General features: G+C 30.8%; 21 protein-coding genes, 1 non-coding gene and 5 pseudogenes across 25 annotated transcripts; 19 read left to right on the top strand and 8 right to left on the bottom strand.

Moving 5' to 3' along the window:
• Nucleotides 1–1965: 1965 nt before the first annotated feature.
• LOC124938031 (uridine kinase-like protein 3) lies at nt 1966–7232 on the bottom strand. The gene is made up of 15 exons (XM_047478393.1): nt 7073–7232; nt 6449–6632; nt 6076–6167; nt 5872–5941; nt 5333–5451; nt 4823–4919; nt 3891–3970; nt 3476–3670; nt 3234–3317; nt 3096–3156; nt 2904–2964; nt 2739–2832; nt 2566–2638; nt 2405–2487; nt 1966–2319 (listed from the first exon to the last, which is right to left on the bottom strand). The coding sequence occupies exons 2-15, from the start codon at nt 6606–6608 to the stop codon at nt 2158–2160; spliced, it is 1431 nt and encodes a 476-aa protein (XP_047334349.1). The 5' UTR covers nt 6609–6632; nt 7073–7232; the 3' UTR covers nt 1966–2157.
• A 14036-nt stretch (nt 7233–21268) lies between these two features.
• Nucleotides 21269–22177, top strand: LOC124939544. The gene has a single exon (XM_047480009.1). The coding sequence runs from the start codon at nt 21269–21271 to the stop codon at nt 22175–22177; it is 909 nt and encodes a 302-aa protein (XP_047335965.1).
• A 1696-nt stretch (nt 22178–23873) lies between these two features.
• Nucleotides 23874–24423, top strand: LOC124937499. Its single transcript, XM_047477764.1, has 2 exons — nt 23874–24008; nt 24138–24423. Exons 1-2 carry the CDS (start codon nt 23938–23940, stop codon nt 24406–24408), a joined length of 342 nt encoding a protein of 113 aa, XP_047333720.1. The 5' UTR covers nt 23874–23937; the 3' UTR covers nt 24409–24423.
• A 33-nt stretch (nt 24424–24456) lies between these two features.
• Nucleotides 24457–25593, top strand: LOC124937498 (regulatory protein RecX). Its single transcript, XM_047477763.1, has 5 exons — nt 24457–24590; nt 24664–24832; nt 24892–24984; nt 25070–25157; nt 25242–25593. The coding sequence occupies exons 1-5, from the start codon at nt 24542–24544 to the stop codon at nt 25527–25529; spliced, it is 687 nt and encodes a 228-aa protein (XP_047333719.1). The 5' UTR covers nt 24457–24541; the 3' UTR covers nt 25530–25593.
• A 145-nt stretch (nt 25594–25738) lies between these two features.
• LOC124937500 lies at nt 25739–27282 on the top strand (annotated as a pseudogene).
• A 93-nt stretch (nt 27283–27375) lies between these two features.
• Nucleotides 27376–29937, bottom strand: LOC124937497 (annotated as a pseudogene).
• Nucleotides 29938–34398: 4461 nt separating this feature from the next.
• LOC124938489 (cationic amino acid transporter 5-like) lies at nt 34399–36328 on the top strand. The gene is given in 3 exon segments (XM_047478930.1): nt 34399–34519; nt 34521–35583; nt 35586–36328. Coding segments are annotated over 3 exon segments (1752 nt in total). The 5' UTR covers nt 34399–34417; the 3' UTR covers nt 36173–36328.
• A 117-nt stretch (nt 36329–36445) lies between these two features.
• On the bottom strand, nt 36446–37500 carry LOC124938490. The gene is made up of 3 exons (XM_047478931.1): nt 37408–37500; nt 36877–37105; nt 36446–36656 (listed from the first exon to the last, which is right to left on the bottom strand). Exons 2-3 carry the CDS (start codon nt 37092–37094, stop codon nt 36572–36574), a joined length of 303 nt encoding a protein of 100 aa, XP_047334887.1. The 5' UTR covers nt 37095–37105; nt 37408–37500; the 3' UTR covers nt 36446–36571.
• Nucleotides 37501–38263: 763 nt separating this feature from the next.
• On the bottom strand, nt 38264–41574 carry LOC124937504. Its single transcript, XM_047477769.1, has 3 exons — nt 41424–41574; nt 41204–41341; nt 38264–38582 (listed from the first exon to the last, which is right to left on the bottom strand). The coding sequence occupies exons 1-3, from the start codon at nt 41512–41514 to the stop codon at nt 38566–38568; spliced, it is 246 nt and encodes an 81-aa protein (XP_047333725.1). The 5' UTR covers nt 41515–41574; the 3' UTR covers nt 38264–38565.
• Nucleotides 41575–47811: 6237 nt separating this feature from the next.
• Nucleotides 47812–50904, top strand: LOC124938236 (nucleotide-sugar uncharacterized transporter 2). 2 transcript variants are annotated; one of them, XM_047478642.1, is made up of 7 exons: nt 47812–47975; nt 49306–49457; nt 49556–49764; nt 49838–49931; nt 50039–50205; nt 50285–50455; nt 50535–50904. In XM_047478642.1, the coding sequence occupies exons 1-7, from the start codon at nt 47876–47878 to the stop codon at nt 50800–50802; spliced, it is 1161 nt and encodes a 386-aa protein (XP_047334598.1). In that variant the 5' UTR covers nt 47812–47875; the 3' UTR covers nt 50803–50904. The 2 variants fall into 2 exon arrangements, with proteins under 2 accessions (XP_047334598.1, XP_047334600.1); XM_047478644.1 differs by lacking the exon at nt 47812–47975 and adding an exon at nt 48690–48863.
• A 1632-nt stretch (nt 50905–52536) lies between these two features.
• Nucleotides 52537–58017, top strand: LOC124940562 (phosphatidylinositol/phosphatidylcholine transfer protein SFH2-like). 2 transcript variants are annotated; one of them, XM_047481085.1, is made up of 11 exons: nt 52540–52703; nt 52816–52844; nt 53305–53388; nt 53478–53531; nt 53858–53935; nt 54182–54235; nt 54416–54475; nt 54549–54644; nt 54744–54845; nt 54918–54998; nt 55373–58017. In XM_047481085.1, the coding sequence occupies exons 1-11, from the start codon at nt 52646–52648 to the stop codon at nt 55655–55657; spliced, it is 981 nt and encodes a 326-aa protein (XP_047337041.1). In that variant the 5' UTR covers nt 52540–52645; the 3' UTR covers nt 55658–58017. The 2 variants fall into 2 exon arrangements, with proteins under 2 accessions (XP_047337042.1, XP_047337041.1); XM_047481086.1 differs by lacking the exon at nt 53478–53531 and having other exon boundaries at nt 52537–52703.
• Nucleotides 55973–58253, bottom strand: LOC124940561 (WEB family protein At5g55860-like). Its single transcript, XM_047481084.1, is given in 5 exon segments — nt 55973–56754; nt 56757–57246; nt 57248–57651; nt 57654–57984; nt 58071–58253. Coding segments are annotated over 5 exon segments (1983 nt in total). The 3' UTR covers nt 55973–56179.
• A 10560-nt stretch (nt 58254–68813) lies between these two features.
• Nucleotides 68814–71277, top strand: LOC124939545 (annotated as a pseudogene).
• Nucleotides 71278–77295: 6018 nt separating this feature from the next.
• On the top strand, nt 77296–78353 carry LOC124938474 (cellulose synthase-like protein E1). The gene is made up of 2 exons (XM_047478917.1): nt 77296–78013; nt 78076–78353. Exons 1-2 carry the CDS (start codon nt 77633–77635, stop codon nt 78121–78123), a joined length of 429 nt encoding a protein of 142 aa, XP_047334873.1. The 5' UTR covers nt 77296–77632; the 3' UTR covers nt 78124–78353.
• Nucleotides 78354–78392: 39 nt separating this feature from the next.
• Nucleotides 78393–79794, top strand: LOC124938473 (annotated as a pseudogene).
• A 1025-nt stretch (nt 79795–80819) lies between these two features.
• On the top strand, nt 80820–94300 carry LOC124939546 (annotated as a pseudogene).
• A 9039-nt stretch (nt 94301–103339) lies between these two features.
• On the top strand, nt 103340–105409 carry LOC124938527 (nudix hydrolase 2-like). Of its 2 annotated transcripts, XM_047478978.1 has the most exons (9): nt 103340–103455; nt 103557–103763; nt 103931–103996; nt 104068–104205; nt 104352–104429; nt 104504–104554; nt 104631–104665; nt 104836–104944; nt 105115–105409. In XM_047478978.1, the coding sequence occupies exons 2-9, from the start codon at nt 103590–103592 to the stop codon at nt 105310–105312; spliced, it is 849 nt and encodes a 282-aa protein (XP_047334934.1). In that variant the 5' UTR covers nt 103340–103455; nt 103557–103589; the 3' UTR covers nt 105313–105409. The 2 variants fall into 2 exon arrangements, with proteins under 2 accessions (XP_047334934.1, XP_047334935.1); XM_047478979.1 differs by lacking the exon at nt 103931–103996 and having other exon boundaries at nt 105115–105408.
• A 988-nt stretch (nt 105410–106397) lies between these two features.
• LOC124940388 (fasciclin-like arabinogalactan protein 1) lies at nt 106398–108194 on the bottom strand. The gene is made up of 2 exons (XM_047480901.1): nt 107511–108194; nt 106398–107325 (listed from the first exon to the last, which is right to left on the bottom strand). The coding sequence occupies exons 1-2, from the start codon at nt 107929–107931 to the stop codon at nt 106475–106477; spliced, it is 1272 nt and encodes a 423-aa protein (XP_047336857.1). The 5' UTR covers nt 107932–108194; the 3' UTR covers nt 106398–106474.
• Nucleotides 108195–109133: 939 nt separating this feature from the next.
• Nucleotides 109134–109649, bottom strand: LOC124939547 (classical arabinogalactan protein 7-like). Its single transcript, XM_047480010.1, has one exon. The coding sequence runs from the start codon at nt 109647–109649 to the stop codon at nt 109134–109136; it is 516 nt and encodes a 171-aa protein (XP_047335966.1).
• Nucleotides 109650–111988: 2339 nt separating this feature from the next.
• On the top strand, nt 111989–113374 carry LOC124940021. Its single transcript, XM_047480497.1, has 3 exons — nt 111989–112287; nt 112758–112855; nt 112951–113374. The coding sequence occupies exons 1-3, from the start codon at nt 112233–112235 to the stop codon at nt 113242–113244; spliced, it is 447 nt and encodes a 148-aa protein (XP_047336453.1). The 5' UTR covers nt 111989–112232; the 3' UTR covers nt 113245–113374.
• A 1627-nt stretch (nt 113375–115001) lies between these two features.
• Nucleotides 115002–115558, top strand: LOC124940687. The gene has a single exon (XM_047481219.1). The coding sequence runs from the start codon at nt 115046–115048 to the stop codon at nt 115403–115405; it is 360 nt and encodes a 119-aa protein (XP_047337175.1). The 5' UTR covers nt 115002–115045; the 3' UTR covers nt 115406–115558.
• Nucleotides 115559–117079: 1521 nt separating this feature from the next.
• Nucleotides 117080–117161, top strand: TRNAS-AGA. The gene has a single exon. It is a non-coding gene; the product is annotated as a tRNA-Ser (tRNA).
• A 4841-nt stretch (nt 117162–122002) lies between these two features.
• On the top strand, nt 122003–123787 carry LOC124938832 (DNA-dependent metalloprotease WSS1). The gene is made up of 4 exons (XM_047479354.1): nt 122003–122342; nt 122583–122778; nt 122862–123362; nt 123441–123787. The coding sequence occupies exons 1-4, from the start codon at nt 122185–122187 to the stop codon at nt 123621–123623; spliced, it is 1038 nt and encodes a 345-aa protein (XP_047335310.1). The 5' UTR covers nt 122003–122184; the 3' UTR covers nt 123624–123787.
• Nucleotides 123788–127428: 3641 nt separating this feature from the next.
• Nucleotides 127429–128818, top strand: LOC124937729 (serine acetyltransferase 1, chloroplastic-like). The gene has a single exon (XM_047478048.1). It carries the CDS (start codon nt 127543–127545, stop codon nt 128587–128589), a length of 1047 nt encoding a protein of 348 aa, XP_047334004.1. The 5' UTR covers nt 127429–127542; the 3' UTR covers nt 128590–128818.
• Nucleotides 128819–128896: 78 nt separating this feature from the next.
• On the bottom strand, nt 128897–131576 carry LOC124939548 (transcription termination factor MTERF9, chloroplastic-like). The gene is made up of 5 exons (XM_047480011.1): nt 131236–131576; nt 130840–130912; nt 130591–130766; nt 129814–130506; nt 128897–129523 (listed from the first exon to the last, which is right to left on the bottom strand). Exons 1-5 carry the CDS (start codon nt 131503–131505, stop codon nt 129212–129214), a joined length of 1524 nt encoding a protein of 507 aa, XP_047335967.1. The 5' UTR covers nt 131506–131576; the 3' UTR covers nt 128897–129211.
• Nucleotides 131577–136595: 5019 nt separating this feature from the next.
• On the top strand, nt 136596–137733 carry LOC124939549 (probable serine/threonine-protein kinase WNK11). The gene is made up of 2 exons (XM_047480012.1): nt 136596–137129; nt 137219–137733. The coding sequence occupies exons 1-2, from the start codon at nt 136596–136598 to the stop codon at nt 137606–137608; spliced, it is 924 nt and encodes a 307-aa protein (XP_047335968.1). The 3' UTR covers nt 137609–137733.
• A 3442-nt stretch (nt 137734–141175) lies between these two features.
• Nucleotides 141176–142675, top strand: LOC124939550 (leucine-rich repeat receptor-like protein kinase PXC1). Its single transcript, XM_047480013.1, has 2 exons — nt 141176–141716; nt 142074–142675. The coding sequence occupies exons 1-2, from the start codon at nt 141176–141178 to the stop codon at nt 142673–142675; spliced, it is 1143 nt and encodes a 380-aa protein (XP_047335969.1).
• The last annotated feature ends 66 nt before the right edge of the window (nt 142676–142741 follow it).

The following is a 142741-nucleotide window of genomic DNA, read 5'->3' on the forward strand; positions in this document are numbered from 1 at the left end:
ATGGTTATGTTTTAATTTGATACATAAATGAAATTGTATAGAAAGAAATGAAACAAAAGCAGCTTAAACATTCATTAACAAATACCAAAAGCAGCTTAAACATTCATTAACAAATACCAAAGAAAGTAGTTCACTTTTTACATATTATTATTTTCTTAATTAGAATTAATTTATTTATTTACTGAAGTAATCTTCAGTCCTGCCCTTGAATCCAATTTGTCCAAAGTCAATACCAAGAACAATCTCAAGTGCCAAGTAACCAGCCCTAACATGTTTGTTTACTTGTTTATGTATATTAATATTAGAAAGAAACATAAATATATTTTAATTGCTCAGTCTCAATGCTGGAAAGAGTCCGTTGATCGTCGGAATACTGGAAGATGCTAACCATCCGATCAACCCAAACCCAATCACGTTCAGATCTTTCCGTAGCCAATCCCTCTCGAAACTACAATCAATCAAACAAACAAATTTCAATTATACTCTTATTTTCTTACATTACATACATACATGATACATACCATGTAAGCTTTCCACCTAAGGCTTTTGCAACCATCAAAGGGTTCATGGCTCTAACTGGAGCCTTTAGTAATCCTGAGCTCAGTCTCACCGGTGATGAAGACAGACAAGATCCGTTTCGCTAAGTGTTTAGCATTTCGCGAAAAACTAAGCACTTAGCGAAACGCTAAGCACTTAGCGAAACGCTAAGCACTTAGCGAAACGCTAAGCACTTAGCGAAACGGTAAGTCCTTAACGAAACGGTAAGTCCTTAGCGAATCTTCCCTGAAACGGAACTCATATGATTCAAGATTATATGCAAAACCCATTAATGAACCACACTTAACGAAATGCTCAAATATGAACAAAATAACAAATATGAACCCACAAATATGAACCAAATATGAAAAGGTTTTTGAAATGAAGAAAATGTAAACATGAACATAACTCGAATTAGGTTTAGGTTTGAAATGAACATCTTCTTCGACCTTCAAATCTTCTTCGACCTTCAAATACATAGAATCGGAGACCTGCATACCATAAACCCTAGAATCAGAGACCTGCATACAAAATAGATTTATGGTTAGTTTATGAAGATCGTGTAAATAAAAACATAAATGGATTAAGTTAGAAATAAAGATGTTGTAAATCTGTATAAATTGAACCGCCGCCCCGCCAGCAGCCTCCGTCGCCGTCGTCGTCGCCCGCCGCCGTGAAAGAGAGCACAGGAGAAGAGAGAGAAAGAAAATGAAGAAAATGAAAAAATTACAGTATTTATACTAAACCTAACCCACTTCGCGAAACGCTAAGTCCCTTAGCGTTTCGCGAAAAGGGCAATTTCGTCTAAAAAAAATTATAGAACCACGAACGCAATTTAATTATTAAATTACCACCAGATCAAATAAGTGGATCTTTAAGGTCATTTCTTCAAATTTCCCCACTTCCCCACTTATGAGGACTCATGGAATAGATCTGATTGATTTTATTTTGGAGTTCTTTTTTTATTTCTTTTTAAAGATTTATTTAAATAATTTTAATTCATTTCAAAAATATTGACGGGTTAACTATGAAGTGAATGATTTTTTTTTAAATATTATATATAATGATAAAATATTTTTTTTAGTAAAATTATTTTAATATTTTAATTAATAAATGGAACAATATAATTAATTAAAAAAACAAATAAAGTGATTTTTTTCTGATTATAATTTAAAATAATCTAGTTCATCTCTCCCATGACATTCCCTATAATATAGAAACAATACTTGTGCTATTAATCTCTCCCATGACATTCCCTATAATATAGAAACAATACTTGTGCTATTAAATGAGTATCTTAAATAATTACAAAATACAACTTGTATTCTGAGTTCTGACATATTAAAATACTGAGTTAAAATAAACATAACTTCCCTTGCCTTTTTTATATATGGCATGTGCCATGATGACCCTCTAACAACATGAAAATTAGCTTAAAAAATGATTAAAAATAATTTATTGATGTAAGAAACTAAAAATAATTCATCATCATATAAGTATTCTCATCACTCTGTTACATGGACAAACATTCCGAATTTGTATCTATAAAAAAAAAAGAACAAAATGTATTACCAAAAACAATCCAAACTCAAAACTGTGATATGGTATGGTGAGCCACTACTACGCATGATGGTTGTCGTCGTCTGTGCCAAAATATCGATCTCCAAATTCACCCATTCCCGGGATAACTCTGAAATCTTTATTCAAACCACTCTCAATCTCCGAGGTGACGATCTTTATTCTTGGAAATTGTTGGCAGACAACGTGCACTCCTTGAGGAGCCTAATAATGCATGCAAAAACTCATTCTCTAAAATAAACAAACAAACAAAACTTCAAGTTCTAAAATAGGATATGATAATACATACAGATATCAGATTAAGGAATATGATGTTGGATTCTGGAACACCCTTCTTTATTAATAGTGATATAGCTTTAACAGCTGAATTCCCTGCAAAATTTTACAAAAAGAATTTTACCAATATACTCCAAAACCGACCAAACCAAACAAAACCAAACCAATGCGAACCTGTGCCGAGGATAGGGTCCAACAACAGTACATTCCTCTGCGATATGTCGTTAGGTAACTTTTCATATATAAGCTGCTTGGTAAATCGAGACAAATAATATTATTAATTATCATTAGGATATACCTACAATGTATATAATAATTAAGCCATAGAGAGAAAGAAAGAATGAAACCTGTTTTCCATTATCACCTTCTCTGTGAATAAGTATCTTTCCTATCTTTACACCTTTACAACAAGCTCTCAATGCATTCTCCATACTTTCCCCACTGCAAAAGTTTTAGAATAAGTTAAGAAAAAAGATTAAAAAAAGATGTTGATGGTGAAAAAAAAATATTACCTTCTGATTATGGATACACCGCACAATCTCTTACAGAAATCCACACCGGTATAAACAGATCCTATTAGTCCAAATAACAACTAATCAAGTAACTGCCTTTGAATTGCACACAAAAACTGAGATAACATGGCAATGAAGTTGGCAATGCAATGCATAAATGGATAACCAGACGACTAACCAATGTAAGCTTACCAGTTGGAGTGATCACCTGCTTTTCTGTAAATGGAAGATGGCCCAAACCATGTTCAACAACCTGGACAACAAAAGGGTTGTTTTAGATATCCAAAATCCTCCTCTTAACAACAGAAAAGTTGATTACAGAATACTCACCAAACGAATCAGACGATCAGCATAAAACACAAAATCATGTTTTGTTGTTTGGGAATCCCGTATTAAAGTATGCATGCCCCGTATCTGATTGCATGTAAAAAAACGATAAGATATCACTCTGATATATCGTCAATCTTTCTTCTTTGCATTTGTTGAGTGACCTCCCAGTTCAATCAATGTACTCCTTGCACATTGGTTTCGCATAAAAAAAACTTTTTTTGCAAATTTGTTAATAATAATACCTGAAAAGTTGACTGAATGACATAAAGATTAGGATATATTTTGCAAAGATCATGTTGACCGAGTTTTGTTCGGATATGTTGGACAATCAAATCAATTGCTACATGATTGTCTCCTCCCCGGGGAATAATAATATCTGCATACTTCTTTGTTGGAAGTATAAAATCATCAAAAGCAGGTTTCACAAATTTTGAGTACTGCACAAATTAAAAAAAACAAAATTCTAGTCAATTACCGATTTGTATATGATTAGACAAACTGTCAAACAAAATTACCATCTCTAAATAAGAAACCCAAACACAGAAAGCATTAATAACTCATCATATAATATTGCTCTTAGATGCATTATTCCTCCAGAAGTAAAAGAATGACATAAAAAACTGTTTTATTGAAGAAAAAATATTAACTGCTGCTGACCTGATCAAGGACCGATGAAATATCTCTAGCCTTGTCAACTGTGTCACGCCTTATTCTCCTTGCCAAGCGCACATCAGGATCTGTTCAAGAAATTATATACACTATGAGAAACGCAAAACAAAGTCTAACCAGACATAAAGACTTAACTTGGATTGAGCAATTGGTCGCTAGATTTAAATGAAATAATTATTTATGCAAGTTATTTTCCTTCTTAGCATAGTTTTTATGTACAAGTAGATTTGTAAGAAGAGTAAGATTTTTTTGTTTGGTATATATCCCAACAAAATTATCTGTGTTATATGCACAAAAAACAATTATGCAAGTTATAAATCGAATTATATCCAATTATAAGGATAATGATTATCAATATTGGTGCCCAGCCACGGAAAATCTAGTTGCTGGATTTTTCATGGTAACTAGATTACCAATCCAGCCATAGTTATAAGAGAAGCCGATAACAAGAAGTGGAAGAAATAGAATAACGTTCAAAGGAAAAACTCTTAGTAAGGATATAATTAAATGCATGTTTTCCACTTCTTTTACATCTATCTTAAAGGAAGGAAATGTTTTAGGTTGAGAGGTTTTTAATGTTGTCGACGAGATGATCAATATTTGTGTCAATAATACTTTTATCTTACATAAAAAAATAAGAGGGGAGAATAGGTATCATAGGTAGAGAAAATCTAGGAATCCTGTAATTGATGGATAATATTAGTCAGGGCATTTGGAAGATGAAAATAGCCAATTTTTTAATATCTTTATGCCAAATCCAGAAAAATTTGAAATGAAACAAATATACTGATAAAACAAAACCAACACAACAGAAGATGACTTTGTTGTCCTTAGATTTGATGAATAAATGCAAGCATACACCCGCAATACTCAAAAGTGCAGCTCTCAATATATGATGCAACGAAGAATTAGAAAGGAACCTGTGTCAACAAAGATCTTCATATTCATCAAATCACGGACACGGGGATCGTGAAAGATCAATATTCCTTCCAAAATGATTACATCTGATGGATTTACCTGTAGAGACATGACAATACATAAAAGTTTCCATCAAATTAACAGTTCAATATCTCAATAACTTGGATAACAATGCAATCAAATCAAAATTAAAACGCCGACAATTGTGCAACTATGATCAGTAGTCGAAAAGTAAAACAAAAGGCATAAATAGATATTTCAATGGAAAAAACTGGAGACGGAACAAAGATGGTACATCAATTATTAGGCAAAACATGTCAGTGGTAGGAACCCAAAAAAAAGTATATAACAATAACCACTTAAAAGGAAATCAAATGCACATTGCCTGCAGCCAATGACAAACAGAAGACACAACAAAATCCTTTGCAATTTCAACAGATGAATTAAAAGGAAATTGGATATTAAAAATTTAAAACATATGGTTACTGATTTTTGAGTCCTAAATATATTACCCTGCGAGCTGGGGAGGTACTGTGTTTATAACTCTTGAAGTCGTATTTTCGAATGTCTACAGACTGCCCATGCTTCAATTGCTCCATCACCGACAAGAGCTGCTCAGTGTCGAATGCATCTGATCATGTACAAATTTACATATCAAATTTCACATTGAACTCGGTTTGAAAAATGCCCCAAAGAAGATAGCACACAAAAACATTTCAATTCAATGTAAGCAGACTATAATATTACTTTAGTTGACTAATGAGGTCCTCCAATAATAATATAAGTAGGCAAGAATCCAGTATGAGATTTTGTAACTGGATAAATAAACATTAGAAAGTTAATGGGAACTGCAATAGAAGAACAATGTGGCGAACAGGTAAAGTGGAATAGGTATGAAAAAGGCTATGGGTAAGGAACTCTGCACCCGCCTTTAATTATCGTTATATTTGATGAAAATTAACTAAAAAGCAGACAACATCTTGATTTCATAAAAGAAAATTATCTAACTTGAGAAGACGTGGAATTAATGAAATCTGGATAAGGATCTCACCAGGGTGGTCAAAATTGTATTCATTAACCCTTGTAAGTTCATCTTGTGTCAAATCATGATAAAATGAATCCTGGAAATGGAGACTAATTTCAAATCAAAGAAATTATACAAGAGACTAGAGATACATAATGTCTATATAAAATAAAGAGAAAATGAGGAAATATAAACAATGACGGGGTTCCTCTAATTTCATATATAAAATACCTGGCTAACAAGAATAACACGCTGATCATGAAGCTGATCAATAATCATATCACAAACAGTAGTCTTTCCAGCAGCTGCCCCTCCAGCAACTCCTGCAAGATATCATTATGCCAGAGTTAAATTCCAGATCCTAAACAAAATATGATTTTGGTTAGGAACAAGAGAATGTGGTTCCTATGATAATTCCAAATTCCAACTGTTTTCTCTAATTAAAGCAGTTCATTGTGAACCCAATTTGCATCTACTCCTATAAATAAGAACAGGAAATCCTTTTCAAATCTTGGTCAATGCAAGTCAGACTTGAAATCCATTCATTTGATTTAAGCATCCTGATTCATTAAAATAATGAAAAAGCATTCATATGAGGTCTCACCAATGACAAAAGGCTGATTATGCGCATGTTCAGAAGTAGACGTTGGTTCCTGATCAGCCTTTGAATTTCTTGCCTCAACTCCATCCAAATACAACCCCGAAAAATGAACTACTGATGCAGTTTCAAGCATACCAACCGCTGGTAGAGAATGAGAACCCATATAATGATATCCTTATTATGTACCCTGAAAATTCAAAGGAAAGAAAATTCCACATAAAGTATAATAACTAAAACCAAGTGCACTAATATTCAATAATGCTCCACTGTATTTCATCAATATATTAACAAAGAAACTAAAGATCTATCCATTTATCTCAATTGTACTTCCCAGCCTCTGCACTAATAATCTATGAAACATCATCGACGTCTACATGATACACGCTCATAATTAAACAGAAAAACATCATTCTATAGATAAGATCAATATAACTCAATCAATTTTAAAAAATCTAAAGCAAAACAACGAACGAACAACCGATAAGACAATCTATCTACAGAATCCAGATCTAAACATGTAGCCGAAAGTTCATACGTTTCGAAATCAAGTTTTCAATCATCCAATAAACTAACGAGGAACGGAAATAAAGAGAAAAGAATACGAATGCAGATTGTTGTTGAGTATACCTTTGCGGCTTTCTGAATTCGACCTGAAGATGAACTTGAATAGAAACAATAAATTCTCTTAGCGGTCTCTCCAGTCTTATCCTTTTTTCTCGAGGTTTGCATATATTGATGATGATGATCTACGTATATGAATATATATTTAGAGAGAGAAAGAGGGGGTAGAGTGAACCTGATATGCTTGATTATAGAAAACGTTTTTCCATTTATAGGAATACCTTGAGGAGAGAGAAAGAGAGAGTATTAATCATATGATATAGGGTTATTTGATTTATTTAGTTTTTAATATAATAAATTTAGGGATTTTGATTTTTAAATAATTTAAGCTATTTACTAATGATTAAAAAAAAATTGGTAAAAATATATTAATATTTTAATTGATAAATAAAAAATAATAATTTAATATATAAAGTATTTTGACATTTTACTATTTTATAATAAATTAAATAATATAACAGACTAGATAAGTATTAAATAATATTTAATTAGTTTGGTTATTTATATAACTTTAATTATTGAATGCATTCTAGTGGTTAACAATAAAATATCTTTGTGAATTAATGTTTTCGGGAAGATATAACGGTGGAAAGAAAAATATAAAAAGTATATTCATTAAGGGCTCGGTTTGATGTAATGGTTATTGAGTTTTTTCTGATTTTTTTTTTAAAATTATGTTTCATTAGATTTTTTCAAAAATAAATTTATATGGTTGAAAGTCAAAAATAATTTTTTTTATTAGGTAGTTGAAATGTTGGTTAAATTTTGAAATAAAATCATAAAAACAACTCTTATAACCACTAAATCAAAAGACCCTTAAAAGCTTGTTTGATTTTTTTAATTATTTTTTGTTAAAAACTTTATTTAATAAAAAAGAATAAGTTATTGAGATTAAACTTTATCTAGATAGAGTGGTTTTATTAACTGAATTATATATAGGAGGAGATTAAATATTTTAGAGAGTTTGTTCCATATTATAATTTTATTTTTGGTAGAACGCAAACAAGTGTTTCATTCTGAACAAGACATTATGCATTCGCAAGACATTAAAAGTTTTCATGTGGGACATTGCTACAAGTTGTTCGTTAAAATGAATTCATATAATTTTTGTTAAGAGGAACTTTGGGAGTCAAAATTTTTATTCAATATCTCGTTTTTTAGATGAAACGTTATTCACGGTAAAATTCTTATGAATAATACGTGCATAAAAAATGTTGTATTATAATTAGTATCTAGAGTCTTTTGTGGAGTATTATTGGAATTAATTAGGTGATGTCTGGACATTTGTTAGTTGTTGAGAAATTTGAATTGATACTCCTGATATGACAAACATTTGTTAGTTGTTGAGAAGTTTGAATTGATACTCGTGATATGACAGACCTGCATATTTAGGGTATCATCCAAATTATTTTTTAGTGGATTATCTGGTTTGAGAAAAATCGTCAAAAACTTTCAATGATTATAATCGTTTGAGCGTATCATTAATAATTATATTATGACAGACCTACATATTTAGGGTATCATCCAAATTATTTTTTAGTGAATTATCTGGTTTGAGAAAAATCGTCAAAAAATTTCAATGATTATAATCGTTTGAGCGTATCATTAATAATTATATTATTTTGATATTTTATGAGATTCGTTTCAAAAAGTCATTAGAGTCTGTTAGAAAGTTAATCGTCTTCTAATCGATAGTAACTTTTTTTTTTATTTTAATGTCATTTTTGTCGTTATATTTAAATAAATTTTATGATTTAAAAAAAAAGTTATCTTTGATATTTAAAATTTAATTTTTTTTTAAAAAAATATTTTATTATTATAGTTAATAAATTGAATAATTGAAAATATATAAAAATAAAAAATTTTAAATGAAAATGAAAATCTTATAAGAATAAATAAATAGTCAATTAAATCTTAAAGTGCATGTGGTACCAATTTCCAATAAAAAAAAATTAAAAAAATAAAAATTTATTATCCCGATAAGGCCAGCTTCATATGACGTGTTCAATGTATCAGGACAGTTAGCCCAAGATATACTTAACAATCAAAATACTCTATTTAGACTATTAATTATTATATTATTTATTATTTTCCACGTCATTCACGTGTCCATTCTCGTAACAACCTCCTCCGATCAAAATTCCTTAATCTTTCTTAAATTAACACAACTTGAATTTTTTAAAAAATACATTAGTAAATTATTTAATTTAAATAAGATACTAAAAAAAATTATATTTTAAAATAAATTTATAATTGTACTTTTATTCAAACACTTCAGAAGAAAGGATATAACAGTACTTACCTTCTCCTTGGTGAGTCGAAGTGGGTTCCGTCCTTCCTTGCCTTGCAACTCAGGTATTCCGTTTTTTGTTTTTCATACTTTTTGTAAAGGGCCCCAGTTTTCCGTTTTTCACCTTTCGATGCTTTCATTCCCCCAGCCCCCTATTATTCCTACTTGAGCAACTCTCGTACTCTATTTAGTAGATTCCTCTTTACTAGCAAGTGCTATATCTATGGATTGAGTCAGGCAAGTTATGTTAGATATTGATCGGCCATCCATCCGAACTACCGTCAATGAAAATGAAGAGAAGGGTGGGTATAGAAAGAGAGGATGGACTCTGTTCCCAAAAAAGGTTTAAGGTGAAATTCCTTAGCTATATCTAGTGATCCTCCCTTCCATCTTCCAACATCACCAGCTAATGAATGTGAGAGAGAGAAAGAAAAAGAGCTCCCTTCAATTGCCATCTCGAGTTGCCTTAGGATTTTCCCCGGCCAACAAAATCAAGCGCCAGAGGTTGGTTTCCACTTTTTTTGTTCTCAGGCCGGCGACGGCGAAATCAAGCGACAAATGTCGAGTCAGACTTTTCTGGTCTGGTTCCTCGACCGACGAAATCAAGCACCAGGGATTCTCTGTATAATAATAACCCAAAAGTTTCGTCGACCATTTTAGTTGGAGCGATGAAATCTTCCTCCAAATAAAAACAATAACATCAAGATTATACACTAACCAATTTTATTTTATAAACAGTTATGAATTTACTAATTATAAAAAAGTATCTATTAAGAAGAAGATAAATTGACTAAATTAGGATAGGAAAAAGATCATTGTATTTAAAATCCCATTCAATTCTTAAGGCCGAACTTTATCTGTTTTTGTTTATTAAATTTAAATTTTAAATAATTTATGTTTGAAAGATGTACATTTATATTAAAAATAATGAAAATTGATTAAAAAAACAAATCATGACATTAAAAGAAAATGAATATACATAAAAAAAAAAGTATATATATATATATATAAAATAAAAAACGTTACTCAATAATTAAGTTATAAAACTTGTAAGTACTCGAGAAAACAATTAACTCGTAATAGTATTATGAATGATACGAATCGGACGACTACGATCAATGAAAGTTTGACGATTTCTCTCCAACCAGATAGTTCATCAAAAAATAATTGGAATGGTAACGTAAATATGTAGGTTTGTCATATCAGGCACATCAATCAAAATTTTCAATCAACTACTCAAAGACTCGGACATCACCAAATTAATTCCAATAATACTCAACAAAAGACTCTAGATACTAGTCATCCCTCAACAATATAAAAGTTAGTGAGTTGTCAATTCAATCTCCTCGTGACACATACGACTAACCATAATACAACATTTTTTCATGCATCTATTATCCGTAAGAATTCTATCGTGAATAACGCTCAATCCAAAGAACGTGATATTTTATGGAATCTTTGACTCCCAAAAATTCTCCCAACAAAAATTATATGAAATTATTTTAGCGAACAACTTGTACGTATCAATTCCTTACATGAAAACTATCAATGTCTTGTCAACGCATAACGTCTTGTTCAGACGATGATACTTATTTGCGTCCTACATTACTACCATAAGTAAAACTCTATTTGTGGGATAAATACTCTCTAATATTTAATCTCCTTCTATATCTAATTTAATTTGGTTAGCTAAATCACTAGATTGATGATCAAACATGTCCTTAAATGTGACATTTCTATATATAGTAATGGAAACAAACTTAGGATACGTCGTAGCTAAAATTTTAACAATATACCAAATGTTGTCCCCAAAACTAATCGAATCATTATCCCCACAATAAATCTAGATTACTCATGAAACTTTTCCACATAAAATAAATTCCCATCAAAATAATCAAGGACAGAGTCAGGATTTAAAATCTACCAGAGCTAAAACTTTTAACAAAATCTAATATGTAAAACAAAATACATCATCATTCGAAAAAGAGCACTCCAACTATGAGATTTTTTTAAACCAAGAGTATTGAAATCAACGTTATTACTTTGTAGAAGATCTCAGATACTCCGACAATATAGGCTGATTTATATGACCCTATTTTAATATAAGTTCATATAATTTCATCATTATGATTAACAACATGTTTGTAAGCATTAAAAATCTACACATCAATTTATAAAATTAAAATAATTATTTTGATTTATTTTTGAATAAATAAAAATAATTAACGTCATGGCCAAAACCAATTAAAACAATTAATTAGATTAATTAGAGGCTAATTAATTAAGGAAAATGGTCAAAATGATAAAAAATAAAATTATCTGGGATAAATGTTGTACTCATTTATCTTAAAATAATTTTTTCCTATTAAAATAAATAATTTAGGATGCCACAAAATTATTTATTCAATCTTAAAATATGAAGGAAAAAAATAGTAAAATATTTGTCATATTTATTTTAATATTTTGTGTATTTAAAAAGATCAAAATTAAAGCCAAAAGGATGAAAGAAAAATCAATTTCAAGTAAACCCTTAAGTTTTTTAAATAAAAAATAAAATTCGCAATATAGTGTGGCCGGAATTATTAGAATCGACTACAGTAGGAATCACGTCCATCGGATGGACACTAGATTCTCATCCAACGCCAGAAGCAGGTCGTGTAGCCCATTGTAGAAAAAGGACGCGCACACACGCGAAACACCAGATCAATTAACTGGACCTTAGCCCCGTTAGCCAGAACGCTAACGGAATGCCCAGATGCTGACGGAACGTCACAACGTGCATGAAATAACGTCGTTTCATGTGCCACCTTCTTCTCCAACGCGATAGCCTTAAATATAAGGATGAACGTCCATCTTTAATTTCTCAATGATTTAACTCAATCTAAAGTCAACAATTTCGGTTGATTTAAAGGTTGATCACCTTACCACAATGATCATTTCTCCTACAATATGGATGATTCATTCATATTTCTCCAAGTTGACTCAAGAATAGTCAAAACGCCATTAATGGTTTTTGGCTGATTCATTCCACTTGACTCCTTCACTGACTTAGGGAAGCTATAAATAGACCCTGTTAATCATTCTGAAGCTAAGGAATCCAATCTCATCGTAAATCTGTCATTAAAACTCAAAGCTTCTGAATTTTTTGAAAAAATTTGTTTAAAGTCATAAAGTTTGGATCTGACCATCCCAAAAGTTTCCATAAGAATCAAGGAGTGTTCTCTAATCTTTGGTAATGTTTCAATCACCCTCTAATTCATATTTACAGTTTGAATTTGAATTTTTTATATTTCAAATTGCATAAGTTTGCATGTTTACTGTTATGGTATTTTATGGTTGAATATTAATCCTAAGATCATTCATGAACTTTTTAGATAGGTTAGAGACAATAAATCAACCTAAATAGAAAAACCCAAATTTAAATTAAAAATTAAAAAAACGTATTTGCTTTTTTGGACTAATTTTCTTGAATCACAGTCCAGAAAGCATCTCAACATGATTGTAATGATGTTGGGAAATTGTTTAAATCATGTTTGATCCATCCATAACATGTTTGATCAAACTCAAAAATTTCAAAATAATTGAAATTTTTGAGTTCTTGATTCGGTCAAAACGAATAGCCAGTGTTCTTGTTTTGGTACTAATCAAATATATGAGATATAAGGAAGCTATTGGGTGGCTCATTTCCTTTCAAAATAGTTTTAAAATCAAAAACTCTAATTTTGATCAAAACCTATTTTGAACGTTTTGGTACCTTGAGATGATGATCAACATGTTTCTGGGAGCTTTGTGAAGCTACTCAAACCACTAAAAAAATGAATTAAAAAAATAAATTTTGGTGTTTGTAAAGATTGAGGCTTGTTAGTCTAGGACTAAGAGATCTGATCGAGGATCCTCAGTCAGGACTGAGACCTAGGACCGAGAAATTTGAACCTCGATATAGGACCAAGACCTAGGATTGAGAAATTCGAACATATGACCGAGAGGTCCAACCGATGTTCTTGAGCTAGGATTGAGAGATCTGAATGAAGATTCTTACATCCAAGACCGAGAGGTCCAACCTAGGGTCGAGATGTTCGACCTAGGATCGATGAACTTAGCCTAAACCCAAGACCAGTGGGTTTGTACACTCAGACCGGTAATCTCAGCCAATGACCGAGAGTCCTTAGCACCTAGACCGAGGGACTTCGGCACTCCGACCGAAGATCCCGAGCCTCGACCTAGACCGAGGGTTTTTAGACCCCAGCCTACAAAAACGAACCCAAGACCTTGGATTTCGATCCTCTAAGGTATGTTTGGTTCCACTTTATAAATTCAAAATTATGTTTTGTAATTTCGGGACTTTAAATCATTTTTTTAAATCCTAGAAAATTAGAAAATATTTTAAAAATATTTTTTGAATATTTCCACCAAAATATTTTGATAAAGGCTTGTTTGGAATTTATGTGTAAACCATAATGACTTTAAAAATGACTGACGTTCTTCAAGTATTTGCCCTAAGTCAACGACATCAACAACAGGTACAAACATTTAAATATTGTTATTACAATATTTTAAATAACGCACAAATCTTATGCATGTTTAGGACTAGAAGAATAATCGATAAAAATAAAAATGATACAACTGATTTCCAAAGACAAATTTATAAGTAGATACTGTTTTTAAAACGGGTACGGAGGATGAAGCGCAAAGACCTTTTTTGAGTATCACGAAACTACGAACTAAAAAAAACTCTAGCCAATACGTTTATACACGTATGCCAAATTTATTTATTTTAAAAAATTAATTGGTGACTCTTTTTTTAAAATTAATTATGTTTAATTAATTAAACTAAAAGAATTCTAAAAAATCAAATTGTGATTTGAATATCGTAAATTCTCAGATTATTTAAAATTAAACTCCAAAAGTTGTTAGGAATCGTTTAAAAATCTTTTAAATAATATTTTATTTAAAAAGAAAATTATTGACACGCAAACCGATATTGAAATTTTTCGAACTTTAAACTTTTTTATGGAACCTAATACTAAGAATTTTTTTTTGTTACAGTGTTGCTACATAAAAATACGCAACTTAAGATCTCATTGAAAAATATTTTTCATCAAACTCAACCCTTTAAAATTTAGAAGGATATTCTATCTTCTCAACATAAATGAATGTATTTGTTTCGATCGTGATAATGAGATCGTGATAATGAAGGATTATCAATTCTTGACTGGTAATTTTTTTTATTTCTTTTTTCCCGAATTTGACATTAAAAGAATTTTTAACTTTTAAAATTTGCAACCTATATATATCAATTACTAAAGAAATTATCAAATAAAATTCTTGACCCACAACTCACTTCACGTATGAGTCTTGAGTTTTTTTTATAAAAGTCATCATTTTTAGAGGTTTTCATAACAATAACGGAAAAAAATTAGAGAATGGATCACCCTACCCAAGATACTTTAATAATTCAATCGTTTAAAAATAAAATAACTTCATTTGATAAAAACAAACTGAAATTATCAAATAATCAAACAATAAAACTCTTTAATCACATTCTTAAACTAATATAAGGCCTGGTTTGACTTAAATATTTCAATTATTTTCAAAAAAAAATTATTTTATTTCATTTTTAAATATTATATATTAAGATATAGGTAAGGTGAAAATATTTTTGTCTAAGGTCAGATTATGTTGAGATTATTTAAACAAAATTAAATTTCATTATACTCTACTTTTATTTGATTTGAGTTATTAAATAATCCAAATTCAAAATAACACTATTTCACTCGTTTCCTTTTTCAATATGTCACTTAGTTTATTAATTAAAATATTAAAATACTTTTTATTTTAAATTATTTTATTTTATTATATATTAATACATTTTAAGTATTTTTACCTTAAAAAAATCACAATCTCTTCAAAATTATTATCGGTCATTATTTTTTAAATAACCAAGATTATTTAAATAACTGGATCCAAATAGTCTCAATTTATTAATTAAAATTTTAAAATATTTTTTTATTTTTAATTATTATTTTTTATGTTATCATTATATATTAATACATTTTAAGTCTTTTTATTTGAGAAAAATATCACTTCCTTCCTAAAAGAAGATATTATATTCAAATTAATAATGTTTTAAATAAAGTGTTACTTTTATTTGTAAAATTAATATTTATTTCTTTTATAAAAATAATATAAAAAATTATTATGCTAATTTAACATTAAAATAGCCATATTATCAAATTACGGAAGGTTTGGATTCAAGTTATTTAAATATATAATGATAAAATAAAACATCATATAACTCTTCTTCTCCTTTATCAAATCATTTAATTCATTATTTAAAATATTAAAATTTTCTTTATTTTAAATTATTATTTTTTATTTTATCATTATATATTAATATTTTTGAATCTTTTTATCAAAAAAAATGTACTCAGTTCAAAATAAATAATAATAAAATAAATGATATTTTAATATTTTAAATATTAATATATAATAATAAAATAATAAATAATAATTTAAAATAGAATATGTTTTAATATTTTATATAATAAAGGATGAGAAAAAAATTGGTATAATATTTTTGGATTATAAGTTATTTATATGGTTTCTCTTTAAAAATATCTTGATATAGAAAGAAATAAGTATGGTCCACGGAATTTATGGTTACCGTACGGTTTTCACAAAGCCGCCGTACTTTATTTATTTTACATACTAATTAATAACTTATATAGAATGAAATTATAATAATAAAAAGAAAAGATTGAAACTATTATTTAAAACTACGTATATTATAATAATAAAAAAAAAAGATTGAAACTATTATTTAGAATTAAATACTACATTTTTTTTTGTACAATAAACTTTGTTTCATTTCACACCAAAAAAAATTATTGTTTTAAAAGGCAAACAAAAAAGTGAAAATAAATAATATACAAATTAAATGATTCAAATATTTAAAAAAACTATTTGATCAAACAATTATTTGGCTCAGAATTTATTGTTGATGGTAACATTGAGGGGCTGATGGATCTTAGTCCCAAAATATTATGTAAAATTTGAAAGTTGGTTAGTTAGTTGGTCAAAACACATTTAGACACTCACGCTTGATTCGTTTTGTGAATTTTCTCGATCAATCTTTTCACTATGATCCGAGCATAAAATATCTCGTTTCAAATGGAATCTCCAACACAATTTGAATAAAAATTTGTTGTTATTGGTGTTGTTAAACAATTTTTGATGTGTTCTATGTATTATATTTTTTAATAATAAATTATTTTATTAATTGATGTTCTTACAAATGAATAATCAACCGGACAAAAAAAAAAGGATACCTTATAAAAAAAATAATATTTAAATTATAACATAATTTATCAGTTATCACAAATTATAAAGAATCGTTCTAATATAATCTAGGACCATGTTCTGATAAAATATTTTTTAAAAATTTGGGTAAGAAGTATTAATATATAATGATAAAATAAAAAATAATAATTTAAAATATATAATATATATTTTTTTATTTTGGTTAATGAATTGAATGATGTAAGAGAAAAATGGGTGTGAAAAAAGATTTTTTAAATTTAGTTATTCAAATAACTCAAATCAGACTAGGTATACATGTATACGATACTGAAATATTAAGATGAAAACTAAATAATTAATTCCAACCACAAACATTAATAAAATTGTTTCGATCAAAATATTATAATATTAGGAATATAGTGATTTAGTTTTTAATTATTTTTTGTTACGTTTCCTTAGTTATTTTTGTATCGTAGTTTACATTGATTCAAATCTTGTAAAGTTTTCATTTCACACATGTTTTTATAATCATTCATTCCCTTATTATTTACCACATTATCAGTACAATTAATTTATTCTTCAATTTTGTAATCTGGTAAAATATCTGAGTTAAAAATAAATACTAAAATTATCAAGTTCGTTCGTAAATATTTGTGTCTCCCAAGCCATAGTATTCGACTCAAAATTGATGGGTACCCTTCATCATAGGCATCTCCTCTTGCACAATTATCATCATTTTCTACAATGTGGTCCTCTTTAAGATCCTTCAACAATTTCACTAAAGCTTGATGAACTTGATCTTTCTTCATAGTGAGGCCCTTTTGGCCGTCACAAAGTCTCCTTACACATTTGGTTCATCTTCACCAGTTGCGGTCCTGATTATTGGGTTGACTTAGACATATAATATTTTATTTTTTTTTCTATTTTAATAACTATTCAACATCGATAAATTGTTGTAACTTAATATATATAAATTGATTTCTTTTTATTTGTAAATGATAATTTTATATATATATATAATAAATTATTAAAAAAATTGGCCTATTTGGGATTGCTCTAGCCCATCATGTTTATTAATTATTTTTTGATTTGGCTACCCTTAGGGTTGGTATGCACTCTCATATGTTGGTCTAGCCTACCCTAAGCTACACCTTGATATTCACATACAAGATACATGGATCAAAATAACTACTAAAATATCTCAAGTGTCAAAAATGGTTTTTAAAAATTTAAAAGTCGAGTTTGTTTTTCACTTATATTGTCTTAAGTTGGAATAAAAATCATAGTTGAGAGGTATAAGACTAACTTTCAATATTAAAAAATAAATAAAAATTTACTGTTGATAAGAAATAGAATTAGCTTATGTTGTGCAGATGGGAAGTCTTCATAATATTCTACTTTATGCTGATTTTAAATTTGATTTTTAATATTAAAAAACAATAATTAAAGAAAAAAACTTATATTCAATTAAACCCCATATGAAAACAAACAAGTCCGAAAGGTGATGCCAAACTTATTATGGGTGACCATTATATTTATATTTTAACACAATTAGTCACATCGTGATAAGGATAGGAAAGATAAATATAAACCAACACACAAATATTTGTATTTCTATGTAAAATGTAAGCAAACCTAATTCACAAATCACAACTTTTAATGGTACGGTAACATCTCACACCACATAAATAAAATTTCATGTTCGGTGATTTAAACAACAACAAAAATAAAACAAAATCTAATTTACCCGAATACCCAATATTATGAATGGACTAGAGAATATTTCACTGAATTGGCCAAATTTAATGTCAATTCTAGTTGAGGATATCATTTTATTTATTTGTGGAACACAATATAATAGATTAAATTAAAGGCTGACACATAAACCAAAAGATAATATGTTAATATCATTGCATAAAACTAAATAATTAGAGCTTGTTTGATCTTTATTTATTTTCTGATCTTTTGGGTTTTATCTAAAAATATATATTTTAATAAAAAAAATGTAGTTTAAAAATAAAATAATAATATTTTAATTAATGAAATAAATAATTTAATATATATATAGTATCATAAAAAAGTCATAAAAACTCGGATCCAACAAGCACTTAAAATTTGTTTAATATGGTTATTTATTTTTTTAAATAATTTGTTATGTTGGTTCCATATTGGTTTCTTTAAGTTTTTTTTTGAATTTTATTCAAAAAATTTTGTTTTATAAAAAAAATTAAATTATTTGAGTTTTTAATTTCTTAAATTATTATGTCTTTTTATATTTTAATTATTTTTTTAAAGATAAAGTAGGAGTATTTTAGTATTTGTAGTTGATAAAATGAATAATTTAATGGTTATAGTGATAGTGACATAATAGATATAGAATTTCTAAAAATAAAAAACTTGATAAAATTCCAAAAATTCAAAAAAATCCTATTACAATTTTTTTAAAATCCTAGGTTGATTGCTAACATGGTTGAAAAGAATCAATAAAACATCATTTTTCTAAAATTTTAAGTGAACCAATCAAATTTATATTAAACTTAATACCTTTAGTTTTTATTTTCTATTTTTTTAAAAAAAAAATTAACTTTAATATAACATTATTTCATTCATCTACTCATATATTACACCACATAATTTATTAACAAAAAAAAAATATATATTTTTTTAAAATAAAATTATTTTAACATTATATATTAATATTTAAAAAAAAAATTACCAAAAAAAATATTCACCCTTTAAAATACCACCAATCAATAAATTTTAAATAAACCCAAATTTATTTAAATAAATTCTTACCAAACAATTGAGTTCAGATTTTCTACAATCTAGTAAGTTAATAAGTTTCATATTCTATTTGGTATTTTGATTAAAGGGTACCGGTGCTAGCCACCTCATAATTAAATCCGGATAAAAATAATATTTTGATATTTCAATTTTTATTATCAAACCTAAATTCACAATCTGATTGTTTTCAAATAATCCCTATAGGATGAGGAAGAAAAAGTATGGGTTCCAGCGTGTCATGATAATTGATAGAAGCCAGCCAGCCATTAATTCCATTGTTTAGGTGCAAGATATTCCACATGATGTGTTCTCCTAACTCCTAACATTATTTTATATTATCAAATGATTCTCTATTAAAATATATATATGTATAGATTGTACTCAATTATTCTTCTACTACCTAAAACTTTACCAATTATTTCCTTAAATAGCACTAGTCTTTTGTTTAATAAATTAAACCCAACTTTCATAACCAAAAGTAAAAATCAACTCTTGTTTTAATTATTTGAAAAAAAATACTTGGTGAGAAACCCATTAATATATTCATGCATATATACTATACAAATTGGTTTCAACACATTACAAATCCAACAACATTAACAAAACAAACTCATAATATACATAAGATCGAATTATTATTTGAAACTCGAATTCGTGATGTTTAGTAATATGTGGTTCAAACTATGAAATGCACAATATATTATTCAAACTTTCACATTCTTAACTTATTTTTCTTTTCCAAACGGATGCACAGATCAAATTATTCGAACTTGTCATATTTTTAGTAATATATGATTCAAACTTTGAAATGCTCTTTATTTATGCTATTCGAACTTTCCTATTTTAAACTTATTTTTTTCCAAAGGATGCATACATTATTTTTCCATAATAAAGGTGAGTCAAAATAATGGGCTTTACTTCATTTGGCACATTAGAAAATTTAGAGTTGTGTGTCAACAGTGTAAGCATTCTAGCCCAATGTTGTAACTTCTTTTTAAAAAAAATTAATAATAATAAATCTCATATTTCATTGATATTAGAATTATTGACATGACAAGATTTCCAATTCTAAAAAATTTCTACCTAAAGCTATATTAAATGAAACGTTTATTCTAACAAAATCTTTCCGATAAATAAAAGTTTTCCTAAATAAAAAAACCTTTGTACCAATGAAAGATGAGGACATGCAATTATAATTTGTCCCTCATTTTTTTTATCTAACTAATATCCTAGGTTAGATTAGTCTAACTAAAGTGGAATAATTAATAAATAGTGGAAGTAGTATAATCCAAAGAAACATGCCAAATTAGCAAATATAAAGAAATTGTGCTTTTTTATTATTGGTATCACATCCAAGAATAGAAACAAACAAATGGAAATGGAGAACTTACATATCCTTGTTTGTTGGGATTTATTTATTTAATTTCAATATTATTATTAAAAATAAAAAAAACACATATAATATAATATAATATATATTTGCTTCCATTTTTAGACAGTCAGCCAGCTTTACTTTAGCCAGAATTATGTAAGAAGAAGAGAGAGATCTCGACATGTCAACGAGGAATTTCAGACAAAAACAACCCATCATACCTTTCTTTCATCCCATTCCCAAAGAAACCCTCCATTCCTGATCCCATCTTCTTCCCAATCTCAATTCAACATTAACCCAAAACATAATCATTCTTCCTTCTTCTTCTTCTTCATATGTCCAAGTGGATTGATTGATTGATTCTCTATATTGGAAGATAAGGAAGATTCTTCTTATGGTGTTCTTCTTCTTCTTTTTGAATGTTCTAAAAGGAAGATCCATCCATTGATGAAACATAATGTCTCAATTGCAGCATGTGGGAGATCATTTACCTTCATTAAGGCCTCAACCGCATCCAGAAGGTAAGCAACCATTAGATGATGTACCACCAAACAGGCCAGGACAAAACATCGTAACATGTATCTACGAGGTAAAGGTTGCAGATTCATGCAGGAACGTAACCGTTACATGGGCCAAGAACATCATGACCCATTGTTTAACAATCCTTATGGAGAATCCCTCTGGAGAAAATCACCACGCATGTAAGATTGATCTCAAATCGTGGCAATTTTGGGGTAGGAAAGGACTAAAATCGTTCAAAATTGAGGAAAAACGAGTGGACGTGTTTTGGGATTTTAGGGCGGCGAAGATAACCACGAGTCCTGAACCCTTGTCGGATTATTACGTAGCTATTGTGTCGGAAGAAGAGGTGGCTTTGGTTCTTGGAGATCAAAAGAAAGAAGCTTTTAAAAGGACGAAATCAAGACCATCTTTGGTTGATCCGGTTTTATTGCACAAGAAAGAGACTTTATTTGGTAGGAAACATTTCTGTTCACGGACAGTTCTTGGGAAGAATCAAAAAGACAGAGAGATTATGATTGATACTTCTTTGTCGGGTCCAAGTGATCCTGAAATGATGATTAGCTTTGATGGGAATGTAGCGATTCGAGTGATGAATCTGCATTGGAGATTCAGGGGAAATGAGACGGTTATGATTGAGAATGTGCCGGTTCAGATCTTTTGGGATGTTCATGATTGGCTATATAATACTAGTAACAATAATGGGCTTAATTCAGGTCAGGGTTTCTTTATATTCAGGCCGACTGAACCATCGGGAAATGAAGAATCTTTGCTCAACAATTGGGAGGAATTTGATCCTACCAATATGGATTTTTGTCATCTTTTACATGCTTGGAGGGTTGAATAATGATTTTTTCTTCATTTTTACTTTACCCAAAAACACAACTTTTCAAGCTTCGTTTTGACCTAATTCAGAATTTCCCACATCTTATGTTTTGGTTCAATATAAACACCATTTCTCTCAGAAAAGATTCATGGATGATGATGTATATAAACACTTTTAATACCTATTCAGAATCTAAATTATGTGAATCAACCCATAAAGACTAATTCACAACACACACACACACAAAATTATGCTGTTTTTTTGAGGGAACACTCTTGAAACTTTAAAGATTTTAGAAACTATGTAGTAAAAAAAATCCCAATATATCTAGTTGGTGTTTAGCATTAAAATGTTGGTATGGGTCTAAATGGAGTTTGATATTTGCTAAAATGGGCAATATTATGTATTTGAGTAATGTCATCAACAACCTTTCATTTATATTAACAAAAACGTTAGATCAGATCGCTGTTTAACTAGAATTTGAAATATACTAGAGTTAATAGCTAAAACAACTAAGTAAAACAAAATCTACTTAGGTCACCCAATAAGGGAGGGATATCCCCAGTTTACCGAAGTCATGAGTTTGAGTCCGTCTAAATTATACTCAAAGTTAATTGGTTAAGTGTAATTGTGGGTATGTATTTAAACTAGGGAGGCAAATGAGTCAAGTTGTTCGTGAGCCGCCCACGAGCCGAGTTTGACTATAACCAAGTCTGAGTCGAGCTCGAGCTGGATAATAAATAATATATATTTTGTTTATTTTAATAATAAAACCTAAAATTTAAAATAGTAATTTTTTTCTTCACAAATATTTGAAAATTTAATTTTAGTAAGTTTTTTGAACCGAGCTGGTAGATAATAGTCGAGTCGAGCTTTAACTCAAGTTGGCTTGAGCTCAGCTTGGTTCGTTTCTAATCCTAGTTTAACTTAAGGTGTAAGTAAAATCGAAAAAACTGAACCGATAAAAAACCGACCTAACCAAGTTCTGGCTGGTTCATAATTTCTAGTACTGATTATGGTCGATTCAGTTGGCGGTTTATATAATAAAAAAATGACGGCTTAACCGATCGATCGTATATATACGTGTTTTTGATATATTTATAAATGTATGTCCAGTGAACCTAATATTTTTTTTTTTAATTTTTAATTTATTATATTATATATTTGTTATTTTTAAACAATTAAACGGATATATAAACTGATTTTATAATCGACCTAACCGAATCGAACTTAACCGCTAACCGACGCATGAAAATTTAAAAAAACCAATACTAACGATTAGAATGAATTTTTCGATGAAAAAACCGACCAAATCGATATACACCTAATTTAACCCCCGAGAATTAGTTTATATAAAAATAAAATATTTAACTAAACTAAATCATGATAACTTTATAAGTAAATCCACAAATAATAATCAATTTTATTTACCAATATTCCCAATATTCTTAAACTTAAAAAATTAGATTGAAATAAACATTTATATCAAAATAGTAAATATATTCTAAACTCATTATTAAGCAAAATTTGATTCATTGAAAGTTTAATAATTTGATTTTCAATTGAAACGCACAAATGTCATAATTCATACTTAGAAATAAATGAACTTCAGTAAATTATAAAATCTCAATCTTTCAAGCAAAACAAAACTCAAAGAAATTGGGCATTAATTATAGAAAGAGTAAAATTTTAATCTGGGAAATGAAAATTTCAATCCTTCCTCTCTAGTTTCTGCCTACATTTTAGGGTTTCTGCTCCTCTAGACAACTGAGTTCATAAAGATGATGCTTTCTGCTTGGAATTTCTCTAAAGCTTCAATGAGACTTCAGTATCGAGTTTTCCAGGTCTCGTGGTGAGTTCATTTTCTTCCCATCCTTTCTAAATTCTTTATTCTCTAACTCCGATAGATTACCGGGATTCTTGATTCTTCTGAAAACTCAATGAAAACGTTATTTCTTCTGATACTGGTTTGATGGTTTAGGACGAGAAATAGCAGTGAGATAAGCTGTTCCAAGGACTCAAGTAATAGCTCCTTTCCAGTTAGGTACACTCCCAATAATAAATCTTTGAAAGATGATGAAGAACCCACATGTTTTACACCCCTGAAACCCACCAAGCTTTCAAAACGAGCTTCTTTGAAACTTGAAGTTCCATCGGATAGAAATACTACTGTTTTGAGTAAAGACCAAAATCAAGCAACTTTTCCATGTACAAGGTTTGATGAAAAAACAGCAGGTATTATTAGTAAGTAGAATATCTGTCTTCTTCAGCTTGTACCTATTTTATAGTTGCTGAATACAACTCAATTGTTGATATAAAGATCTGGAAGCAATAAAGGTTAAACCGAAGCTTCCAAATTCTGGAAAGAGTTTGTCAAGGAATTTTATGTTGGATAATGCCCAATTTTTACCTGGTTCAGTTGAAGCGCAACAAGGCAAGTTCTTGCTACTTTCATTCTTTAGTGTCTTTTAGATATGATGATTATATCTAGTTTGCTTAACATTCAGGAATACAAGAAGAGCTTCATTCTAGTTTAAGTGTTGAGAATGATGAATCTGATGAAGAGATAGATGAGGTTGCGCTGGAATCGAATATGCAGAGTGAACATTCATCACAATCTTGTCAAAGTAGTATTTATGATGTAGAGAAAATGGCAATCAAATTACTTGCCATAAGGTAGAGCCGAGCCACTTCATTTGTTTAGTTTTCTACAATCTGATTTGTTTCGTGTCCAGGGCATTCACAGCTTTCGAGCTGAGAAAGAAGCTACAGGCAAAGAAGTTTCCTCTTTATATGGTTAATGATGTTATAATGGATCTTCTGAGCAGGTTTAATGATTTAGTTTTGGTAATTTCATTAATAAACTCTGTATTTATGTTTCTAAATCGTAAATGTTTGTTGTTCTGTTTACAGGGGTTTTATTAATGATTCATTGTATGCAGAAAGTTTTTCCCGTTCTAGATGGTCTTCTTCAACCTGGGGCCCTAGTCGAATCAAACAAGTAACATTTTGACATCTTCATTTATAGTATTGCTCTGTTTTTCCCTGTTTATTGGTTTATACATAATTGGTGTTGGATGATCAGGCATTGTCCCAGAAAGGAATAAGTCGAGTTGATGCAGAGAAGGCGGTAAAACTGGTTTTTCTGGAGAGCGATCCAAACACAGAGGAGGAAGAGCCAATTATGGGTCTGTCGAAGCTTTCAATGGATCATCTTCTTGCTCAGGCGACAAAGAAGTGGGATCGTAGTGGGAATATTCCCAATGAGAAACGGAAAGCAAGGGTTATTAGTTGGCTTCAGTATAGGGGGTTTAACTGGGGAGTTATTGGTTTTGTCTTGAAGAAGTTAGAAGCCAAATATTCTCCACTATGAGAGAATTTCAACTCTGTTATGTTCTCTTCTGCAAACTAATTAATAGTGCTTTCATTTAAATTTATAATCTTTAAATTACTAACAATATAAGATATAATAATCTAGAATGCCCATACTATCCCTCCTCCCAATGTAACTGCACTTCAGTTAGTTACTCCCTTTCCCGCCTCCCGTTCTTGATTGCTTTGAGATCTTTATTTCTCCCACACTTTTCAACTGCTTTACTTTCAGACATGGCGGAAGATGAGACATTTGCCTTCCAGGCGGAAATCAACCAGCTCAAGTCATCATCAACACCTTTTACAGTAACAGAGAGATCTTTCTCCGCGAGGTCATTAGCAACGCCTCTGATGTAAGTTACTTCCGATCTCTGTAATCAACTGCACTCTCGATATGTTCAAGGCTATTTAATGTTGTCTGTCAATGTCCTTGCATTCGATTACTTGCGCCTCACTTACTCTGCAAGACCGTTCATCTTACTGTATAAACGTTTCCAGTTTGTATGTAAAATCGATAATATGTTGTATAGTGGCTTTTATTTATTGTTTTCCATATGGATTCCAATTTGATGGATATTAAATGACGTCATCCCATTTGATTTTGTTGCTTTACTTGGCATTGGAGCTGAATTTAATCATAGGAGTAATTGTGTGTCGATTTGCTTCCTATAGGCTCTAAACAAAGTTCGTTTTGAGAGCTTGACTGACAAGAGCAAGCTAGGTGTTCAATCTGAGTTCTTCATCCACATTGTCCCTAACAAGACTAACAATACACTGACATTAATCGACAGTGGAATTGGGATGATAAAGGCTGGAATTAAACATCTCTTTGGATTGAGAGGACTAGTAAGGAGGTCTCAAATGGTGAAGACGAAGAAGAAGAGAAAAAGTGGAAGAAGATCAAGGAGGTTTCTCACTAATGGTGTTTGGTTAACAAGCAGAAGCCTATCTGGTTCCTTCTATAAGAGCTTGAGCTGCTTGACCAATGACTGGGAGGAGCACTTAGCCGTTAATCATTTCTCTATTGAGGGTCAATTGGAGTAAAAGGCCCTTCTCTTTGTTCCTAAGAGACCGGATTTCGATAACGATGATACAAAGAAGAAGCCCAACAACATCAAACTCTATGTTCCTCGGGTCTTCATCATGGGTAACTGCAAGGAACTGATTTCTGGGTACCTTGGATTCGTGAAGGGTATAAAAATTGATTCTGAGGATCTCCCTGTCAACATATCGAGAGAGACATTACAGAAGAACAAGATCCTCAATTTTATGCGCAAGAACTTGGTAAAGAAATGCCTTGATCTCATCTTTGAGATCGCGGAGAACAAAAAAATTTAGGAGACCTCTAAGAATCTGAAACTCTGAATCCACGAAGAACCACAGAACAAGATAACCATCACCTTTGGGAACCGGATTCACAGGATGCTGAAACTAGGTCTGGGCATTGACGAGGAATCTGCTAATGCTAATGCTGACAATCCACCATTGGAGGAGGACACAGATCATGCTGCAGATGCTCAGGGCAGCAAGATGGAAGAGGTAGACTAATAAATTTTGATTGCATTCTCTTTTCATTTGGTCTGATAGTAACAGTTTCTGCTGCATAATCCTTGTTAAAATGCATCCTCTTGCATGAAGAAAAAGAAAGAATGATTTTCAAACCTGTATAATAGGTAACATTACACTTTTGAATACGAGCCTAATTGGTACCATGATTTAGAGCATGATAGAAATATAGCAAAAAATAACTTTGAATATTTTTATTAAATCACAATTTAGTGCATGATCTAGAAAATCATGATTTTATACTCTGAATGAAACTAAAAATTACAATATAGATCATGTGACAATATGTATAATAAAAATCAAAAGAGCCCATAATAATCATGGACACTTTAGTATAAATAGTGATATAGTACATACATAATCATCATCTTGTATGCATTAACAAGATGGCTCAAAACCCCCCTAGAAAAAGAAGGAAGAATCAATTGATATTGTACAATATATATATAGGATGAAAGAAATGTACAATAATCAAAACCCAATCAAACAAAACAACAATTCAAACCGTACAGAGTCTGTCTGTCTGCCTTCAAAAATGAAAAGATTTACGTTTGGCAAATTGCTCATCTTATGAAGATGGCAAATTCTTTTTCTCGTCCAGAACAAATTCTGCATACAGGTCCTTTAGAGCAATCACAACAGTAGTTGCCAGCGGTCCCATTATTGCTCCCTGTGTGAGGAAAATATATTAACATTCAGTTATAAAGGAACAATCAATCCTATATTAGAGGAAGAAATTGACAAAATTTGACCTCAACTATGGATGAAAAGATGGTCATTCCTCCTATAATGCTTAACCCGGTTAGATAAGCACTATAACCCGGAACATCTTCCTGAATCTCGGTTGTCCCGTAATCCATCAACACAAGGTGAACAATCGATAAACTAAGGGCGGACACGTATCTTCCTTCAACTAACATTTCCAAGGCAGCAGGAATTGTCGCAAGCCAAGATGGGAATATTGGCAACAAAGGACTGATGAACGCCAGCACGGTTGACACATATACGAAATGAATAGAACACAATCTAAAGAGAAGCCAAGTAAGACATCCTTGAAAAAACGCAATCTCGGCCGTGGCCAACAAAACCCCCGAAATCGCTTTATCCAAAACATCCACGCATCTAGTCCTGGCAGGTCTCGACATTGGAAGCATTGACATCACTTGTTCAGTCACTCCCCCAGAATCAGTTGTGATTAAGTAATACAACACCCAAAAGAAAACCATTGACTGTGATATGAAATTGAACACGCCCGCCGCACCCGATACAATCGAGTTAGCAATCGAGAACACGAATTTCGCACCTCCACCTAGTACCGACGTACTACTAGCGAAAACCCCTTGCATTACATTCATCCCTTGAAGCGCAAACCCTTTCGCCTTCACAACCAAATCCTCTCTAGTTATGAGAAATTCTCTGAAGAGCACATCAGTCTCCGCATAAATCTCCCCCCATTCCCGATTCGAGACCCTATTCCTCAAACTTAACAGTTTCTCAGCATAAGGCGACGGTTCAATCAGAGAGGTCGATTGCTCCGAAGAATTTGCCAGCTGTTGGGCAATCACGAAATGCTTGATTCCGTTAGCGAAATCCGTCATGTTGTACTGAATGGCGAATCCATCGATCTGATCGGATATCGTTTCGTATAACTTTGTTGTATACATATCAACCTTAGCAGGAACATCATTCTCATCCATCCATTGCTTAACACCCATCTTTTCTGCATAATTACTCTCTTCTATATGAGATTTCAAGGATATAACAGCATCCTTCCCTTCAACTCCAATTTTATAAGAGAAGAAAACTAACCCAGATAAAGAACCAATTATCATACCAACTATCAACCCAACTGCCACAATTGTTTCGAGTCTTTTCAATATCCCTCCGGTGAAATAAGCACTAACAGAGCTTCTTTTAAAGCTGCGAGTTCTCAATTCTGTAACAGAAGGCATTCGTGATTTAGCAGCGTAAATGCTAACGAGAAATCCCAAACCAATTAGGACAAACGAACCAACCGCTCCTATATGTTCATATGCCATTACGAAAACCCACAAGGAAACAAGCCATCTTAACAATTTTGAAAACCCACTTCTTGATCGTCTTGTAGTAACAACGTTATCAGATTTCTTCTCATTCTTCCTGCGAATATCATCTATAGTGCCCACGAATGCTTTAAATACAGCTACTGGAATTGCTAAGACAGTCTCCGTCAACCCCAATTTCAAGGGTGTTGACCAGAATGAAACTAGGGTTTCTTGTATTCCTCTAAGGGGAATTGAACAGAGAACTGCCCAAAGCATAGGACGTAAATATTCTTCAAGTATTTTACAAACACCGAAAGAACGAATATGGCAAAGGCTAGACCTGCGTGTGCCATGGCTATGTAAAGAGCAAGTCGCACCTGCGAATCCCCGGATTCCTGCGGCGGCGCCGGCGCCGGCGCTTGAGTTAGAGGTATCGGATCGGATGGAGGTTGCTCGGGCTTCCGCATCGAGCCTGATCGGAACATTTCTTGCCATGGCGGAGATGAGGAATTGGAATCGGCGACAGGGTCTGAGTAGGGAACCAGGTCAGTTTTGGACGGCGGCTTGGGAGGTAGAGGAGCGGTGAATTCGTGGTGGTTTGACGGCAGAGAGGCGGAACGTCGGTTGGACGATGATGATGTTGATGCTGAATTGAACATATCCTGCCACGAAGGTGAAGGTAATGATGATGACGTTGACTTGTCGTTGGATTTTCCCGAATATGGAACTAAATCCATATTCCCCTACCTGGAAGTATCAGACGAAAGAGAAAGAGAAGTGTAAATTGATCAATCAATGGATGATCAGACTTGAGCAGAAAGAAAGAAAGAGAAAGACGAATGCCAATTGCCAACTCATAATAGGAGGAGGATGAAGACGAAGAAGAAATAGAAAAAAGACCCTAAAGTTTGGATAAAGGTACATATATGTCCTCAATCTTTACAAATAAATAGACATCTGTCACCAATAAGCAAATAATATTAAAGTATTTTAAGTATGGTATGGAGTGTTTACTTTACATTTGTCTTCCCTTGTTCAAATTTATCATACTATATTTGTTTCAATTATAGAGGTGTGACAGGAGGGAAAAATATACCATTATCTCGTGGCTAAAAAAAGAAAAAAAAGTGTGAGTTGGGAGATAAGAGAGAATTTTTTAAAAAATTTTCAGCCATTCAGATTCATGTTATTTCATTTTTCATTCTTTTTCCAAATTTATTCTCCCTTTTATATTATTAAAAGTGTATGTTCCAAGCTCCAAAACAAATTTATTTGTATTTATAATATCATTTAAAAAAAATTAAGATTTTTTCGGATTCATGTTTTGGTTATAATTTGGGTTATTTGAAAAGTAATGGTAGACGGTGAATTTGAGGAGATGAGTATTGGTTTTTTTTTTTTTTTTTTTGGTAATACTAATATATAATTGAAAGAATTTAGTATTTTAATTAATTAATTAAGTAAGTAATGCGATTGAATGAAAAGGAAACTGAATTAAGGTTTAATTAAGTTGAGTTATTTAAATTAGAAATGATTATGAGATAGAATATTAACGAGGAAATGACCGTGGCTCAATTTGATTACCTGAAAAAATAAATTATTTTTCTATCTTCTCTTTTTCTCACTTTTTTTTCCACCTAACTAGTGATGCCACATAATTCACTCTCGAAATTTTCTCCCTTATCACTCGTCGATTTAAATATTTCAAACCCTTAGGCCTAGGATCACAATGAGGCGGTGAATGTATTTATCATTCCCGCTCCGTTTTTATTTCGAGAATTTTTTTAAATACCATCCCCGTAACGTTTATAAAATATATTTTTTTAAAAAAAATTATACAATAAAATTATATAAACGATTTTTTAGTATAATATACATTGAAATTTTATATTATTATAAAGAAATAAACTTATCTCTTATAAAATATAATTAATAAATAAATATATTGGTGATTTTATATATTTAATTGTGTTTATAGTGTTCGGGGAAGAATCGGGATGAAATCGGAACGTGAGACACAAATACCATCCCCGTTCGGTTTCAAGGAAAAATTGCCTCAAACAGGACAATTCAATTCGATTATCGCAAAACGATTTCAAATTGACATCCTTACTTAGGTCTTGTTCAGTTCGAGATATTAAAATAACCCTAACCAAATCAAACATCATTTCATTCTTCTATAATCAATCACTTCACTCAATTTATTAACTAAACTATTAAAATACTTTTTATTTTAAATTATTATATTTTATTTTATTTATATCACTATTTTTTTCCCCAAAATAATTATTATCGCCTTCAAATTATCACTCTTTTTTTTTCTCTCTTGGATCTTTGGTTATTTGAGTTTTTTCCTTGGTCTTGTCCTAAAAAAAAGTTAAAAAGTAAAAAATATTCTTTAATTTTAAATATAAATTAATTTTATATAATTAAATAAAGGGTAATTTTGATATTTAAATATATAAAAGGATTGATTAAATGGTTGAAATGATGGATGAAAAATGTTTGAGTTTCAGAATAAAATCCTAAAAAAAAAAAAAAAAACAATTCATCAAACATGCCCTTGATTCTTTAAATAACCCACTCCCAAACAAGCCTACAAATATGAATATCCATATATAAAAGAAAAAGAATGGATAAAGAAGTAAACAAATATTTATATTAAATAAAATTTTATCTACATCAATCATACTATTAATTTCAAAGATTCACACTATACCGTAATTCATTTATTATCACTTAACCATTATCCGCAAAGAAATCAAGGCAAATTTGGTTTCATATATATAAAGTTACAAGGTATTTTATAATAGTTCCACATTTATAGGGTTATATGTATTCTTTAGCAAAGTTTTGGGAGTGGCTTACCCCTTTTAATATAAAGAAAGAAAATGGCAACATAAAAAATATAAAATATTATGAAACATCAAAATCTACAACTGGCCCATTTGCAACCTCTTTTGTCTTTGATTAACACACTGTTTCTATTTTCCAATACATTCAGACAAAAAAGACTATTTATATATATTCTTTAGTTCAATTAACTTTAATTGGATTCAGATCCAAACAAGTCCTAAAGAATGAGTCAAGTGTTGATTTGTAAAGCATTCTAAATTGGAATATTTAATTGGAAATTGTGTGGTTTTAATAATAACCATTGTCATTGGCAAAGGAAAATATCTAAAAATGTGGTTCTAGCAGCTTACTAATTTAATAAGACCTAGTTAGGTTAATCCTTAAATTACTAAATATTTCAGCTTATCATTATTTTATATATTTTATAACAAAAGAATATGAACAGGGATGAAAATAGTTTTTTTTTTTGTTTTTATAACGGAATAAGAATGTAACCCGCAAACGCACTTAACCATTTAACTATGCGCATAATTTGTCGTTTTACGGGCTCGAACCAGAACCTTAGGGAGGCTTAAATATTCACTTTTGTTGTCGCTAGACTAAAAGAGGGGATAAAATAAACTTTTTATATTTGAAAGTGGATATTCACAAATTATAGACGTGAGTAAATAAGAGCAATGAATAAATTTAAGACAAATGTTGAATACCTACTGTTTAAGAATTGTTAAAATGAAATAATTTGGATTTGACTAATTAAGACGTTCAATTTTCATGTAAAAAAATTATTGATTAAAGGTAGAGTAATCGATTGTAAAAAGTCATGCTAACTTCCCACACTAAAAATAACAAACTTCATTAATGTTGAGGTAATGATCATTATACATAAATTTAAATCTAAAAAATGTTGAATATATTTAATAACTTCATGAGCAGAGATGATTTTGTATGTTTAATTAATTATGATTTATTACTCTATAAAGTACACTTTATAGATATTATTATTATTTGTATCTAATTTTTTTTAATATTATTGTTAAAGGTTAATAAGAATGTATAATTCATTTTATAATTTTTCTCTTTGTTATAATTGTTGGCCCGTTAAGACTAGAAACGGACTGACTTCGGATGGTGTGGGCTTAAACCCATCTAGTAACTTTTTATTATTATTATTATTATATATTTTCTTGCCCACCAACATTTTTTTTATGAAAGAATAGATTTGATATAATTATTTGAGTGTTTTTATTATTTATGATTATTTTATAATTTTTTTTATGTTTAAATAATATTTTATGATAAATATATTTTTTTTAAAATAATTAACATCAAGTAGACCAATTTATCTATCACAACTTTAAAATAATAATAATAATAATAATAATATTTGTCTAGCCACACAATCTTAAAATCACACTAATTCCTTTTACCTTACATATATAATATTTTTCATTCTATTTTTTTTTCAAGTTTACCGTATCTTGTCATTCACACACGGACTCCAATCTGAAATCTGAATACATATTCTTAATGAATTTCAAATAAATTTTCTTATATAATTATATTAATATATGAAATTAAGGCCACTAGATTTCTATATGAAGTAAAATTGGGTGGAAATAATATTTATAGTCAACCGACCAACCCCCCTTTCTTAATCTACATTTGATTTTTATATTTTGTCAAATCAAATTAATCACAATCCCAATAATGGAGTCGTCTCTGATTTGCGCGCAGCCAACAAAAAACAAGACGCAATCAAGAAATATATATAGTTTTTTCAAAATGAGTAATTTCAATTATAATGTATATAACATTAATACATAGTTTTTTCTTCAATTCTCTTGTCAATTCTTGATGGTTGTGGTTTAGTGACTAACAATCATTTTGAAAGAAAAAAAAAGAAATTATTTTCTTAGAGTCGTTTTCATGTCATATTAAGATTAGGAATATTGATTCTTCTTTGGTAATAATGAAGTTTTAACTTTTATGCCCATAAACAATTTTATTCATTAATTAGAGTAGACATCTGTCGAGTTCGGGGTCGGATAGTAAAATCTAAATCGGGAATATACTTATCGGGTTCGGAATCGTAAAATCTAAATCGAGTTCGGGAATAGATACTTCGATTAGTAAAATCTAAATTGGGAATATACTTGTCGGGTTCGGAATCGTAAAATCTAAATCGAGTTCGGAAATAGATACTTCGATTAGAGAGCTGAGGCAAATGAATGGCCAAAAAATAAGTCAAAATAAGACGAAGAAACCGACAGAAAATATCTCATGCATGGGAGCGGGAGCAATTTTCAAAGTTGCAATTAATTAACCACACGACTCAAGTCAGTCAATCATCATCAATAATGGACGTTCATATCTATGTATCTATATTATTCTTAATAATTTTGAAGTTAATTTAGAAAGAGAGATTCCATTATTATTATTAACAATGGATGATGATGATGATTCGCCATTGCCAAGAAGCTACTGGAGAAGATGGAGCAAAGAAGATTTCTTCCCAGAAGAATCATTCAAAAATTGGTCCACTTACAAACAAGCCTCTATCCCAAACCCATCACAGATTCAAGGATCGTCTTTTAACCAGATCAGACGACATTACCGAAATCCAACATCTCCGCAAACAAAGCGAAAACGACATGAAAACATGTCTCACCTGGTGGGATCTCACCTGGTTCGGTTTCGGTTCCGTCATCGGTGCCGGCATTTTCGTCCTCACCGGCCAACAAGCCCACCAAACTTCCGGCCCTTCCATTGTCCTCTCCTACGTCGCCTCCGGCCTCTCCGCCATGCTCTCCGTCTTCTGTTACACTGAATTTGCTGTCGAAATACCCGTCGCCGGAGGTTCTTTCGCTTACCTCAGGGTAGAACTAGGTGACTTCGCCGCCTTCATAACCGCAGGTAACATACTACTCGAAAGCATTGTCGGAGGTGCAGCCGTTGCTCGAGCTTGGACTTCATACTTCGCCACCCTCATTAACCGCCACCCCGATTCCCTACGTTTGCGACTAAACGACGAATCACAAGTCTTGTTAGACCCCATAGCCCTGACCGTGCTCATAATCGCGTCCGCCATAGCGATTTACAGCACGAGGAAGACTTCGATTCTCAATTGGGTCGCATCAGCAGTAAACACAATTGTTATCATCTTTGTTATCATCGCGGGGTTTGTCAAATCCGACCCGTCGAATCTATCTCCGTTTATTCCCTTCGGTGTGAAAGGAATCTTCAAAGCAGCGGCCATAGTTTACTTCGCATACGGAGGTTTCGACAACATCGCGACGATGGCAGAAGAAACGAAAAACCCTTCGAGGGACATCCCATTGGGATTGCTCGGCTCAATGTCCATCATCACGGTTATATATTGCCTCATGTCTCTCTCCCTTAGTATGATGCAAAAATACACTGAAATCGATCCGAACGCGGCTTACCCAGTAGCGTTCGAAAAGGTGGGGATGAAATGGGCGAAATATTTAGTATCGTTGGGCGCCCTGAAAGGGATGTCCACGGTTCTTCTAGTCGGAGCCCTCGGGCAGGCTCGATACACTACTCACATAGCGCGGGCCCACATGATCCCGCCGTGGTTCGCGCTCGTGCACCCGAAACCGGGACTCCAATAAACGCGACGGTTTTAATAACCGTATGCAGCGCGTGCATAGCGTTGTTCTCAAGTTTGGATGTTTTGGCCAGCCTTCTATCGATAAGCACACTTTTCATCTTCATGATGATGGCGGTCGCACTTATGGTTAGACGATACTACGTTAGAGGTGTCACTACAGAAGTGAACCGATTGAAGTTTATCGGGTTGTTGCTTATAATCATTGCTTCTTCTATGGGAACTTCAGCGTATTGGGGAATGGACACGGGCGGATGGGTTGGTTATACTGTAACAGTTCCTATTTGGTTCTTGGCCACCTTTGTAATGTCGGTTTCTCTTCCTCAAGAAAGGAAACCGAAGGTTTGGGGAGTTCCACTCGTCCCGTGGCTTCCTTCGTTGTCTATCGCGATGAATCTATTTCTCATGGGATCCTTGGGGTATGAAGCCTTCGTTAGGTTCGGTGTATGCACTATCGTGATGCTAGTTTACTATTTGTTTTTCGGGCTTCATGCGACTTACGATATGGCCCAACAGCTACCGAAGAAGACAGAACCGGTTAAGGTGGAAATGAATGATGCAGATCCTTGAAGAAACTGAATTAATCATTTCTTCAACCTTAAATTGCTTTAAAGTTTAAATAAGAAGGGATCATATTTTACAGTAATCTATATTAATTTTCCTATAACAAAATGTAAACTGAATATTTGATGTAATGTAATGAATAAATTCGGGTTTTAAGAAAATCGATATATAAATGTACATAAGCATGCTTCTTATGTGACAAAACACGAGAACAACACTAAGGACGGTTAAGACAGTAGATTATTATTGTCAATTCTTAACCTCAATTGCGAAAACAAAGATAAAACATTCTCTATAACAAAATGTAAGCCCAAATTAAGGTCAATTTCTGATTATCAGAAAGACAAAAACTGAAAACATTGACAGGCATTGGGATATAATTACCACATCAGTTGCTCAAGTCGATCATTTGCGTTTTGAACGCTTTCCTTGACCTTTCTTTGGCGGTCCTTTTCCACGTCGCTTCAACATTTCAAGCTTTGATAAACGTCTGGAGAATTACAATAGAAAGAACAAAAAGTTACCAAATCCAGTACTGAAAGCTCCTAATAATACTAACTAAGAATAAAAAACCCAATTCTTGGTATCCATCATCCCCATTCTGGGATCAATTCAAACAAACACTTGATGATTGTTTCCATAAAACCTAAACAACAATCTTCGTTTGCAATTAGGGTTTCAAGTTGAATTTAAAAAGGAAGAAAACAAACTCTTGCTGTTGTTGAGCCATGTAGAGAGGATCATCTGTTCTGATATCATGTGGGTACCATTGAGCAATCTTTTCACCGAAAAGCTTCTTGCGTAAGATCTTGTGAGGGGATACTTGTCCAGTTGGATTCAATACATGGCCAAATATCTTTGCTCTTGCTTCAGTAACACCTTTAATGGCAGCTTCTGCCAACACATTTTTCAATCTTCCCAAGCTCATAATGATGCTTCCTGTTTCAATTATCATCAGCAAATAACACATCAATACATCTGGAATGGAGATAAAGAATGATTACAAGGAAGAACAAACATCAAAGCAACCATAACCCTAATGCAGATGATGCTATATCGGCATAGATTGCTTTCTACCTAACTGGCTAAACCTAGTTGCTTATGATGAATCGGCTTGTCTAAATCAATCAATGCCATTTTCTACTAAATCATTTCAAATAAGTGTATGCAGCTTTAGGAAGACTAAGAAAATGCGATCGATCTAGATAAAAGAAAAATGAAATAAAGATTCAGAAGCTAACCTCCGCCGAAGAAGCGCCAGTAGACACCAAAGTTAAACCTGGATCCTGTCGCCGATGAGAACAACGAAGAACAGAGATTAGGGAAGGGGGTAAAATTGTCCAATACTCATAAAATGAAGCAGGTTATAATTTGTTAAGCCCAATTTCAATAACTGGGCTTTATCTTCTCCTGGGCTTCTTTTAGGCAAGAATGTTTATTTTTATAATTTTACCATTCTAAAATTTAAAAATAAAACTCTAATATTTTTAATTTACCATTTGTTTATTTTTTTATAATTGTATGAATTTGTAGATGAAATAAAGTAATTATTTGTTCAAATAAATTCTTTTAGAAATATTTGTTAATTTTAATATTATTATTTTTTATAATAAATTATAGAATTTAAACCATACCAGCTTTTTAAAATGAAAAGAAAGTAATTACTTCAAATATTATTTCTTATATTTAATATAAATTAACTTAATCAAATAACTCAACATAATTAAATATCATTCTTTCTTATTTTTTATTTTATTTATATATAAAAATACTTTTAAGAGATGTTTGGTACATAATTTTTGTACTCAAGAATGAGAAATTGAATAAAACTAATCATCACATCCGCAAAATCAACCATCATTAATAACTCCATACAGACCAGAAACTCGAAACAGATCCCTAACTGCTGTACAATTTAATAAAAAAATATTAAAAAAACACTGAAGAAATATATCTGGCTTTCAATTTCTTCTTGGCAACCAAATTCAGGTCTACTAATAATACAGAGACCTAGATTTCAGTTCAAATTACTGGATTATCATATTGTTGTTTCCTCATCATTGGCTATAACAAAAAAACAGAAACCCTTTACAGAGATGCATCAAATCACAAGTCATTTCTCAAACAATCACAAATTCTTTGATATTAACCATCATTAATTGAGAATACCTTTGGGGCTATTGACCACCATAATCAACATTCAAATATCAAATATCAAAAATTTACAAATCCTGTATGCCTTCAGGTAAGTCTTTTTGGTAGAAAGATGACAAGGCCAATTATTTTGGAATGTCTGTCCTGATATTATTATCCAAAACATAAGAAATGCATCAAACAATTTATATAAAAAGACTTTTAGCAGGCTAATCTCATGTCGACACGTCCACAATGCCAGATTCTTAATCCTCATCCTCATCTGCACAACAGATTTAGTAGAAAACCAGCTCAAAACAATTAACATTTTGAAAGGATACAACCCAAAAATAAACAAAAACATTGCATTTATATAGCTATGACAATACAAGAATATAGGGATTTAACAAAATAACAAAAACTGATGACTCTGGAGAAAGGACTGCTGATGATACCTTAAATGTCAGGCCTTAGAGATTTTGTGTAAAAACAACATTCCCAAGGAATGCTTAAAAGCAATGATTGTACATAATGTAGCAATGTGGTTAGTATCTTTATAAGTGTCTATCATTTGGAGGTCAAATAGTTGGAGGAGAGAAATAAAAATTACATCAGATTTTTCATACATACAGTTCACAATACCTAGCTATAACTATATATAATACCGCTACTAATTAACTAAATATTAAAAACAAAGCCTACTGACAAAGCCTAACTAACAAGACCCGCTTATTACACTTAAAACCCTAAATTGAAAACCTAACATGTACCAAACCATCCCCATAAGATATTCCTTGTCGTCAAGGAAGCGATAACAGGTGCAATCGCAAGAATGAGTTGAATATTTGTGATTCACCCCAGGCACGCTATTAAAATCTATTTTTGGGGTATCAAATAGCTGGTAGCCACACAAACAGAAAAGGCAAGGCAAGGGTCTATTTATTTTAGAGGACATCTGGAACCAAGTGGGACTACTAAACTGAGATTCATGGAGGCATCTAGGCGGAAAAGTAACAAACCAGAATTACATGGGTGACTATTTGGTCTGTCAATAATGGCCCATTTGGTGAAGTTTGGACCAGAACAAAAGAATATTGGGCCTATCTGTATTCAGCCACTCAATAATTATAAAGGATGAATCACAAATATTCAACTCAACCTTGGCCATTATTGGACTAAAGAATAAGGTTAAGTCACAATCAAAATTATGGAGAAATTGCGATTAGTAGCAGTATTATATATAGTTATAGCTAATATATCCATCTTCATTTCTCATATATAACTCCATATCTGCAAAATCCTAATTATATTTTCTACCATTTTACCCTAAATGTATCAGGGTCTTGCACTCATGTTATGCTACTCAAACTAACTTGTCTGTTAAGAGTAGAATTGGTTAATTAGCAAGCTTATTTTGGAGGTTAGATTCGTGTCATGGATTTATGTCACCATAGACGTAATTTAAATCAGAGAATCAAGTAGTTTACTTAAATCTCAAATTTCTCATCTACCCTACTAATTTCTCACTCAACAGATTCTTTAGTTCATAAATGAAGGAAGATCTTATATCCGAAGATCTTATATAGCATTGATATTTCAATCTTAAGAATTCGAATGGCTCCAAATAAACCAAAGACCCCAATTGATGTTCAACAGAGTTTTCTGTTGTTACTCCTATAAAAAACAAGAAAGAGTTGTAGCCAATTCCAAACTCTGTAAGAAATCCTGTTGAATTGAGGCAAGCTAATTTACCATCAAAATCTGGAAGGAATGAATTAACCTCATTCGATAAGCAAATCCAACTGATTGATATAGATTACCAGGGTCCAGGATTTAGTAGAAAATTGGGTTCCTCCATCAATATCAGTTCAAAGCCATTGGTCAAATGAAGATGACTAATTGGGTTGGCTAAATGAGAGAAGAGAATCTCAAAATGTACAAATATGTGAACACTCAAAATTGATCTTCAGAATTAGCAGTGGCAGTACAAGAAGCAGAAGTATATGCACTGCCCTAAACTACACACAACATGGTTCTGTATCACGCTGAAGCAGTTTTTCTGTTACCCGAGTGTAATTTGTTGCTAGTGACTAACATTGTATAATGGAATAAATGCATGATATGATGCATTATGACAATTTTTTGTTTTCTGCAAAAGAATATAAGAGATTTTTCATGTCTACCCAAAACACCAGCTATGCATCCTTTTTTCCAAGTAAATTCTTTGTCAGTTCTATTATCTCTATTATTTGATTCAGCAACATAGCCTTATTAAAGGGTCTAGTTTTGGTTATTCTAAGAATAAAGTAAACATTATTTGTTTTGATTTAGCAGCCACTTCGTCTGGTCTAACATAATGACATAAACCACCCAAAGGTTGACTTCATTTTGGGCCACAAGCTGGGGACTGTTGAGGATACAATAAATTCAACTAGAAACAAAGTCAAGTAATACAACCAAAGTTCCAATCAAGGTTTCCTTAGTTGGTATCGAACCCAAAAACTTAGCCTCTTATAGTTCAAGACTTTTACAACTTGAGCTTCCCTAAGTGGGTTCAACACCTAACATGACCTAAATAGATTTCATGTCATATTCCATGGTTATAATAGTTCTCTAAAATCGAACTTCTTAGCACAAAATCCTACGACATTCTTTCTTTGTCAAACAACCTCAGCATTGCTTCAATCTCTATTAAATGCACCAACAAAGACTTACAATTCACTAAAAATTCATCTTCTCAGTGAATAGTTATCTATATTAAAAAAACTATTAAATGAAAAAAAAAAGTCAATTTTAGAACCTAACATCCAGTGTTCATTCATCATCCCTGAAGCAAAATGAATTCTCTAAATTCCTAAACATTCGAATGATGAATGCAAATGTTAAGGGAAATGAGAGACTAACTGAAGTATCGGCGTTCATTAGCAGCCTTAGCCTTATCGAGCATCTTGTCCAAGTCTTCTTGAAGCTTGCCGTCCCATTTGACTAGCTGGTTGGCAAAAAGCACTCCCAATCCCATGCCTACTACATGTTCCCATGGATCTGAAAATTGAAAACGACAGATATGTAAAGAAAAGAAGATACGGGATCTGGAAATGTAATGAAAAGTGATGAAGATTATTACGTCTCATGTAAGGAAGTTTGCGAAGGGCGTTTGAATACATCTGGGTACCTACACCCAGTAGTGCTCCAATCATCGTCGTAGTCAGCGGCATCTTCTCCTTCCTCGTCCTCTCTCTCTCTCTAGAACCTGAGTTCGGAAACCAGACCTTCCCTTTTTTGCCAGCTAAAACTGTATTTTTTTTATATGTGGGCTTGTTTGAGCCCACAAACAAGTGAGTATATGAAATGGGTTATGTCCATTAGGAAGTTCTTCGGAACGGCCCACAATTCTCTTCTTTTTTTAAAAGGAATAATTTTATTTGTTATAAACTTATAATAGTTTATTGGATTCTTCCTTAAAAAATTGCATTAATGCCGGGTTCATCAATTTGGTTCTGGGTTATATGAGTTCTTAGGTTTGGTTTTTTTCGATTTTTTTAATTAATTTAAAACTGAACCGAATTCGAATAAATTCTATTAAAACAAACTGATTTTCGAATTTTCGGTTCGAATTCGAATATAATTCATTTTATTTTATTTTGTTATCAAACTAAATATCTTATTTACTAAAAATCTAAAATTATAAAAAAAAAAAAAAAAAAATTGACTATTTTCAACCGCAGTTGCAGTTGGACGATGGAAGTAAAAATATTGTTGGCGACTGCTTATATATATTATTTGGTTAAAATAGCTAGTTAGAGATTTTAGAGATGTGGTGGATGAATAGAAGGACCAGCTAGGCAAGAATGACTATGAAGATAAGGTGTCCACTACTAGAAGGACTGAAAAAGAGATGAGGGATTAGTGATTTATTGGGATGAATAAAAACATTCGAGATAGGAGGATCATTGTAATTTAGTATATAATTATTTGAAAGTGAACGTCTAATAGAGATGTTAGAAGAACGCTATGAAAGCAAAAGTTTGGGGGTGATCCTTCGGATCCTGCAGGAAGAGGGTGCAACAGTTCCTTTTTTTTGGGAAGTCCAAACTAAATGGCTGGTTAAGATCTTATTGGTATAATTATTCGGATTTTGTTGGTCCTAGCACTCGGAACGAGACAAGTAAGTGTGTAGATAGGACGCGAGATGAATCACAAGGTCCCCTAAAGGCAGGCAGAAAGCATATAAAGAATAATATATATGAGAGCTAGCCTTGCGCTGAACTAAAAACTATGTGTGGAGCTCTATCTTTACCTTGCCGAATATCAGGTTTTTTCCTTGGTCTTGAGGTTTAGTGAACTCTTTTTTCAAAAGCACGAAAAGTTGCGTAAAAGGAAACAAGAGAAGCAAAGGAGAGGTAAGGAGAGAGGTGATCAAGCGCCCATCACTTGCTATGGCCACCCAAAAGCTTAATTGCAAGGTTTGTATCCGAAGGTTATTATATGTAATAAATTATATAATATATAATTAAAATAAGTAATAAAAATAAATTTGATTTTTAGTTTGGTTTTCGAGTTTAAACCAAACCGAAAACTGTATTTGAATTCGAATCAGTTCAATTCGAAAACAGAGTTCTAACCAAATATTGAAACACCCTTATTTAATAATTTGGTTATTTATAAAAAATAAGAATAATTTTGAGGAGGTTAGATTCTTTTGGTAAATAGATTTTAAAAGGTATTAATATATAGTGATTAAATGAAATAATAATTTAAAATATTTTAGTTAATGATTTAAATAATATAATAAATTAAAGTGAGTAAAATTATGTTTTTTTGGTTTAAATAACCCAAATCCAACCGAGATGTCTAAGTTTAAATTGAAATTTTATTAAAAAAAATATATATAATTAAGTTTAAATATACTTTAATATAAGTTTTAATAGAAATTCAACAGAGATCATTCATTTCTTAAATAAAATTCATTTCTTAAATAAAATTTTATCACTTTAGCTACTTATACTTAATTTAATTCATTATCAATTTTTTTCTACTTTGCATATTTAACCAATCTTCAGAAACAAATGACAAAAAAAGTAATGCAATTTTTGTAATCATTCCTAATTTACAAGCTTATATATTTTCATTAGCAAAGTTTGGAACAGTACCCTTTAATACAAAGAAAGTATGTCATATATATGCTACAATAAAAATTATTATTAAGATATGCTCATTTAAATATATTTGAGTTGAATAGGTTCAAACTCAATTTCAACTAGAGATAAAAATTTCAAATAAGCTAAATTATGAATAATAAAGTTCATTTGAAATCACTTTTTTGCCTATGATTAATATTGTTTCCAACACTCGTTGTGGTTTAAATGGGTTCACTCGAGGTTCATGAAAAACGAACATAATATATGGACAAGCAAAGTGAAGGATGACATCTGAAATTGAAAACAGCGTTGCTTCAATCTTTGACATTTGACTCGGGGATGGACGATGTACTCTCTTTTGGCATGATCCGTGATTTGAGAGCCGACCACTTATTGATAGAGAAGAGTTCTGAGGATGAGGATTAGGAGAGACGTGCGGCTGCCACGGTTAAAAATATACACGGTGAGCTTTTGAATTCTATTATGAGAATTGATTGGGGGAGAGAATTTGGGAGAGAATTTTTTAAGAGAATTACGTGGCGCAATCTGATTTGTCGGAAAATAACAAATTTCTCTTTCTTATCTCTTTCCTCAACCTATATCATTTTTCCAGTCATGATGTGATGACACATCATTCCCTCTCTCATTCTCTCTCTATCAAATTCCCTTCCCTATCACTCCTCTTCTATTATTAGGCGGACTCGGAGGGAAGAAGAGTATTTGATCATTTAAGTGGTATCCAATTGAACGATAGGACTGATGTTCATTTGTAGACAATGTCGAAGAGGATGTAAAGTTAAGTCTAACAAAATTTAGAATGTCATAAGGGAACGAGGTCAAGTTGTTAATTGAGCAACTCTTGTTTGATCTTCTAAAGTCATCATGAGGCATCGTTTCATTCTTTGGTTGGTTTTCATAGAATACTTAGCACTCAGGATCAAATTCAAGCTACATGGACATTCTGGATGCTAGTTGCTTACTTTGGGATGAAATGTGGAGACGATTGATCACGTACTCGGGGGTTATCCGTTACAATGCATGTGTGGAATAAGTTCACTTCGGCGATGTCTATTTCGAGCTTTCCGGAGGCGTGGGAGGCGATATAGTTGCTGTCCAAGATAGAACTAAGACAACAAATTCCAGCAAACGTTTTTAAGAGCGGCTTTACCTCTATCGTGTATCATATTTGAGCAGAAATAAACGCACGGGTGTTCGGAGAGTGCGTCGAAGTGTTGACCAAGTTTGAATGATATTGTCTTTTATTGCGGTGCACTTATGAGGACATGAAGGAGGATCCCCAAAGGCGAACGCGAATGGAATCTTTGTCGGAATTGGAAGATATCATACGAAAAGTCACTTCTTTTAAAAAATTAAAGCGAGATAAGAGTTTAATGTGTTTGGTTTTTGTAATTCACTTATAAAAGTCATGGACTTATTATTTGGATTGTTTGTTTTTCTTTTGAACTTTGGTTCTATCTTTCTAGGTTGTTAGAAAGATAGACGAAATTATGTCCGTTTTTTTTCCTTTTTAATTTTTTTAATAAAATGACGATAAGTCAATTTTTCAAAAAAAAATATGGTTTCCAAGCCAATATAATTTATGATAGTTAGTTAAAGTGGAAATAGTCTTACATAGGATATCTTTATCACTATTAAGAATGTTTTTATTTAAATTTTGAGTCATTATGATAATGAATCGTGCTAACTTTTCCAATAATTAATCAAAATCACAATATATATTAACTTTAAAAGTATTTTAAAATATATTTTATTTGAATTCAACTTCATATTTGAATAAAGATCCAAGTAAGTCTTAATAAATAGAGGATGAATGTCATTGCCTTAGCATGGATATTATTGGAGACATTGACTTTTAAAGTATTACAAATTGAGCTATATTTATGGTTTGTATGGTTTTAAATAAGCATGACAATGGAATGACAATGAAAATATCTAAAATATGGGGTCCATCAATTCATATGTCCAATAATTTTAAATTTTGGGAATGAGATTAGGGGATTAGTTTTGTTCAATCTTAAACCAACCATCTTTATATCTACTTGTGACTTTACTTTCAACAACTTAATAGTTTCAGCTGTTTTTACTACTTTGTAAAATTTGATAATGGAAATAAATTTTTGGTTGAAAAAAAAGTAAAAGTAACTATGAAAGAGCTTAAAATGGTAATGGGCAGGTTTGGGCCTTTGAAAGTGGACTTTTATTAAAGGCTTGTTGGGGGGAATGAGAGTCATATTTCTTACTTTTGTAGCATCTATCAATATCACATTCTATACTATAGAAATATTAAGGTGTGGCTCATCAAATTTTAATTTTTTCTGTTTTTTTAATAATAAAAAATGACATCTCAACCATTGTATATTGGTTCACAACTCATGTTTAAGAATAATAATTTTTGTTTTCATTGAAACACATATTCTTGTAACGAATTATGATCACCAACTGTTATCCTAAGCATTTTTTAAATATATTTATACATTTTTTAATAAATTCTAAATATATTATTATAGAAGCACAAATTATCAAACTTAATTTAGTATAAGTGGCTTAATACTTGAACTACTAAATAAATCTTAACATCAAAAACACAATATGAATCAAATAAAATAGCTTACTGTGAGTGTATCTCATGATATAACTGCTCTGTTTTGGTTAGTGTTTTTAGTTCACTATAGGTGATATATTATAGATTGTAATTTTTTTTTTTCGGGTTGAATCTTTCATATTTATTTATGGTTATTTCTTACCCATCCCTCTAAACACTTTTTCATCACCTGAATATCATTCATCAATAAAATAATGAGAATTTTGATCATGATTCTCGTTGACGCAAGATTTCCTCGCTAAACAGCAAATGCGCTTTACAAATTAACTAAGTGTAAATGTATTCTTTTGGTATCTTTAAGTATGAAAATGAATAATTAATAAATATTTTTCTAGAAAGAAAGAAAAAAACATACTATCTGTTGAAGTCAAATACTACTGCTAAACTATTATTGAATCATAATAAAAAAGTGATCATGAGAAGAAATATACTAGTAACTAATAATAATATCCCTTGCCTTAAAGTAAATCAATGGTATATTAAACTATTCATCTTTTTCTTTAAATCTATGAATGGCTTTTATCTTGCCAAATTTCCTTTAATCCTTTAATATTATTGATCATTCTATCTTATTTTTTTTTATTAATGTTTACACGTGTAAGTTTATATAATTTGATGATTCTAACTATATAAACTACTCTATTTAAAATTGGATATTTTTGTATAATATCTTGCACATTAATGAAGATTCATTTTTAAAGTTTTCTTTTGTGTGGTAAAAAATTGTTTTTCAGAAAATTTGGATTACTATTTCACATTATAGTGTATATTTTTTCATTTCATTTAATTTGTGTGAAAAATATTTTATAAATAATAAAATACAAGCGGTTTGTGGCAATTGCAAAGGACTAAAATGTTCTAGTAATGGTTAATTTAGAAAGTTTTTTTTGTGAATACCCAATCTTATAAACTCTAATAACAATAATTTACTAAATTAATTAAGTAATCAATCAATCAAACAAAATCAACTACAAACATACAAAATGTTCGATTATTTAATCAAATCTCATATATCATTTTATTATATAGACTCATGATGACTTCTTATTTGAGCAATTATTATTATAATATTCTTATTTTAAACTACAATTATTAAACAAGAATTATAGTAACTAATATTGGACCATGGTTAACTAGCCAATCACATAAATAGTAATGTTAGAACAATAAAAAACAACTTTAATTTCCTTGTTTATATTTATATATATAGTAATATCTAATAATATGGATCTTCCTTTTTAATAATACTATCTTTAATCTTTAATGAATATGACAAACCAAAGTAGTATATATAAAATATATAAAGCATGTATATAAATAATTTAATTAATAATCTCCATTTGGTACTATAAAGCTAATAATAATATGATTAAAAAAAAGATATTAGTTTAATAATGTTTTTAATTTGTCCCAACCTTATTAAAAGAAAAAAAAGCCAAATAAAAGATTTTTATTTATTTGAATGCCAGATGTCACGAGATCTGGGCGCCAATTAAGCGTATCGTTCGGCCGTATTATGGCAGACCAAGTAAACAGTTGAGTAATTATAGCAGTCCTCGAAACCCTTTAATTTATTTTAATTAGTTTAATTATTTAATTAATTAAGGTTTTTTTGCTAGATTATTTTACACTCAACTTATCTTTTGATTTTTCATTCTCTCTCAACTTTCTCTCTCTATATATACATAAATTTATATATATATTATTAATCTCTGGTTGCGATCTCCGTTCTCAATCTCAATAAGTCTATAATCTCAAATTTATATATATAAATTGGTTTTTAAAGAGATTTAGGGTTCTTGAAGATCAAAACGGATGTTTTTGGGCTGGAAAGTAATGGGTTTTTTCAATTCTTTTTTGGGAAAGAATATCAGAAGATTCATCAAACGTAAAGACAGTGATGCCGGCGAAGCAGGTCTTTCTTCTTCTTCATCTTCTTTTATCATGTTCATGGTAATATTGTCATAACAACCATGATATCATATGATCTTAATTTGTAGATCTTAAGGTTAATTATAATTTCTTACTATAAATAGCTGATCAATCTTCATCTTCATTCTTAATTACTCTATATTTTGATCATGGTTTGATCCAAGTTTTTGTATTGAAAGTTGAATCATGATGAATTAATTAATGGGTTTGATTCATTGATCTCATGAGAATAAAAAAGACTCAATTTTTTTTTTTAGGTATGTAATTACTATATATGTAAATCACATTGATTATGGTTAAGGATTTTGTTTGACTTGTTAATTATTCTCTCTCTATAGGGAATGTAGATTGAGTTTAAGGTTATTTGCATGATTTTTGTAATTAAATAATATGTTTAATTAATACTAAACTTATCTTTAATAATGTTTGACCCTATAACTATTAATTATATCTAGTGATTATTAAACTATAATTTAATTTATTTTATTTAAAATTGTAGATAAGGGTTTTATTTAACAGAAACGACCCGTAATAACATGCAGAATTTGTGTGTTTTTATATATTTATATATTAGATATGGGTTTATTGAGGCCCAAATGAGATGGAATATGAAATGGGCTGGGTATTTATTTTGGCCCAAACAAAACAATTTCCTTTTAAAAAATTCCGATAATTGCGGTTGAAAGTGGAAAGCATTACTAAAAAGGGAGTTTGAAATTACTGTTGCTAAAGTTTACAAGTGAGTGAGAAATTTTTGTCCGTCCTGGCGATTTTCCGATGATTGAACGGTCCAGGGATCGGAGACATTTTCCGGCGAGCAAGTTGAAGCAAACATCTCTTCTTCCTTCGATAAATGGAGGAGGTGTATCTAGTACTACTCTTCTCTTTCTCTAAAATCTCACTTTGATTCTTAATGTATACCAGGCCAGATCTCTGTAATGTTCCTTCTCTTCCATGGAATCTTAACACTTATCTTGTTATTCAAGATAACTGTGCTTTCTTGAGTATAGTTATATTCAATTTTTGTCTCACAGTTCTTTTCAGAGCTTAATAATTATCAAATCCAGTTTTAATTTACATGACTTGTATGATTCCATCTCGCTATTGCATGTAGGTTATGGATTTTTGAGTTAATTAGCATATTATTCGATTAGTTGTGTTTGTTGCTCTCTGGTGAAAGGAATGGTAGTAGAACAGTCTATTTTAGGTTGTTTATGAGGTTTCACAGCTATAAAATGCGTTGATAGTTAGGGAATAAGCATTGTAATTGAAGAATGTTCTGTTATGAATGAAATTGGCTTTGTAAATCTCAGGTAGAGCATTGGAAGAGCTTCGAGGAGCTCTTTACAGCGAGCTTAAAACTTCAGAAGGCGCTAAACGTCAACAACAACGGTTTTGCGGTCCAGTTGTTGCTATGACCTTTAATTTCATGGTTGCTGTTGGAATCATCATGGCTAACAAATTAGTCTGTAATTCTTCTCTGTCACCCTTCCTTATTTGTTTTCCCATGTCTATTACTGGAAATTTGATATTTAAAGAGTCTTTTCTTCTCCTATTATGCAGGTTATGAGCAAAGTTGGATTTAATTTCCCGATCTTTCTAACACTAATTCACTATACCTCAGCTTATATTCTACTCGCCATTTTTAAGGCGTTTTCTTTTCTTCCTGCCTCACCTCCTTCCAAATCTACCCCTTTTTCTTCCCTCTTTGCTTTGGGCGCAGTCATGGCTTTTGCCTCTGGCCTTGCAAATGCAAGTCTTAAACATAACAGGTTGGTTCGTTTTCTCAGATACTTAACTGTTTGAGATTGGGATTGTTGACATTTTGTTTTGTTTCACTTGTAGCGTCGGTTTCTATCAAATGTCCAAGATTGCAGTCACTCCCACTATTGTCTTTGCAGAGTTCATTCTTTTCAGAAAATCTATTTCCTTTCATAAGGTTAGATTTGCGTGTTGTGTTCTGAGAATACATTTTTAACAGGTCTTCTTCTTCTTCTTTGGTTGTTGTAGTTGTTGTTAATGAATCGGGCTTTTTAATAAATGCAGATTATTGCTCTGATTTTGCTATCGATAGGAGTAGCAGTTGCAACTGTGACAGACTTAGAATTCAATATATTTGGTGCTTGTATAGCTTTTGCTTGGATAGTTCCTAGTGCTGTAAATAAGATTCTTTGGTCTAGTCTTCAACAACAGGGCAACTGGACTGCTCTCGCGTGAGTAGCTATAGTTGAATTTCTTCTTTTTTTTGCCTGTTTCGTTGAAAGAGTTATTGATCAAACATAATAATAATAGGTTGATGTGGAAGACTACACCTATCACGATCTTCTTCTTGGTTGCGTTAATGCCTTGGTTGGATCCACCAGGTGTATTATCGTTTAAATGGGATTTAAACAACTCAACTGCGATTATCATATCGGCTCTCCTTGGTTTCCTTTTACAGTGGTCTGGTGCATTGGCTCTTGGGTGAGTGGAAATTTGGTTTGGTTTGGTTTGGTTTGGTTGATCTATTTGATAATGATAATGGGCTATTTTTGTTTTTCAGGGCTACTTCAGCTACTTCTCATGTGGTATTAGGACAATTCAAAACTTGTGTGATTCTACTAGGTGGATATTGTATTTTCGATTCGGACCCTGGAGTAGTGAGCATTTGCGGGGCAGTTACAGCACTTTGTGGGACATCGATTTACACGTCTCTAAATATGAAAGAGCCTCGGGATAAAAGCGACAGTTCGTCGTCTTCTTCAAAACCGAAGAGCACTGATGAAAGTGAAGAAACTGCAGATGTAAATCATACTATAAATGCTGTCTAGTAGGAAATACACAATTTTTTTACCCTTTCTTTCTGTCTTCAATGTGATTAACAATACTATTATTATTATTATTAACTTCACCAGTTATTGTGAATTTGTGATCAACTGCTGAGGATGGAGTAAAAAGGTTAATAGTGAAAAAGATTGCCATCTTCCTTTAATGCAGGATTAATAACTTCTTAGTAAATCATTAATTTTTTTTGGGTCTAAAATAACCTTATTTTTATTGGTTTATAAAGTAGATTTTAAATAAGCCTAAGTTTGCTTTTATTAAGTGTGTTTTTAAGTTCTAAATCATTTAATATCATCGTTATTATAGAATACTTTTATATAATCATATACTCTTCTAATAAAGAGGATTTTATTTTATAAATGTGTTACGTCATAAATTCCTTTCTTTTTAGGCTAAGCACGTGGGATGCCATCACTTTTTTATCATTTTCCAGACAAACTTTAACTCCTCAATTTATTAATTTACTATATCTAAATTAAAAAAATATTCTAATTATAGCATAAAATATGAGTATTCAACTTTTCTCTATAACTCTCACATTTTATTTACTAAATTATGGTAAGAAATCTTCATTTCACGTCATTAAAATTTTAAAAAAATTAACAAAATCCTTAGATATGTTTGACCTGTTTGGTTTGTCCATGGGTTGGATTTGGACGATTTTTTTTTAATTAACTTACTTAAAGATTATATTTTTTTAAAAATAATGTTCTAAAATATATTTTAATTATGTATATATTAATAAATTTAATAATATTTGTTGTTTAACTCTAACTTCACTCCAACACTAACTCTAATAAGTGTTTTCAAACATGGTCAATATTATAGGTTGGGTTAAAGTCTTCTCCTCCAATTATGGATACTCCCTCTCACAAGGAGAGGGGCTTAAATGTAATTTTTCCTTTAAAAAAAAATTACATTATACTCTTCCCATTAAGAGGGTACATAAGGAGCAGACATAAATTAAGAGTCGAAGACCTCAGTTAAGGTCATTATATTAAAGTTTGTGTATTATTTGAAAAAAGTATTAGCCAATAATAATGTTTTGTTTCTAATTATCTTAAACCACTATATTACTTAGTCTATTATAAAACATTAGTTATGAAACAATCATTTTAAAGTAAAAAAAAAGAGAAAATGTTTTCAAACATAAAAACTAGGTTATAAAAAGAAAATAAAATAAACTTGCAAGTCACCTTTTTGCCCATATAATAAGCTTCCCTTATAGGACCACAGGCAGGCCAGTCCAAAAAAGAGTATTTCAAATCATCTAAAACAAATTATTTAAATTAATTTATCCTATTTTACTAATCCGTTCATTAATTAGTTTATTCACCATAATATTAAAACATTTTATTATAAAATATTTGTAGAGAAACAGAGAATAATCTTAAATCAAGCATAAAAAAACTTACTATTGTATTTTTCCCAATAAAATAAACAATTGTTTTTTTCCCCAAAATTCCCTGGACCAACGTGAGAAGCAAGCAAAAAAAAAAAGAAAAGTGTGTTCCAATACATTCTAATGATTCTCCTCCTTGGATCTAGTTTGATGGGCGATTATTTGAAAAAAAATCATAACTTAATTAAAAATATAAATTTTATAAAAATAATTTTAATTAATAAATTAAGTTATTAAATTGTTGAAAAAAACATATAATCTAAAATTAAATATAATATTTAACCAAATAACTTTTGAAAAAAAGAAAGAAAAAGTTAGTACTCCCATTTTTCAGTTGAACCCACAACCGCACACTACATGCCTTCTCTCTCTAACATCTTCAAATCTGCGTTCGAATCTGTTCTGAGCGATTGAGCTTGAGAGAGAGAATGGAGACGATCAATGAAAACATGATTAAGCAGTTATACAAGCTAATGGAAGAAGAAGGTAAGTAGATTCTGTAATAGATCATAATAGTATTTATCAGTATTGTTGATTCTTCAAGCTACTCTAATTAATGTTGTTCAAATTTCGATACATCCTTCCTTTGTTCTTGCAGTCGACGAGCAACAGAAGAACACTTTCAAGGTTTCATTCTCTATCTTTTTTTTTTGTATATCACCGGTACACACGCACATCGCTACTTCGCGCCTTAATTTACTTGACGGATATGCTGTATGAGATGAATCCTTAATTTACTGCTTCCGATTCTCTGAAGCTGATAGTTAAATGTTTGCCGAAGGAGAAATGCTTACAACACCTTTATATTATGTAATTTCTGTGTTTGCTACGTGAATTTAGCTACTATCCTTGTTTTTAGGAGTCTATATCCAATTTCATACATCGATTTGTAGAATGCGCATAACAAGTTTATCGTAATCGTGAGATTTCTGCTAAATCTCTCTGCAATTGGCTGCTGCTTACTTGTTTATCGTATCTGGATTTCGAGCTTCCAAAATACGATACTCCCGATAGTCCGATACTTATTTTGATGTATGATATTTATAATTTACTAAACAATACATGGAATGTTATACTGATTTTGTAGAACATGCATCAAGGATATCCATTGGAAACTATAAAGCGTTTTCTTCAAGCAAGAGATGGAAATGTCACTAAAGCGTACAAAATGGTCAGTGTGAATTTGTCTTCAAACTAACTAACACTTGGATAATTAATTAACCTATTCACGGTCTTTCTTTTTGTCTTATTTCATAACAGCTGCTTGATTGTTTAAACTGGAGAATACAAAGTGAGGTTGATAATATATTGGCTGTGAGTTTTTCTTTATTTTTTCATACCTCTGTTATCTTTTCCATTTCCTTCTAGCACTCACCTAATTTTGAGAGAGTATTACCTAAATTTCAAAGACTTATCCATGAAATAACTTGCATTATTGAACTACGTGATGCTTTTGAATAGAGGCTGTTAAAGTAGTTAGTTTGTAAAGAAAATTACTGAAAGGAGTTGGTTTGTACGAATCATTTGCTTCAAATAATGATATATTTCTAGTCTCGTATGATTCTTTCTAATATATACAACAGACTGGCCAATTTTAGGAAACTAAATGTTGTAGCTAATTTGCACTTAATATCATGCAGAAACCCATTGTTCCTACTGAATTGTACAGAGCTGTACGTGATTCTCAGCTTATGGGAATGTCAGGTTACTCTAAGCAGGTGACTAGTGTTTATTGTATGATTTCTTTACCGCCAGCATCATAGTCTATCTCCAGTTGTTTTTGTATGTTCATTTGAAAGATCAAGATGCTCTGTTTTGCATGAACCCATGTTGAAACTGGTTCTACCTCTTTTAAACTAAAACTCTTGTATATGTCATAACATTATCAGTAATAACTAGCCCATAAAACTAATAAGCTGATTGGTTGAATCTTTTTCATTTCTCCATTTTTGTAACTTGTCCAGGGATTTCCTGTAATTGCTGTTGGTGTAGGGCTTAGCACATACGACAAAGCATCTGTAAGGCTTGGTTAAATTACACGAATCTCATCTGATATGTCTAGATCATTGTTTAATGTCTTGAAATGAAGCTATGCAAATTTCCCAATTTTGATCGACGAATTCCATTACCATTTATTGATGGGAAACAACATTGTTTATGTAGATTTATTTGGAATTTAATGTCTTCTTCCCTTTTAGGTGCAACATTATGTTCAATCACACATTCAAATGAATGAATATAGGGATCGTGTTATCTTGGTGAGTATGCCTTTATCGAAATGAGTCGAGAATATTGGTATAATTATGCACTAACATCTCTTGTCTCTCATAGCCATCCGGAATGAATAAATTTGGACGATATATTGGCTCCTGCATTAAGATTCTGGATATGACTGGTTTAAAGCTTTCAGCCCTAAACCAGATTAAGGTATTAACAACTTCGGTTTATTACCAAGCCTGGACATGTTTGTTTTGGAGATTTAATTTCTTGTAACACTCCTATGCTCACCTTTACATTTCCTTTCAGTTGTTGACAGTTATCTCTAGCATTGATGACCTGAATTATCCAGAGAAGACAGAGACATACTATATTGTAAACGCACCATACATATTTTCAGCATGCTGGAAGGTTTGCCTGTATTTTATTGATTTAAGATTTATACATGTCAAGAAAACCTCACAAACTTTCACTCTTTTATAGGTTGTGAAGCCACTTCTGCAAGAAAGAACAAGAAAAAAAGTCCAGGTTCTGCATGGCTTTGGAACATCTGATTTGTTGAAGGTAGGTACATTCAAAAGCCTTCTTTTTTAAGCGAATTCTGTTCTCCAGATTCCAATTGGAATCTATTTGTCTAGAATTTTTTTTATGTATTTGGATACGGATCCAGATACATAAACAAAACCAATAATTGTTTCTTGGAGAATAACGGAAGATTAGTTTTTCAAATTGTGAAAGAAAAAGATGGTGTAAAAAGAATTGGATTCTAATGGAGAATCATATGCCTTGTTCATTAGTCAAATTTGATAGATGTTGCATCATGACAGCTTATGCAACATAATAGGCATTGATTCTAATTAGAAAATGGGTATAGGAAAAGAAATATGCTTGCATTGCTAAGATTTGATTGCTGATTCAACTTAATGAGGCGCATGCAGATAATGGATTACAATTCTCTCCCGCATTTTTGTAAAAAGGAAGGGTCTGGATCTTCACGATATGGCGCTGATAATTGTTTCGCATTTGATCACGCCTTCCATCAGCAGCTGTATGAGTATATTAAGCGTCAAGCTGTGCTCACGAATTCAAGCATCAAGGAAGGGTCGGTTAAAGTGGAGTTCCCAGAACCTGACCCGGACGATAAAAAGATTGCCAAAGTGATAGAGTCGGAGTTTCAGAGGATTGGGCATCAGACTCGATTTTCTCAAGTGAACATATCTTGAAGAAGACAAAAATGGCTAAGGATTAATGTTTGATTGAATAAAAGGAGGGAAGGTGTCTACTCTCAAGAGTCTAATGGGATTGATTACATGTCAAGTATCCCAAAATAACTTATAAATGGCAGTTGTGTAAGTTAAAAATATATAAGGGCAGTTTGATTGCCACCTTGCCGGTTTGGGTTGTGGAAGCCCCTACAGGGTTGGTCAGCATCCCAGACAATTGGTTTATAAAATGTGTTGTACTTACTACTCAGTTGGATGATTATGATTGAAGCACCTGCATAGCATCTCCCAAGGATTTGAAGACAGACATTTGAATGAACCAATGAAGAAGGTTGGTAAACTTTTACATACAACTTTATAAGACAAGGGGGGCAAAACAAGCAACACACCAGCTTTACAAGGCAAGTAGACAAAAAAGAAGAAGAGTCTCCAATCCTATGCACACAAAAGTCTCAAACTCAGCCTGTCAATTTTACAAAAACAAAAGGGCAAAAGGAAAACCAGAGGAGCTTCGATTGATGATCAGATTGGGTTGTTCTCACCGGGCAGAAAAGATGGAGATCCACTTTCTACTTGCTTCTTCTTCCTATAAAACACGCCAGTTAGATTAGAAACAAGCACTTTATTGGTAACTGATGTTTTCGACTTCTCCAAATTCTTCTTTTTCTTTCCTCCTCCTGCTGCCACCACAACCACAGCTTGCTGTGGCTGTGGTTGGGGAGACAATTTGGGCGAAGACACAATAGCTGTTTCAGCCAGAATTCTAGACGCAGCCTCCGCTGCTTTCTTCTGCTCGCGTTCTCTCCACCTTCTAAGCTCTCCCTCCACCGCCTTCTTGGCCGCCTCGGCCATTTCCACCTTCTTCAAGGCCTCATTAGTCAACATTTTCGTCTCTTCAATCTCTTTCGCCATCATCTCCAACTTCTGAACTGCTTCGTTCTCGCTCGCCTTCACCGCCTCCACTTGAGCCATCGCAGCCGCCACTCTCATCTCCGTCAGCCTGTCCCATTCCTCCGTTTTTGCTTTCCCGCTCAAAGATTCGAATTCCTCTTTCGAAATCGTTATCTGCGCCCCCGATTCAGATGTGGACGCGCGAAGCCGCACCTCGCTTGCTCCGACAATGTCCTTATCTCATCCAGAGCTCTTCCCTCCGCTGCTTTCGCTTCCCTCGGTTTCTGCCAACGCAACCGATAGTTCGCTTTCCGTTCTTCTAATTTAACTCTCGTCGCTTCTGACTCCAAACGAAGCTCTTCCGCTTTCCTCTTCATTTCTTCCGCCTCGCGCCTCATAGTCACACTCTCCGACGTTAGCTGATTGAGCGTGGAAATCATTTCTTCCGAAACACCTTTAACTTTGGATTCTTCCGCAAGAGCTGCCTCGAGCTCCAATTTAGCCGCAATTAGTTTCTCCTGTAAACCGTCTGCAATGTTTTCGGTTTCGCCTTCCTTCTGTTGGATCTCGGAATGTTCTTTCTTAACATTCTCCAGTTCAATCTTAAGTGATTCCATTAAATTTCTCAACGAGGTTTCCTCTTCCACAACTTTATAGAGAGACTCCTTCGCATCGTCGAGCTCCGACGTTACCCTCTTTCACGGACGTAACATCTGCATCTTTAGCTTTCTCAATTTCCTCTTGCAGAGATCCAATCTCGGTTAGAGTAAGAGCCAACCGTGATTCTAAACCTTTAGCAAGTTCAGGATCATACTCGTTCTTCAAGGAAGTTAATTTCTTGGCCGACTCTTCGATAGAAGCTTTATAATTTTGCTTACGGACATCCTTTTCCGCAAAGATCTTCTCTTGCTCTTCGAGCGAATGGGAAGTGGCGAGCTTAACCTGAACCAACGATTCACGAAGATGGGTGATTTCGTTTGAAATCTCACTAGCTTTTGCGACGTTCAATTCTACCGCGAGCTCCGCCTCTGACACAGTCTTGGCGGCGGCAGTTTTCGTTTCGAGTAGGAAATCGCGGTCTTGGCGGATTCGGCGTAGCTCTTTTTGGCATTGTCGAGTTCGGCGGTGGCAGTCATGTATTTCTCTCTCGCGTTATCCAAATCCTCTTGTTTGAAACCGTCGAAACCACCACAGTTGCTGTTGGCTTCTTCAACCTGCCTAGCTTGATCCCTAGAAGCTTCTATGGACTTTACAGATGATTCCTTTGAAATGCTGATAGCTTTAAGCTTCTGGGTCAAATCTTCGACAGTTCTCTTAGCCTTTTCAAGCTCGACTAGAGCTTGCGATTTGGTGGTTTCTGCATTGTTTAGTTGGTCCTGCAGCTTATTCAACTCTTTCTGAGCTAAGTGAAGTTGTGTTTCCTTAGCAAACACCCTCTGTTGTTTGTATGAAAAATGCATTATTAAGATTACCCCAAAAAGGGGGTTTGAATAAACAAAGAAAGAGATAGATAGATAGATACCTCTGCAGACTGAGGTTGTTTAGGCTTCCTAATTGAGGGTTTTTCCCCTGAGAAGGCACCTTCGCCGAATAAACTGACGGCATCTTTGACGGATTGAAAGGGAGCTCTTGTGTCTATTTCTCCAACTTCAACTTTCGGAGAACCTGTATTGTTATTGTTAATCGGTCGGCCTTTAGCACCCATGTTCTTTTATACGTTTTGAACTCACCTGGTGGTAATTAAGAAAGGAATGACAACAAAATACAGAATGGTGAGTTCAAAAATCCATCCATTATGGAAAATGACTGATTCCTGAATTAGGAGAAGACATGAACAGAATCCCCAAAAGATGAATGAATGAAGAGTGTTCCAATTTCATCTTTACCAATTGCAGAAAGACTGACTGTATATAATAAGGAAGCAACATGTTGAAGAAGAAATAATGACCTAATTTACATATCCACAGACAGTTTGAATGATTACATAGTTTCCCTCTAATGATATAATAGTTAGGTCAAAACAAAAAGGGGAAGGAAACAGACATGATCGAGAGAGCTAAAAGGTAGTATAAAAAAAGGGTTGAAGGCCAAACCTAATAATAATGATTGCTTGCACGAAGTCCTCCGTGAGAGGGAAACTTCAAACGAAGAAGCCCTAAAAAGTCGAAATCGGTAAAATCCCTTGAAAAAGGAATATGTTATAATCCACGATGATCATCTTCATCGATCTTCTCCAAAGTCAACAAGTAGGCATAAAAATCGGGTCGTAGAGAGAAGAACGGGAGATGAATCACTTGTTGGTCTGAGCTGATGGGTAATAGAACAAGTATATTAATCATTTGTTGAAGAAGGAATGGGGGGAAAATCGTAATAGGACATTTACAGTAGAGAGAGAAGAAGATATATACTAATTATAAACTATAAAGAGAGAGAGAAGGGGCTAAAAAAAAAAGAGGAATTGGAGCGAAGTCAGCAATAGCTACCGGTGATGCCGATTGTACCCTACTGTTATGCTCAGCTCACATCTTCATATTTGTTCTCTCTCCTAAGAATCTTCATTTTGTTCATGGGAAAGAGTTTTATAAAAAGATTGTGGATTTATATTCTTGAAGGTGTCAATTATACATTTTATTTTATTCATGGTCCTCCTGAGCTAATAAAGTTTTCCCCCAATTTTCTAAATCTATCTTCTTGATTTCTCTAACAGCTTGTTTGATCTATAGTTTATTTTAAGGAATTTGTTGAGTTATTTATGATTTGTTTAGGGTAAATTATTAAAAAAATTATTTAAAGTTTAAATTTAATAAAAAAGTAAAGTAAAAATTTGTTTGGTGTAGAGTCAAAAGTACGTTGGTTTCCATTGCTATATATACTTATATATATTTTGATTTGGAGGGTTTGTCCCATAATAGAGTTTTACTTTTAGTATGAGTGTGTCATCGTTTGACCAAGACGTTATGCGTTGACAAAATATGAATAGTTTCTATGTGTAGCATTGCTACAAGTTGTTGACTAAGATAATTTCATATAATTTTTGTTAGAAAAACTTTAGGGGTTAAAATTCTATTTTTTGGATGAAACGTTATTCACGTTAGAATCTAACGGATGATATTTGCATGAATAAATGTTGTATTATAGTTAGTCGTATGTGTCACATAGAGATTAATCGACAACTCACTTACTTTTGCATTGTCGAGGGTGACTAGTATTTAAGTCTTTTGTGGAGTATTATTAGGATTCATTAGATGATACCCGAATTTTTTGGTAGTTGCTCATAAGTTCAGATTGATGGGACTGATATGGCTAGGGGTGTTCAATATTTGGTCTGAGCCGAATATCCGACTGAATTCGAATTCACCAATTCAAATAAACCAAATTCAATTTTTCTTTTCTGTTTTTGAATCTAATTCTAAATCAATTCAAATTAAATACGATTTTTGATTTGGTTTCCGAGTTTGAGTTTTAACTCGAAAACCAAACCGAAAACCGAATTATTTTTTATTATTTATTTTAATTATATATAATATAATTTATTACATATAATTAAATAGTTATATATTAATTTGACATGAGCCTCCTACTTGATTCATATGGAATATCTTAATATTTGGCATACCATTCAAATTATTTTTTTGATAAATTATCAAGTTAGAGAAAAATCGTCGAACTTTCAATTATCGTAGTCGTCCGTTACGTATCATTCATAATATTATTATTATGATTTTTTAAAGATTAGTTCAATATAGACAATAGAGTCTGTCCAGAAATTATTCATTTTTTTTAATAATCTATTAGCTCGATAATTTATTAAATACTGTTGTTTTTCTTAACTTTTTTTTTTCATTTTTATATACATAGACTTTAAAAAAAAAAAATTTGATTTTTAATTTTTATCTCAAAATATTTGTTTTAATAAAATAAATAGATTATTTGAGTTTTTAATTAATTTAAATATTAAATTTATATTTAAATTTTAATAAAAATAAAATAAAATAAAAGTATTTAATATATGAAACAATTAATTTAATTGTTAGAACATATATGAGATAGATATTGAAAAAAAATTATAAAAAAATAATTTAAAAATACTTCTATCAAACTACTATTTTATGCTTTAGTTATTTGATTAAAAATAATATTATTTTAATACTAATTTATTAAATTATTTAATTTAGTAATAAAATACTAAAATATTTGTTATTTTAAATTATTAATTTTATTATATCATTATATAGTAATATAATTTTTATGCTTTTTTTAAAAAGAAATCAATTCTTAAAATCATTATTAATTATTACTTTTTAAATAATGAGTTCTTTTACAAATTCTAATCTATCAAGCTATAAAGTGTTTAATTATTTAATGATTAAAATATAAAACTTAATAAATTGATAGCAAACAATAGTTAATAATTTAGTTTGGTATTTGGCTAATGTTGTAATCATTTTTTTAATGACTGTCCTATACAACTACTATTTAGACCGACACCTTTCCGTCACGGGCCCTTTACTTTGTCCTATACAATTATTTAAGTGATAAAAAAAATATTAATCTTTTAAAATTATTTTTATTGAAATAACTTATCTACAATTATTATTTTATAAATACTCATTGAACCAAACAACCCATATGTGTAAGAGAAAATGAGTTGTATTCATCACTATCTTCAATAAATTTAATTCCCACTTTAGACTTTGCAACTCTAGATTGAAAGAAAAAGAAGATAATTGCCCTACTTTTAATGTCTTGTAAATTTGATTCTTACTAAAATCACATTAAATTAAAATAGGATAAGTCGGCAAAATAGAAGGGACAAGTCCTAAAAAAAGAAGATTTTTTCAAAAAAGTTTGTGGCTATACTCCACTACTGTGTGTCAATAGATATGTTGGTTGGTTGGTTGGATTGAGAAAAGTCTTCGAGCAAAAAAGATTGAGTGTTGAAGTCTTCTATACAAATTTATATACAGTCCATCAATTATTTATTTTTAATACATGAATGAATATGTATATATAACTAGTAACATGAAAATTAAAATGAAAATATTATTTGGTAGCTTACCTATAAAAAATATCCCAATCAAAAGATTGTTGGCCTAGAGAGAAAGAAGAAAACAATTATTAATTAACATAAGTCATACATTTTTTTAAAAATATTTTATATGATTAATGTATAATTACAAAAATAATTAGAGTAGTTAACCATATAGATACAAATATTATGTGAGAGAAAATAAAAAAATTATCAAGCATGAAAATTAAATAAAAATTACAACGTGTGGCCTAATAGATTATCGAGTTTGTAGGGTTTCGAGTAAGACGATTAACTCCCTAACCTACTTCATCGACTTTATGGAACTAAACTTAAAAAATGTATTATGAATATTGTCTTTCATTTTATTTCGTAAGTCATATCGAATTTCAATATTCGATTCGGTTTCCGAATTTGTTTGAAAAAAATAAAAATTCGAAGAATTCGAATTTAGGAACTCGAATAACCCGAAACCGAATCGATGAACACTCCTAAATTAGTATCTACTAAAAACTTGTCTTTCATTTATTTCGTAAGTCATATCTATCAATTTAGTATTTACTAAGAACATTATGAATTATACGCATTAACGCAACGATTTAGTTTTAACCAATTTAATAAAAATAACTAGAATGTTATAAAATAACTAAAATGGTTAAGAAAAAAAAAAATGTATTTATGCAATGGCAGAGCCACCCGGGTAGGCAGTAGTTTAGTGTTCTTTATAATATATTAATATATATTAATGTTATAAATATAAATTAAATAAATTATATTTATAAAATAGAATGTTTAAAAGTTATATATATATATATATATATATTAAAATAAATATATGATTTTTTTTAGTGATTATAAATTTTTTTTTTAAAGATTTTAATGGAGAATTTAAGATTTTCTAATGTAACTACACAAATATCATTTTCAGTTATTAATCATGTGAAAATTGTTAAACGAAATAAAATGAAAGACAAGTTTTAGTAGATACTAATTTAGGAGTGTTCATCGATTCGGTTTCGGGTTATTCGAGTTCCTAAATTCGGATTCTTCGAATTTTATGTTTTTCAAACAAATTCGGAAACCGAACCGAATATTAAAATTCGAATTCGATCGAATATTCGGTTCAGACCAATATTGAACACGCTCACAATTGTACTCTTTATTATAATAATTATACATGCACTTTTTTACCTTTATTATCGCTAATTGTAGAGATTAAAATCTTATGGATTTGGAAGACCAACTTACCTAATTTAATATATATTATATATATACTTAAAAAAAATAATAAAACATAATTTATTTTTTTTCGTTTTGGTTTTCAAGTTAAAACCCCAACTCAAAAATCAAACCGAAAACCGTATTGGAATTCGAATTGGTTTAAAATTCGATTCGAAAACTAAAAATAAATTCGAATTCGGTCAGATATTTAATTTATATTGAACGAGAGTGTTTGTTACAGATATTGATTTAAATTATATAATATATTAATTTTATTCTACAAAGATAGAAGTTGCAACTTAAATAATATGTGTAAGCATAAAAATTTGACTTATCTTATTTAAAAAAAAATTATTATTATTTTAATAATAGTAAAAAGATATTTTGAATTTTTAAATTTAAAATAATCTAAGGGAGGAATCAAACTAAATTAAGGATTAATTATTGTGATAATTAAACCTAATTAAGAAAAATATTCCAAAATTCGAAAATAGTGTTGAGATTAAAGGGTTGAAATTTTTGATTATATTTAATGCATTAATTATGTGTAATTTATGACTTAAAAAGTTATTAAATAAATATCCACTAAAATTTCCAAAAATACTGAAAATAAAATATGAAGATAATTTGATTAGGTTGATAAAAATAGTTTTTGTGAATTTTTTGGTGAAGAAAAATGTGAAAAAGGGATTAAAATTGATTTCAAATAACCATTTTATATGATTAATCAGATAATCCAGTGTGTCCAAAATTTTGTTAAATTTCTACTACAGAACTTGGACCATTAGATAAGCTCCCATGCATCATTCAACAGCCTAGACGCTCCCACATAACCCGCTACAACGAAGCCGCGTGGAGCCGCCCACACCAGAACAACTATAAGGATTAAGTAACCCCGTTAGTTAAAGACGCTGAATGTAAACAAAACGCAACAAAACCCCGCATCCTAGGCGAAATGGAATTGTTTCACTTGTCGTCTTGATCAAAACAAGCGATCGTCGGCGACCATCACCAGGTATTTCTTCCAAAAGCCTTCTTCGCCAACAACCTTATCCCTCCATTTTTCTTCCACATGATCCCCGTCGTCGTCGCCTACGATAACCCTCTAGCTAGGAATGCCACTTACCCTATTCGATAGAATTAGGGATAAGTATAAAGATCTTCAAATTCGACTTGAATTGATCTTCCCCGACCCGACCGACCGACTAAGTGACATAAATACTCCATTAGGGTTCCCTACATTCGATGATCGAACAACATCAAACAATTACAGACTTAATCAAAGTTTGAAGATCCGACCAATAACTGATTTTTTCAAAACCTTCTCCGACGATCCCAACTCGGATCTAGGCTTCTGAATACCCTAACACATCCAATGAGTGTTTTCTTAGTTGTTGGTATGAATCCAAAAGCTTTGTGATTGAAAAGTTTGATTTATCAAATTTTTTGTTAGTTTGATTGGTTATAGGGCTTGTTCACGTGATTTTTTTGTTTAGAATCATAACCTATATCATGTTTGAACTTTATGTTGTAAGGAATCAGATCAAATCAACCTGAATCAAAAATTTTGAAAAATTAAGCTTGAAAAACTGAATTTTGTAAAATTTGTGTTCTTAAGTTTAATTTGGATTTTTTTGATTCAAATATCATCTAAACCATGTTTGTAAACATGTTGGGATGAATTCTCAATGACTGTAACAATGTTTTGATCATGATTGATCAAACTGTGTTTTTGAAAATTTTGGATTTTGATTCAATCTTTAAAAATCGTTTTAATGATGTTCTTGTTTTGGTTGTGTTCAACCATGTTCATCATTTTAAAGCTAATGAAATAAAAAATCAAGCATTTAATTGGCCTAATTTGAATGATCCCTAATTTTGACAGAAAAATAGTTTTTAGAAATTGATCTTTGTAAAGATCCAATAATCATGATTTGTGTTAGGGCTTTTGTTTTTCATAATCATAAGAACTAATTGTAGCTTACAGATCATGATTCCATGATCTGAATCAAAAGTTATGGCTTCTGTAATTTCTTCATATCAAATGAAGAACACTCGGTCCTAGGAACGAGTCCTATAAGACCGGGTTCGAGAAATAGGACCGAAAATCTTCGGTCCGAACCGAGACCAATGACCAGTGTTCTTGAGTTAGGACCGAGATCGAGGACCGATGTTCTTGAACTAGGACCGAGGATGACGACCAGTGTTCTTGAAGAAGGACCGGTCCTTGGGACCGATACCCAATACCTAGGACCGAGAAACCCGACCGAGTTTGTTTAACCTAGGACTAAGCCCTCTCTTAGCCTAGGACCGAGCCCTCTCTTAATCTAGGATCGATGTTTTTAATTAGAACCGAGTTCCATCATAACCTAGGACCAAATACCTATAACCCTAGGACTAAGTTCCATCCTAACCTAGAAACGAATACCTTTAACCCTAGGATTGAGAACTACTTAACTCTAGGACCGAGGACCAAGACCGATGAACTTGACTTGAGACCGACCTTCCAGGCCTAAGACTAAGTATTCTGAGTTTGGGACCAAGCCTCCTGAACCCAGGACCGAGCCCTCTAGTCCCTTGACCCATGCGCCCGAGCCCTAGTCCAAACCACCCCGGTTTAGACCAAGTTCATCCAAGCCCAAATCCACCAAACCGAACCTAGACCCTAGGACTTGGGTTCTAAGGCATGTTTGGTTCCACTTTTCAAAATCCAAAATTATTTTTGTAATTTTAGAACCCGAATCCATTTTCAAATAATCCCGAAAGGTAAAAAAATAATATTTTAATATTTTCTAGATACTTCATAAATAATTATTTTGACTAAGGTCTTATTTGGAATTTATTTAAAAAATTCTAACACATTTTCTGATATTTTTCAGGGTTTTTAATTAGTTATATATCAATGCAATCGCAGACACGCCATTTTAAATAATTTTGTACAATTATTTACGCAATTTAGAACCCCGGACTACTAATGAAAGAAAATAAATGTTATAAATAAATGTTGTAATAGCTAGAGTATTTTATTTTTAAAATAAATATCGTGCTTTGACGGGCGTAGATGACATAGCGCGAAATTCCTTTTCGGAGTGTAATCAAGTCACAGACCCCTTACAAAAATTTTGGTATAAATATATTTATACACGTATCATTTAATTGATTTTCATAAAATAATTTGGCGACTCTAATTTTCAAATAAATAATCTTTTAAATTAGTTATGTTTAATTAATTTAAACCGCATTTTTGCCAAATTATTATTTGACTCCCAAATTATTAAAGTTTAAACAAAAATTAATTATTTTTACATAATTAGTTCCAAGAGCTCTCATGCATTATTTTAAAAATCTTTTGAAATAATATTTTCTTTTAAAAGAAGCTTAACATGCAAACCAATGTTGAAACGCATCGAACCTCGAGCCACCCCACGATGTATTTCCCCATATTGCCATGTGTCCACGACACGTGCTAAGCTACGAAGGGAAGCCTATTCCCAGGGGTTACAATATGTTAAAATTTATTAAATTTTATAAATTTTCTTTTGTCTTATTTTTATATTTTTAATAATACGAGATAAAATTTTAAATATATAAATTTACTATTTAAATTGGATACTCCCATCACTTTTTAGATTTTTTATATTCATTTTATTTTATTTTAGTAGGGGTATTCGTGGATGAGTTTGATTAATATGCTTAATATGTTTACTTGTTACCCGTAATAGTGTAATACATATAATCTTTATAGTCCAGTGAAAAAATATGGATTCGCCCTTGCTTGTATCATATAGTCTCTTCAATTTAAGTTTTTCAAAAAATACTCAATGAATCTCAATTATACTCTACAAGAGACTCCAAATATCACTCACCCCGACAATGCAAAAGTAAGTGAGTCGTTGATTTCACCTCCTTTTAGCATACACGACTTGACATAATAAATTTTTTTTTCATGTACATATCATCCGTAAAAATTTAAACGTAAATAACGCTCTATTTAAATAACGGAATATTGGATGCAAATTTTGACTTTCAACCTAAATCATACGAAACTAGCATGAATGTCTTACGAACAAATTATAACAATGTCCCACATAAAAATTATCAATAATTTGTTAACGCGTAATATTTCCTTCCTACAGGAATACTTGTTTGCGTTTACCAAGAAGATTAAGACGACTCACCGCCATCAACGTTTTTAGTAAGAATCCATCCTGAAAATTTTAATTTACAAGATAAGACAATATATGTGATATGAACATTCTTGTTAGTTTAAATTTTAAACTCTTAATGGTAACCATTTGAAATCAAAACCTGATGTCTTTCATTAACATTAACATGCATGATAATAGTTTTTGTTTGTTTGAGTTATTTCAATAATTTAAATATTATTTCTTTTTTTTTTTCATTCTCGCATCAATAAATTTAATAACTAAAATACTAAAATATTTTATTTTAAATTATTATTTATATATCAATTTTTATAAATAAAAAATTTATTTCATTCTCTAAATATCATCTATAATTAATTTTTTACTCTAGGTTTTTTTTTTAAATATTACCCTATCTAGGCATGTAAGTAAACCGATCGAATCGTGGGAACCGATCGAATCGGAACTAACCAAACCGCATACAGCTGAACCGGTCAAACCGAAAATCGTCCGGTCTAAAATAGTGTGAACCGAACCCATCCGTTTTGGTTAATTGGTTCTTTAGTTGCGAACCGTGCCATGCCACCGACCGAACCGATTTGTTGTATTTAATGTTAAATGGAGCTCTACAGATCCTTCCTTCACTCTCATCGTGTTTCTTCGACGCTGCAGATCGGGAGATCAACCTAGTGAATCTATGTCTTTGGCTTCCTTCATCTATTGGGCATTAACTGTTGCTCCATTCCATTCTTAAGAGTTTATTTTACCCGCTATATGAAAAAGTCTTCAGATTTAATTTCTAGAATGTGAAAATCTTGATTTCAATATGCGCTTGAAGAAGTTCAACAGGAAGAGGAAGTTTTATCTAAGTTATCTTCCTTCTAAAGAACCGATTGTGATATATCATTATTGTATTTGAGTGCCTCATGTGAGATTTTGTTTTATAATTTTAATGTTTATTGTTATTTCTTATTGATTATCTCACCGTTTGTATTTTAGACTAATAAATTAGGTTGATTTTTTTAATTTAAAATAGATTAATAAAATTAATTTTTTTAAATTTAGCTGTTTTTTTTAAAATTTATATCTAAAACCGATCGAACCGAATAAACCGATAAAACCGAACCGACTAATATACCGAAACCGACGATTTATAATTTAGGCAAATCGATGTCAACGATTTGATGATTTGATTGTACGTTTCGGTCTATAAAACGACCGAACAGTTTACGGCCTAACCATGAACAGTTCACGGCCTAACCATACCTATCCAGAAATAAATTATAATCATATTGTTTGGTTGGCTTAGGGTGGGATCCACGGGATGTGAGTGGTTACTTCCTTTATTTTATATTTTTTTAGATAATTTATCTTGTATTTTTTTTCCTTTCTTTTGCTAAAGATGATTTATCTGGTTGGATTGAACGTTGGATAAAGTCGTCACCTAGATGAAAATAGCACGTCTTGACCGTCTCTCACGATCGTCATTTTTTATATATATAGTTTAAATATATACAATATTAAAAAAATAAATAAATTTTGTCAAAATATATTAGTTTGAATTATTACCTTTGAAGATAATCCTCACAATTACTTTTAAAAATAGTATGATTAAAATAATAAATTAAATAATAAAAAGTAATGAAAAACTGTATAAAAAATTTGATAGATGACAACTTTACAAATTGATTTAATTATTTCATGTAAGATAGACATTATGTTATATAATAATAATAATTAAATAAATAAGTTTCTACCCCACTAAAGGCAAAAGTGGTCAACATTCTAAGAAAACAATAATAATAATAATTATTATTATTATAATAGACTGGCTATTTGTTTAAACCACTACATAAAATAAACGAAAGTTGAAGAAAGAGTGACTGTGGTGAGTTTCAGACGACCGGAGAGACAGATATGATCAGAAAAAATGGCGGCGGCGACGGCGGTATCGTCGGAGAAGAAGAAGGGCCTCTGTTTGAGACAAGAAAAGCAAAAGGAAGAGTAATTTACAGAGGGTTTATATCTTCTATATTGGCGGGTATTTTCTTCATATGCTTTTACCGGTTGTTACATCTACCGGAATCCGGCGAGCCAGGAAGATGGACTTGGATTGGCATGTTCATCTCCGAACTCTGTTTTTCATTTTTCTGGATCATAACTCAATCTGCCCGTTGGAATGTCGTCCACCGCTTCCCTTTCAAGAACCGACTCCTTCATAGATACGAGGATAAGTTACCAAACGTAGATGTATTTATCTGTACAGCCGATCCTAAGCTAGAACCGCCTTCTTAGTTATCAACACAGTCTTATCAGCTATGTCTTACAACTATCCGCCGGAGAAATTCACCGTTTATTTGTCCGACGACGGTGGATCCGATTTGACTTACTATGCTATGGTTGAAGCATACAAATTCTCCAAACTGTGGGTACCCTTTTGTAAACGGTTTCATGTCGAGCCAAGGTCTCCTCAAGCTTACTTTGATCAGAGCTCGGCTCCAGTCGACGAGGGCAGCCCCTTTTCCGATCAGTGGCGGTCTTTAAAGGTAGTTTAGTTAGTTAGTTTTTGTCCCTATGAGAAATAAACAATAATCATTAGTACTATCTACAGAAACTATACGAAGAAATGAAGGTTCGAATAGACGAGGTAACCAAACAAGGAAGTGTTCCTAAGTATTTAAGAGATCATAAGCACAAAGGGTTCTTAGAGTGGAACTCTGAAATGTCAAAACAGAATCATCCATCCATTGTGCAGGTATAATAAGAGCTCTAAAGATTTAATTAGTTTAGTAAACAAACTCTCTTACTTTGTTGATTGATCTGGTTTCAGATTTTATTGGACCTGGATGATGAAGAAGGTGAGGTTCCCAGATTGGTTTACTTGGCAAGAGAGAAGAAGCCTGAATCATCATAATTTCAAAGCAGGATCGATGAATGCGTTGATAAGAGTTTCATCTGTTATAAGCAATGCCCCGATAATTCTAAACGTGGACTGCGATATGTACTCAAACGATTCAAACGCAATCTTGGAAGCTTTATGCTTCTTCATGGACGATGAGCAAGGCCATACAATAGGCTTTGTTCAGCACCCGCAGTCTTTTATTAATATTACCAAGAATGATATTTATGGAAACTCTATCAATCCAATCAATAAGATCGAGCTTGCAGGAATGGGTGGGTATGATTCAGCTTTGTACTGTGGAACAGGATGCTTTCATAGGAGAATCAGCCTCTGTGGAAGCAAATATGTTAAGACAGAATTGAAGAGTGTTGAAAAAACCCAGAAATCTAACATCCATGAATTGGAAGAGGCTGCGAAAATCGTAGCAAATTGCAGCTATGAAGATGGTTCTCAATGGGGAAAACAGGTCTGGTTTCTCCTAACATTCTATTAACCGCAAATTACTTACTATGATTCTATAATCTGCAGATGGGATTGATGTATGGGTGTGCAGTTGAAGATGTAATAACAGGTTTGTCAATTCAATGTCGAGGATGGAAATCCATTTACTACTATCCAGAGAGAAGAGAATCATTTGTGGAATAGCTCCGACAACCTTAGATCAGTGTCTGGTTCAGCAAAAGAGGTGGTGCGAAGGTTTATCACAGATCTTCTTCTCCAAATACTGTCCATTCATATACGGCCATGGCAAGATTAAGTTTGGAGCTCAAATGGGTTACTGTTTATACCTTCTTTGGGCTCCTCTATCATTACCTTGCCTATATTATACAATCATCCCTTCCATCGCTCTACTCCATGGAATTTCCTTATTCCCACAGGTAATCATGTTTTTTTACAGAATTGAAAGGTTTTTAACAATGCTAATTACCTGTTCAACGAAATGTTTCAGCCAACAAGTCTCTGGTTCTTCCCGTTCGCGTACGTTTATCTTGCGAGAAACGTTTGCAGTGTATACGAAGCTTTGACATGCGGAGATACGATCAAGGGGTGGCATCAACGCTCAACGGATATGGCTGATACGAATAACGTGACGTCCGTACGCCGTTCCGTCATTGGTGGACACGAATCGGCAGGACGAGTAGGGTTTTCAGAGACTGCTTTTGCGATTACGACGAAAGTAATGGACGAGGATCTGAAGAAGAGGTACGAGGAAAGAGATTATGGAATTCGGGAGTGATCGATCATGATTCACGGTCGTGTCCACGTTGGCAATGTTGAATCTGTTCGGTCTGGTTCGGCGGGATCCTGATGAGGAGGTTTGTGGTGGGGCAGACGGTGATCTGTTTGCTGGTGTGTGGCTATGAATCTGCCGGTTTAGGAAGCTTTGTTCTTGAGAAGCGATAATGGCAGGGATTCCGATATCGGTTTATGATCAAGTCGGTTTGATCGCTCGACTTATGCATCATCTTACCTATATACTGAATTTACTTGTTTCACCTTAATAATAATAATAATAATTTTACCATTTAAAATAACTCGAATTCGATCTCGACCTAAATGAAATATATTTTGAATTTAAGTTATTGCAAAAAAATCATATATTTTATTATATATATTAATTTATTAAATATTTTAGTTAAAAATAACATTAATTATTTAAATAATTTGGTTATTAAATAATTATTTATTTAAATTATAAAAAATAATCAGGCATTAGTCAATCAACCGGTAGAAAATTTATACTTAGGCCTTGTTTGGGGATTTTTGAAAAACTTAGAGAGGGAAAGGTAATGATTGTTGATGATTTTTGAGGAGTGATGATTATTTTTGGTAAAAAGACTTAAAAGGTATTGATATTGAATAAAATAAAAATAATAATTTAAATAGAAGGTATTTTAATATTTGGTAATAAAATGAATGATGTATTTTGAGAAGTGATTCATTAGAAAATTAATTTGGAATGGATTTTTAAAAATCAAAGAGAACAAGGCTAAGACAAATTAGCATACACTGATGGATAATGATTTCTGACTAGTTATTCGATATGTTTTGTGTTTTTTCAAATGACTTTTGCTGTCTGATTTGCAATAATAGAAATATTAATGGAGTGACTAAAGAGGATATGACAATTGAAAGTGACTTAATAAACTTGATTTTACATATTGGACTAAAAAGGTGAAATGAGATTTTGAGTATTATACATTTTAATATTGAATTAAATCATGACAATTAAATCTTTCTTTATGATAATTTTTTTAACATTTACTTTATCATATTATAATAAAATGGTAATAATAACTTTATAAGCAACTTATATTTTTGTAAATTGGTTAGCATGTTTGGACATCTTTACCACCACAACCCACTTAAATTAAAGTTTTATATATATATATCTATATATATATAATAAAATCTAAACACTTATATCATATATGAGATGACAAAACATAATCAAAGGATAAGATATTTGCATATTACAATAAAACAAATAAACAATTGAATAAAAATATAGCAACAATAAGGACTTCAAGGGAAAGGTTTAATAGTCATGAAATAAAAATACAACCCTTCGAATAAAAAAGACAATAAACACTGCCAAAGAATTCCACTGTCGCACAATTTTTTTTTTAATGATATAAGTGTTGGATTCTATATTAATTGTAAGAATATAGTATTTTAAATAAAATTATATTAATCAATCTAATTAATTTAAATTAATTTTAGTTAGTAAAAATTAAGTTTAATCTTAACTTTAATGTTAACATTATCTTTTAGTACTCACTTAACCCTTTAATTGACCCTCATTGTTGTGACTCACATTTTTTTATATGTCTCTTTTAATCCCTCGACAAACCATCCATCAATTTTAGTGGACTTCAACTGATGACACAACCTCTTATCTCTCGGTCAAACTCAATCACTAACCCTCAATTGACCATTATCTTGTGACTCACACTTTTTATATGTCTCTTTATCCTCTCGGCAAACCACCCACTGACCCTAATCTTGTGACACACACCTATTCATATGTCTCTTTATCCCTCGACAACCACTCCCCAATTTTAGTCGCATCTCTTTTATTCTCACTTTAACAAATCAACAAACAATCTAATTGATCACACACTTCTTATCCATCGTCAAAACCCACCACTAACTCCCCAATTGACCATCATCTCGTGACTCACACTTTTACCATTTCTCTTTATCCCCTCATATGCCTTATTTATCCCCTTCGACAAACCACACACTTACCTTAATCTTGTGACTCACACTTTCGCATATGTCTCGTATCCCTTGACAATTCCACTCACCAATCTTAGTCTCACTTCAACAAATTAACAACCAATACCAAATTGATCACAAACCTCGTATTATCTAACATCAAACAACTCAAACCAACACGTAACATCAATTGACCCTCATCTTGTAATCATACTTTTTCATATGCCTATTTATCCCCTCGGCCGACAAACTACCCACCACTCGACCTCCATTTCGTTACCTCACACTTTCAATGCTTAACAAACTACCACTAATTCTGACATCACACTCGACAAAAACCATCCACTAACCCCAATTGACCCTCATCTTGTGACTCATATTTTTTCATATGTCCTTTATCCCCTCAGATGACAAACCACCTACCACCCCGACTCCATCTCGTTATTTCACACTTTCAAATTGTTGTCAACACAAACCACTAATTTTGACCTCACACTTGACAAACTACCCACCACCCGACTTTCATCTCGTGACCTCACACTTTCAAATGCTCGTCAAACCAACCACTAATTTTGACCTCATACTTTCAGATCATTTGTTTAAAAGTTGCGCCACATATATAATAGTTAAGAATGCATCTTTAAATTTAAAATTTGCATGTTTTGGAATTCGAACCATGTTTTTAAACATAAAATGTAAACACTTTAACCACTAGATTATTTGATATATTGTTTGAAATAATTTTATTATTTTGTGATATATATATATTTTGTATTTACTATTATTATCAATTAGTTAATTTATATAAATTAAAAAAATTATTTATACTCATAATTAAAGAGAAAATATTATATATACATATATGATGAGAAAAAAATATGTATGATAAAAGATAAAATGTAGTTTATATATATATGACAAGGAATTTTTTTTAATTAAAATAGAGATGTAAAAAGAGAATAGAGAAAATACGCGATGACTATTGTGAGCTTAAAATTTTAAATATATTTATAACTATAACTATGGCACTTTTTCGATGATAATATATATATATAATTATTCGGACAAACTAATATAATAATAAACTTATTTACCATGGCTGTATTATTATATATAGTGGTACTTCACTTCTTTCAACTCCTCATCTTTAAAAATAACTAGTAATTTTTCAATAACAAGTAACTCATTTAGATTATTGTGAATTTTATAAATATTTCTTAATTCTAAAAGGGAATAAATTAGAGATATAATGTATACCGGTATACCTATATATGTGGGTATCTAATGGTCATGTTCGAGTATTTTAAATCGAATGCAGAGAAAAAAAATACCCGATTGGGGTTTCAGGGTCGTGGAGTGTGCGAAACTCAAAATCAATATTCAACTATATTATAATTAAAATAATTTTATTTTATTAAAGTTAACGTGACTTCCACATGCCACATCATTACAAACAACACAACAAATACATCCTTATTTGTTTTTATCTACACTAGCATTTAGCCCGTGCATTTGCACGATTATTAATAATATAAAAAACCGTGAAAAAAAATTACGGATAACATTTTTAATTTTATTTTTAATCGTTTTAAGTTTAAGGGTGGTCAACCTATAATCCGACTTACGTATCCATTTACTCAACATCATTATATATATATATATATTAGTTAGTTAAAAAAATTGAATTTATATTAATATTAAAACGTCCCGTTTATCAAATTTGGTGTTGAATTAATCATCATTATATATATATATATATAGATTAGTTAGTTAAAAAGTTGAACTTATAGTTATATTAAAACGTCCCGCGTTTATCAAATTTGGTGTTGAATTTAAAATATAAAGATTTTGTAGCCTAGTTGGTTAAAGAGTTGTACTTGTTTTGTTAGGTTGCAAGTTCGAAACATATCTCTAGCATTTTTAATTTTATTTTTAACCGTTTTAAATTAAGGCGTATCAAGCCACAATCCGACCCAAGTATCCAAATTAACCACAGCTCTTCGACCCGCAATCCGGACACTTTAAAAATTAAGCATCATTATATATATATAGATTTCACTCATCTTTAATTTTTTAATATTTTCAAGGTAATTTTTCTCTTAATAATCATTACTATCCTTCAATTTTTTTACTAATAAACTTATTTCTATAGTCTTATTCTTCTTCTTCAATCTCTATTAACTTTTTTTTTCTTCGAGAGTCCTAACATTTCTTTTCTTTCAGTTACATTATAAGTAAATACGTAATCAGTTATGTTATGTCTCTTTAACTTTTTAACATCTTAAAATTATTTTTTTTCGTCTTAAATATACAATTTTATAGATATTTAATTCGGTAATGGCTGATACCCGACGAATTATGATAAGATAGAAATATCGATACTCGTAGGACTCAAATATTTGAATAAAAATCGAGTTCGAGGATGAATACTTCACTATTCGACGAGTAGGGTATCCACTACCATTGTCATCCATAAAGAAAACAATTAAACGATAATCTAAACACTAAATAATAGGACAAATTTGTAAAAAATAAAATTTCAATGGAGAAAATCTAACAATCTTGATTTTTTTTAAGAATGACTTTAAATACAAATTTGTTTGACTTCATACGTTTGATCAAATCAATCAAACGGTGTCGAAAAAATCTCTACCCAATATTATGAGTAATATAAAATTTATCATTGTTTCGATTTCTCATATTTTTTCTTCACTCTCTGTTCTCGAACGGTTTCCCAAATAACCTTGTTTGGCGTTCACTTTCTCAAACTAACATAGTTTGTTCATTTATTCCCAAACTAACCTAGTTACTATTCCAAACCTCAGTTTTATTTATTTATTTATTATTTTACATTTAAAATTTATTATATATAAAGTTTATATTTTGATATATATTTTAAATTATTATTTAGATAAACGAAATTATTTATATTTTGATATATATTTTAAATTATTATTTTTATAAATTATATTATTATATTTTGATATATAATTTAAATATAGTTATTTTTTATAATTTGATTATTTCTATTTTAATATATATATATATATATTTACCTTTCAATTATTATTTATATAGGGTAATAAATATTAAATAATTAATGAATACTAATCCGTTTTAAATTTATCAATATTTATTAAATATAATAACGATTATCATATTCTAGGTTAAAATATTAATTAAAAATGTTATTATATTAATAAATAATTGATAAATTTAAAATATTTTTATTAATATATAATTATTAGATTATTATAGTTAAATATTTTAAATTATTTAATTATTTATTAGAATGTTAAAGGGAATATTTATTATATATATAAATAATAATTGAAATGCAAATATATATATATATATTAAAATATAAATAATCAATTTATAAAAATAATTAATTTTAAATTATATATTAAAATATAAATAATTTAATTTATATAAATCATAATTTTAAATTATATATCAAAAATATAAATAATTTTAGTTGTATATAATAAATTTAAATATAAAAAGAATAAATAAAAAAAAATAAGTTTGAATAGTAACTAGGGTAGTTTGGGAATGAATGAACAAACTAGGTGTTTGGGAAATGAACGCCCAACAAGATTACTTTGGAAAACCATCCCTATGTTGCTCTCCCTAATTTTCCTCCCGTGTCACCCTACATTGAGAAACTCTTGTAAGGGTCTCTTAAAATGAAAATGAGTTTCAATAATTTTTTATTTGAAAAAATATTCCAATCTAACAACTTTTTGTTGTTGTTAAGTAGAATATATGCACAATCTCAAAAAAAAAAAAAAAAATCTCACCAACAATTGAGTTGTGATAATAATATCCGAAACAACTAAATAAAAGGTTGAAATGAACCAAATATATATATAAGATATATATAATAAAACTCAAATCTAACTTTAAAAAAAAATATCCTCAAATTCCAAAAAACAGAAGACATTTTTAAATAAGATCTTAGTTGAACTAATAAAGTATTTTTCAATTTTATTTGAAAACTCTTTATTTATATATATTGACATGAAAGGAGATAAAATACAAGAGATAGCAAAGTGAGAGAGAGATATGAGTGGAGGTGATACTCCACTGTTCGAAACAAGGAGAAGATCAGACAAAGGCAACCTGCTTTACAGGTGCTTCGTGATTAGTTGGTTTCTGGATATTGTTTGATCTTGGTTTACAGAGCAATTCACATCCCAAAACAGGGCAATATGTAGATTTCGCCTTCTTCGGCTTGCTAGCTCTTCCGAACTCTGGTTCGCCTTCTATGGACACTAACTCAATCCATACGCTGGAATCTCGTCTTCCGCAATCCCTTCACAGATACCCTCTTTCTAAAGTATATATATATATTCAACAAATTCTTCTTAAAAATTCGAACTTTTTATAACATCATTAACACTGGTGGACAGCACGGCGACGATGGTTTGCCACGTGGTGGGACGTCTTTGTCTGCACTGCCGACCCGACCAAGAACCGCCCCTCATGGTCGTCAACACTGTCTTGTCTGGTCATGGCTTACGACTATCCACCGGAGAAGCTCAGCGTTTACTTGTCCGACGATGCTGGGTCTGATTGTCATGTTCTATGCAATGGTGGAGGCAACTCGCTTCTCCTTCCATTGGCTGCCTTATTGCAGGAAATTCAATGTCCAGACTCGCTCTCCTGCGGCCTATTTTGCTTCTCAACCGGAGTTTGACACTTCCGGTCAGGCAGATCACTTTGCAACAATCAGAGTAAGTCAACCCAATGTTCATTTTGATTTTGATATGTATGAAAAGGAAATGATTTTGTTTTGTCAGAAATTATACCAAGAAATGGCAGAGAAAATCTCAAGATCAACGAAACTGGGAAAAATTACAGAAGATTTGCAGCAGCACAAAGGATTCTCGAAATGGAATTCTGATCATTCTTCCCGACATGATCATGATACCATACTTCAGGTACTGCAGATAGTTTGTATGAATTAAGTCGAGCTTAATCACAATCAATTGATTGATTACAGATATTAATTGACGGAGAGACCCGAATGCTAAGGATAATGAAGGGATAGTATTGCCTACTCTGGTTTACTTGGCAAGGGAGAAGAGACCACAATACCACCATAACTTCAAAGCTGGATCCATGAATGCCTTGGTTAGTTAGTACACCGTGATCACTCACGACCGATAAAATATATGTATGTAGTTTGATTTTGTATGTAATGTTTTGTGATTTCAGATAAGGGTATCATCAGAAATCAGCAAAGGACAGATAATTCTGATGTAGATTGTGACATGTACTCAAACAGTTCACAAACAGTAAGAGAAGCCCTCTGTTTCTTCATGGACGACAAACATGGACCTGAGTTTTGCCTATGTCCAGTTCTCCCAAAGCTTCACCAACACCACCAAGAACGAGTTGTATGGCAGCTTAAGAGCCCTCGGATGTGTAAGAAAAACAAATCCACAATCTTTACAATTTTCTCGATTGGTTAATATTTGTGTAATGACTGATCAGGTTGAGTTCCATGGGATGCAAGACTATGGAGGGCCCTCTTACAGTGGCTCTGGTTGCTTTCACAGAAGAGACACCCTTTGTGGAAGACAATTCGACAAGGAATCTTGTTACAGTAAGTGGAAGACTGAGCCTGATTTGAGAACCCACGAAAAACTTAGAGCAACTGGAAGAAAGAGTCAAAGGGTCTCGCCAGTTGCGCATTTGAACACTGTTAACACCCAATGGGGAAACGAAATTGGTTTAAGATATGGGTGTGCAGTTGAAGATGTGTTAACAGGGTTATCAATACACTATAGAGGATGGAAATCAGTTTATTGTAACCCGAAAAGGGTGCCATTCTTGGGTATGGACGCTACATCATTGGAACAGGTACTCGTGCAGCACAACAGATGGTCGGAGGGAGATTTTCAGATCTTCTTGTCGAAGAATAACCCGTTCATTAAGGGGTTTAGGAAGATCAGTATTGTCTTACAGATGTGTTATTGCGTCTATTGTCTTTGGGTTGCAAATACATTGCTCTTCTATACTACACTCTTGTTCCCTCCCTTTTCCTCCTCAAGGCATCTCTTTGTTTCCTAAGGTAAACTGTCATATCAGTCTATTATTATTCTATGTGACAAACTAAACATTTTGGGTGGTTTGTTTCAGGTTTCGAGTCCATGGTTCATACCATTTGCGTATGTGATAGTTGCGAGATATGTCTGCAGCCTTGTGGAGTTCCTTTATTCAGGTGGAACTTGTCGGGGATGGATAAACGACCAACGGATATGGCTGTACAAGATAACAAGCGCGTACCTATTTGCATTTGTGGACACGATCCTAAGTAAGATTGGGTTATTGGAGCTGAAATTTGTGGTGTCGAGCAAGGTTTCGGATGAGGAAACGAGAGAGAGGTATGAGAAAGAGATAATGGAGTTTGGATCAGAGAATTCAATGTTCACAATATTGGCTAGTTTAGCCATGATCAATCTGATGTGTTTGGTGACTTGGCTGGTGAAGAAATTGTTGGCATATGGTGATGGCGGTTTATCAGGTTTGGAAATGCAAATTGGTTTATGTGGGGCGCTGGTTTGGATCAATTGGCCTTTATATGAGGGTCTTTTCTTTAGGAATGATAAAGGGAAGATGCCTACTTCTGTTACAACTAAAGCTTTGCTTTTCTCTGTATTTGTTTGTACATGTTTTGCTTTCTTATACTAATTTAAACAAATATGATTTGCAGTAACATGAATTATTCTATACATATTGATGATTGATTGCTACATTAAAGATTAAAGAAGAAGAGACATTGTCAAGACTCGGTTGGTGGAATTTGCATGCATTGATTTGATTATAAAAAATAGTAGACATAATAAATAACCCAAATAAACTATTTCATCTAACATTTTTTTTATTTTTTTTAAAAAACCTTAAAAAAAGAAAATAACCAAATGTTAAAATATTGACACCAAATTATAAATGATATCATTATAAATGAAACAAATCGGACGACTACATCATTAAAAGTTCAACGATTTCTAAAAATAAGACAGTTCACCAAAAAATAATTATAATGACAACTCACCAAAAAATACTTATAATGACAACTCAAATATGTAGGTCTTATGTTAGCCGCATCAATTCAAACATCCAACAACTACCAAAAAAATCCAAGCATCACGTAATAAATTCTAATAATATTCCGGTAAAAATCATCGTACATTAGTAACCCTTCGACAATGTAAAAGTAATAAATTTTGTAAAAATATAAAAATAATTTTATTTATATTTTTATAAAAGTATAATTAAAATAAATGAAATAATAAAAAGTGATGAAAAACAAAACAAATTTTGTTTTTTCTCTGATAACTATTCAAATTGATTTTTCCTTTTTATAAAAAATTTAGCTTAACAAATTATTTTAAGTGAGGTAGACATTATGGTATATAATAATAATTAAAATGAAAAAATAATTTTTAATTGATAGATGAATGACTGATTGAAAGAAAAAAGTTTCTACCGACTAAAGACCAAAGGCAAAAAGATCAACATTCTAATAAAGTAAAAAACAACAATAATAATATTTAAAACTGTATTATTTAATATTTAATAGTACGTGGCTACGTATGTTTAAACCACTACATAAATAAACGAAACATGAAGAGTGACTGTGGTGAGTTTCAGACGACGACCGGAGAGACAGAGATGATCAGAAAAAAAATGGCGGCGGCGACGGCAGCATGGTCAGAGAAAGAAGGGCCTCTGTTGAGACAAGAAAAGCAAAAGGAAGATTAATTTACAGAGGGTTTATATCTTCTATATTGGCGGGTATTTTCTTCATATGCTTTTACCGGTTGCTACATCTACCTGAATCCGGCGAGCCAGGAAGATGGACTTGGATTGGCATGTTCATCTCCGAACTCTGTTTTTCATTTTTCTGGATCATAACTCAATCTGCCCGTTGGAATGTCGTCCGCCGCTTCCCTTTCAAGAACCGACTCCTTCATAGATACGAGGATAAGTTACCAAACGTAGATGTATTTATCTGCACAGCTGATCCTAAGCTAGAACCGCCTTCTTAGTTATCAACACAGTCTTATCAGCTATGTCTTACAACTATCCGCCGGAGAAATTCACCGTTTATTTGTCCGACGACGGTGGATCAGAATTGACATTCTATGCTATGCTTGAAGCATTCAAATTCTCCAAATTGTGGGTACCCTTCTGTAAACGGTTTCATGTCGAGCCAAGGTCTCCTCAAGCTACTTTGCTCAGAGCTCGGCTCCAGTCGAAGAGGGCAAGCCTCTTTTCCGATCAGTGGCAGTCTTTAAAGGTAGTTTAGTTAGTTTGTTTGTTGTCGTCCCCATTATATTCCTATCAGAAATAAACCATAATCATTAGTACTATACTACTATCTATCTACAGAAAACTATACGAGGAAATGAAGGTTCGAATAGACGAGGTATCCAATCAAGGAAGTGTTCCTAAGGATTTAAGAGATCATGAGCACAAAGGGTTCTTAGAATGGAACTCTGAAATGTCAAAACAGAATCATCCATCTATTGTGCAGGTATAATAATAAAAGCTCTAAAGATTTAATTAGTTCAGTAAACAAACTCTCTTACTTTGTTGATCGATCTGGTTTCAGATTTTAATGGACCTGGATGATGAAGAAGGTGAGGTTTCCCAGATTGGTTTACTTGGCAAGAGAGAAGAAGCCTGAATATCATCACAATTTCAAAGCAGGATCGATGAATGCGTTGATAAGAGTTTCATCGGTTATAAGCAATGCCCCGATAATTCTAAACGTGGACTGCGATATGTATTCAAACGACTCGAAAGCAATCTTGGAAGCTTTATGCTTCTTCATGGACGAGGAGCAAGGCCATAAAATTGCTTTTGTTCAGCACCCGCAGTCTTATAATAATATTACAAAGAATGATATTTATGGAAACGCGGTCAATCCAGTCCATAAGATCGAGCTTGCAGGAATGGGCGGATCTGATTCAGCTTTGTACTGTGGAACAGGATGCTTTCATAGGAGAATCAGTCTCTGTGGAAGCAAATATGTTAAGACAGAATTGAAGAGTGTTAAAAATATACAGAAATCTAACATCCATGAATTGGAAGAGGCTGCGAAAATCGTAGCAAATTGCAGCTATGAAGATGGTTCTCAATGGGGAAAACAGGTCTGGTTTCTCCTAACATTCTATTAACCGCAAATTACTTACTATGATTCTATAATCTGCAGATGGGATGATGTATGGGTGTGCAGTGAAGATGTAATAACAGGTTTATCAATTCAATGTCGAGGATGGAAATCCATTTACTACTATCCAGAGAGAAAAGAATCCTTTGTAGGAATAGCTCCGACAACCTTAGATCAGTGTCTGGTTCAGCAAAAGAGGTGGTTGTGAAGGTTTATCACAGATCTTCTTCTCCAAATACTGTCCATTCATATACGGCCATGGCAAGATTAAGTTTGGAGCTCAAATGGGTTACTGTTTATACCTTCTCTGGGCTCCTCTATCATTACCTTGCCTATATTATACAATCATTCCCTTCCATTGCTCTACTCCGTGGAATTTCCTTATTCCCACAGGTAATAATGTGTTTTTACAGAATGAAAGTTTTTTAATAATGCTAATTACCTGTTCAACGAAATGTCTCAGCCAACAAGTCTCTGGTTCTTCCCGTTCGCGTACGTTTATCTTGCGAGAAACGTTTTGCAGTGTATACGAAGCTTTGACATGCGGAGATACGATCAAGGGGTGGATCAACGCTCAACGGATATGGCTGATACGAAGAACGACGTCGTACGCCTTCGCATTGGTGGACACGATCGGCAGGACGTTAGGGTTTTCCGAGACTTCTTTTGCGATTACGACGAAAGTAATGGACGAGGATTGAAGAAGAGGTACGAGGAAGAGAGATAATGAATTTGGGAGTGAGTCGATCCATGTTCACGGTCGTGTCGACGTTGGCAATGTTGAATCTGTTCGGTCTGGTCGGCGGGGTGCTGATGAGGAGGTTTTTGGTGGGGCAGACGGTGATCTGTTTGCTGGTGGTGACGATGAATCTGCCGGTTTATGAAGCTTTGTTCTTGAGAGGGCGATAATGGCAGGATTCCGACATTGGTTATGATCAAGTCGGTTTTGATTGCTTTGGCTTTTATGCATCGTCTTACCTATATTATGAATTACTTGTTTCACCTTATTAATAATAATAATAATAATAATACTTTTAACATTGTAAAAATTCGAATTTTGCTTGTATTATCCCACATCCTAGTGGTAAGAATTGCCTTAAAAGATAAAAAAGTCACGAATTTAATTCTATCTGAAAACACTTTATGTTTAAATGGAGTAACGACACTATGTTATAGGTTGTCATACTAGTTTTCCATTATTAAAAAAAATTATTATTACAACAATTAGTTAAAAAATTTCAAATATTCTTACCACGTTCTTTTCCATCTGTATTAAACCGTTTAAATACGATAAATAAAGTTATCGTTAGTTATGAATTTATTTACAAAGTAGAATTTGTAAATCCTGAAAATAATATTCAATTAAAAAATAAAATGTAGAAAAACGGTTATAACTATCATTTTATTTAAAACCGAGACAAATTTATAAAAAAATGAAAAATAATATATATAATAAGATAACGAATATTTTTGTCAATTTAAATAAAAAATACCTCATATTAAAAAAATATTATTATTATCTTAAAAACGATTTTAGATAATATAAGGATAAATTTCATGTTATTTTTAAAATTCAACAAGAAAAAAAAAAAGAAGGTTGTCAAGAGAATTTTAAATATAAAAGAATGTAGTAGAAGTTTGTAACTTTTAATTTAATGTTGATAATAATAAAAAAATATCAATTTTGATAAGATATTTGTTACGATAATGTCTATATTATTATATATTGGTCTGAAATTTGAGGTAATTTTTTTTAGAATCTGTCATTTTCTTGAAAAAAATTAAAAAAATATTATGGTTTTGACTTGTTCTTGAAAATTTGATCAATTACAATGAAAAATAAAAAAACATGTCAAAACATATGACCCGGCCTGAAATAGGTATTTATCAATACAAGTAACAATTCCCGAGCTGATTTGATATGGGTTATTTAGAGTTTTTTTAAAAGATATTATTTGATTAAAAATTAAGTTATTTGATTAAAAAAATAAATTATTTGATTAAAAAATAAATTATTTAAACGTTTAATTAGTTGAAAAAGTTAAATTTTATAAAAATAAAGTAAAATATTTTATCATTTTGATATATATATATATATATATATATCCAACATAAATGAGATTTAATTGTAATTAATTAAAAACACACCCTTAGGCCTCAATCAATAAGGCTGTTTGAAAAAACTTTAAGACTCGTTTAAAAAATAATGATAGGATGTAATTTTGAGGAGGTGAAAATATTTTTGAGTAAAAAAAATTAGGTGGTATTTATTTTAAACTAGCAACTAATCTCGTTCATTTGGACGGGTAATAATATAAACAAAATATTAAATATTATTTAGTTATAAAAAATTTAAATAAAATTATATTATTCAAATTTAATTAATTTAAAACTAAATTTAATTGATAAATATATATTTATGAGTTTAAAAATAATTAAACGAAATGTAGATTTGTTTTTAATAAGAATCAAGTTAATTACATCATTTATATAGTTACGATAGATCGATTCGGAGATTTTACTTAAAGTTGTGTTATACATTTCTCTTTCATCTAAAGTAATGTTAGACATGTTTTACACTATTATATTTACCCACACTTCGGCAAACCAACCACCAAATCTCAATTGACATTTCATCTTGTAACATCACACATATTCACATACATTTTATCCTCCGTCAAATCAACCACCAATCCCCCCAATCGACCATATTTTTGTAACTCGCACTTTTTCATATGTCTTTTTATCCCTCGGCAAACCACCCACCATTTTTAACGAGACATCTTGTGACTCGCATTTTTTCATATGACTCTTTATCTCATTATCAAACCACACATCAATCTTAGTCGACCTCTAACCCTCCACTTCAATAAATTAACAATCAATCTTCAATCAACAACCTTAGTCAATCAACATCTAATTCATATACTCGGTCAATCAACATCTCATTAATATATTTTTAACAACTAATATTTAATTTGTTAAAGATCTTTTATATTTACCCTCACTTCGGCAAACCACCCACTAAATGTCAATCGAATCTCATATCATGACCTCATACACTTTCACACACATATTCTTTATTAAACCAACCATCAATCCTCATATCTCATGACTCACACGTTTTTATATGTCTCTTTTATCCCATCGGTAAACCACCTACCAATTTTAGTCGATCTTTGTGACTCACACTTTTTATATGTCTCTTTATCCTTGACCGACAAACCATCCAATCTCATCTTATCTCCCCATCAACATCTAATTCATATACTCGGTCAACCAATATCTTATTCATATATTTTTAACAACTTGTTAAAACCTTTTATATTTACCTTCACTTAGGAAAACCACCCACTAAATCTAATTTGAATCTCATCTCATGAGGCAAACCACACACACTAAATTTTAATTGAATCTCATCTCATGACCTCACACACTTTCACATACTTCTTATCCAAACTAATCATCAATCTTCATCTTGTGACTCACACGTTTTCATATGATCTCATGAGGCAAACCACCCACACTAAATCTCAATTGAATCTCATCTCATGACCTCACACACTTTCACACACTTCTTATCCAAACCAACCATCAATCCTCATCTTGTGACTCACACATTTTCATATGCGTCTTTTATCCACTCGGTAAACCACCTACCAATCTTAATCGATCTCTTGTGACTCACACTTTTTCATATGTCTCTTTATCCCTCGATCGAGAAACAAACCACCCAGTCGAATTTCATCTCCTAATCTCACACACCTCGTCAAACTAATCATCAATCCTCATCTTTTGACTTACATTTTTTCATATGTTTCTTTATCCCCTCGACCGACAAACCACCCAATCAAATCTCATCTTCTGACCTCATCAAACCAACCATCAATCCTCAAGACTCACCTCTTATCCACTGTTAAAAAAGTGTGCCACCATCTCTCAAATATTTATAATTCTCGCTTTTAAATTCACATTTGTTGTAATTCAAACATTGGTCTTATGCATGAAATGTGAACACTTTAACCACTAAACCATTTGAGATGGTTGAAATAATTTTATAATTTTTGTATTTAATATATATATATATATTAAGTATTTAATATTTATTATTTATTATAATTAGTTAATTTTTATATTAACTAACAAATTATTTATAATCATAAAAAAAATATTATATATGATAAGAGATAAAAAAAAATATATTTATATAAAATTAATAATGAAAAATAGTATAATATATATAAATTAATGACAAGAACTTTGTTTATATAGTTTTTTATATATAAAACATATATAATATATATACATATAATATATATACATATATAAATATAAAAATTATTGATCTAAAATATATATTTTATATGATTATTCAGAAAATAATTATATATAATTACACGAGAAAAGAAATAATTAGAGAATATATATAATTACACGAGAAAGGAAATAATTAGAGAAGATAATTTAGTTATTATTATTTATTATTTATAAAAACTTTATATATATATATATATAATATTACATATTTATTTTTATATATAAATATAATAAGACTATATTTATATATATATATAGACAGAATTTTTATAAATACATTTAACTTTATAAAATCAATAGCAATAACTAATTTTTCATTTCATAAATATTTTATATTTATATATATATATATATATATATATATAAAATGAGAAATAAAATATAAAATGTAATATATTATTATTAGAAATATTATATATGATAAGAGATGAAATATATTTATATAAAATTAATGAATAAATTCATATAATATAGAAAGGAATTGAATGATTATGGATGGAGGTATAGTTCCAAACTTACCTCGTTTCACGTTCAATTTTCCAAACTAAACATTCAATCCTTAACTAACTTAGTTTAGTTAGTTAAAATTTAAATTTATTTTTTTTCTTTTATTATATTTAAAATTCATTATATATATAGATATATATTTTTAAATTATTATTTTTATAAATCTGATATATTTAAATTATTATTTGTATAAACTAAATTATTTATATTTTGATATATATTTTAAATTTTATTTTATAAAATTGATTATTTATATTTTCATATATAATTTAAATTATTATTTTTTATAAATTTTATTATTTAAATTTTAATATATATATATATATATATTTACATTTCAATTATTATTTATATAGTGTAATAAATATTTCCTTAAACATTTTAATAAATAATTGTTAAATATTAATAAATTTTTAAAAATATTTTAACCATAACAATGTAATAATTAATTATTCATAAAAACGATTACAATCATCATTTATCTAAATTATTGACGATTTTTCTCGAGACAGCGGTTAACTACGTCTCGTTTGACCTTCTTGGTCACATCTCCCACAAATGATGATCCTTCGTGGGATATCCGTTTCTGTTCAAATACGATGACTTTGACCTTATTAATAATCCATTTCTTATTTAAGAGAATATTTATTACACTATATAAATAATAATTGAAATGTAATTATATATATATATATATATATTAAAATATAAATAATCAAATTTATAAAAAAAATAATTAAATTTAAATTATATATGAAAATATAAATAATTAAATTTATAAAAATTAAAAATTAAAATATATATATATATCAAAATATAAATAATTTAGTTTATACAAATAATAATTTAAATTTATAAATTTATAAAAATAATAGATTAAAAATATATCTATATATATAATGAATTTTAAATATAATAAAAATCAAATAAATAAAAATCTGAGTTTAAACAGTAAACTAGGTTAGTTTGAAAAATTGAACACCAAAAACAAGGTTATTTTGAAAAATCATCCATGAATAGAGTATATAGTAAACCTCCAAAATTTTAGATTATGCATTATTATTATTATTATTATTATTATTATTATTATTATTATATATATAGATAGGGTAATGAGAATATGAAAAATATGTATAAATGATAGATGGGTAGTGTTTGACTAAAACTATGTAAAATATCATTTTCATCGTTAATGTTTAGATTTATTTGAAAAAAAATATTTCTATTATTTTGTAGTATTAATATTTCAATCTCATTCTTTACTATATTTTATTTAATTAAAAATATAAAATTATTATTATTTTTACATCAAATTTGTTTAAATATAAATCCGTAATATCTAAACATACTAATTATATTTTTTTTTATAAAAAGAAATACTTTTGTATTATTCAAATTTTTACAAATTACACATCAAAAAATTATCAATAAAAAATAAATAATATTAGACAAAGTTTTACAATATTATATACTAAAAGTGAATCAATTATATTTATATTAAATTCAATCTTTTACTTAATAACACATATTATAATTTTAAATAGAAAGTTTTTTAATATTTTAACTAATTAATTTAGTAATATAATGAAAGAGAATATTATATTATTAAAATTTTAATTAATGAATTTAGTAACAGCATGAAAATATATTTTTTAGATTTAAATTATTATATAAAAAAATAATATCATTTTAAATCATTATTTATTATTATATAAATTAATATTTTAAGTATTTTAATAAAAAAAAAAATCATTGATCATTTAAATTATCAAGTTATTTTCGATACCCAAACAAAATCTAAGACCGTTTGGATTGCGGTTTTTAAAACTTAGAGTGAGAAAAAAATAATGATTATTGATACTTTTGAGAAAGTGAAGATTATTTTTAATAAAAAAATTTAAAGTGATATATATAAATAAAATAAAAAATAATAATTTAAAATATAAGATATTTTAGTATTTTAGTCAGTGAAATGAGTGATATAATTGTTGAAAAATAATTGATTGAAAAATTAATTTTGTTTGAATTATTAAAAAAAAAAATCAAAAGAACTTTGTCTTGTTCTCTTTAGGTTATTTTAAAAAACTAAATAAAATTAATTTTTTAATTAATCATTTCTTAACAATTATATCACTAATTTCATTAATCAAAATATTAAAATATCATTTATTTTATATTATTATTTTATTTATATATATCAATATTTTTAAGTCTTTTCAACAAAAATAATCATCACTTTTTCAAAATCATTAATTATCATCAATTTTTTCTTCCCTTAAGATTTAAAAAAAATAAAAATCCGAACAACGCCTTAATGAAACAATTATTAGAAAATTATACCTTAGACAAATTAGCATACACGGCACTGATAGATAATGATTTCTGACATTATATTCGATATGTTTCAAATGACTTTTCTTCTGTTTTGTAATAATAGAAATATTAATGTAGTGACTAGAGAGGATATAGGATATGACAATTGAAAGTGACTTAATAAATTTGAATAATATGACATATTGACTAAAGGGTGAAAATGAGTTTTTGAATATTATACATTTTAATATTGAATTAAATCATGACATATATGATAAGTATTTTTTATATTAGGTAGAAAGGATATATGAGTTAAATTTTTTTAACATTTACTTGTATCATATTATAATAAAATGGTAATAATAACTTTCTAAGCAACTTTATATTTTGTAAAGTGGTTAGCATGCAGTTTGGACATCCTTTACCACCACAACCCACTTAAATTAAAGTTATTTTTTTATATATATATATAATAAAATCTAAACCACTTATATCATATATGAGATGACAAAACATAATTAAAGGGATAAGATATTTGCATATTACAATAAAACAAATAAACAACTGAATTAAATATAGCAACAATAAGGACTTCAAAGGAAAGTTTAGCTTTAATTGGCCATGGAATAGAAACAAACCTTAGGATAAAAAAACAAAGTTTTCCGTCGGCCCCACAAAAAATGTTTATGAGATAAGTGTTAGATTGATATATTAATTTAACAATTTATTCGGAAAAATTAATATTTATAACTTATTTACAATGGTTGTCTTATTATACATAGCAAGTTGCTCCTCTTTCAACCTCCATCTTTCAAAAAAAAAAACTTTTTTTAAGTATCTTTTTTATTTATATTTGAAAAGTCATCGTGCACCTATGATTTTTCTAGTATTGAAATTTTATAGGTTCGTTTTTACCTTTTTCACATTTATATTAGTGTTATGTTTTGTTCGATGCGACATTCTATTTAGTTGAATCGAATTTGTCATATCGAATTTGTCATATCGAATTTGTCATATCGAATTTTTGTAATTTGAATTATACTCTCAATTTTGTAGGTCGTTTGTTGTAGTCGTGTTGGTGATTATTTTTCGAACATGTATTCATTTTATTTTATTTTGCAGTAAGGGAGATGTTGTCGGATATGAAATTTATCTTTTATTTGAATGTCTTTTTACATGTATATTTATTTAATGATTTTTATGGGTTTCTTTTTATTTTGACTATATGTGTATGTGTAGACGTGACTTATTATTTGACAAAAAAAAATTCCGATGTTGTTTAATAACCTTCGAACAAAAATAAATTTCATTGTAGCTCAAAATTCTTAGTAGAATTTATTCCAATCCCGTTTAATTGATTTGTTTGGCTTGTTTTTTTTCCTTATTACTCATTGTTATTGAATTCAAATGAATTCGTATTTGAAGTTACACTGAAAAAATTACGTGGGTGAATTATTTATGTTATAATTTTAAATTTTGTAAATTTGTATTATAAGACGTCAAGAACATTATTTAGTTAATTTAATTTTTTATATTTTTATTATTATTTGTAAATTAGTGTTTTATATACCACTCTTTTAATTAATTTAAACAGAATTAATTTTTTATAAAATAATATTTTAATTAATTTTTGTTAACTTTAAATATATATTTTTTAATTCAAATAAAGAGTTTCATGTGAAATCAAACTTAACAAGAATCTAAATAGTTCTACAAAGATCCACTAATCTTGAATTTCTTAAGGGTGACTTCAAATACGAACTCGTTTTGAGTTCCATAAATAAAAAAAAGTAAACAAATCAAACAAATAAATCATCGAAAAGATCTATACCCAACATTAAAGTGAAATTTTTCATTGCTCGAATTAGTAATCATCATTGAAAAAAGTTTATCAAATGATAAGGATCATCTACCTATATGATTAAAATAATAAAAAACATATTAAAAAATACCTATACTGAAAGAAAAAAAACTTTAGATCTCACACATTAATCTCTTTTGAGCTAAGAAAAGAATATATATATATATATATATATATATATATATATACTTTTACTCTTCTCTTAAATAATCTTTAAGAAAGTATGAGCAATATAATCTTTAAATGATATTTCACTTGAATTAATAAAATATTTTTCAATTTTCTTTCAAAACTCTTTCTTTATATATACACATATTGACATGAAAAGAGATAAAACACAAAAGATAGAAAGAAAGAGAGAGAGATGGGTGGCAGTGATACTCCACTGTTTGAAACAAGGAGAAGATCAGACAAAGGCAACCTGCTTTACAGGTGCTTCGTGATTAGTTGGTTTCTGGGTATAGTGTTGATCTTGGTTTACAGAGTAATTCACATCCCAAAACAGGGGCAATATGGTAGATTCGCCTTCTTCGGCTTGCTAGCTTCCGAGCTCTGGTTCGCCTTCTATTGGACACTAACTCAATCCGTACGCTGGAATCTCGTCTTCCGCAATCCCTTCACAGATACCCTCTTTCTAAAGTATATATATTCAAATTCAATCAATTCTTCATAAAAAAAATCAAACTTTTTTATATTATCAGTAACACTGGTGGTGGTGGGTGGACAGGCACGGCGACGACAGCTTACCACGGGTGGACATCTTTGTCTGCACCGCCGACCCGACCAAAGAACCGCCGCTCATGGTCGTCAACACTGTCTTGTCTGTCATGGCTTATGACTATCCACCGGAGAAGCTCAGCGTTTACTTGTCCGACGATGCTGGGTATGATGTCATGTTCTATGCCATGTTGGAGGCAACTCGATTTTCCTTCCACTGGCTGCCTTATTGCAGGAAATTCAATGTCCAGACTCGCTCTCCGGCGGCCTATTTTGCTTCTCAGCCGGAGTTTGACACTTCGGGTCAGGCAGGTCACTTTGCGACAATCAGAGTAAGTCAACTCAATGTTCATTTTGATTTTGATTTTGATATGTATGAAAAAGAAATGATTTTGTTTTGTCAGAAATTATACCAAGAAATGGCAGAGAAAATCTCAAGATCAACACAACTGGGAAAAATTACAGAAGAATTGCAGCAGCACAAAGGATTCTCGAAATGGAATTCTGATCATTCTTCACGACGTGATCATGATACCATTCTTCAGGTGCTGCACATAGTTTATGAATTTAATGTTGAATTAAGTCTAGCTTAATCATAATCAACTGATTGATTGCAGATATTGATTGACGGGAGAGACCCAAATGCTAGGGATAATGAAGGGATAGTATTGCCTACTCTGGTTTACTTGGCGAGGGAGAAGAGACCACAATACCACCATAACTTCAAAGCTGGATCCATGAACGCTTTGGTTAGTTAGTACACCATGATCACACACTACCCATAAATGTAGTTTGGTTTTGTATGTAATGTTTTGTGATTTCAGATAAGGGTGTCATCAGAAATCAGCAAAGGACAGATAATTCTGAATGTAGATTGTGACATGTACTCAAACAGTTCACAAACAGTAAGAGAAGCCCTCTGTTTCTTCATGGACGACAAACATGGACCTGAGTTTGCCTATGTCCAGTTCTCCCAAAGCTTCACCAACACCACCAAGAACGAGTTGTATGGCAGCTTAAGAGCCCTCGGATGTGTAAGAAAACAAATCCACAATCTTTACAATTTTCTCGATTGGTTAATATTTGTGTAATGACTGATCAGGTTGAGTTCCATGGGATGCAAGACTATGGAGGCCCTCTTTACATTGGCTCTGGTTGCTTTCACAGAAGAGACACCCTTTGTGGAAGACAATTCGACAAGGAATCTTGTTACAGTAAGTGGAAGACTGAGCCTGATTTGAGAACCCACGAAAACTTAGAGCAACTGGAAGAAAGAGTCAAGGGTCTCGCCAGTTGCGCCTTTGAAACTGTTAACACCCGATGGGGAAACGAAATTGGTGTAAGATATGAGTGTGCAGTTGAAGATGTGTTAACAGGGTTATCAATACACTATAGAGGATGGAAATCGGTTTTTTGTAGCCCAAAAAGGGTGCCATTCATGGGTATTGACGTGACATCATTAGAGCAAGTACTCGTGCAGCACAATAGATGGTCGGAGGGAGATTTTCAGATCTTCTTGTCGAAGAATAACCCATTCATTAAGGGGTTTAGGAAGATCAGTATTGTCTTACAGATGTGTTATTGTATCTTTTGTCTTTGGGCTGCAAATACATTGCCTCTTCTATACTACACTCTTGTTCCCTCACTTTTCCTCCTCAAAGGCATCTCTTTGTTTCCTAAGGTACTGCCATATCATTCTAATACATTCTATTATTATGTGACAAACTAAACTTTTTGGGTGGTTGGTTTCAGGTTTCGAGTCCATGGTTCATACCATTCGTGTATGTGATTGTCGCGAGATATGTCTGCAGTCTTGTAGAGTTCCTTTATTCAGGTGGAACTTGTCGTGGATGGATAAACGACCAAAGAATATGGCTGTATAAGAGGACAAGCGCGTACCTGTTCGCGTTTGTGGACACGATCCTAAGCAAGATTGGGTTATCAGAGCTGAAATTCGTGGTGTCAAGCAAGGTTTCTGATGAGGAAACGAGAGAAAGGTATGAGAAAGAGATAATGGAGTTTGGATCAGAGAATTCAATGTTCACAATATTGTCTAGTTTAGCCATGATCAATCTAATGTGTTTGGTGACTTGGCTGGTGAAGAAATTGTTGGCATATGGTGATGGTTGTTTATCAGGTTTGGAAATACAAATTGGTTTATGTGGGTCGCTGGTTTGGATCAATTGGCCTTTATATGAAGGTCTTTTCTTTAGAAAGGATAAAGGGAAGATGCCAGCTTCTGTTACAACTAAAGCTTTTCTTTTCTCTGTATTTGTTTGTACATGTTTTGGTTTCTTATACTAATTTAATAAACATGAATTACTACTATATTATATACATATTGATGGATGGATGGATGGATCGATTGTTAAGACTCTGCTGGTGGAATTTGCATGCAGCAGAACCATTTTTTCTGAGAAAAGAGAAAAAGAGTAGGGTTTATGTGATTTGTAAAAATAATAATAATAAGAAGAAGAAGAAGGGTAAAAGAGAGACATACGGTCTGAGGTTTGGCGGAGGATTGTAATGTTGTTGTGGTTGGGTGTAGGTTGGGTGGAGGTGTAGCGACGGAGGATGCCGTCTTTTTATCATTTCTGGCTTTATTAAATATGACCGTGTATCCTTGTGCCGATGAAGGATTGTTCACATCCCAATCTCCGAACTTGGGCAAGTGACGCCTCCCCTTCTCCTCCTCCTCCTTATAATCCTGAACAACATCATCAAAATCATCAAAATCGAGCTGTTGAAGAAACATATATGTATGTATATAATAATTTTGGATAAGGGAACGTGTACACATACTGACATGGATTCCAGAAATGGATTCTTCTTCTTCTTCTTCTTCTTGGGTAATAATGACTATTGCCAAGCACAGAAAAGGAAGGTAATTTCTTGATGATGATGATGATGATAATGGCGGCGAGTCTGCCTTTGTCTGGTTATTTGATTGATTGATTATGTTTTGTGGGAGAAAAGTGATATGAAGAATGTTGTTGTTTGCAGGCACCGCATGCGGCCGCTCAGAATTTTGATTACAAAATAGGTTGTCTATGCCTAAAATCCAACCAATTCTTTCCATTCAAAATTAATTAGTAAATCATAAACATTCTTTTATTAATTAATATCTTCCTTTATCATTTTTTTCTAATTATTAAAATAGTTTATTTAATTATTTTCAACAAATAAATTTTAAAAAAATATATAAATATAATATAAATAATAGTAGTTTAAATATATTAAGAGGTAATAATTTTAAAATAATATTTAACTCTAAAATAAATTTTTTTTACAACCTTAAAGTCAACCGTGATTAATAAATTTGATCAATCATAATCGAACTATAATTTTGTCACCTTACGATCTTTAATTATCGGTCTCTCATCCTTTGGCAAACCAATCATCAATTCTAATAGACATCTCATCTCGTGACCTGATTACTTTCATGTGCCTCTTATATCTCGCCAAACAAACAACCGACCTGAATCAACTTTTTATCCCTCGGCAAAACAATCATCAATCATAATGATAACGATTTATTATCCATCGGTAAATCAATTATCAAACTCAATCGACCTCTCAACTTATAACCTCACACTTTCACACTTACAAGCCTCTAATCCCTTAATAAATCAACCACCAATCACAATCAAACTCTAATCTCGTGACTTTACAATCCTTTATTACCGACCTCTTTATTCCTTGTTATCGAACCATTAATCTCAATTATACTGGTCTCTTATCTCTCGGAAAACAACCACCAATCCCAATTACACGTTTCTTATCCCTCGGGAAACCAACCACCAATCTCAATCGATCTCTAATTTTGTAATATCACGATCTTTTATTACCGACTTCTTATCACTCGACAAACCACATCTCATTCACACTTTCACTATTCTTTTATCCCTCGGCAAACCGATGTTACCAGTCTCTTATCCATCGGTAAATTAACCATCAATTTTAATCACACTTTTATGCGTCTCTTATCCCTTAGAAAACCAACCACTAATCGTAACATACACTTTCACACTCATCTTATCTTTCGGCAAAGCAACCACCAATCTCAATCGGCCTCTAATCTTGTGACCTTGTGATCCTTTGTTATTGGTCTCTTTATCAATCGACAAACAAACCATCAATTCCAATTAGATTTTCACATGCCTCTTATCCCTTGGAAATTCAACCACCAATCTAAATCATACTTTCACACGCATCTTATCCCCTGAAAAACAACCACATCTCGTTACATCACGATCCTTTGATACTACTCTCTTATCCTTCGACAAAGCACATCTCAATCACACTTTCACATATCTCTTATCTTTCGAAAATCAACCACCAATCTTAATCGACCTTTAACCGCGTGACCTCATACTTTGGTCAATCAAATATTTGATTTATATTTTTTAACCACCAATATCTCATTTGTTATTGGCCTCTTATCCCTCTCAACAAACCAACCATAAATCTCAATGTTATCAACCTCTTATTTCTCGACAAACCAATCACCAATCCAATCATACTTTCACATGTCTCATATCACTCGGAAAACTAACCATCAATCACAATCACATTTTCACGTGTCTCGTATCACACATTAAACTAACCACCAATCTCAATCACACTTTCACATGTCTCTTACCCTCGACAAACCAACCACGAATCTCAATCGAGCTCAAATTTTATGACTTCACGATTATTTGTTACCGACCTCTTCTTATTTTTCGGCAAACCACATTCAAATAATACGTTTACATGTTTTTTATCTCTCGATAAATCAATCACCAATCTCAGTCAACTTAACAAAAAATTATAATAGTTTGAACGTTGCATCTAATGAAATTTGAATATTGGTTTTTATTATGTATCATGTACACTTTAACCATTAGATCACTTAATTATTTATATGACTATTAATTAAAAAAAAACTCACTAAATTAATATTAAAAACCTCATTCTCTAACATTAAAAAGAATAAATCTTATCAAAAATAAAAAAGTAATAATAAAATGTTGTATGTTTATGTATAAAATTATTTAGTTGAATTTAAAACATAATTGTTATTTAGCTTATTTGGTTATAGTTTACACTTATCAGTTATATAGATTTAAGTTGGAATTTTATATATTTATGTTTTAAAAAAAATATAATGAACCATTTCAAGTTTATAGACGGGTTTAATTTTGTCAATCTCTACACCCACAAACAAAGAAATAATTTTTTAATTAATTGTTATTATTATTATATATATATATATATATATATAGGGAAATTTGAGGAAATGACCCCAAAATAGGGCCAAATAGCCGATGGTGCGGCCCACTAATTTTTATAGCGCTGGTGACCCCCAAATTTTTTAATGACCATTTTACCCATGCGCCACGCACCCTCCAGGTGCGTGACGCACCCTGAACCCTATAAAGGCTTAATTTTTTTTCATTTTCGTTTCAGTTTCTCTCTCATCCAGCCCCTTTCTTCCCGTCTTCTCCGCCGTGAAACCCTAATGGTGGCGGAGAAGATTTTCTCTTCTTTTTCAGCGATGAAGAACGAATCGAAGAGGCACCGTCGACCATGGCACCATATTCAACGGCCTATAGCTTCGAAGAACATCCAATGGAGACGAGTTTGCACAGCGCTGAGGATTTCGAACAAATTGACATTTCATTCGGCCATTCCACTATATTTTGTGTTTATTTCGTTATTGTTTGTTTCGATTTCCTATTCAGTTCGTGTATATTTCCTTTACAGAACGTTCCTCATTGATTCGCTGATTCGTTGAATGCAGATTGTTTGTTTGGTAGGATGCGTCAAGATGGATGCGTCAAGATGGATGCGTCAAGATGGATGCGTCAAGATGGATGCGTCAACATGGATGCGTCAACATGGATGCGTCAACTCGGATGCGTCAAGATGGATGCGTCAACTCGGATGCGTCAAGTCGGATGCGTCAAGATGGATGCGTCAACTCGGATGCGTCAAGTAGGATGCGTCAACTCGGATGCGTCAACTCCGATGCGTCAACTCGGATGCGTCAACTCCGATGCGTCAACTCGGATGCGTCAAGTAGGAGACGATGCGTCACATTTATTTTTATTTTATATAAAAACCCAAATAAGCCTCGACCACTATTCATGCTCTCTCTCTCTCTCTCGCACCCGACGACGCACCTGCCTCGACGACGCACCTGCCTCGACGTCTCTTCCTGCTCGTCTTCGTCTTCATCTTCCCGTTCATTCATTGACTTCATGAGGTTAGTTTTAGTTATGTTTGTTTATGTTCATGTTAGGTTTTAGGGTTGGTTGCTTCTTGTTTGCAAATGGTTCATTCATGGTTTATGTTAGGGTTTAGGGTTGCTACATGCTTGCAAATGCTTCATGCATGTTTTATGTTATGTTTTTAGGGTTGCTTCTTGCTTTCAAAAAGTTCATGCATGTTTTATGTTAGGGTTTTAGGGTAGGTTGCTTCCTGCTTTCAAACGGTTCATGCATGTTTTATGTTAGGAATTAGGGTAGGATGCTTCTTGATTTCAAATGGTTCATGCACGGTTTATGGGTTGGGTTGCGTCAAGCAGCTGCGTCAAGCAGCTGCTTGACGCATCTGACAGTTGTTTCTAGCTATTTTGACGGTTGCTTTTCTTCTCGTTTGTTTATATTTGTTGTGAAATGTTTTCACAAACATTGTTGTTTTTCTTTTCCCTTTTGTAGATGGCAGACTTCACGGTTCATGATTTTCCTGGTAGGATTTCATTGAAATCTGTCCTAGCCTTGAAAAAAGTATCTGATAGGTTTGAAGCGCTGGGTCTTATGGAGAGGGCTCTAAATTCTCAATTTCAGTATTTATTGAGAGGAGTTCCAGACTTGTTGTTCTCAGGGACCATTTTACATCAGTTGCTGGTTCGGAAGGTGAAGGCCAATTTGAATAGGATGATTTTCAACTTTAATGGGGAGGAATATACTTTTGGTCTGAAAGAGTACGCATTGATTACAGGCCTCAACTTCGACAGATTGCCTGAATACAAAGATGAATGCCGAGGTTGTCCACCCTTGCTGATAAAATATTTCAAAAGGAATACGTCAATTCGAATGATGGATTTGGAATCTATTTTCATGAAATGCACCGATAAGGAAGACGCATGGAAGATCGGGTTGATCTGCTTGATTAACCAGTACCTCTTCTCATATGACCCAAAACGGCTTTTAAATCTCAAAATCATCCATATGGTTGAAGATGTTGAAGATTTCCTCCGATTTCCATGGGGGAAGGTGTCCTTTAGATTCACCATGAGGGGTCTTGACCAGGACATGAAACACCACAGGTCCGTATATATGTCCAGGAAAGGGAGTGGAGTTACTAATTCTTTTGCTTATAACGTGTATGGGTTTGTACTAGCACTACAAGTGTGGAGCTATGAGATCATTCAAAACTTGGTCCCTAAATTCGCCACAAGGAAAGACGTTGATGGCCCTTTTCGCCCAAGGATACTGTTGTATCAATCGAAAAGGAAGAATACATTTCAGGAGATGCAATCTGCCTTTAACAGCGCTGTGTTTTCTAAGATGCAAGAGTCCTCCGAGGAGACGAGTTTGTACAGTGGGGAGGATTTTGAACACATTAACAATTCATACGATGATTTGTTTGAGGGAGTTACTGATGGGGGAAAAAAGAGAAAGGCTGATGAAGATGTTGCTGAAGATGATGATGATGAAGATGTTGATGAAGAACCTACTACTGTCCAACCTTCCAAGAGGAAGAGGAATGTTGAATATGATGATATATCCCCCCCAGCAAAGCAGCCATCAAGCGTCGTAGCCTGCGTAACATGAGTCCCCCATCCGCAACTTCAACACCTCCATCATCACCTCCACGTGAACCTGCACCAGCATCTCATGTTCAGATAAAGGATGTCGAAGAGATAAGGAAGGATGTCGAAGAGATAAAGAAAGATGTCGAAGAAATCAAGAGAGACATAAGAGACATCAAATTGAATCAACAAAACTACTTTACGAGGTTTGAAAAAATGATTCTCAGTTTAAGCAACCAGTTCGCCAGCCATGTCACCAACTAGGTAATTCTGTTAGAGCTTTCTGTTTTTTACTACTTTATGTCTTTGACGCGGCTGCTTGACGCAGCTGCTTGCTTGACGCAGCTGCTTGCTTGACGCAGCTGCTTGACGTCGTATTGAGTACGCTGCGTTTAACAAAAGTCGTATTGAGTTTGACATTGAAAACTTTTTCGAATACTTCTTGGGCGATGAAAGCAACTATAGGAATAGTTGGAAAGTATGCGATGATATATATATTCCTTTGAACATCAAAGACGTCCACTGGATACTTTGTGTTGTCCGTCTACAGCAATGGCGCGTAGACGTATATGACTGCGATCCTGTATGTTATGTTAATCTTGATGAGTTTGTGCTACCGATGTGCCAAATTATTCCGGTTATATTTGACAAGGCATTGCCTCTTGAAGATAAACAAAGATTTCCCCTGCTCAACCCTGATTCCGTTTTGCCATACACAAGACGTCCAGAGTCAGAAGTTCCCAAAGCAACTAAGAGTGGAGATTGTGGTGTATTTGTACTAATGTATATTGAGTACTTGACTGCAGGTCTGAATCTAGAAGAAGTGACCTCAAATGAGATGAAAGCTTGGAGAGAAAAGTGGGCAGTGAGGTTATTTAATGGAATTGTAGATCCATAGGTTATTTATGAAACTTTTGTACTGTACTGTATCAAATTTTTGTAATGTTAATCTCAAACCTTTGTAATATGGTTGATTTAATGATATAAAATGTTGTTTATGATATATATGTTATTGTAATTAATTAAATGCCTGAAGTACACAGTTAAATAAATCATGTCTAATGTAATAGGTTCTGCACTAATGTAAACCATGTTTCGTCAACCAGCTGCGTCAAGCAGCTGCGTCAAGCAGTTTCGTCAAGCAGCTGCGTCAAGCAGTTTCGTCAAGCAGCTGCGTCAAGCAGTTTCGTCAAGCAGCTGCGTCTAGAAAAACACTTGGTACAAAAACCCTGTCCCTGTATTACATTCACCAGAAAACTACAAAAACACCAGAAAATACCAGAAAACAACATTAACACCATTAACAATACAATACACTTTACTGAATCCTTGATGCAAAAACAACATTAACACCTCCACACAAGACATTTGGTAATAAGTCTACAAAAACAACATTAACACCACAACACAACACTAACAAGTTCATTCTAAGCTAATGGCTCGTAAGATTGAGATGATGGCTCGTAGAGCTGAGATGAGGGCTCGTACAGTTGAGATGATGATGGCTCATTCTGACTGCATGTCTTCAATTATTTTTTTAGGCAAGTGGTTATGGTGATGGTCCATGTACTTACCCTTCATGCACTGCCCAATAACCCATGCCGGTGTTTGCATTTTTTTTTCCGGCCTCGACAAAACTGAGCATGAGTGTTGTCGATTGAATTTCCGAATCTCAAACATCTCGGAAAACTTACCTTTCACAGCACGTAAGCTCCACTTGCATGTCTCATCCATACATTTCACATACCAAAGATGTTTTCGAGACTTTTTCACTTTGAATTCAAAATGATAAGTCATCGCATATTTATATAGCGTCAGTTGAAGTTCTTTTTTAGTATCAAATAACGTACCGACTTCCAATACGGTTTCACTAGTTAACGTCAATGCAAATGAAGGGTCTGTCGGTGATACGTCTGTAGGGTCTGTCGATGGTGTACCCATTGACGCTCTTGCACTAGATGGTGTACCCATTGACGCTCTTGCACTAGATGGTGTACCCATTGACGCTCTTGCACTAGATGGTGTACCCATTGACGCTCTTGCACTAGATGGTGTACCCATTGCTCTTGCACTAGATGGTGTACCCATTGGTGTAGGTATTGACCGGTGCGGCGTGCGTGCAACTGCTGATGCAGGACTAGTAGTAGCTTGGAAATCACTAACCCGTTCATAATTAAAGTCAATAACGCATTCATGATTAATCAGTTCATGATGAGCCCGTTCATCTTCTTCTCCTCCTCCTTCATTATCACTTTCAAATAAAATCTGTTGAGAAACAACTCGAGAAACAACGCCGGGTATACTTTTTTGAGTAATGATTGGTAGTGTAGTATCTTGACTTGGGTACTTCTCTACTAATGAGACACAAAGTGGTGACGAAGATGACGAACTTCGACCCGATATCAACCGTGATAAATACATGCCCACATCTTTATCTCCCTCAATAACAACAGGGGGAAGTTTTGCAGAAGGATCATACATGACTTTAATCACTAAATCATATGCAGACTTTTGCACGTTAATCGTCTCATAGATTGTATCAACTAATTGAGCAAATGTAGTACATTGAGGTATATCCATGGTTTTGCATGATTGTGCAGAGAAAGACCTGGTACCATTGGCTGCAATTTGCCACTCTCCATTGTACACAACAAATACGTCAGCAAATACTTCAGCTGCAATTGAAAAAATTATAGTATCAATCGAGAGACACCGTAACAATGAAATGCAAGTAATAGTTATAAATGGTCTGGGGTGCGTTACGCATCTGCGTAACGCAACTACGTGACGCAACTGCGTTACGCAACTACGTGACGCAACTGCGTTACGCACCCAGTTTCCGCCGCGACGGTGGCATTTCACCTATTCATTCCCTAATCACTACACCCTAACAAACAAAGCAATCCAAGAGATAAATGAAGAAGGAGAAGAATACCTGTAGCAGCAGAAAGAGACATGGTGAAGGAAGAGAGGATTCCGCCGTCGTCTTCGTCGGTCGGTGGTTGGGTTTTTTAGAGAGAAGGAGGAGAAGGGAAGTGAAGAAAGAGAAGAAGAAAGAAAGAATGAAAAGAACTGATATTTTTTTATTATATAGTAAGGGCATTGTGGACTTTTCACAATGCCCTCAGGTGCGTCACGCAACGGGAGGGTGCGTGACGCAACGGGGGTATTTTCGGCAGAAAAATGTTTGGGGGTCACCAGCGCTATAAAAATTATTCCCCCGCACCATCGGCTATTAGGCCTTATTTTGGGGTCATTTCCTCAAATTTCCATATATATATATATATATATATATATATATATATATATATATATATATATATATATATATATATATATATATATATATATATATATATATATATATATATATATATATATATATATATATATATATATATATATATAATTGAATCATCGTAAAACAAAATTAAGATTAATAATATAAAAGAGCGTAGACTTTTGGTCAAAGAGCGTAGACTTTTGGTCAACATAACTCCGTCTTCTTTGATGTGAAATTGATTTCTTCCTTCTTCAGATTTATCTGTAAATAATGTGGATGTGCTAGAGCTGCATCCATCCTATCATGTAATTAATTCCCAATTTTCTTAGCAAAAACAACAAATTACGATCCAGAGTGCTGCGGAGCTTGGGAATCTGATACGAGGGATCCTAAGTTAGGGTTAGTTTCCTAATCCTAGAATAAGCTGCGGATTTCAATATTTCAATTGATTAACTCTTTGTTGATTACAATTTTCTTCTCCTCTTTGTTCAATTACCTAGGGATTAAAACAAGCTCCTGTATCAACTACATGCATGAACAGTTTGATTGACCAAGTGGGTACTGAAAGTGACTTTCATGATGATCAACTTCTTCTTCCTGCTGTGGAAGATGCTTACGGAGGTGTCATAGTGGAGATGAATGAGACCATGAATTCTGAAAGATTCTTTCTTTTACTTAGAGCTTCACTATTCAAATGGAAGATTCTGGTATTTTCTCCATGTTCTTCATTAAACATGAATTGAGAATTACTTATTTAATTGCAGGAAGTGGGTACAAATATTTGTTAATAATAAACATGATTTTTGTAGTTTAAAACATTATTAACAGAAGTCAACTTCAATTTACTGTAATTAAATAGATCCAAACATTTCAGGGCAAGAAGGGTGTTTGGATCAAATTACCAATCGAGCTTGTAAACCTTCTTGAAACCGCAGTAAATGTAAACTTTCTTAGCATTGTACCATGTCAATAGGCGAATTCCTTTGCCTTATGTCAATATGTTTTGGACAGGAAGGATTTCGGTACCACCATGCAGAACCTCATTATATAATGCTTGTCCATTGGATTCCTAAGACAGCTGATACCATCCCTGCCAATGCTTCCCATAGAATTGGTATTGGTGCAATTATTTTGAATGACATTGGAGAGGTAATCTGCTCAAACTGTGACATATTCTTTAAGTAAGATTTCACATTTAAGAATGGTTGTCCAAAGACTTTTTCAAAGGCATATATTAATATGATCTTGATGTGTTTGCATCATTCTTTAATCTGTTATTTTTTTTTCGGGGGCAGTTACTTGTAGTTCAGGAAAAAAATGGCAGACTCAAAGGTACAGGTATCTGGAAGATACCTACAGGAGTGGTGGATCAGGTATAAAACAATTTTAACAATGAAATATGTTATTTTTATAAGATTAACCATTCACTTATAGACTTAATCAACAGGGAGAAGATATTTTTCGTGCAGCAATAAGAGAAGTAAAGGAGGAAACAGGGGTACATTACTTACTAATCTTATTTGTGCCCCCCTAAACTTAACTTTTTATAAGAATTAATTTCAAATTTTATTCAGATTGATGCGGATTTTGTGGATGTAGTAGGTTTGAGGTGAGTTATTTGTGCATTTTGGGGCATTGGGTTAACAAAATTGTCTATAATAAGATTTGCCAGTTTAGAAAATCCTACCAAGTCCCAACCTTTAGGCATTTTTTCTCCATATAAAAATCAGAAGCTTTTACATTTCAAATAATTTATGGTATACAATATTTATTCAACAGGGAAACTCATAATTGTTTCTTTGGGAAGTCAGATATATTCTTCTTGTGCATGTTGAGGCCTCTGTCATTCAAACTTCAGAAGCAAGAACTTGAAATTGAGGCAGTCCAGGTAATTATACGTGTTTTCATATCTTAGAAAACTAGCACGAGCTCCACCCCACAGTCATGAGTCTCGTGACTCTCAATTCAACTTAGGGAGAATCGAACTAGAAGATACCCTTGTTTGCTATCTCAATTTGAATATAGTCAATATTTATGTCATTGTTTTTCTGTTGACAGTGGATGCCTTTGGAGGAATTTGCGGCACAACCATTTGTTCAGAAAAATGTTTTGTTCAAGTCTGTGTATGAACTGTGCTTAGCTAAGAAGAATGGAAATTATGTGGGTTTTACTCCAAAGCCAATAAAATCAGGTTTGGGTGATGAAATAAGCTACATTTATGTGGATACACTAGCCCTCCCTGCATCATCAACTTAACTTCACCTATCTTCTTGTCATTATCTGAAATAAAATTTGTTTTTAATTAACATTTAACTCTTTTTTTATTACCTTCCCTTGTTAGATATTTAAAAAAATATATATTATTATATATATGTTTTTTTTTAATATGCATATCAATAAAAATCATTTTTATTGTTTGACTATTATAATTACTTTTAATTTTTTTTAGTTATTGTTATTTTGTTAATGTTTTTGTAATTGTTTTTATTCAATTAAATATTTTATTAGTTTTGTTTACAAATAATTTTTTTTAAAAGAAATCAATTTTTAAACATTTACATATCAAATATGCAAAATAATGTCAGTTAAATAAAAATATATGTTGAATAATATGATATATTTATAATAATTAAAATTTTAATGAAGAATATTGAACAATCTTATAATTTTTTCTAAATATATGTAGTAATAAGTGATGAAGTAAAGCAAACTAAATAAAACAATCAAAATGTATTGGACACTGAAAATGTTATGTAAAATGATAACTGACTATTTATTTTAGATTTGTTAAGAACGAACTCGATAAATAATCATTAAAATAATTGGAGGATATGAGCAGCAATGAGCAGCAAATAGCCTTCCAACCGCTATGAATATTATTCGTATTATAAAAATTCGGGATGAAAAAATCCTATTAAACTAAACAAGATCGATGTTGAAAATAACACCAACTCAAATCTGAATGATGAAAATAAAACGAGGCACCTTTTTTAAAAACCATTAGAGGAGCCAAAGAAATAAAACTTTTTGAAGAGTTTACAAATATTCCAAATGTGAATTGAATCGATACCAAAAAAAATAAAAATTGTATCAATAAAAATTTGAAAAATATGCACAAATGAGCTTAATTGTTTTTTTATGTCTTACTTCACATTTTCTTCTTACGTTAAGGTACAAAAGTTAATTTTTTAAAAATATTTGTATGATAAATAATACCATATCATTATAAAATTCTAAGTTAAATGGTTAATTATTCTCTAGAGAAAATGACATTATAAACTAAATAAATAAATAAAAAAGTAAAAAGTAAAAGCAAAGACATATCTATCTAATATTACCATATGGACCAACCAATATTCAAGTTTCTTTTTACTTTCTACAAGAGTAAAAAGAGAAGAAAAAACCACAAAGAAAGAAGTTACAGTAGTAAAAATACCCACAACATACACAATGGAACTCCGGCAGATAATCCGTTACCGGCGGCGCCACTATTAGTATCATCCGTCTGATCCGCCGCATCGTCGTCAGGAGATAACGCCGGAGAATCAGAATCAGAATCAGGCGCCGGCGGCGACAAATGCTTTGGTCGCTTTCCCTTCGGCGGCGGTGATTTTGGCTTCTCAACGTCATCATCTGGTCCTGGAGAAGGAGCTGGCGATGAAATAGTAGTAGTAGCATTGAAGATCTCCATCGGTAAAAGAACTTTATCGATCATGAAAATCCCTACCGATGACTGTTTTTCAATTATCGTTCCCGTAATCCTCGCCGTAACAACATTCGTTTTCAGCGTTACATCTTCACCATCATTTTGCACCACAATTCCATACTTGTCTACTCCATCTGTAGCAAGCGTGTTCATCACACCATTGGTGGATCTCAAAGTCGATAGAGATTCATAAAGAGGAATTCCGTGATATTCGAGTAGAGATTGCTGTTCGTCGGCGGATAAATTCTTGTATATTGGTATAAATTTGTTGAAAACATCGTCGCCGGGGCAAAATATCGTAACTCCTCCATCTAGATTGTCTTCGTATGCTTTCTCTGCAGCAGACGAAAGTAAAGTCTCGGCAAATTCCTTACAGCCATGAGCAGACATCAGTGAAGTAATGTTTATCGGACTTGGAGGCGGTGAAGGTACCTCCGCCGTTGTTAGCGGCAGGATCTTACTAATTTGGATGACGGAGATGTTGAAAGCGATCTCTTCTAAGGATTTGATAAACACGGCGTCGATAATCCCTCCGGTATCCTGCGCGCCAAATCCGACTCTGCCTGGTTAAGGCGTCACAAAACAAAATCAATCATGAAGAATTTGAGAAAAATATTCTACAATCTAACGAACTTGTAAGTAGTAACCGCCGTTCATGAAACCTAGATCTAGTTCTATACACAGGCTCAGCAATAGTGCATGGAAAATGGAGTAATTCAATGTAAACTGCGAGTAAACTAGTAAATACCTCTTCTGAGATCAGTAATCTTGACGAATCCAGAGGATCCAGGAGCATTGCCTGAAGCTTGAAAAACTGTAGCAGCTAGAGCAGTTCCGCCGGTGATCTGATGAAGTTTCCTCGCGTCGAAGTAATCGAGGAGCACATGAAACGAAAGAACATTCTTAATGAAGGAGATCTGTAGGTGCTTTGATAATAGATCCTCCATTCCTTCATTGCTGACTGCCAAAACGGTTATTGTCCGGCGACTGTTGATCTCGGCGGCCAGATGCGTAAGAGTGAGGTAATGATTGAACGCAGAGAAGTCTGGAAACTTGGCGAGTATACGCGTGATGTTATGCGCCTCCGTCGTGGAGACGAATGCAAGGAAGAAGATGATAGAGAGGACTGAAGCTCCGGCGCCGGCGAATGAAAGTCGGAGCTGCTGCATTTTCTGATCTTCTTCTGATCTTCTTCTTCCTTGTGATTGTTTCCATATATAACGGACAGTGAAGCTATTCGTTTCATATTACTAAAATACCCTTACTTGCCATATAAAGTAAAGTTTTCTCTCTTTTGGTGTTTTGGTAATTTGTTAAGGTGGTTGGTTTGTTAGGAAAGTATTCATTCATAGGAAAAAAAAAAAAATATACCAGTCAAAGTCTTCACCATGCTTTTAAAACTAATTTTAATTTTAATTAGTGATCAAATAAAATATATTTATTTTTTATTTGACCATAAAAATATATAGAATAACAAAACTGTAATTTTGGTGTAATTTTCTAATTAATATTTTCTTTCTTTTTACAGTTACAAATCCTTTCAGAAAAGATTCTGAAATGGACTAATTTGAATTTAATAACTAATGCTTTATTAGGTAATCATTAAATATATTATCAAAACTGATATTCCAAAATATAAAGGTTGTTGACTAAATTTTATTCAAAAAAAATTAAATCAGTTTATACTATATATTTTGTAAATTTATAATTTTAAAATGATTTTAATAAATATTTTATCACTTTAGAATAAGTAATTACAATATTTCAAATATCAACCAAATAACAATTTCAAATAAATTTATTTAACTAATTGAAATATTTCAAATATATCAACAAAATAGCAAATTCAAATATTTTTTTTAATTAATAACTAAAACTCAAATGATCCAATCTCCTGATTTTCAATTTTAATAAAGTTTTAAATAATTTTTCTTATTGAATAAAGATAAATAATAACTAAAACTCAAATTATCCAAGTCTCCTTGATTGTTATATTTATAAAAAAAAATCCCTTCATCTCATTATTAATATTATTTTTAAATAACCAAATTTATGTATAAAATTAAGGATAATTACATTGTTTTGTCAGATTTTTTTAATATTAGAAACTAGATTCCAATCATTACCTCCATTCCAATTTAACTTATAATATTGTTACATGAGAAATTAATGTTCTTAAGATATGATTAAATTAAAATATATATAGATAAAAAGTGCATGCAAAAAGCAAAGTTAGTTAGTAAAAAAAATGGTGCACAAATGAACGGTAAATTAAAGACAAATAATTTTAATACATATACCAATTAAATAAAATTAAATAAGCGGTGAATATTATTCAATGAGGTGATAATATTAAGGGTAAAATTTATTTTCAAAGGATTAATAAAACAGTCGAAATAGCCAAACCACTAAAAATAACCCGACCCGCATATGTGCTGCTTGAACCCGATTCATCTCCGACTGGACTCTGGGCGGTTTCCGGTGAAGAACTCGCTTGTATCGGACTTGGTGGATTTGAAGAAGAAGACGTCTCTGGTGATTCAGCCGGTGTCGAGGGTATACTCGGAATTGGGGAAATATTAGTAGGGGCACTAGCCGTTGGGCTGACAGCTGACGGAGCAGTTACCGGAGGTGTAACAGAAGGCGTCGGAGAACTAACCGGAGTAGAAGTAGAAGGCGTCGGAGAAATAACCGGAGGCGTCACCGGAGCAGTGATGGGTGGAACAGAGGATGGAGAAGGTGTGGTGGTTGGGGGCAAATGAGATGGTGGCTTTGCCGGAGAAATTGTCACCGCCGGAGAAGGGGCGGCGATGGGCTGAGCCGTGGAGGCGGCGAGTAAGAGGGAGAAAATGAGTAAGGTGGTTTGGAATTTGAATGATGTATACATTTTTGCTATCAAGGGCAAAATTGTAATAATAAATTTGGTCTGAATTGGATTATGAAGAGTGAAAACGTTGATTGTTTTGTTGGGTGTCCGGTGAATATGAGAAGATATACTTATATACAGTACAACTAACGGAAACATTGCAATAATAATAATAATATAAGATTTTTACTTTTGAAAAAGAACATGACCGTTGGGGGATTGATAGCAACGGAACCTGTTGAGGTCACGGGAACACATCTAGCCGTTGCAAGTATGGACAAGTGGATTTTGATATTATGAAAAATACTTGATTGTATTTATCACAACACCATTTATCTAATTTTTTTTTTTAGCTTAATGATGGGTTAAATTAAAATTTATGATAAATGTAGGTTAATTTTCTAAATTAAAAATAAAAATAGAATCATAAACACATATATGAATTTACGTGTAATATAATGTTGGTGTCGGTCTCTTCGATTTCTTATTGCACCATATGAACATTCATTCCTTCGCGTTTTTGGTTCATGAAAAATAATCATTTGTATGGTTAATATAGACTTCGATTTTCTAATTTAATATGTATTTACTTTTATCAATTTTTTTAATAATTATAGTTCTATGAAAGAATTTTTTATTTTTTTTAGTTCAAGATTGGAATTGGGTCGTCAATTAGATTTTGACAACATATTTTGTGTGAATCCCTTTAAGATACAAAAATTAGTTAATGTGTACTCTGAGTCACTTAAATACATGTATAATGATGATTATAGTGTTTGACTATGTTACTAAGAGTATGAATATTTATTACTTTTGGAATAAATTATAGGAGGGACAAAAAATATAAGATGTTGTGTGTGCTTCGTGCCAAAATTGGGCTGCCCAATAAATATTTTTGGTGCCCTAATTATAGTTAAATTTTTTTAATTAAATTCATAATTAAATAAAAATTACTATTTTCATCTATCCACCACTATTACATATTGTATGTTAAAAACAATAATTTTTAATTAAATATCATAAAAATATATAATAAACGAGTTCCGCTTATCCCTCGGCTCTGCTGGCTTATTAGAGCCTGTCCAAGAGATGCATAAATATATTCTTCATAATTATGAGTCGACTACTATTTGAATTTTGTTATTAAGATGCCAAATCCAAAAAATAATATTATTTTCATAATTATTTAGTAGCTTATTTAATTTATTTTTAATTATATATAATGCAACAAATGTTATTAAATTTCTATAATATATATAAATAAATAATATTTTAAAATATTACTTTATCTAAATTAATATCCAAATAAAATATTGTAAAAAATTAAAATAAATTAAAATAAATCAGTGAAATAGTCAAACAGAGAGCATTAGCATTTGTTTTGTTAAGTTTGAAAAAAGTTTTTACATAAATCTATTTTTATTATTTTATTTTTATGTCAATATTTTTTATTTTGTGGATGAATTTTTTGAAACCCATTTATATGAATTTTTGTAAAATCTAGTAATATAATTTATTAATAAAAGATAAATATATCATTTAATGTTTTTTTTTTGTTGTTTTAAGAGAATTTAATTTTTTGTTAACTCAATCAAAATTTAAATATAAAAAATTAATTTACAAATAATATAAAAACAAAATAAGAATTTAAATGTTAAATAGTAGGCACAAACTTGAAAAAAAAATTAATAAAAAAATCCAAAAAGCACACAATTTATTTAATGTTATTAAAAAAAATATTTGAGTTCAATAATAAATAATGAAAAAAAGAGTAACCCAAATAAATCAATCTACTAATTGATAAATAATGTCAAAAAAATAACTCTGATTAGTCACCAAATGACTCTCATGGTAAATATTATTTAGATTAAACAAACTTGATAAAAAAAAAATCCATATAGATATAATAATGCACACATCAACATAAAACATGACAAGAAAAGTATTAATTTTTTTTACTCCCTTAGAATTAACTATAATATTTATATTTTCATTTAATGTTTTAAAAATATAAAATAAAATTATATGGAAAGTAAATCACAAAATTAACCAATAAATAAATGGTTAAAATGAAACTATAATGTCAAGTATATATTTTTGTATAATATAAAATAAAATTATTATGAGTTTCAATTATGTAAACGTTTTTTCAAAATGTAATTATCTAGAAAATATGACAAATATTTTTGTAATAATTTTGATAAATATATATACATAAAACTTATAGAAAAATGTTTAAATGGAAAATGATAAAATATTATATTGTTGGGCAATTTAGTAATTTACATTAATAAATTTTCTTTTGCCAATTGTTTTCGAACAAGTAATCACTTCCTTCCCATCCCTTCTAACATTAGGGTTCATCATCATCCTTTTCGGTGGCTGTTAACATTTCAGAATCGATTCGTTTTATACATCCACTCGATATATTCGTCTTTCACTTCTTTCTATTAAACACGCGATTTCTCTTTTACAACTTCCATCGTTTCATCTTCTTCAGCAGGCCAAGCGAAGCGAAGCTTCTGGGTCGCTTCTGGGGGATTACAAGACTTGTGCAGCGACCTTCTTCTTTAGTAACTCAAAATCCATGATCATCTGCAACCGATGGATCCGTCTCATGTTCGCGTAACTCCTCCAATCGAAGATGATGATGAATGGGGTCAGTCATATATTCCTTCTTCTCTTACTTAACCCACTGTAATTTCTAACCAATCGATTTCATTCAACACTGGGTTTTATTATGCGTTTGATAATTCATCCATCCATCAATTCCTTTTGCTTTTAAATGTATAGATGATTCTTCAAAGCAAACTCCTCCCTGATTGTTCTTAGTGATGTTTTATGTTAACTATGTCAATGATGATGTTGATATACCAGTGAATTAAAGTTGTTATATTGTATACTATTATTAGATGGGTGTTGTTGTTGAAAACATTCCTTCAAATCAAACATGTTTCTTAGTAGAATTAATGAATGAATCAACATGTTGATTGATCAAGTTACTACATTCTGAATCTATGATGCCACAAATTCCTGCAAGTTTTGTTCTTTCTTTAGGGAACAGATTTTGGGAAATTGAAGAGATCTGATTTACTGATAATGGATTATGGTTCTTGTTGTAATTGTTAGATACTGATGGATTTGTGATTCCAAGCTTGGGTATTGAAGATATAGAACCTAGAAGAAGTGAGTCTCCTGAAGTAGAGACAAAATCTTCTTCACCTAAGGTGGTAATTTGTTATGAAAATCTTGTTTAGCAGAGAAATATGACATAATTGATCAGTTCAATGACATTAATGTTTTGTAGTTTTGCATTGTTCAGGAAGAAAAGATATACTTAGGACCACACGGGGCACCTCCATCGCATTCTAAGCTGCAGCAACAGCAGCAAGAACAGAGTGCCTCCGGCAGGAAGCAGAGGTTCAAACAGAAGCTGAAGGAGGCAGATGAGAGGATCCGTGGAACCGGGCACGAGAACAAGTTAGAAAACATTCGTCAACTTGTTGGATCACAAAAGATTAGTCCGGTTACAACAACTATGTCTAAGGGCTCGACAAGGGATTGGCTCGATCCCCACTGCCATGAATCCCAGTTTGAGCGTCGAAATCCACACTAAAACATTTCTTCCTTTCCTTTGTTGCATCACTCTTTCTAAGTTTGTTTTTCTTCTTCTTGTGTGTTTCTATTATAACTTTAAAGTTTCTTTTTCATAATAAGCTTAGCTAGACAATTTTCAAATTTCTCAATCATTTTCTTTTTGCTCTCTTTAAATTCATATTTAATAAAAAAATACAGTATTTTCAAATAAATGCATTCATTCTATGCATATTTTCAATTAAGTAGGCTATGTGTGGTGATTGTAATAATAAATTGTATATATATATATGGAAAAAAGCTCACTTAGACGTATGTACTTGTACAACTAGCTCACTTAGACGTATGTACTAATAAAAGTTCATTTAAACGTACGTACTATCAAAAATTGGTTCATTTAGCCTCTTTTAGTAACCATGGTTAACTTTTATTTTTAAATTTAAATATTTATTAATTAAATATTAATATATTTTCTCTCTCTTCCTTTTTCATTTATTATTTCATTTATTACTAATAAATGAACCCTCTATTTTTATTTTTATTTCTAATTTTTTATTATTTCTATATGAGTATTTATGATTGATTATTTTAATTTTATTTTATATATATATATATGAGCATTCATCGTTAATTATTTTAACTTCATATTTCTTCTTCTTTTTTATATATTTTTTTTATATTCATATTAATTATTAATTATTTTAAAATTATTTGATCCCAATAATTGAATATAATGAAAATTCTTTCAACAATAAAAATTCTTAAACACAAAAATAAATTAATAATTAAGAATTGAATAATAATAAAAACTCATTCATCAAACACCAAAAGAGTAATAATCAAGTATTAGACAAAACAATTTCTTTACTACTAATATAAGTCGTGAATAAAAATTAAATAAAAAATTATTAATTTCATTTTTATTTATATTAAACTAAATAAGAAAAAAACTCTTTTTCATTTTTATTATATTAAATTAAATAAGAAAAAACCCTTCACAAAAAAAATTATAGAAAACATAAAATTCATAAATAAGTTGTTAAATTGTTTTAAAAAAATAAGAATTTAAAAAATATAAAAAATAAAAACTAATAAAATAAAAGATGAAATATAAAAGAGAAATTAATATTAAAATAATAAAAAAATTAAGAATAAAATAAATTACTTAGTTTAATTAATGAAAAAGAAGGAGAGAGAAAATATATTAATATTTAATTAATAAATATATAAATTTAAAAATAAAAGTTAACCATGGTTATTAAAAGAGGCTAAATGAGCCAATTTTTGATAGTACATATGTTTAAATGACCTTTTATTAGTACATACGTCTAAATGAGCTAGTTGTACAAGTACATACGTCTAATTGAGCTTTTTTCCTATATATATATATATATATATATATATATATTTATTTATTTATTTATTCACACATAAATTACCAAAACAATGAAAAAAAACATATAATAAATAAATAAAAACACTAGATCTATCACATTTCCTATTGTACCACTCACTCCACAAAAATAATAAGAAAATAGACAGTGTAGCTAGACAGACTTTTTTAACTATTTGATGCTTCTGACAAAAACAAAAAATTTTAATATACTAATTTTCAAACATATTTAATAATTATTTACCTTTTATTAAGATATAATTGTTTAATTTCAATCAAATAATAATAATAATAGCGAGAAGGGTATTTTGGGAATTTGACTCTCTGTAACTGAAATATATTGAATCAAAAATGGGAAAGTTGCATTCCTCATTCATCAAGCCAGCAATTTCTTTCTTTCTCTCTCTCACACAGTAACACGCACTCAACAATGGTGGATATATCAGGATTGGTGATGAAGTTCAAAGTTCATATCATAGTGATAACGACTTTATCTCTCTTGATCGTGGCTCTGATCTGTATCGCTCCTAGTTTCGTCGATATAATCGCTTATTTCTGGCCTCTGCTCGTATCCACGGCTCTATTTCTAATCGCAGTCGTCGTATTCAGCCAAACTTCTCCGATCGCCACCGATTCTTCCGCCGCCGCCGAGGGATTACTGGATTATGTCGCAAACACGCCTGAGGAAATTCAAACCTACATATCGCCGGAACAACGAGAAGAACAATCTCTGCCTTCTTCACAAGTAGATCATGATGATGATGATGATGTTGATGATAGCCAAAAGTAATAATTTCCTTTCTCCAAAGAAAAAAAAAATCTAATTAATTTATTGTTATTGGAATAAATTTGTGCTTGTCTCAAATTACAAATGAATCCCTTTTGCTCGCTACTTTTTTATTATTATTATAATTGTTCAATATAAGCTCAAATTTAGGTTGTTTTTATGAGATTAAATTAAGTCTGCATTTTAAATTCTCGAAATTAGTTTAATGTTATTGATAAATTTGGGGAATAATTATTTTTTTATTATAATTGTTTAATATTTATTTGAAGCTCAAATTTAGTTGGTTTTTATGAAGTTAAATTATGTCATTACCAAATGTTTTTTAATAGACAAAATAAAATAGTTTTCAATAATTTTTGTTTTTCTAATTATTTTGGCAATTTCTAAATAAATGATATTTAATATATTTATAATATAGTTTTTTTCTTTAAATTTAGTCGTTTTAATTTGTCGAAATGTTGAAGTGACTAAAAAACATTAATTTAATATAATAATATATTTTTTTTGAAATAGATTAATTTGATATTTATTTTTATTGAATTTTGAAACTCTTAAATTTTAAATTCTAGTTTGTTTCGAATGAATGGGTTTATTTGGATCTTAATTATTTGTTATTTGAATAATTTGAAGAAATAAAAATAATGATTAATGATAATTTTGAGAAAGTAATAAAAAAAGATTTAAATAATATTTATATATATAAATAAAATAATTTAAAATAAAATATATTATAATTTTTAGTTAATAAAATGAATAATTTAATGAATATAAATAAAATTAAATGATGTTTAAATAGTTTAAGTCACAAGGTATGCCTAAAAAAAATTTAGAAAGAAAGAGAATTGATACTAATTGAAGTTAGAAAAATAATATTCATTAACGAGAGAAAGACTTAAATAATTAAAATTAGGATAATTTAAACCTCATTTGATTAAAGAAAAAATATCACAAATTCAAACTTAAAATAACAATTGAGATATATAATATCAAACCAAACATAAGGAAAGCAAAGAAAAGGATGGCAAATAATGGTCCACCGCACCGACCAGTCAGAATTTGTCCTTTGGATTTTGAAATATTTGAAATATTATTAGGAGGTGGAACGAAATGACTGAACAACAACAACCACTAATTAAAATATATAATTGAAATATTTTATTATTTTTTGAAAAACATTTTGAAGGATTGTAAGTAACCACTTGTGTCCCACTCACTAAAGTAACGAGAATATTTATAAAATACTATTGTTTTCATCTAATTAACTTTTTCTACACAACTTCAATTATCAATCATAGGGGTGTCTCCACAATTATTGATTAACACAATAAGTTAAACATTAATTCGACAATTGATCATAATGGTTAAAAATTATTGATCAAAGTTCATCGTTGGACCAATATTATTTGCTTGTATAAAACACAATCTTTTGGTTGTTCAACAAATTAGTGAAATTCATGCAGAACTAGACAACTTAAATAACTTTTATAAGTTTTATAAGTTTTATCGTGTTTAAAACACTAATCATTTTATAATATAGATCATTTAGAAAAGAAAAAGTGCTTAAGAACCTATAGTCAGACTATTACTCAACTTATAGTTAGAAATTCATCAAATTATGAACATATTTTATATGACTATTATTCAACTTATAGATCGTTCTAAACATTCTTTTCATATGTGGTCGTGCCGGAGTGGTTATCGGGCATGACTAGAAATCATGTGGGCTTTGCCCGCGCAGGTTTGAATCCTGCCGACCACGTAAAAAGAATATTATATTTTTTAAATTTGGATTATCATATTTTATATTTCGTAATTTTTGTCTTACTATACACATTTTAACACATAACTATCAAACATTTTTCTCTCATTCAACATTAATATTTTTTATTGTTTAGAGATGATTTTGAAGGCACAATACAAACATACAAATCTAAATGTAGTGAAAACGAATGAGTAATTAGTCTGAAAATTAAACATAGTAGATGAATAGTCGTGTTTGAGAATGGAGTTCAAAATTTTCATCTCAAAACAAACGTAAACGAATGAGTAATTAGTCTGAAAATTAAACATAATAGATGAATAGTCGTGTTTGAGAATGGAGTTCAAAATTTTCATCTCAAAACAAACGTAAAATGTTTGGCCCTGGCCCCTAGTAGACTGAAAAATAAAATATAAATATACAACATTTAAGAGATATCAGATATGTCTACATATTTTCAGTACAAATTAATAATTTTATTACATTTTAAAGATTTTAAATATTTATGGTATAAATTTAAACAAAATAAATATACAAGGAATAATTTATAATTAAAATAAATGTATAATTAATAATTTAAATAAAATAATGTATAAAAATAAATTTCAAACTTACTTAAAATGTATTAAGAACACTATATATATTATCCAGCTTTTTTATAATTAAAATGACTATGATATGTTTTCCCAATTTTTTTTTACTATGATGCAATAATTTATTTTATTTTTATAAAGAAAAGTATTAAATTAACTTAAAAAAAAAAACTATAACCAATGACAAAAATGTTAAAGGAGTCGGTTTTATGTTTCTTTAATTGGATGTCGTAGTAACTAATTTTTTACTATCCGGAAAATTAAATAAATGTGTTAAATAAATAAAATAAATAGACATAATATTAATAATAAATAAATATAATAAACAATTGATTATTTTTTATAATTTTGCAGATTAAGGCCAATCCAAAGCACCAGGCCCAACCTCCCAATGGAGAAAACCCAAAGAGCAGGTCCGTCCAAGACTTTAGGACACAAAACAATAATTAGAAGTCAAAGACTTTATTTGAAAAAACAAGACAACTTTCGAGGGCTAATTTCTTTAATTTTGGGTTTAGATGGGAGGATAGACGATCAAAGTTGTTTTGGGGTTAGTTAGATGGGAGGTTTGAGGGAAATTTGACGAAATGACCTTAAGATTGTCTTATTTGTATACGCCGGTAACTATTTTAATTTATTTTTTTTACAAAAATACCAGGGATTTTTTTATATAAATACTCAATTTTTTTCATTTCATTATTTTCTTTCTCTCTTCTTGCGACGGCACGACGGAACCCTAAACGAACACATTATACATATGGACGAAGAAAACTCTTTTTCTAATATAAGGTGATTGAATCGATTTTTTTAATATTTTCATTATTTTCATCTTCAAAAACTGAATCATGAAGTTTTCTTATGGTTGATCTTGGTGTTTATTTTGTCGATGATGATGTTTGCAGTTTATGATACTCTGATTCGGTTCCGTTTCAGGGAAGATTCATTTGATTCTCGCGAAGCGCCTTCTCTTTTTGGGAAGAACTTTCTCGTTTCGCGAAAGGCTTCCCTTTTTAAGGGAAGACCCTTCGCGAAACGTGAAGGCGCTTCGCAAGAGTCAAATGAATCTTCCCTTAAACGTAACCGAATTAGAACATCATCAACTGCAAACATCATCATCGACAAGATGAACAATGAAAATAAACGATAAGAAAACCTCATGGTTTATGGTTTGAAGATTAACATAATGAAAATAAGAACATAAATGGATCCAATCACCTGATATTAGAACGAGTTTTCGTCGTCGATCTGTATAATGTGTTTGTTTCAAACGTCGATGGAGCTTTGTCTTCTGACCTTAATTAGATAGTAAGTCTCCTATGATCTATTAAAAGCATTTTAAAGTGTTTGTGTCTCATCAATTCGATTTTAATACAAACATTGAGTTTTCACCAATTACGTTTCTATCTCTTGTTAGTTCTTAACATAATTGTTTATATTTCTAGTGTTTGCTTATAACCTTGTTGTATTAAGTGATTTGTGAATCCTACACGGTCATGTTTAATTTATTTGCATACTAAAGTAGCCGATTGAAGTTTTTGATTGAGAGTGTCGTTAAGGATGTGCTTATGTTCTTGAGTATAAGCTCTAATATGCTTGATCATTGAATAGGTAATGTTAGGGAAATTCGTGAGTGTTAACTGGAAAACAATCAGAATTTTTTTTTTTTTTTTTGAAAATGCATGAGCAGTTAGTTTAATGACTTAGATTTTAATAGGCTTTGAGTTCAATCCAATGAATTGTGATTTTGATGCAATAGTTTGTTTATTATCTTATTTGATATGTTTTAGCTAAGAAATCATGCTAGATTTGAGCAATATGTTTTAAATAGCTAAACTAGGAAGGTGCAAATATTTGTGTTTAGATTGATGGTTTGATAGAATGAATATTCATTATTTTGATGAACTAATGACTTGGGATTTGATTGAAATTTGTCTGTACATGTCCTAGGAACAATGGACATGATTTGGCTTGAGGAAAGTGAAGTTCTCAATTGTGTTTTGAAGTTGAAATGGTTTAGGGATGTCAAATTTAATTTTCAGAAATGGTTTTAACTGAAAATTAAGGTCTAACTTCAAATTGGATTGAAAAGCATGATAAGAGATTCAAAGATGAAATGTAGTGTAACCTCTTTGGATTAACTTTTGTTCTTTATGTTTATGCAAATAGATTAAAAATGAACCTCATATTGTGTCATTTCTGAAACATGACAGATTCTGGCTCAGGGCCTTGAACTGCAAAGTAGGAAAAGAGATTTAACGATGAATAACCTCTTAGAAATAGCTTTCGTTCTTCTAGTTTGTGCAAAGAATTGAAATCAAACCTCATTTGGTTTCATCTCTGAAATGTGATTTAATCCGAAATCTGATTATTTAGTTTATGTTAACTCTATTAATTAAGGATTTAGAAAAAAAATGAACAACTTTTGTGTTTATTGCCTTTTCATTTGAATTCATTTTAAGGCTCGAAACTCCCCATTCTGAGATAGGTTGCTGCCCTATTTGCTAAAATTTGAATTCCGGTTCTGTCTAGTTCTAGAAATACTTGAATTTGAGCTCCAATTTCACTTCAATTGCAATAACTTAAAACATACAACTTTTTCACAATAGATTCAAATGAATTTAATCTTTGAGCCCTAAGTTTCACTTTTTAGCTCAATTTGAAGATAACCCTACTTTCTTAAACAGTAGCAGATTCTGGAACAATTTGTTTGTTTGTTTTTCTCTGAAACAAGATGAAAATATCTTTTTCTAATAAAGGGATTTCAATGAAACACTGTTCTGGACAACTTTCATGTTCTTGAGAAAATCCATTTGAATTCATCTCGAGGCTCAAATCGCCCTAATTTCTGTAACTCTTGGCATAGCAGATTTTTAAGTAAACATAGTTTGAGTTTCTCTAATTTTGGGTTATTTGCGAGTTTTATTGATTATAATATTTAAATTTTAAATAATAATAGGGAGCGAAATAAAAATATGAGTAATGATAAACTCAATAAAAAAAATCAACGAAAGCAAGTCCACAAATTCGGAGTGGCCTGCCAAATTGTCTTTACGTCTCGAAAGCGCTAATTTCAGGTCCCAAAAGGCTCATTTCGGGTCTCAAAACCGTTAATTTCGGAAAAATAAAATAAAAAAATTTAACCCGAAATGATCGTTTCGGGACATTTTAAAAAATTTATCTCTCTTACCCACATATTATGCCACGTTGATTCGGATTTTATTTGACTGATTTCTTCCTTGAGTTATCATTTTCTAAAAATATATATAGCAAAAGTGATTTAAAATATGACAATTAAGTATAATTTAAAATATTTATTTTATTTTTTTATTTATATTAATAATTTGTCTCTTTCTTCTGAATTTACATTTTATTTCATCTCTATTTAGAATTTCTCTTCTATTAATTTAATTATATATATATTAAGTTAATAATTAATTAATTAATTTATCTAATTTTTAAATGACTTATTTAAAGAATTAATAAATTAATTTAATAAAATATATAAATGTATGTTTTAAAAATAATATTAAATTAAAAATAATAGTTAATTGTATTATATTTAATTAAAAACATTTACTTGAATTAATTTATTATTTTATATTAATAAATTATACCATCTAATTAAAGAGTACAAATAAAATAAATTTATAAAAAATATATATATTTAAATATTGCTAAAAGTGTATAATAACATATAAATGGTTTTACATAGAAAATTTTGTATTTGTTAGATAAAGTATAAATAATATATAATTTATGATAAAAATAATATAATTAAATATTAAAAATAATTTTCTAAAACTTAGTAATTTATTTGGAATTTTTATTTTCATTGGATGAGAAAAATAATTAATTGAGTTAAAATAATAATATTATTCTTATATATATATTTATCAAATATAATATATATTTTATTTTTTAACTTATTCATTCTTAATGTTATTATTCTGATATATATATATATATTTATAAATAATAAATAATGAAAGAAATTATTAATAAAAAGAAGAAAGAAAAATTATGAAATTATTAATATAGATAATTTTTTTTAAAATTATAATTAGTTAAGTCTAATCACACGGTATCATATAATTCGATACATTTTATTACAAATATTTTGCTCCATATCATTAATTTTGAATTTTATAAAAAGTAAAATAATTGATTTGCATATTTCAATTAATAAATTTAGAGAAATTAAATATAAAGACTTGTTCTTTGTTCAAAAAATTTTGTATCAGCATTCGCGGCGAAATCCGAATCGACTTACCTGATTGCTTGCCGCCTCAATTTCTAGAGCAATCAATTCGAGACCTAGAAGTAGAAGATATATTATCAGTTATCTCCGACGAATCTCCGGTCAACGTGAAACCGGTGGTCTGTCTTCTTGCTGCCTCCGTCGTCTAGGGTTTCCTTGGTCCGATTGAAATATGAACCTGGGCGATCTCCATAAGGTCTGGGAGTTCAAAGCCCTGAAGAGGAAACCCGATGAACAGGAAGCCCTAAAGATCCTCGACACAATATCTAAACGCGTCCAACCCATCATGCGTAAACGCAAATGGAGAGTCAAGCTTCTTTCTGAGTTCTGGTACTCCTTTTTTCTCATTCTCTTTTCATATATGAATGTTCTTATTAGTTGGGTACTGACTGAATCCTATTACAGATTTTTAGTTTTCAATGTATCTTATATATAGAACAATATCAAAAAGGATAGATGATAATCTTTAATGTTCACTGACAAAATTAAAAGTAAATTCTAACATGTTTAGTGGGTTTGATACTGAATGTAAGTTAACATGATAATAAAGTCTGGAATGTGATTTTGCAGTCCCAAAAACCCGTCTCTTCTAGGCTTGAATGTGGGTGCTGGGATTCATGTAAAACTGAGATTGAGGAAGGCAAAGAATGATTTGGATTTCATTCCTTTTGAACAAGTTTTGGATACAATGCTGCACGAACTCTGTCATAATGCTCATGGCCCTCACAACGCCAGTTTCTATAGTCTCTGGGATGAACTTAGAAAGGTTTTCATTTTCCCCATTTCTCGTATTTACACTACTTCTAGAACTGTTAGTTATATTTTGTTTCTGTCTTGATTGTGTGGAAGGAATGTGAGGAGTTAATGAGTAAAGGAATAATTGGGACAGGAGAAGGTTTTGATCTTCCTGGAAAACGTGTGGGTGGTTTTTCACGTCAACCGCCTCTTTCTTCACTTCGTAAAACGGCTTTAGCTGCTGCAGAGAAGAGATCGCGTTTGAATTCTGTTCTACCATCTGGGCCAAAGCGATTGGGCGGTGATAGCTCGATTATGTCTGCACTTAGTCCAATGCAGGCTGCTGCAATGGCTGCAGAAAGAAGGTATCAGGACAATATGTGGTGTGCTTCTGAGTTTCCAGAGACTATCCTAGACGAAGAAGAAGATTATGCAGAGCCCGTGCCAAAACCTTCTGCCCGTCAAAACTCTCACGCAGAATTGTCAAGAAAGGGTTGCGAACAAAGTGATGTTTCCTCGTCTCATTTGTCTAAGAAACGATGTGTGGAATTTGTTGACTTGAGCTCTGAGGAAGCTGTAAAGTGGGAGTGTGGAACCTGCACTTTGTTGAATCCAGTATGTGATGGAGAAATATTTTGGTGTTTTGGTTAAATGCTGAATTTATTAAATGTGTTTGTTTATGTCTTGTTGCAGCCATTAGCTCCAGTATGCAAGGTATGTGGGAGTGAAAAGGCGAAGGATTTGAAGGAGAAAAGAGAAGCGTGGACTTGTAAGTTTTGTACTTTGGAAAACAACGTGAAGATGGATAAATGCATCGCTTGTGAGCAATGGAGATATTCTTACGGCCAGCCTGTTGTTGCTCGACACTGGTCGTAGTAACCTAGCCCCGACCCAAGCCCCTCACCGACTTCTTTTTGCCTTAAAAAACTGTTGCTGATGAACTTGAGAAGGGATTTCTTAGCAAAAAAAAGAAAAGAAAAAACCAGAGAGGATTGTCTCTGAATTATTCTGATTGAATTATTTATGGATAATTCTTTGCTTATGGACATGAATATATTAATGAAGTTTAGCAAAAAGAAGAAAAATATATTACTTGTAACATAGAGTTACAAGTAAAAATAAGATTGTCATCAACAGAGGAAGATATATATACTTGTCATTGCATCTATGAAGATGATACCTAATATATAAATGACTTATAAGAATAACTAGTTATTATGAACTATAAAGGGTAAAAAATTTATTTAAAATTTAAAAGTTTTTTCGAGTCCTAATTGAAAGATAGATTAGATACCACATGAATAAATCATATTCTACAAGAAAAAAACAAAAACTGTATAAGCATATTGGAATATTATTGTTAATAAAATAAAATAGAAAAAGAATCTTTTAATTAAATAATAAATAGTGTTGATATAAGTGGCAACACTTTGAATGGAATGGATTCATTCATCTTTCTTACTTACCTATGTATATGCAACTTATTTTTAAAAATTTTTATTCTATTGTTCAAATAATAAATTCAAATGTTTTAGTGTAATTTTAATTTTAAACACTTCTATACTTCTGTTTTAACTAACACCCAATTATTTATAATAAATTTATGCGTGTAGGCATCTCAATTTAATTAATATATATTTATTGAATGCAAAAACTACTTTTTTAGATAGATTACATAATATATATTAAGTATATAAAATTAAACAATATTTTATTATAAGTGTCATAATAAATAAATGTAAAGTGATAGCACTTTTGTTTTGGTGGGAAAATAATAATAGAATCTATGCCAAAATTTTTTAAAGAAGATTATACACTTAGCCTTGTTTGATTGGGATTTTAAGAAAATCAGAATATTATAAATATTATTTTATTTATTTTTTCATCAATTATATTTATTATAAAAAAAATTGAAGGTAAGAAGACAAACAAAAATAGTAGTAGGTTATCAATAATTTATTAATTAAAATATTTTTTATTTTTTTAAATATATATTTTATCATTATATATTAATCCAATTTAAATCTTTAAAAAATATATTTTTTTCAAAACTAATATCAATCCATTTTGGAAAAAATAATTTTAAATTATTCATATAAATATATTAAAAAAAAAAACAAAAGGACTTTATTAAGTTTGTGTGTGGTTTGAAATAACCAAGAGCCACATTAACCTTTTTGTGGAAAAGGAAATTTGGTGGAAAAGGAAAGGAGGGTGAAAACCAAAACTATATATATTTGTATCAAGTGACTTCTTTTTCTAGTCTTTATATATAATCTCATTAATATTATTAAGATTAAGTTATAAATTTTTATATCAAATTTATCTTTTATTTATTCACCCAAAGTAATAGCTCACATGAACTTTGAATTTAGATTTACCACTTTGAAATATTAATACTTCTAAACTTATAAGTTAATCAACATAATTAATTGTTTATCGTATATCACAACAATGACAATATGATGACATTGTGTTAAACTTATATTCAATTTATTTTTACAAAAATAATATCATACTGATTTTACTCTCGTCTATTGTAACATGAAATATATGTAGATAACTTTGAATTAATAATATTTGTCTTAGAAAAGGGGAAATTATCTTTTAACTATTTCGTTTGGCTCTTCTAACATTATGAAATTAAAAAATAAGCACAATATCACATTTTTTATGTAGATAGTCTCATGCCCAGTAATGATATATTATAATTTGAGAACAAAAATTTTCATTTTTGACATAATTAATGATGAATATGTGAAGGGTCTTTAGATATCTTTTGAAAAAAATACAAGTTCTTTTAGCTAAGTTGGTAAAGCATAAGTTTGTCTTTGAAATTGTGGGTTTTTTTTTTTCCATTTAAAAATGGATATTTTTTAATTTTAATAGAGCTAAGAAATGTATAATATATTGTTAAGCCATATATAATTTTTTAATTTTTTGTTATTTAGATTATTTATAAATAATCATTTACCAGTCATATATTTTGAAAATGCATGATCACTGTAATTTTCAATTAATATATTAAAATATATTTTTTTAATAATTTAAATATATTTTTTAATTCATCATTCAAATTTTATTTTTTAAATACCAAAAATACACAAATTAAATTTGTTTGAAAACACTTAAAAACTGAAAATGTTATTAAATTTATTAATATATACATAATTAAAAAAATCTAAAATATTATTTCATTTAAATAATGCCCAATAAGGTGTTAAAAAAAAAGTTTTTACCCAAATTCAGTTATAGGGTTTTCATATAGGGCATTATAACACTTAAATCATAAAGCTTTTTTTAAACCTGTTATTTAATTTAATTCATCATAATACATTCATTTACCAATTAAAATATCATATAATTTTTTTTTATAAAACTTAAACATTAAAAATCAAATAATTTACACTTTTATTATAAAATAAAATTTTAAATTTATAATTCAAATTATATTAAAATAATCAGACATCAGACAAAGATGGGTTGTTTGTGTGTGAGTCTAAAACGTGGATAAGTCAGCGTGTGTTGTGTGCATGGAGAGGTTATGTGTGTGGATAGAAATCTAAAGCGTGTGACGTGTGGATGTTAATTAACGCCTTCTCATTCTCGTGAATATTAATATTTTTAATATCAAATATAAATAAATAACTAATCTAATCCATATCTTTCTTTATCAAAGTTTGTTACATATTAAAATAATATTTTCATTAACAACCATTTAAATATTAATAATAATGACCAAATCCCAGTTAGTTTGGTATTCTGGTAACATATTTAATTAATTATATCCTTATTTGAAAATTAATTATTATTTTTTAATTAAGGTCTTGTTAAATAGTGTTTTTTAAAAATAAAAAAATAAAAAATTAAATAATGTGATTTTGAAAAGATAATAATTATTTTTTAATAAAAAGTTTTAAAGAATATATATATATATATATATATATATAAAAAAATAAAAAAAATAATAATTTAAAATAAGAAATAATTTAATATTTTAGGTAATGAATTGAGTGATGTGATTGTTAGGAGGGAAGTGAAATAATGTTTGATTTATAGGACTTGTTTGGTCCAGGTTATTTAAATAACCTGGAGAGAGAGAAAAATGATTATTGGTAATGATTGGTGATAATTTTGAGGAAATGATAATGTTTTTTTGATAAAAAGACTTAAAAGATATTGATATAAATAAATAAAATAAATAATTATAATTTAAAATAGAGGGTATTTTAGTATTTTGGTTAATGACTTGATTGATTTGAAAAATAAGAAGGGGAGTGAAGTGACAATTGATTTGGTTAGGTTTGGAAAACCCAAATAAGAACAAGCCCATAATGAGATTTTCAAAAAAAACTCATACCAAACAAGGTTTAAGGAGAAATAACATGATATACACCATCATTCCTGTTTCAACACAAAGCATTTTCAGATGAAATCGAAAACGTGGTCTTTTAAAATGACTATTATCATTTAGATACATTTAGATATTTTTGTGGGGTTACGTGAAAATTAATTAATAAAATAAAAAAAAATACATTTTGGAGATAGAGTGTGTATATGAAAAACATTCTTAGGGTTTGATTTAAAATAATATTTTAATGAATAATAAAGTAAAACAAATTGCCCATGTTCTTGTCTGGATAAATAGTTAGGCTATTTTCATAATGATTCAATTGAAAAGAAAATCTTCAAAATTCCGGCTTCTTCTTCGTTTACGCCACGCCTCGTCTCATCGTCGTTAAATTCATTCATTCATTCCTCTGTCATCTCCATAATCAATCAAAAATCTCTATCCATGTTTGCTCATCTTCCCCATACCGTTTTCTCTCTTCCATTACAATCGAAACCCTCTTCCACCCATCATCAACAAATGGCTGCCGTCTGTGTACACTGCTCCAGAACCGATATGGACCAACTTTCTCGTGACCCTAATCCTAATAACAACAACGCATCTCAATTCTACTCTCACGTCAAATACTGCCGACCCAATTTCTCCGATCTGATTTCCTGTCAAGAACCCATCAAACAGGAGGAGGATCTTTGGCTAAGAATGAGGCTTGAAGCTGAAAACAACGTTCACCAGGAACCAATTCTCTCAAGCTATTACATCGGTTCAATTCTATCTCACACTTCCTTAGAAAAAGCTCTAGCAAATCATCTAGCTATCAAATTCTGTGATTCAAGCCTTTCAATCGCTACCCTCTACGACGTTTTCCTCAAAGTCCTACTCGACGACGAAGAAATAATGGGAGCCGTGAGAGATGATTTAAGGGCTGTTAAAGAAAGGGACCCAGCTTGTATAAGTTACGTTCACTGTTTCCTAAACTTCAAAGGTTTCTTAGCAATTGAAGCTCATAGAATTGGTCATAGACTGTGGTCACAAGGGAGAAAGGTATTAGCCCTTCTTATACAGAACAAAATATCAGAGGTGTTTGCTGTTGATATCCATCCAGGTGCTAGGATTGGAAGAGGGATATTGCTGGATCATGCGACCGGAGTGGTGATTGGAGAGACTGCGGTTATAGGTAATAACGTGTCGATTCTGCATAATGTGACTTTGGGAGGGACAGGGAAGAAGAGTGGAGATAGACATCCGAAGATTGGAGATGGGGTTTTGATTGGAGCAGGGACTTGTGTTTTAGGGAATGTTAGAGTTGGAGATGGAGCTAAAATTGGAGCTGGTTCAGTTGTTTTGAAGGAAGTTCCTCCAAGTACTACTGCTGTTGGGAATCCAGCTAGGTTAGTTGGAGGGAAGGAGAATCCTATCAAGCTTGATAAGATTCCTAGTTTTACTATGGATCAAACCTCTCATATTTCTGATTGGTCTGATTATGTCATTTAGGGTTTATATTTAGATTTGGATTTGGATTTGAACTTCTTTTCTTCAGCATATACCCTGCTTTGCTTGATTAATTGTATGTCTAAGTAAGTGTACCTGAGAAAGAGAACTTAAGTTCTCATTCTACTTTCATTATCATTATTATTATACCAGAAAAGAAACATGGCTTCTTTTGGCCGCTGTTGCTGTTGTTGTTTGTTTTATGGTTTATTAGCATCTGGGTTTGGGGTTATTTGAAAAAGTAACATTCTGATGAAGTAAGTAGGTTAGGTTGATGTTTCCAATAGATGATGAGTTAGTTGGGTTAGGAGAAAAGCAATCAGTCTCAATATTTTACAAGTAACAAAATATGTCTGCACAACATCAATTCTAATATAATATCCAACCTTTTCTAATACAAAAGTACAAACAATTTCAAGGGTAGATTTACCTCATTCAGGTGCCTCCTCTATTTGTTGTTGTTCATTGTCCTAGGTCATTATTGGGTCTTTATACTATAAGATCAGCAAGAAGAACCCTGCAATTGGAATTGGAACACAAGCTCATAGCCAATGTCATACCGACTGATATGGTTGATGAACAGCAATAAAATGTTTTGAGTTTGGGAAAAAGAGATCTTCCAAAACTATTTTTCATACTTCTGTGCAAACTCCCTGAGTAATAACCTCTGTCTAAATGCCAGATATTTATCCACAGTCGTGCCAGCCCATTGCTTGCAAAAGCCTTCGTCTGATGGAACCAATGAACTCAAAGGAAAAGCCCCCTTTGGGGCCTTTTTTAATGCAATTAGAAACCTGTGTCGCGGACGAATTCTCTGGTCTAAAGATAAACTTAGATAAGTTGGATATTTAGCCAATGACTGAACCTCGTTTCCAAGTTCATTCACTAAATACATGTATTTTGGTTTCAGATTGTCCTCTAGGGAGAGTGAGAAAACCTGCATATAGTTTTTGTTACCTCATCAAGAAAATCATCTAAAATATCATAATATTGACAAATAATGGCTACATTTTGTTGCAGCATTTGGAAACACTTGTTGTTTTTGTATTTGCATCATACAAAAATGTTTAAAAACTAAATTTAGTGATCAGAGGCAAATACAGAAACACCAAATGGGTATCTCTCTTAAAGCAAACTCAAACTTAATCAGGAAATCAAAAGAATGAGCAATTGTTTACTCAGAGAATAATGCAAAATAATAAGGTAGGTGGAACAAGAGTTGCTTACCTGTGAAAGTCTAGTCAACACTTTCAATATCTCAGAATTACTCATCCCAATACTCCTTAGAAAATTAATCCTGGGTAACAGTCCATCTTCAATGCTGTAATGGAGGAATTGTGGATGTTTTGTGACCATCTTTACAACACTGTCTTTGGAAGCCCCTAATTCCTTTGACAGAAAACTGTACCGCATTGTCCACGAATTGTCTATCCGCTGAACCAGGATTTGAGGACTCAGATGCACAACTTTACCAAGATCGCTCTTGTTTATGCCAACCTCGTCAAGCAAGTACTTCACAGTGGGTCTTAACGAATTCTCCACGCTATAAGAAAACAAGGATGGAGTAACTGTGATTATCTGTCCTAATCTAGAATTCGGTATGCCCAAACTCTCCAAAAATGCAACATGCAATTTCAGATTGTTCTCTACTGTGTATTCTAGAATCTGAGGCTGTCTCAAGAGTATCTTTCTGATGTCTTTGTGCTTAACACCCACGCTCAACAGATATTCTAATCGTTCTTGTGCAGACCCCACATTTATTTGGAGGGACGGCATGTGCCTCTCGTACATTTTAATAAAGTGCGACTCTTTAAGCCCAAAAGTAGCCAGATAATCAAGAAGAGGTAACCATTTCTCATCTAAATCTAATTCTTCTGACATACGAGGAAACCTGGTCCTTGTAGAGCTTCCCATCTTCAGCTGCAAAGGGAATAGTCTCATGAAATTTTTTACTCACCTGCATTATTGACATGGAAGTAGTTTCTAATTCTGACATGATAATACCTTTTCTCTGTTACCTTCACCGGAGCTATTTCTCATCTTACTTGAGCCATAGGAAAATCCTGACCCTCCAAATGAATTCCTACCATTACTTTCGACTGATCCGGATACATCAATTTCAAAACTACCTTGTTTTGAAGATCTTGCATCCCATGTTCTATCTACATGGTTAACTGTAAAGACATGAAGAATAGTTTAACATCACTCGTTAGAATTATGGATTTTATCATGGCATAAGACTTAAGAGCATACCTTTGGTAATATTTTTTAAATTGTATCTCTTCTGTTTATTGGAGCCATATTCTTTCATTGGCACAAACTGATCCTGCAAAAAGGGGAAATATTAATGCACATGTATAGCTACAGAACATCATACAAAAGAAGAACAATTTAAGCACATTGAGATTCCATTTTAAGAGGCATTTACTCCAAGAATTTGCAGGTCATCATTGGTCTATCATTTAACTATAAATTGCACTATCATAATCCAAATATATGAAAGAAAATCTTCTTCTATACAAAATTTTACATGTAGAACTCAAATACAGCATTCTGAAATTATCAATCAAACTAGATTTATAGCAAGAAGCAAACTGTGATAGTCTGTAACATGATAATGATCAACAATTATACAAACTTTGAACTAACCTCAGCAGTCAAGTTATCATCATCATCTTCATCGTGTTCCTCCTCGCCTTGGTCGGTGTCGTAAAAAGTGGAGAGGTTAACGCCGTACTTAGAGCGACGATTAGTCTTGAGAATTTTGGCGTTTGAATGCGCGGCGGACACAATGAAGAGGCTACAGTCTTTACATCTACTTGGTTTGAAGGATTCGCCATGGAAATTGGAGAAAATGACGTGAATATTGCTATCGGAAAAGGGAGAGAATGATGTTACAAAGCTGAGACGAAGTGCCATTACAATTACAATTGAATTTACAGTAGTGAGAGGAGAGAGAATATATATGCCCTAACTGACTGGCAAAACGAAAACATCTGGTCCTCTTCAGCTCATTTATCCTTCTCTACAGATAACACTTTTGCGAGAATTTCATCAACTATAATTAATTAATTATATACTCATGTTCATCAAAACAAATAATAATTTATCTACTCAATAATAAATTATTTACATCATAATTTCTTTTCTTATTTGTAGCTCAAAATAAAATAAATTATGCCCTTTATGGAACCCAATTTATGGAATGCAGATCTAGAGTTGGTTTTATTATGAGTTTGTTTCAATTATTATATGTAGAAAATACGCAACTAAGAACATGTTTAATTCTTGATGGAGTGATTTTGTTAGCCGAATTAGATATAAAAAAAAATTAAACATTATGCAGAGTTCTTCTCATAATAGAATTTACTTTTGATATGATACAAATAAGTGTCCTTGTTTGAACAAGACGTTATGCGTTGACAAGACATAAATAGTTTTCGTGTGGATCATTGCTACAAGTTATTGGCTAAGATGAGTACATATAAGTTTTGTTGGGAGAAACTTTGGAAGTCAAATATTATATCTAATATCTCGTTCTTTTGATGAAGCGTTATTCACAATGAGATTTTTACGGATATATGTGAATGAAAAAAAATTGTATTATGTTTAGTCGTTGTCGTATGTGTCACGAGAATGTTGAATCGACAACTCACTTTTTTGCATTGTCGATGTGTGACTAGTATTTGAAATTTTTTGTGTAGTATCACTGAGATCATTGAGTGATGTCCGAGTATTTGAGTAATTGTTGGGAAATTTGGATTGATGGGCTAATATAACATACCTACATAATTGTGTTACCATCTCAATTATTTTTGGTGTACTATTTGGTTGGAGAGAAATTATCAAACTTTTACTAACCGTAGTCGTCCGATGCGTATTATTCATATTGCTATTATTATGGTGCTTTTTGAGATTTATTTCGGAAAGGCAATAGAGTCCGTCGATGAGTTAATCGTTCTTCTCGAAAATTTATGAGTTTGATAATTTATTAAGTAACGTTTTTTTGTTTTTATGTTTTTATTTTTTCTTCCTGTCAAGTTTTTATCGTTGTCAAACAATTTTCATCATTATTAATATACATGGACTTTTTTAAAAATATAAAAAATTTAGTTGAATTAATACTATGTAATTTTTTATAATTATGTATATATTAACCCATTTAATAATATTTATTCGTTATAATTCAATTAAACCTAATATTTTTTTTTTCTAAAAGTTTAAATCCTAAACAAACAATAACAACCTATGGAACTTCATCATTTGGTCCATGATTTAAATAGGAGATTTTTAAAAAAAAAATTAACCCTAGAATTATACCATCATTTTATATTTAAAGTATTTGTGTTTTTAATTAAAATAATCTTTAATGGCCTGTTTAGTTTTAATTATTTAAAAAATCATAATCAAAATATATCATATCACTCCTCTTTTTTTTTTTTTTCTTATATCATATTATTTAATTAATTAACTAAAATATTAAAATATCTTATATTTTATTTATCATTATATATTAATATTATTTAAGTCATTTTACTAAAAATATATACACCTCAAAATCATTACTAATTATTTAAATAATCAAATTATTTAAATAATTCGAATCCAAATCAAACAAGAGGAGGAAAGATGGCTGATTTAATAAGGAGATTATGGTATTGGAATTCTTATTAACTTGTTTCAAATAATAAAATTTGATACCTTAAACAAGTTTATTTTTTTGGAAATATAATATTTTAACAAAATTAATTTAGTTTTCTTAAATTAGTTAGCTGTTATGGAATCAAATTTTAAAAGATGATTTTTATTTTAAAATCTAAGAAAAGAGAATGGGCCTTAGCCCATGGCCAACCATGTAACCATTATATTTTGCAAACGGTTGGTCTAGATTCTAGATTATTATTGATAATTAAAATATTAATATTTTCTCTATCATGAATCTCTCTGGATTCTTAGAATTTTATAAAGATATTATAACTACTTTTTTTTCTTTTTTCTTTTTCGAGATTATCAGTAATGAATGATATTTCAATATAAATACAATTTAAATTTAAAATTCTACTAAGAAAATAATTTGTTTGACCATTAATCGCATAATTGATAAATATAAATTTAAAAGGATAATTCATATATTTTCTAAAATATTATTTAGATTATAGTGTTATTTTAACTTTATTTTACTATAAAAGTAATCATTTATATTATTTTTTGAATCATTATTCTTTTGTGATTTTTGAAAACATAATTAATATTTAGTTTTTCTAATTATAATTTGGATAATAAATTAAACGTAATAACAAATATCCCGATTTATTCATAATTTTATATATTCTAATTTATGTGAAAACATGGATAAGTAAATAGAATTGTTATATAATTTCAACCATATTGATTAGTTAAATGACAATAAAAACAACTTATATTTCAAAGTATAAATTAGGGTGTGAATTTTGCCATTCCACAAATATTAATCAAACTCTTATATAAGAATCTATAATTTTGAAGTCCAAATGTCTGTCAAATTTTAATCATTTTCTTAATTTACTTTTACAGTTATTATTTTTAAATTACTTTTACTATAATAAATAACACCATTACCGACGCTAAAAATGGCATTTATAGAGCGCCACAACAAGAAGAGCATAAACTTATCGACGATTTATATACGCCGGTAAAAGTAAATAATGCGTCGCAATTATAGTTTTTCAATAATCAAATATAAAAATAGGCAAAAATAAATAGATATACTAAAGTTGACGTGAGAATAAACTTTTAAAATCATATATGAATTCTAATAGACTCAATTTCAACAAAAATATAAGAACATTTACATCTTACTTATCTTATAATGTGAAGTGATCTAGGAAGATTAAACAATTTCTAAGTTTTTCTTAAAATATAAAATAAGTTAAGATATAATGTAAAATAATCGAACTTTTTCAAAAGAAAAAAAATCTTTTATTTTCTTTCAAAAATGGGGTGAGATTGCCTTGATGAAATGTTACACATGTAATATCTATAATATTCTAAAGCTTTAGTAGCTTTGTTTAATTAACTTTTTCCAAAAAACCATCTATATTCGTTAGCTTATCTTTCACAACTTGTAAGATAACTCATAGTTAAATTCTATTATTCTCAAATTTGAGTCGGTTGAATTTTTTAATAGATTCGTGAAGATTTTCATTTCTTTCTGTAGGAGAGAAATGAAAGATTTGAAGACGAAGATATTTTTGTTATAATGTTTCAGCATACATGATTGGTAGAGTTTGACGTGTTTCACTGTTTTAAAAATAATTTCGACAATTGGTTTTTGCATGCATATCCTGTAAACAAATTGTAATTGTACATTTTAGAAAAAGGAAACAAATCAAACAGTTCTACATGACAAGCTTGAAGATTTTGTTATTGATAATAATAATTAATACTCAATCTAAATAATATTCTCTTAGCAAAAATAAATCTAAATAATATTTAATATATATATTCGATTTTAAAAAGAAAGATTTTATTGTATACATTATAATATGTGAAATATATATTTTCAGAATTATGTAAATGTTTATGAAATGTAGTTTATATATAATTTAAGGGCTTTTTAATCCATACTGATTCTGATTTGACTCAGAATTCGGTCAAGGCAATGTGAATTATGTCATGTTTGACATTTTAATTAGTTTAAATATTATAAATAAGAAGCAACTTAGAATCAACCATTTTTTTTTTTATACTTTTTATTTTAGAAAATTATCATCACCAATATTCACTGCCTTGAATTATAATTTAAATCGTTTTCAATTAAATGTAAATTCAACATTAAACGTTTACTAATTGTTAATCAAATTTCTATATTTGTTTCACAAATCAGAAAATAAGTTTCAATTTGTAAATTTGGGGGTATTAGTAACTATAGTAAAATTTAAATTAAACTGATAGAAGAAATTCACACAATATGAGTATCTTTGAAAATATTTATTTTTCCTCTCCCAAAATACAATATAAAGAAGAAAGGATTGAGAAATACTTTTTCACTTTATTAAAACTAATTAGTGTTATAATTTAATTTGTTTAAATATCAGTAGTTAGATCGATTAATTTAAAGTTATCAACACTCACATATTGTATTTTTTTTATATCCCCGAATTTATATTTCAAACTAATAATCAATTATAGATCGCTTCTTAATAATAATTCTTATTGACATGATTATTTATAAGTGTTTATCTTCAAACGCCAAGATCATTCACAACGCTGAATTGTTTTCTCAAAGTTTTAACTAAAGCGCAAACGACAAAAGATTCTTTCATGTTTTTTTAACCGAATCTCACCATTAACAATTTAAGTAATTAACAAAAAAAATAAATAATAATAATCCAAATGAATAAAATCAAAATTGTTATTGCAATTATACAATACAAGAACAAAACCTAAAATAAATATTTTTCATGTCTAGAAAATAAAATAAAATAATTAAAAAATATTAATATTTTAATTTATATATTTGTGGGTAGGGAGAGAATAATAATAATAATAATTTATATTATTATTATTTTTATTACAATGTTAATTATGGAATTTTCCCTAACGGACGATATAAACGGTCGTTAACTCAAAATGTTAAACCTAAAGGTCAAGCCTTTAGCCCATGACTTTGTCATCATCGCCTCGACCTCGTCTCCTCACTATAAATACCGCCGCTCCGCAATGAACGCAGATTTTCCCCCCTCCCATTTCCTTTCTTTATTATACATTTTACAACAGCAGCAGCAGCAGCCATTTTCAGAGACTCCATTTCGGCTGACGCCGATCAAAAGATCTAATCTTTATCACGGTACCCATTCTCTCTCGATATCTATCTATCTATCTATCTTAAGTTATTATGAAATTGACCCAGATCCTTGAATGTTTAGTTTACCCTTTTTGATTTAAGATTTCAATTGAAAATCGATTCGATCAGTAGATTAGATTAGTAGATTTTGATTGTATTAACTCTAATTCTGAATGAAACGAAGATGCCAATCGCTTTGTGCGGCGGAGGCGGAGGCGGAGGCGGCGATCTGGATGTTGATGATAAGGATTCGGAGGCTTTTGTAGAGTTGGATCCAACAGGTAGATATGGGAGGTATGATGAATTGCTTGGTTTAGGTGCTGTGAAGAAGGTTTACAGAGCGTTTGATCAGGAAGAAGGAATTGAGGTTGCTTGGAACCAAGTTAAATTGGGTCATTTCAGTCGTGATCAACCCACCATTGATAGGTTATATTCAGAGGTAGTTCTATTGAGGAATTTAAAGCATGATAACATCATTACTCTTTACAATGTATGGAAGGATATGAGCAAAAACACTTTCAATTTCATTACTGAAATTTGTACCTCTGGAAATCTAAGGGAATACAGGAAGAAACATAAGCATGTTTCTTTAAAAGCTTTGAAGAAATGGTCTAAACAGATCCTTAAGGGTTTGAACTATTTGCATTCGGATGAGCCATGCATTATTCATAGAGATATTAACTGCAGCAATATCTTCATCAATGGAAACATAGGCCAAGTAAGCTCTCTCGAAAAAGTTTAAGTTATTTGAGATTTATCGCAGTGTATTTAGAAGACATTTTTGTTTTTGTTTATGTTTATGAGTAGGTTAAAATAGGGGATTTAGGTTTGGCTGCTATTGTCGACGAAAGCCATCGCGCTCACACTTTGTTGGGGACGCCTGAATTCATGGCTCCTGAGTTGTACGACGAGAGTTATAATGAATTGGTGGACATTTATTCGTTTGGAATGTGTGTGCTTGAAATGGTGACACTTGAAGTGCCTTATAGCGAGTGTGATAGCATTGCCAAGATATATAAGAAGGTCACCTCTGGAGTGAGACCTCGAGCTATGGACAAGGTTTGGGACTCGGAGGCCAAGGCTTTCATAGAAAGGTGTCTTGCACAGCCGATGGTGAGACCTTCGGCTGCTGATCTCCTCAAAGATTCTTTCTTTGACGAGATTCGAAGCGACGATGATGATGACGACGACAACTAAATGCAAATAGACTATTTATTGAGAGAAGTAATTGAATTGTAAACTTTGTTTATTACTTTATTCTCTCATTTTTTGCTTGGCATTGAATTTTGCTACTTAGGGGTTGAATTGTGGATTTGCTTTCTTTTTTCTTTTCTTTTTAGGGAATGTTTGAAGGTTTTAATCATAGATTGTTGTGACATAATTTTGGTTGAAATGTTTTATTAATAATTTGTATTATTGATTGAAAGAATCAATATGTATTATTCACATATGAAACAAACAACCTAGGGAGGCTATTCTCATATGTGGGGCTATTTGTTTGGTCAGATTTATTTATTATATTTTGTAAAATTTATTATTATGAATTAACGTCAAAGAAATTTTTGGGTTGTTAAATATTAATTTAATTGGGAAATGTGAAGTCAAAAAGCAATGCCAATTAGGGAGAGAACAGATAGGATTGTGCTGTTGATAGTTGTGCTTTTGACCGTTTGAATCAACGTGGCCGTTGTCGATGATTCCCATGAAACATCCCACACGAGGACTGAAATATATATATAAAAAATTATTTACATATATATTTTAAACAAAAAATGATATAATAATTAACTATTTGGTACAAAATCTAGTCAATAAAAATGTACATTAAATTTAAAATTCATAGATCTTCTAACTTAAAGATGGATTGAGAATTCAAGATTATTTTCTTTAAAAATCCAAGAAAATAATTCTACTCATTTATTTTGATAAATAAAAAATGTATTCATATATGTCTCCTTTAAAAAGTGAAATAGAGTTTTATTTTCTCATATTGGAATAAAATGATATATATATATATATATATATATATATATATATATATATATATATGTTTGATATTTCAATTTTTTTAAAAATATTTTTTATTAAAAAAATATGATTTTGTTTGAATTAAATAATTAAAGCAATATTAGTATTTAAAAATATTTTAATAATACAAATATATATTATGTTTTATTTTAAAATTGATTTTTTTTTTTAGAAAATTCAAAATGTAAATATGGAATTAAAATATTAGAATATGTTAACGTGGAGAACAAGTGTCCTATGAATGTCAGCACACAAAAACGTGTTGATAAAATTGTCTGACAAACACTGTATCAATTGTGGATTGTGGACAGAATCTTCTGACATGGTATCTGAGATCAGTGACAAGACATCGTATTAATGTTATCTCTTTTATATTTTTTATTTTAACATAAGTTTATATATATTTTATAAATAAAATACTATTTTTATAATTAATGGAAGAAGAAATATAGATGGGTAACGGCATGTCAAATTCGTGTCAAACTAAACATGTTCCCACGGTAGGGTTATTGTGTCACCGTGAGTTTTTGTCCCGGTCCACTTTATATTGTTGGGCAGCTTCTCGATATAATATATTTATTATTTTAATTTGTTATTTTTTAAAATAATTATTTAATATATTTTAAATTTATATTAAAAACCAATTTCAAATTTTTTTCTTTTAATTGAATTTTTGTATATAATATACCCATAAATATTTGTGCCTCCGATTCTATAAATTGTGTCATCGTCGTGACGATATCGTGGTGTACTGACTCGTGTCGATATATAAAAAATAACAATGATATTCACACATAATATAAGACAGTAACATACATATTTTAATAATAAATTATATTTATAAAAAAATAAAAATATATATATTAATTTTAATATTGTATTAAAACAAATTTGACTTCAAAGCCTATTGATTAAGTTCTTTATTTTCCAACATTTAACTAAACTTCTTACTTTATTTAAACTATTCTCACATAATTACATAGTTTTTAATATACATAATAAAATAGAAAATTGAGATGAAACAAATTACATTACTTTAAAACTTTTCACAATTTATAATTTAAAATAATTTTACTTTTTAAATTTTTATTATATACTCATACTTTTAATTATTTAAATTATGGAACGTAATAACTCAATTATTAGTTGTCATCTATCAAGATTATTTAAACATCTTTATAATTTATTTAAATAATCTTTAATGTATTAAGATTAAAAAACTTAAATTATTTGATAAAAAAATTAAATGTAATTAATATATATTAACTCAATTATTAGTCGTCATCTATCAAGATTATTTAAACATCTTTATAATTTATTTAAATAATCTTTAATGTATTAAGATTAAAAAACTTAAATTATTTGATAAAAAAATTAAATGTAATTAATATATATTATTTGTAAATAAATATTTTTAAGAAAATATTTTGATTAATAATTTAATTAATATAATTGAGGAAGGTTATGTGAAAAAAAACAGTGAATTTAATGATTATTCATACAAACCCAAATTGAGCTTTGGTTGGAGGAATGAGATTGAAGTTTACATAATTATTTAGAATTGACATTATATATTTTTAAAAACTATATAATTATAATTTAATTCTAATTTTTATTCCAATTTTTATGTATGAAAAAAATAATTTTAATATATATAATATTAATTTAACATAACCAATCAGTTTAAATGTTAAATAATATTTTAAGTTTCAATTTTTATTGAAAATATATCGGTTCAAAATTTTAATTTCATAAATTTAAATAACAAAATATCAGTTCAATAGGTTAATTTTTTAAATTAAAAATATATAGATATATATTAGTTTACTAAATAATAAAAAAAAGACATCTATATTTTAACATCATAAATTCAAAAACAAAATATCGATATAAAACTTTAATCGTATTTTAAATAATAAAAATTAAATTATTTTATTTTGAAAAACATTAAAAAAATAAATAAATTACAATTCTGACGGAATTTAAAATTACACGATATATTGGAATTCTAATTTTAAATTCAATTCTTAATATTAAATAATCAATCAAATTTAAGAATTAAAATTTAACTTTCTAATTTCAATTTTAATACCAATTCCAAACTTACTAAACACACTCTAAATGATAATCAAACAAAAACATATCAATGATGTTGACCATAATCTTATAAATTCATATTACACATGAAAATAATTGATGTTGACAGGGGTCTATTCTCAATTGTAACAACATTTAGATAAACTTTTAAAATTAAACTATATATAAAGCTTAAAAGAATTTTAAAACTAAATATTATTAAAAAAATCAAACTAAACTAATTGGGGAAGAAGTGACTGGGGTTACTGGCAAATGTCTAGTTGCTTTAATATTATATTCTTATATTCACCTTTTTGTTAAAATTAACCACTATGAATTAATTTGTATCACTCATGACATTTTTCTATTGCTCTTTCCATTCTATTTGATTTTAATTCTCCTAATTCCTTTGAGTACTGTGATCTTTTGTTGTTTATAAGCTCTTGTTGCGCCCTGTCACATTGATCTCGATCTTTCCTAAAGTATCTATTTTGATTTACATATACTTGTCTTCTAGTATTTTTTTCTTATTGTTTATAACGTTTTCTAATGGTTGCATGACAATATTATAATATTCATATGACAAAACAACTTTGGTTTTCCCAAACATTATCATATAAATATTCTGGCATTCTGAAGAATCCCATTCCATGAAATTAAATGGCAAGCGATTCTGATGATCTTATTTGGTTATCACTAATCCTTGCCATAGTCTTCTTCGGTTTACTATTAGCAATCGTAAAGAGTAGAGAAAATAAATTTGTCAACGACAGGCGAAATAGTAATGAAATTAATTTTCCCCCTTCTCCTTTTAAATTACCGACGCCACCGCCGCTAAAGTCAAGGGAAGTGATCGGAAACTCGTGCGAGTCGACGCAATCAGAACTCGTGTTCTTCATCGAAGAGGGGAAGAGGTTTGGATTGGACGATCTTTTGGAGGCAACGGCGGACTTGAAGAGCCAGACATTGTGTAGCAGTCTTTATAAGGTGAATCTTGAGAAGAATGGTTCGGTTTTCGCGGTTAAGAGGCTGAAGAAACTGCAGGTTTCTATAGAGGAATTTGATCGAACAATGAAGGAGATTGGCAATTTGAAGCATCCTAACCTTCTTCCTCTTGTGGGTTTTAATAATTCTACCATGGAAGAAAAGCTTCTTATTTATTGGTACCAAAGCAATGGAAGCTTACTAAACCTACTAGAGGGTAAGGAATTGATTGGTTCTTTATTGAATTCTAATAAATTAACTTCTCATCATTTACTCAAATCAATATATTTTTGATTTTTTTCTTCAAACAACTCCTAAGTCACTTTTCTCAATTTACTTCATTGTAGATTTTGTTGATATTTGAGTCGAGTAGTCCTATAGATTAATAAAATTTCTTTTATCTTTTCAAAAGAAACAAATTATGTTGTTTCCATATGTTTTTTTGGGTGAATGCTTAATTTGTATTAATTTTCCATATATGTTAATGGATTTTCTTATTTAAAAAATATGAATTAGGGTAATCATTTTGACAAAATCTACTAATTTAGGAAAAAATGTTTATGTCTTGCAACAGATAATGCAGATGAAAAGAGGGAGTTCCCATGGAAATATAGGGTTTCCATAGCACATGGAATTGCAAGAGGATTGAATTTCATACACCAAAACGACTCGATCACCAATGCCCTTGGAAACCTTAAGCCTTCAAATATTCTACTAAACGAAAACTATGAGCCACTAATAAGTGAGGTTGGCTACATAAAATTCATGAACAAGAAGAGTATATGTTTCCTCCCCACAAGCGGCTATATGGCCCCGGAGAAAGCCCTATCAAAACAAGGCGACGTTTATAGCTTTGGCGTCATATTATTGGAATTGCTAACGGGAAAGGTGGTGGAAAAGACAGGACTAGACCTACCAAAATGGGTGAAATCCATGGTTAAAGAAGAATGGACGGCTGAGGTTTTCGACAAGAGATTGGGGAAGGTTGGAATTTATGCGTATCCATTGCTCAACATCGCTTTGAAATGTGTGGCGCATTTCGCTGAGAATAGACCGGGAATAAGGGAGGTGATCGCAAAGATAGAGGAAATTGACAACAAACCGGAAGATCCACCACCTTACTTTTCACCTATAAATTTATATTTTGAAGATGCGGAGCAAGACAAAATTGGATAATTAAATATCATGTAATTAACCACTTGAAGCTTATTTTATTTTATTGCCTTTCTTTTACATTTTGTT

Source organism: Impatiens glandulifera, chromosome 5 (genome assembly GCF_907164915.1).
Source record: "Impatiens glandulifera chromosome 5, dImpGla2.1, whole genome shotgun sequence".
NCBI lineage: Eukaryota > Viridiplantae > Streptophyta > Magnoliopsida > Ericales > Balsaminaceae > Impatiens > Impatiens glandulifera.

Excerpts from the sequence above, each read along its gene's own strand:
- LOC124938031 (XM_047478393.1), bottom strand. The coding sequence starts at position 6,608 with ATGGGTTCTCATTCTCTACCAGCGGTTGGTATGCTTGAAACTGCATCA. Across the intron at positions 2,965-3,095 it reads GCAGGTGATCACTCCAACTG|GATCTGTTTATACCGGTGTG; the intron begins GTAAGCTTACAT and ends TTGGACTAATAG. Across the intron at positions 2,833-2,903 it reads GGTGTATCCATAATCAGAAG|TGGGGAAAGTATGGAGAATG; the intron begins GTAATATTTTTT and ends AAACTTTTGCAG.
- LOC124939544 (XM_047480009.1), top strand. The coding sequence starts at position 21,269 with ATGTCTCAATTGCAGCATGTGGGAGATCATTTACCTTCATTAAGGCCT.
- LOC124937499 (XM_047477764.1), top strand. The coding sequence starts at position 23,938 with ATGATGCTTTCTGCTTGGAATTTCTCTAAAGCTTCAATGAGACTTCAG. Across the intron at positions 24,009-24,137 it reads CGAGTTTTCCAGGTCTCGTG|GACGAGAAATAGCAGTGAGA; the intron begins GTGAGTTCATTT and ends TTGATGGTTTAG.
- LOC124937498 (XM_047477763.1), top strand. The coding sequence starts at position 24,542 with ATGTTGGATAATGCCCAATTTTTACCTGGTTCAGTTGAAGCGCAACAA. Across the intron at positions 24,591-24,663 it reads TTCAGTTGAAGCGCAACAAG|GAATACAAGAAGAGCTTCAT; the intron begins GCAAGTTCTTGC and ends CTTAACATTCAG. Across the intron at positions 25,158-25,241 it reads GCCCTAGTCGAATCAAACAA|GCATTGTCCCAGAAAGGAAT; the intron begins GTAACATTTTGA and ends TTGGATGATCAG.
- LOC124938490 (XM_047478931.1), bottom strand. The coding sequence starts at position 37,094 with ATGAGCTTGGGAAGATTGAAAAATGTGTTGGCAGAAGCTGCCATTAAA. Across the intron at positions 36,657-36,876 it reads ATGGCTCAACAACAGCAAGA|ACGTTTATCAAAGCTTGAAA; the intron begins GTTTGTTTTCTT and ends GTAATTCTCCAG.
- LOC124937504 (XM_047477769.1), bottom strand. The coding sequence starts at position 41,514 with ATGCCGCTGACTACGACGATGATTGGAGCACTACTGGGTGTAGGTACC. Across the intron at positions 41,342-41,423 it reads CAAACTTCCTTACATGAGAC|ATCCATGGGAACATGTAGTA; the intron begins GTAATAATCTTC and ends TTCAATTTTCAG.
- LOC124938236 (XM_047478642.1), top strand. The coding sequence starts at position 47,876 with ATGTTTTTGGGCTGGAAAGTAATGGGTTTTTTCAATTCTTTTTTGGGA. Across the intron at positions 49,765-49,837 it reads GCAAGTCTTAAACATAACAG|CGTCGGTTTCTATCAAATGT; the intron begins GTTGGTTCGTTT and ends TTTCACTTGTAG. Across the intron at positions 50,206-50,284 it reads GGCAACTGGACTGCTCTCGC|GTTGATGTGGAAGACTACAC; the intron begins GTGAGTAGCTAT and ends TAATAATAATAG.
- LOC124940562 (XM_047481085.1), top strand. The coding sequence starts at position 52,646 with ATGGAGACGATCAATGAAAACATGATTAAGCAGTTATACAAGCTAATG. Across the intron at positions 52,845-53,304 it reads AACAGAAGAACACTTTCAAG|AACATGCATCAAGGATATCC; the intron begins GTTTCATTCTCT and ends CTGATTTTGTAG. Across the intron at positions 53,532-53,857 it reads AGGTTGATAATATATTGGCT|AAACCCATTGTTCCTACTGA; the intron begins GTGAGTTTTTCT and ends AATATCATGCAG.
- LOC124938474 (XM_047478917.1), top strand. The coding sequence starts at position 77,633 with ATGCTGGGTCTGATTGTCATGTTCTATGCAATGGTGGAGGCAACTCGC. Across the intron at positions 78,014-78,075 it reads ATCATGATACCATACTTCAG|ATATTAATTGACGGAGAGAC; the intron begins GTACTGCAGATA and ends GATTGATTACAG.
- LOC124938527 (XM_047478978.1), top strand. The coding sequence starts at position 103,590 with ATGAACAGTTTGATTGACCAAGTGGGTACTGAAAGTGACTTTCATGAT. Across the intron at positions 103,997-104,067 it reads TTCTTGAAACCGCAGTAAAT|GAAGGATTTCGGTACCACCA; the intron begins GTAAACTTTCTT and ends TGTTTTGGACAG. Across the intron at positions 104,430-104,503 it reads CTACAGGAGTGGTGGATCAG|GGAGAAGATATTTTTCGTGC; the intron begins GTATAAAACAAT and ends CTTAATCAACAG.
- LOC124940388 (XM_047480901.1), bottom strand. The coding sequence starts at position 107,931 with ATGCAGCAGCTCCGACTTTCATTCGCCGGCGCCGGAGCTTCAGTCCTC. Across the intron at positions 107,326-107,510 it reads GATTACTGATCTCAGAAGAG|GCAGAGTCGGATTTGGCGCG; the intron begins GTATTTACTAGT and ends CGCCTTAACCAG.
- LOC124939547 (XM_047480010.1), bottom strand. The coding sequence starts at position 109,649 with ATGTATACATCATTCAAATTCCAAACCACCTTACTCATTTTCTCCCTC.
- LOC124940021 (XM_047480497.1), top strand. The coding sequence starts at position 112,233 with ATGGATCCGTCTCATGTTCGCGTAACTCCTCCAATCGAAGATGATGAT. Across the intron at positions 112,288-112,757 it reads CGAAGATGATGATGAATGGG|ATACTGATGGATTTGTGATT; the intron begins GTCAGTCATATA and ends TGTAATTGTTAG. Across the intron at positions 112,856-112,950 it reads CAAAATCTTCTTCACCTAAG|GAAGAAAAGATATACTTAGG; the intron begins GTGGTAATTTGT and ends TGCATTGTTCAG.
- LOC124940687 (XM_047481219.1), top strand. The coding sequence starts at position 115,046 with ATGGTGGATATATCAGGATTGGTGATGAAGTTCAAAGTTCATATCATA.
- LOC124938832 (XM_047479354.1), top strand. The coding sequence starts at position 122,185 with ATGAACCTGGGCGATCTCCATAAGGTCTGGGAGTTCAAAGCCCTGAAG. Across the intron at positions 122,343-122,582 it reads AAGCTTCTTTCTGAGTTCTG|TCCCAAAAACCCGTCTCTTC; the intron begins GTACTCCTTTTT and ends GTGATTTTGCAG. Across the intron at positions 122,779-122,861 it reads TCTGGGATGAACTTAGAAAG|GAATGTGAGGAGTTAATGAG; the intron begins GTTTTCATTTTC and ends ATTGTGTGGAAG.
- LOC124937729 (XM_047478048.1), top strand. The coding sequence starts at position 127,543 with ATGTTTGCTCATCTTCCCCATACCGTTTTCTCTCTTCCATTACAATCG.
- LOC124939548 (XM_047480011.1), bottom strand. The coding sequence starts at position 131,505 with ATGGCACTTCGTCTCAGCTTTGTAACATCATTCTCTCCCTTTTCCGAT. Across the intron at positions 130,913-131,235 it reads ATGATAACTTGACTGCTGAG|GATCAGTTTGTGCCAATGAA; the intron begins GTTAGTTCAAAG and ends CCCTTTTTGCAG. Across the intron at positions 130,507-130,590 it reads GTGAAGGTAACAGAGAAAAG|CTGAAGATGGGAAGCTCTAC; the intron begins GTATTATCATGT and ends TTCCCTTTGCAG.
- LOC124939549 (XM_047480012.1), top strand. The coding sequence starts at position 136,596 with ATGCCAATCGCTTTGTGCGGCGGAGGCGGAGGCGGAGGCGGCGATCTG. Across the intron at positions 137,130-137,218 it reads TCAATGGAAACATAGGCCAA|GTTAAAATAGGGGATTTAGG; the intron begins GTAAGCTCTCTC and ends GTTTATGAGTAG.
- LOC124939550 (XM_047480013.1), top strand. The coding sequence starts at position 141,176 with ATGGCAAGCGATTCTGATGATCTTATTTGGTTATCACTAATCCTTGCC. Across the intron at positions 141,717-142,073 it reads CTTACTAAACCTACTAGAGG|ATAATGCAGATGAAAAGAGG; the intron begins GTAAGGAATTGA and ends GTCTTGCAACAG.